The 140107-nt window shown below is 47.4% G+C and overlaps 7 protein-coding genes across 11 annotated transcripts; 1 reads left to right on the top strand and 6 right to left on the bottom strand.

Moving 5' to 3' along the window:
- Positions 1-12011: 12011 nt before the first annotated feature.
- CLEC19A (C-type lectin domain containing 19A) lies at positions 12012-20434 on the bottom strand. Its single transcript, XM_069030191.1, has 5 exons — positions 20204-20434; positions 14714-14879; positions 14126-14219; positions 13265-13397; positions 12012-12528 (listed from the first exon to the last, which is right to left on the bottom strand). Exons 1-5 carry the CDS (start codon positions 20295-20297, stop codon positions 12449-12451), a joined length of 567 nt encoding a protein of 188 aa, XP_068886292.1. The 5' UTR covers positions 20298-20434; the 3' UTR covers positions 12012-12448.
- Positions 20435-23651: 3217 nt separating this feature from the next.
- Positions 23652-58645, bottom strand: SYT17 (synaptotagmin 17). Of its 2 annotated transcripts, none has more exons than XM_069029684.1 (8): positions 58593-58645; positions 55601-55618; positions 54158-54306; positions 48959-49107; positions 47922-48541; positions 38565-38685; positions 37729-37884; positions 23652-24799 (listed from the first exon to the last, which is right to left on the bottom strand). In XM_069029684.1, exons 1-8 carry the CDS (start codon positions 58605-58607, stop codon positions 24603-24605), a joined length of 1425 nt encoding a protein of 474 aa, XP_068885785.1. In that variant the 5' UTR covers positions 58608-58645; the 3' UTR covers positions 23652-24602. The 2 variants fall into 2 exon arrangements, with proteins under 2 accessions (XP_068885785.1, XP_068885784.1); XM_069029683.1 differs by lacking the exon at positions 58593-58645 and adding an exon at positions 55763-56119.
- An 11965-nt stretch (positions 58646-70610) lies between these two features.
- On the bottom strand, positions 70611-87127 carry ITPRIPL2 (ITPRIP like 2). Its single transcript, XM_069030317.1, has 3 exons — positions 86974-87127; positions 85729-85868; positions 70611-75965 (listed from the first exon to the last, which is right to left on the bottom strand). The coding sequence occupies exons 1-3, from the start codon at positions 87125-87127 to the stop codon at positions 74253-74255; spliced, it is 2007 nt and encodes a 668-aa protein (XP_068886418.1). The 3' UTR covers positions 70611-74252.
- Positions 87128-88421: 1294 nt separating this feature from the next.
- COQ7 (coenzyme Q7, hydroxylase) lies at positions 88422-91888 on the bottom strand. The gene is made up of 6 exons (XM_069029685.1): positions 91801-91888; positions 91449-91639; positions 91076-91190; positions 90824-90963; positions 89644-89712; positions 88422-88989 (listed from the first exon to the last, which is right to left on the bottom strand). Exons 1-6 carry the CDS (start codon positions 91868-91870, stop codon positions 88912-88914), a joined length of 663 nt encoding a protein of 220 aa, XP_068885786.1. The 5' UTR covers positions 91871-91888; the 3' UTR covers positions 88422-88911.
- A 236-nt stretch (positions 91889-92124) lies between these two features.
- On the bottom strand, positions 92125-106780 carry TMC7 (transmembrane channel like 7). Its single transcript, XM_069029929.1, has 16 exons — positions 106691-106780; positions 106233-106473; positions 103978-104126; positions 103464-103631; positions 103200-103285; positions 102549-102694; positions 101861-102008; positions 100243-100413; positions 98589-98746; positions 97616-97733; positions 96902-96999; positions 96400-96583; positions 95455-95585; positions 95033-95188; positions 94449-94527; positions 92125-93296 (listed from the first exon to the last, which is right to left on the bottom strand). The coding sequence occupies exons 1-16, from the start codon at positions 106740-106742 to the stop codon at positions 93243-93245; spliced, it is 2139 nt and encodes a 712-aa protein (XP_068886030.1). The 5' UTR covers positions 106743-106780; the 3' UTR covers positions 92125-93242.
- Positions 106781-110754: 3974 nt separating this feature from the next.
- On the top strand, positions 110755-133357 carry TMC5 (transmembrane channel like 5). Of its 4 annotated transcripts, none has more exons than XM_069029579.1 (23): positions 110755-110837; positions 117367-117528; positions 118076-118260; positions 118631-118735; positions 119478-119564; positions 120318-120417; positions 120992-121082; positions 121404-121652; positions 121797-121948; positions 122489-122633; positions 123174-123329; positions 123870-124036; positions 124346-124424; positions 124807-124904; positions 126563-126658; positions 127241-127316; positions 127917-128050; positions 129181-129354; positions 129758-129836; positions 130167-130259; positions 131320-131421; positions 131714-131759; positions 133179-133357. In XM_069029579.1, the coding sequence occupies exons 2-23, from the start codon at positions 117455-117457 to the stop codon at positions 133253-133255; spliced, it is 2565 nt and encodes an 854-aa protein (XP_068885680.1). In that variant the 5' UTR covers positions 110755-110837; positions 117367-117454; the 3' UTR covers positions 133256-133357. The 4 variants fall into 4 exon arrangements, with proteins under 4 accessions (XP_068885680.1, XP_068885681.1, XP_068885678.1 ...); XM_069029580.1 differs by lacking the exon at positions 133179-133357 and adding an exon at positions 132329-132753 and having other exon boundaries at positions 118136-118260; XM_069029577.1 differs by lacking the exon at positions 133179-133357 and adding an exon at positions 132329-132753.
- Positions 133358-133842: 485 nt separating this feature from the next.
- GDE1 (glycerophosphodiester phosphodiesterase 1) lies at positions 133843-139893 on the bottom strand. Its single transcript, XM_069029581.1, has 6 exons — positions 139516-139893; positions 138044-138219; positions 136827-136932; positions 136057-136149; positions 135244-135455; positions 133843-134842 (listed from the first exon to the last, which is right to left on the bottom strand). Exons 1-6 carry the CDS (start codon positions 139768-139770, stop codon positions 134695-134697), a joined length of 990 nt encoding a protein of 329 aa, XP_068885682.1. The 5' UTR covers positions 139771-139893; the 3' UTR covers positions 133843-134694.
- Positions 139894-140107: the final 214 nt, after the last annotated feature.

Genomic DNA, 140107 nt, shown 5'->3' with positions numbered 1-140107 from the left:
TGGCAGCTCGGCTCCAGCCTGGTGTGGGAAGTGAGCTGTCAGGTTGTATTTCCTACGTCCCGCCTCAGCAGCCATGAGTATTCCCTTATACTTTTCCAATAATTTCCGTTTTCTCTTTTCCTTTTCAAAGAACCACAGATGAGCGATATGGTCTCACACAAATGAAAAAGAAGGGCTGTCATTCCAACAAATAACCTCTACAGCTGCTGGTACCCTGGAGCTGTCAGAGCATAATCTGTTTTGAAAGAAATCACACTGGTAGATTTTGTGGGGATGGATGGATGGATGGATTGAGTCATGCTTAGCTCTGGATGGGGCTCACCAGAGAGGGATCAGATATTCTATTTCCTGAAGCTCATTTCTGAAACCTGTTGTGCCTGGTGGTAGCAGTTACCATGCAATCCTGGGCCACACACACAGACACTATATAAAATAGAATCTCGCTTGTTTGCTGCTTTTAAGCTCCGTTTTTAAGCCCAGGAAAGGGCACATTACATGCAGTGTGCCCCTGAAGCAAACAGGTGGGCCTGAGACTTTCCGTTACTTTCAGTAAACAATTTTCAAACTTACAGAAAATCTTTATCTGTGTTGGCTTGAAACACTAAAAAACAGCCCCTTGAGCGCGGTGTTTGGAAGAAAGGGCTGCTGGTGTCCCCCCGCACGGCGTGGTCCCTTGGATGCTCAGCTTGGGCTGCCTGCTGCCGCCACGCTGACACCTCAGGCGGTGCTGAGGGCTCTCCCCTCGCACCCAGGGTCACTTCGCGGGGGAAGGGGACGGCGGTGAAAGCACAGAACAGAAGAGCAGTGCCTGAGGGGCGCCGTGCCCGGCCGTGCGCGCTGCCCCGGGAGGGTCCGCGCGGTCCGCGCAGCCGAGAGATGGCAGCAGGAGCCCGCGGATGCGCGGCTGGAGCGCTGCGCTCCCGGCCGGCGGGGCACTCGAGGGACACGCTGTGCCCTGCACACGCCCAGCCCGGCCGTCGCGGGGCGGGGACGGGGCCGCTGCTTCGCGCAGCCCCCGGGGCAGCCTCTGGTCCCCGCCGAGCAGCGGCACCCGCGGGGGACGCGGCAGGAATGGTTCGCGCACGCCGGGTCATCCCCTCCGGCCTGAGCGGGTGATGGGCTGGCCATCCAGGCGTTTGCCGGGCGTCAGAGACCTGTTCCTCATCTTCTGAGCGTTGTTTGGGGGAGGGGAAAAAAAAAAACTTCACAGCATCCCTTGTCAAATTGTGCATCTAGAATGACTCTTCCTTCCCCTGTCCCCTGCACAGTGCAGCTGCCGTGCCCCCAGTGCACACCAACTCCTTGCTGGAGTGCACCATCAGAGCTCGAGCAGAGAAACTCAGAGAAAAACCTCAGTCTTAGTGTTTGCCTTTCCCAAGATAATAAATCCACCACATGATTGCTGCTGCTTGTTTTTTTTCTCCTACTCTATCCCTATTTCTTGCCTGGCTTTGCTCTTTGGAGTGCATCCCCAGGAGCCTGCTGTGCACCAACGTGGCTCACTCCCCATGGGATCCCACCACTGCCTGAGATCGTGGCCTTCAACCCCAGCACTTTGTAAAGAGAAGAACCTGAGGTTTGCTTTCAAATGCAAGGCTGTGCTTTACAATCCCTGTGAAAACAGAAGGAACTAAGCGGGGTGAAGAGCTGCAGGTAAATTCAGATGGCAGAGCAGCTCGCAGGAGGAAAGGCTCAGGGTGGCAGTGGTGCCCTGCCATGGGTGAGGTGGGTGCCTGCACCCAGAGGAAGCCACTCGTACAGAGAAGCCCATCAGGGACAGGGCACAGCGGCTCACCAGGAGCTGCCCTGCGCTAGGACAATCTCACCTGCGGTGCATTAAGGTCCAAGTCAGGGCTGAACATTTCCAGCAGCCCAGGGCCCCATCTGGCAGGTCTGGAAAGCCCCCAGTGGGGGAGGTACCCTGGCTCTGCAATCTTTTTGTGCCAGATGTTCTGAGCCCAAGCCAGCTCTTCGGGGTTACCTTCCCAGCCTGGTCACAGCCCCATGGCACCGGCCCACCCACCCCAAGCTCACCCTAAATAGTTGTGCATCATCAATAACAGCAGGATCCCGGCAGGGGAGGCTTTCGGCAGTGGGAGCCGTGACTCATCCCCCAGGGCCTGTAGCTCACACAGCATATGGCAATGCATTTTCAGAAACTCGGTGTGCACAGAGGGAGACACAGCGTGTGCCAAACCAGGGAGCGTGGCAAGAGGCTCTCCTGGTAACAAAGGTGCCACAGATTGGCTCCTGCATCCCTCTGTGCCTGCAGGAGACACGTGAAGCCCAGGAAAGCGACCGTGGCTGTCCTACATCCCAGCATCCCCCCTCCCACTGCCTCACCTGTGAGAGCTGCTCTACTCACACCCAGTCTGCTTCACTTTCTAATGGGGAATGCAAGCCAGAGGATACCCCCAGCAAACCATGCATCCTTTGGTAAATTAAGAGAGACCAGATTCCACCTTGCCAAAAGTATTTGTGTGGCTCCTTCTCTTGTCCTGGATGGTCTCACTTCTCCTGAAACACCAAAGGCGATTTAGCCCAAACTACAGACTGTACTTTCAACCACTAGGACATAAATCTAGAAGCAATTCCACTGCCATTAATGGTGGTGTTCTGGGTTCATTCCAGCACACTGGAAATGAGAGCCTGGCGCAGGTCACAGGCAGGGATAGATGGATTATCAATATATCATTGTGTCTGCCTTCTTCTCATCCTTTTTTTTGTTCTTTTCCTTTTTTTAAGCAATTCTGGAATGATTTACCATTGCTACACATCTTAGTAACTTCTTTTGGGGCTGTATTTGCAACACTATGGGCTCCAGCTCAGCACTGCCACTGTGAGATTTACTGCAGCATCAACACAAGCTGGGGCAAACCCTGTTTAAATGGAACCACTCTGGATTCAGGACTAAATCATTTAAAGACAATCACAGTAACTGTCCAGGAGCACAGACATTCAGTAAGCCCTTGGTGATAGCTGAAACTAATTTAACCCTGTGGTTGTGCCATGTAATTAGCATTCTTACTGCTGAATCACACACTGATTGTTCAAAATCGCATTCCAAAAGAGGGCAGAGGAAATCACGCTGATGCCAGAGATTGCCAGGGATGCAGTGGAGATGTGCTGCAGTGTCTGCATGATGATAGCTTGTGATACAACCTGGAGCAGCCACAGCCTTTCTGAGAGTGAGGCTCAGGGCTGTGCAGCTGAGCCCCAGAGCCCTGACCCACGCAGCTCCCCAGGGCCTGCAGAAGCTGCTGGACCAGAGAGCAGCTGGATGGGACTCCTGGTTGAGCCATCCCCGAAGCCTGCAGTGCAAAACTGCTGTCCAGCTCTGCTGGGCACTCCAGGAGGCACCAGAGATGCACACTGCCAGCACTGCCTTTCCCAGGGTGATGAATGCCAGAGAGGCTGATTTATTTCTCCCTCTCTATCCCACCTCTCAATCAAACCTGACATAATTTTCTCTTTGATGAAGCTGCACGTGGGATTGCCTCTGCCTTGCTTCCTAGGATAGCCAAGCTCTAGGCAGACCTTCAGCATGCTGGGGGGGGCAGAAGAGACCAGCGGCCAGCATGAGCTGCCCTCAGAAAGCTGGGGCTTGAGCTCCCCAAGCGATGAAGGGCTGAGCTGGGACATGGCCAGGATGGATCCTCAGCAGACTCCAGCATGCTCCCAAGCAGGTGCCAACTGCCCCACACCTCGGGGCTCTGTGCCTGCTTCCCTTCCCGCCTACTTCTTTAAAACCTCTTGCACATCTCAGAGGGATGGCACTGCCATCCCACAGCTCCCCCCAAATCAGAAAATGGTCAGTCTCCAAAATACCCTTCATTTTGGGGAGCCCAAGCAAGCACCATCACTAAATCCACTAAATCAGCATTGGTCCACTGAGTTAGGGGTGCTCTTGAGAACACTTTGAGAGCCTCAGGGCAGACAGGCACACTTATACCACCTCCATTTATAATTTTAAAAAGTGAGTGGCTCAGATACAGGTTGAAATAATTTAAGTGCCCCCAGCTCCCATGTACAACCCCCATACATCAAACCTCTGCACACCCAAATGCTCCCCTTGGAAGACAGGGAGGACTGAAACATGGCCAGGCTCTCCCCACTGCGCAAGCCCAGCTCCAGAATCAACAAAGATCTGTTATTTTCAGCAGATCCACAACAAGCAACAGACTGGGGGGAAAAAGGCAAAGCTCAGTGTGTAAAACTAATGGAACAGGAGGATGTCTCAGTCTCCCAGCAGAGCTGAGCTGCACAAACAGCCACTGATCCACAGGGCCCTTCCCAGCCCCTGGCTAGCCCCAAAATCTCCATGCTGCCAAAGGCCTTAGTGACTACTGGGCTCTGTTTCTGTCAGCTCTCTCAGCAGAGCGCGATGCGCTCGTCCTTCAGCTCAGCCAGCTAATCAGGCTAACAGGGCAATATGCACCCCATCTTCCTGTGGTATACAATCAGCCTGAAATTAGGTTCTAGTGTAAATCTTACCAGATATGTCTGTAGAACTTCAAAATCATGTAATTGGACTCAACTACAGAAGAAACGTCCATGGGAGACCTCGATGCTGCTTAATCTGCGCAGGGTGGGAGAAAGAGAGAACAAGGTGGGGCTGGATGGGGCTCAGAGCAACCTGGTCTGGTGGAAGGTGTCCCTGCCCACTGCAGAGGGGTTGGAATGAGGTGATACCTAAGGTCCCTTCCAGCCCAAGTGTTTTCACTAGGCTTGCTGGAGACTAAGTGTTGGCAAGAGGCTCCAGAGAAGTCAAGTTCTGAAAGTGCAGTTCAGGGAAAAACCAACAAACTGAAAATGTGAGGAATGTTATCCTCTGTCAACCTGCATTTGGTACCCTTGAGTTACCATACTACCTGCTAGACTAGGAAGGGGGTGTTTAAAGTCACACTTTGGGTGGTGTTTTGGAGGCAGGAGCTCCACAAGTATTAGGGAAAATACATCTCAGCTCAGAAATAAAAATACCATTTTTAAAAGCGTATTTCCTCCATCTGAGGTGGGGTTCAGACAGCCCAAATGGTTCATTTGGCCTCTTCCTAAAATAAACTTGACCCTGTTCTCTTTCTGTTGGACTCTGCATTTCCCCTTATGGGGAAATCTGTCACAAGGGTTCATTTTGCCCACAGTTTAATGAGGTCTGTGCAAAAGGCAAAGAGCAGAGCTTTAGGATACATCCCAGATGCAGCTGGGATGCTTGTTCTCCTGAGCTGCAACCCCCCTCTGTGACCATTCTGCATATCTAAAAATGCCTCCCTTCTCCTGTTCTGCTTCTCTTTTGTGAGCAGCACCATCTGGGCAGGGATCCCCTTCTCCTGCTTATGAGAAGACCTTCAACACATTTCTAATAGGGGAAAAAGTGTTAAGCATGGAAGCAATATCCTTTAAAAGACACTAAATCTGTTGCATGAAGCCATTTGGCATCTGCCATTCATTGTGAGGGTTCCTTGGTGAGCACAGACAAGGCTGCTGCCACTGCTGGAAAATTCAGACATATCCCCCAAATGGCATATTAATAATGAGACCTTTCAAAGGAGGATCTGTGACTCATCCAAGAAGAAAAATGGGTCATTCACTGCACTGAACTCTCCAAACAAAACAGCAGCTTTTTTTGGGCTTGCCCAGTTTAAACCAGAAAAATAGAGAAAGCAACGGGAGAGAAAACATGGTGGCTGCACCTGGCAGACAACATGCACTGGCATTTTGGGGTTAAAAATCCCACCCTGACAGGCATTTTGTGTCTCATATGGCTCTCAGGAGTGCAAGATCTGCAGCATCCTTCATTACCACCTCGCCCCACTCCACCCAAAGCCACAAACTCTCTAGTCCTTCCCCAAAAATTCACCAGTCCCAAAAGTCACATCCTGGGGGTACCCAGGGTTAAAGGGACCCAAGCCACCAGCACCAGGATGCTTTGGGAGCCTGGTGGCTTTTGCCTTGGCAGTCATCCTGCAAGGGACATCCCTGCAGCAGGGAGCACCCAAGGGGCCAGGGAAACGTGCAGTGAAGGGTGAATTTGCTGTAGGTGCAGAATACACCCAGAACTGTCAAATCTGAGCAAGGATTTCCAGTGCCCAGACTGTGTTACTGCCAGGGCAGGAGCCACTCTGCCTCACCTGTGTGGATATGGGGCCCTAGCACTGAAATCCCTGTTGGGCAGCTGTACCTGGGGGATCAGAGGGATCATGTGCACAGGGACACTCAGCCCCCAGCCAGCTCCCGCTGACCCCTTGGTGGAGTCAAGGCAGAAAAAAGGGCAGGTTGCAAAGCTGGCATTTAAGATTTCATTAGAGCTGTTAATCTTATTGCTATTACCATATTATAATCACTCCCACAACCCATCTAAGTCCAGGGCAGCTATCCATGCCGGATTATTACATTCATCATTTGCATTCAGCATTTATTTGGGACCATGACTTCATACAATGCTTCGGAGATTAATAAAGGCCACGGCCCTTTCCTGTAAGCAGTTGCCCTCCACACTGATGAAATACAAAATTTAATTGCTTTAACCCATAGTTCTGCTGTTTCCTTCCTCTCCCCCTGCCTGGGATCCTCACGTTCAGTGGCTGCTGAGTGCAGCCCGTGCTGGTGGTGGGAGGACAGGGGCAGCTGGCCATGATGGGGATGAGATCCAGCAGCCCCCGTGCTCCACATGGGCACCTGTGCCAGGGCTGCTGAGCAGAGTGGGACCCCATGCACGTGTTACATCCTCATGTGGACAAGATGCACAAAACTTCTATCTACAGACCTGCCACAATGTTCTGCCTCATAATTTAATTATCTCAATAAGACAAAAGAGGAGCTCATGGCAAGTGGCTTTTTGCTGCTAAGCAAATACTTGACAAGGAATGCTGAGCTCTTAAACAGCTGCTGCGTTGTGGGTCAATTTCAGGAACCCAGGGCCATGGAGTCTAAACAGCATCCAAATCAAAATAATTTTTTCTTCAGGATAAAAAGAGAAGCCTGCCCTATCCTCTCCTACAGCCACCCCTGAAAGCTCCAGCCAGCCCTGCAGCATCGTCCTTTCCCACTGCTCCACACTGAGTGCCAGTCTGCAATACCAAAACCCAGTAAGCATTTAATCTGAGCTGGCATTTTCCCAAGCCTCAAAGTCTCCATGCACTCTGGAAACAGAGGATGGTGGTTATTCCTCTGTGAGCAGGATCACAGCCATCCTCTCTCAGCTGGTGGGTGCTGCTCCTGGGGCCCCTCCTGTCTTGTGGCTCTCACCTCCTCCCTTGAACACACAGGGACACAGCAATTCCTCAAAGCATCTTCGAGATAAACCTCTTGCCTTCCTGCTGTGTGGCTGATTCTCAAGAACAGCCAGAGGAGGATATTTTATTTGAGTCCTTTCCATGCAAGAAGACAGCTTCCTGTCAAGCCTTCCCCTGTCCCATCCTGAGCGTGGTCTCCCATGACAAGTCACTCAGATTTTATGCTAACCCAAGCAATGGCATGAGGACAAATGGATGTCAGAGGGGATGAGCAGAGCAAGCACCCTCTTCCTAGGCCAGGGGTATGTTCCTGGGTGTCTGTGGCAGGGATGCTGCCACAATGCACCCACACTCCAGCAGAGCTCCCATTCAGAAATCTGCTCGACAACGGCACCACTCGCTCCCTCACAGCCCTTGACAGACAGGGATTTGTTGGCATCCTGACAAAGAGCTTCACAAATGAGGCAATCAGCAGCCCAGTATAATTTTCAAGAAATACAAATGAGCAAATATCTAGTTGCCATGGTAACCCTGAGAGCTGGACTCGGCTTTTTTGGTAGATTCCCAAATGCAGCTACATTTTGCCAGCACAGCAGGAGCGCGGTGCCCAGGACCCCGCCTGGGGACAGCAGCCAGGATTGCTGAGCAGCATCAGCTCTTTCAGCATCAGCCCAGAACAGCCCTGTCCTCTCTGACCAGCCCCAGGTGCTCACAGCTGTGGATCCCTTCTCTCTCACGTCAGCTGCGCTTCGGCTCCGTGTCCTTCAAGGCTGACCGGCTTTCCGAGCAGGACCGCAGTGGGAATTGCATTCCCATCAGGTCTGGGCTTTGCCTCTGATCAGTGGCAGCTCTGGCAATTTGCACCCAGGAATGAAAGTTTCCAGCCAAGTTACTGAGCCCCAGCAAAGCAAAGCTGGTTAATGGCAAACATAACCACTCTTTTTGGGTGGCCATGCTGCAGAGCCCTGTGCCAAACAGGGACAGGGCCCACAGCCAGCTCTACCCACCAAGGCAATTTTCTCAGGAACCCTGGAAAGCCTTGGCTACAAAAGAGCAGACTTTTGGGGTACCAAAAGGGAACAGCCAAAAGCACACTGGGCCCTGGCATGAGACAGCTCCTGTGCTGAGCCAGCCCCACCCCAGGGTCCCCCAGCCTGGAGGAGCCCCCAGCAGCTATGAACCTCTCCGAGGGGCACTGGTGCTGCTGGAAGTTTCACTGAGCTTTTGCAATTAGTTTAGGTGCCATTACACACCAGCAGCTTCCAGGGTGTATAAATCCAGCTTGATTCTGCCACAGCCGAGCCCTTTGGCTGCCCAGAAGGAGATGCACTTCCCAGCAGGTTTGTCCCCGCTGGCTCCCACTGTCCCGCTCATTCCCTGGCAGCAGCAGCAGGGAGCAGATGGTCCGAGGCGGGCTGGGAAAGCCCTCCTGCAGAACGGCAGGGGCGTCTCAGTGCAGCCAACATCCACTGGGACCCACACAGCACGAGGCCACATCCTGCTCGCCTTCCCCGTGCCCCACTGCTCTGTGTCTCCCTGCTGTGGGATTTAACACCCACCCCATTGCACAGGTGGGTAACGTCATCTGTCACAAGGGCTCATGGCTTTGGGGTTTTTTTGGTGCCTCACTGTTGCAGCCAGTCTGTAATGTACTCTCTGAGCTGCTCAAAGCATGTTTTTTGGTCCCGAGATATTTTTGTTCTCTGTCAAAGGGAACCACTCTGCGGCATCCTGGCCTCGGGGCAGGAGCTGAGCCACTGCTCAGACAATTAAATCCAAGGGAAAAGCACAAGAAAAAGCTCATGATTCAGCTGTGCAGCCCTTATTCTCCCAGTCATTTATGGGAAAAAAAAATCTTAACCGAATTAATAGAGGAAAGGACAGCCCAGCCCAGCCAGGCGTCGGAGCAGTCAAGACAATCACCGGGGAGGAAAACCCTGGCCAGGCTGTGCCAGGGCAGCCCCAGCGTGCCAATAAGCTGTGACATCCATCTCCTGCACTGCAACATCCAGCAGCATGTCTCAGGAAATAACCATAGTAGGGATAAAAGGAATCAAAAGGTCAGAGGTGCCCATCTCTCCCCACTGCCATGCCAGGGCTGGGGGCAATATTGCCTCTACAGCTCAGAAATAGGGTACAGGAGGGTAAAGACTATTCTGGTTCACTCCCAGGCTACATCACACACTGTTCTCACTTACCCCAGCTTTCATGCATTACAAAAGAAGGTGTTCAACTCCTAAGAAAATCAGTGTCGCAAAAAGACGCCCAGGAATCAGTCACTTGCAAGTGATGTGCAGGAGAGGTGTCAGAGTCCTGCTGCTGCCAGGTTTCCCACTGCCGGCACCACAGAGAGAGTCAGAAGGGAGACATTCAAGATAACAAGGGAGTGAAGGGTTATGGGACAAGGAGAACAAAAAAATAAAGAAGTTCAACCTGGAGAGCTGGAGCTGCTCCAGGCCATGCAGAGTCTGGAACCGTCCATGCCGAGAGAAAGGGCGTGGCCCATCTTTCATCAAGCCAGATCCACTAGAAGTTCATTAGGAGGTGAAAACTCCTGTTGTTTTCTGAATTTTATTTGATTACTGTGAAACAGAAGACACTGGCAAGGACAGAGGGTTGATTTTTAAGTAAGGACCCTGGAGCCAAAGGAGAAAGACAGGGGGGATGGGAAACAAAGCCCCTATTAACTTTGGTCCTGACTTTCAGGTCATGCATGTTCAGTTCTTTTTACCTGGAAATGAAGATGTTAATTGGAGGTGACAGCTTTCATTGGGCTCCCCATTAGCAATATTTTTAACCACAGTAGGGCCCGGGTCTTCAAACGCTTTCCCAAGGGAAGGTTTTAACCTTTCTTTTGAAACATCTCGTACCACTTGCAGGGAAAAAAGACAGTTGTTTGGCTCGAGGCATACCAATCCCCAGCCGTGATGAACTCCCAGCTCCTCTGAACAGGAGACACGGGAGGAACAGGGAAAACAAACTGGGGAGAGGCAGCCAGGAGCCGCGCCGGGCACCGTGCGGCAGCATCCCGCAGCTCGATGGGTGGCTGCCCATCCACACCCGATGCCAGGGGGGACGGGCACGGCCAGCCCGGGGGCTCTGCGCTGGGCTGTCCCCGCTGCCTGTGCTGGGACTGAGCTCTGCCACGGAGACGGGACCACACCTCAGCACCGGCGCTCGGAGTGCATCACACACGTCCTGCACCACACCTGCGGCCTCAAACCCTCTTCTGCCACAGACCACATCAACTTTTTCCAGCTCGTTGGATCCAAGAGCTTTCCTTTTAAGCAGCTGGTTTCTTTACATACTGTTATCATCCACATATAATTCATTATTTTCAGGTGAAACAAAAGCCTCTAGAAAACACATCCAGTGCTGAAATCCAGAACTGAAAACTACACAAATGGCTAACTTTTCATATAAATATATGAATGGTGTGCATATAAATTTTAAAAATCCAATAAAAAATACAGTTTCATTTATATGTATTACCCATTTATATAAATATTTTATATATAAAAGTACATAATCAGGGATGACAGCACTTTCTTATTTTAGAGACTTCCTCCAGCACACACATTCCACTTACAACACCATTATTACCCCACCAAATTTTCTAGTTTCTCTCCAAGTGAAAACATACCTTAGCTGAAAGCTCCTCTGCCATCTGAGGAAGCAACTCCAAGCTCCAAGCAGAGCCTCAGCTGCTGACCTCAATTGCATCTAGTGTGACCACTCCGGAAAGTCTTCGTTTTGGAATGCTGTTTCTAAGATGGTGGTATCAAGGGGGGGCCAGACAGTTTTATGACAATGCTTTACTCATCTTTGCAGGCAGCAGCTGAGGTGGGGCAGGCCGTGGGGCTTGGCCGGAGCAGGGACAAAAGGGACTCACGGCTCCCAGGAGAGGGCAAGGGGCCCCTCTGCACAGGGCTCCTTGCAAAGCCACCTGGATGCTCCAGGGCTGTGAGGGATCAGAATTCACCCCGCGGCTCCCTGGGGAGCACTGGATTTACTGCGTCTGGCTGGGTCCAGCAGTGTCCTTGGAGCTGCATTCCCTGCAGGAGAAGCGCGTTTTTCCCTGGATGGCGCTGCCCTTCCCTTGGGCCCTGGCACCAGCACAGCCCCGCGTGCACCCAAACCCTGCAAATGAGCCCTCGTCCAAGGAGGAGTGTCCCCTCTCACTGAGCAGTTCAAACAAGGCACACAGCAGCTGCCACAACCACGCACTCCTCCCCAGAAATCATCTACCTGGAAGACAGAAGTACTTCTGCGGTGCCAGTGCAGCAGAGCACGTCAGCGAGGGCTTAGGGAAGAAACATCACCTCACTAGGAAACAGGGCTGCAGCAAACACTGCGAGCTCTCCCCACCCAGGACAGGGATGCGAGGGTGGGCTGGCCCCCAGCTGGTGCCTGACAGCCCCTCACCTGCCCTCCAGCTGACCCATCCTCTGGAAGCAGCCAGGGCCAGACCCTGCTCACCTGCCAGGATGCTGCCGAGCTGTGGGGCACTGACTGGCCCCCCACACCCTCCACGGTCGCTCTGTGTTTGCTGGGGGCCAGGCAAAGGGCAGGGTGACCACACAGGCTGCCCCACGGACCCCAAAAAACAGCCAGCGCCAATAAAATAAACTTTCCCAGGCAGCTGCTTCCCCTCAACACACCTCTGCAATACAGAGCAGGCTGGGGAAAAAACAACTTCTTCCACATGAAACCCCAGGTCCCCAGGGAGCCACTGCTACTCCAGTGCAAGAAAGAGAGCGGAGCCTCCACCTGCTGTTTGCCGTTTATTTTAGCAGAGAGGAAAATAACATAGACAAGAGGCATTTTGCATAACTTAACAGAAAACAACACTTTTCCTCCCTCTTTGCAGATCAACAGGCAAAAGCATTTCCTACACACGGCTATTTTTGGGTGCTAACAGTTTGGTGTATTGGTAAAATCATGGGCTTCCTCTAACATGCTGTGATAGTTGATCTGAAATCCAAAGCCAGACTCGGGCTTGGGGGCTCCTTTGCTGTTGAATGTAGCTCCTGTCAGTGCTGAGTGCCAGGTTCATCCCCACCACACTCCCAGGAGGGATTTTGCAGCCAGGGACTGGCTGGGGATCCAAGCAGCTCCAAGGCTCTCCCAACCCATGCCATGCCCTGACTGCTCTTCCCCGGCACAGCTGGAGAGGTGACCCAAAACGAAGGGGGGTGTGGGCAGCACCAGCAGCCTCAGTCCAGGGCCAGTGAGGGGATCTTGCAGACGAAGGGGAAGGCTCTGCCACAGGCGTTGTCGTTCCAGGAGCGCAGTGCTACCTCCCAAAAAAAACAAGGCATTAGCGGAAAAAAGGCAAAAGGAGGGAACCCTGCACTGCCCTTGGGACCAGGACCCCCCTGCCATTGTTTCTCTGGATGCGCTCCCATTTGTGCCACTCACAGTCATGCTTCCTTCCAGCATCCCCCTCCCCATCTGGGGGATGTGGGAGGGGAGGCCGGGCCCCAGCTTGGACTTGGTAGTGGAGGGGCAGCTGCAAACGCAGTCCTGTACCCCCAAAATTATCAGCAGGCTGCCCGTGGACAGGACATTCAGGTACAGCTGGAGGGTCTGGACACACCTGGCTGGTGAAAGGGGATTTTTGCACAGGCAAGGTCTTGTCCCACTTCAGGGAGATGCCCTGGCCCCAGCGTGGGAGAGAAAAGCTGGCAAACCAATGAGTGTTTCCACGGGTTTCCCGTGTGGGAGGGGAAATGGGAAAATCTGACCTTCGACTAAATTTGGTAATTCTTCAAGGCAGCTGATGCTCCTGTCCTGCTGCTACTATGGGAGAGGGAGATGGGCTGGGAGCAGAGGGAAAATGAGTATGTGTGCATGTATGTACATGGTGAAAGGGAAAATACACCTTTTCACTGTAAAGAAAAAAGAAAATAATACTAAAAAATTAAAATGCAAATCCTCTGCCTGCCAGCAACCTCTTCAGAAAAGCAGAAGCCACGGTGGATTGAATTTATTGACATGCAAATAACACTGAAGGTGCCCTGGGCGCTCACCGCTGCTGTGCCTGTACCAGATCTGCACGCAGTCCTCCTCCTCCGGGATGGAGTGGATCCCATCGTCGGGCTGGCTGCCATCCCAGTAGTGGTAGTCGTAGGAGGAGCCATCTGTCCACTCAAAGTGACCCTCCTGGCGTGAGACCAGTGGAGAAAGGCCGTCTGCAGAGGGTGGGAGGCTACTCCCATGTAGTCCCCACCCCATTCCCAGTGAAACACAGCCCAGGGACATGGGGAGAGACTGTCACCACTCAGCAAAGGCCAAACAGCTCCTTTGGGTTTTACAACTGGAAGCTTGCCAAGAACAGCCCCAGATTTTGCAGTGCTCTCACCAGGGGAAGCCCAGAAATTAAATCTATGTATTTTTTAACACCCCCACCCAGTTCTGTGTTCCTTGTCCTCTTCATTTTCCATTCCTTTTCCAGTATCTACAAAAAATTTCCTGACAAGAGACTGTTCTCCTGATGATCTCCATTTTTCTTTCTAACATATTAGACTATATATTTCCAACGTCAGCTTTCAAAAGTCACAGAGTATCACAAGAGGGCAATGGAACTTGGTGATTTTTGACACTGAAGACCTTTTCAGTTTATTTGCTCTTCTTAGACCAGCAGAACAATACTCTTTCTGTTAATCCAGTAATAAAATGTGGTATGAGTAATTACTGATTAATCTATTAATTCTAATAAGACTTCTCTTTTAAAAGCAGACTGGAATGGGTGAAATTACAACCTTCTCTCTGTGCTGCACCACAGACTCTGTGCCACCTCCTGATCAAAGAGGGTATAAGGGGCAAAGAAGAAAACACAGAGAGGTGAATTTTCCAAAGCCATTTCCCACGTGGCTACAGGGAGCTCCCACCTGCCGAAGGTCGTTGAGCCCCGTCCAGATGTCGGTGGGGATGCCGGGCACGCGGCTGTTCACCAGGTCGTACACAAAGACGTTTTCTTCCCAGCTGGCAAACAGAGCGATACGGGGCCATCAAGAGGATGTGTCAGCAAATGGTCAGGTGTGTCCCTAAGCGTTCCCCCTACCACAGGACCCGGGGCCAAATGGGTCCCCCTCTTAGTGCTGGCGATTACTTTCCTGGGTCTGTGCAAGAGGAGCGCAGTGTTGGTGAGAGCTGGGGGAGAGGGAATAGGGAAAAAGCCTGCGTAATCGTGTTGTATTTCTATCCCTTTTTCAAGAGTGAAAACACAGTTTGGGGAAACTTAGGGAGTATTATGCCAGTTTTCCTGCCAGTCCAGGAATAGGCACTTATTTTCTATGTCGCCTTTGTGTGACCAGTGCACCAGACTTGACTGGGCTGCTGCTGCAGAGGGATGTGTAGGCTGGAACATGAGCCTGCAGCTCACACAGAGGTTGTGCTGAGGGAATGGGACTTTGCCCCCAATTTCCTCCCTCCCCAGGCTGTGTCAGTGTGGGATGACATGTTTCTGCACACCTCACCTGTGGATGGAGGCCAGCTTGGCTGATCTGATGCCAATGGAGAACTCAGCACAGTAGAGGTCGGCTTCAGCCCAGGTTTTATTGACGGGGAAGTACCGGTAGCAGTGACCCTCGTACTCTGTCCAGAAGAGTGGGCAGGAGTAGGCGTGGACAGGCTCGGGCATGGCTGGGGGCAGAGCAGAGAACATCCAGCAGCTGGTGGTGAGACAGCTTGGCCGGGCAGCTGAGCAGGTGGCGGAGGCAGCAGTGCCCAGCCCTGCTCCCCCACCTCAGCCAGGCAAATAACCACCAAACACATGCAGGGCAAACCCAACTGATGCAGGAGATGTGCAAAAGTTTGCAAAAGTCAAAACACATTTAGAACAAGTTGTGGGTTCCTCAGTGCTAGCCTTTGTCTAAACCAGGAATGGCATTCCAAGCCAGTTTGACATCACTTTAGGTAGAGGATGCTTAAAATAAAGGCACCGACATTTGCTACTGGGAAAACCGAGATAAGGGTTCCTCTCACCTCTATCAGCACCACCAGAGCCGCCGTGCTGGGATGGGGGCTGACAGCCAGGGCTGCAGGGTCACGGCAGTGTTCTGCCCTCCTGCAAGGACAGCCTGCAGCTCCTCCCTCCAAGGAACCCCCCCATGCCCCGTGGCTGGGCTGGGATGCAGCCGTGCACGTAGGCACTGGATCCCGGCCCCAGGAACAGCCGGCCAGGCGCGCGTGCCGCCGGCAGCGGTGCCAGCCTATCTGCCTCCCGCCAACAGATAAGAGCCGGGGCCACGCCGCTGCTCCTCCTCCCCTGTCGCTTGTCAGCACAGTGGGGAAGTTGCCCCAAAAGAGGCCGTGGTGGGGGCAGCACGTCCTTCTGCAGCCTTTGCAGTTGCTGCTGTCACAACAGCGGCATTAACACGTTGCTCCAACCTCCTCCAGGTCCTGCTCCCCCACCTGTGGGGAGGATGCAGCACTGGGGAGCCTCAGATCTTGGGGCACATAGACTTAACTCTCTTAGCTGCTGGTTTGTGAATGTGGGGGAACTGCCAGCTCCCCCTAAGCCAGTTCCTACATCCCCACGGAGTCGTGGTCCGGGGTCAGGGCTGCTGTCGAAGCGAGTGGGGCAGTGGGCAGGGTGGGTGTGCAGGGGGTGCTGGCAGACGTCAGATGCCATCAGACTATCCAAGCAGGTAACAGGCTCAAGCCCAGAGAGGTCAGGGTGGTGCCTCCGGTACTGAGGGGCCGGGGGAATGGTTTTCCCCAAGGGTGGGGAGAGCAAAACCCTGCCAGCAGCAGCGAGGGATGTGGCTGTGGCAAGGGAAGCAACAGTGTGGAGAAAAAGAGAGGCAAGGTGAATCCAAAGCAGCTGTTGTGAGCATTCATAGAGCCAAATCCTTCCCTGTGCCAGTGCTGGCAGCTCTGGGTGGTAATTTCATCTTTCATCAGCTCTTTCCACATGGGGATCTCTGAGTGCTCTACAAACAGCCGCCAGCCGGCCCACAGGTCCCTGCTGTCACACCCCCCCAGGAGACAAACCACAAATGCAAAATCTTTTTTTCCTCCTGAGCAAGGCCACGTCAACTGCCAAGCCCTGTGGGGCTGTCACCCCATCAACCTGCCTTGGGACCCCCAGCCATCCCTCCAGAGGAGCTGAGACTGGGGGCAGCTCTGCACCCTACAGCAACAAACCCTTGAGGGGCTCAAGGGGCTCTCCCATCCTCATCAGCACTGATCATGGGCTATGGGGGAAAAAAGATAAGGCCTGCTGAGCTGGAAGAGCTTTTGGGGAGAGTGGGTAAGAAGCAGCCAGCTCTGTGGTGGTGCAGAGCTCAGCTCTCTGAGTCACACCTGGCCATACTTGCACTGGGAAAAACCTTAGAACAGCCCTAGGAAATGCAAATTATTTTACTGTAGCAATAGAGCTGGACCAGGAACTCCGAGAGCCGATGTGATTCCTGGGAGCGAAGCCCCCCTCCCCTCGTGATGCTGGCCAGGGTTCCCTGTCTCACCCAAAACCAAAGCAGAACAATGGAAGAGGGTCAAACCTACAGTATGAGGCTTCAGCTTTACAACCAGGTCACAGGTGAGGCATGTACCCCCATTAAGGACAGGGCTGGGACCTGGTCCTGGCTTGCAGAAACTCCAGGTTACTGTTCCTTCCGGCCAAGGACAGCCTAGAGGTCTGTGCCAGGCAGGCACCACCAGCTGCCCCAGCAACTGGGATTTTATTATAGTGCCTTGACAAAATCCTCACCTCTGTCAGCTTGGTGGCAAAATTCACAGGGCTTAACCCAGCAGCATCCCCAGCAAACGGAGCCTTCACTCCTGAGTGCTAATTGCAGTGGGTGTCCCAGTGTCCTGGCTCAAAGCCAGCCCATGGGCACCCCAATTGCCAGGGAAAATCACCCTCATGTTTGTTCAGAGCAGCTGAAACCAAGTCAGAAATTGAGACAGTCCTTCTTTGTTATTCCACACTGGTTCCCATTAGGTAGCATTAATTTGACGAGCTTCAGTGAACCAGAGGTGCCTGAAGGAATTTAAGGTTAAATATACCAAAAAGGAAAATATGGGAGGTCAGCTTTTAATTAGCATCTTTTCTGTTAGGTCAGGATCAGAGGCTTTGGCTGTCTCTTTGGAGGAGAACTACTGGTCCCAGTTCTTCAGGCAGGAACAACTAGGGGAGCTGCTTTATTTGGAAGATTTGTAGCAGAAAGATCATAAGAAATCTGATGTAGGATTGTGAGTACAGGGGCTTACTCATGGCTCTACAGGAAAGCCTCGCAACCCAAGCCAGCAGCTGTGTGTGGTATTTTCATCTAGAAGGGGACAGGGGAAGCATTTGGGGGCTTTTTAGACCCGATCCTCGCTTTTAAGCACACCAGCAAAACATCACCCTTGCAGCATCAGCTCCTCCACACTGGGCAGGAGCAGCACAGCCAGTGCCTGCAGGATGGCAGGTCAGTCCATCCATTTGTCTCCAAATTCCTGGTGAAAAATGATGGCAAGAATCCTTTCTCCCTTTGCTTATTTACAGTGCAGCAGTTTTAAGGGCAGGACCACGTTTTAATGCAGCACCAGCAAAATAGATGTCCAGACTTGGCTGAGGATAAGATTCAGATCAAGCAGCTGTTACTAACTCAGAAAAACTGGAAAACAAATATTTGGGATCACAAATAAAGTTTTGTGCTCTCTGCATTTGTGTCAGTGCCAAATTGGAGCTTTTTTATTTATTTACTGTAGAACCACCAGGAAAACCACTTATCAAAATCTTACAGAAGCTGGCACTGCTCTGCCAAAAAAGTTTCACTTCCCCAACTGGCCTATTTCCAACTAGAAATAATTAACTGAGAAAATCCTAGCCAGTTTCACAAGGGTTTCTTTTCATTTCAGGATGCTATTGGAAAAAATCCTACCACCAGCTGCATGACTCCCCATGGACTCAGCTGGTGAAGAGCAGGTTTACCCCTGAAAGCTTCATCCCAAGGAGCAATGCTGCCTCACTTCCAGGGATTTGCAGGTTTGAGATGCGAAATCTGGGGCTAGGACAAGGTTGGCAAGAGATGCCCAGGCAAGGAGGGCTCCTGAGGGGCTGCAGCTCTGTCAAAGAGTTTTGGACAGCAGACCAGCTCAGGTCAGCGCTGGCAGCAGATGCTCTTCCTGTTGCAGAGCATCAAAGAGCTCCATTTCATGAACAGCTGACAGCTTTCCTCAAACCTTAGAGGTGCTAGGAGACACCCCTCTTGGCACATCCATAAGCTAATGCTGCCATCTGACCTGAAAAGGCAAGTGAACCTCTTCAGCTCCTGGCAAGCAGCTGGGTTTGGAGAGTGTCCATCAACGCCCCACAGGCTCGTCTGAAATTAATGTCAACAGAGAAGAGCTGAGGAGATCCCAGTCATGTGGAAGTCTGGGTCCTTCCCAGGGCAGAGCCCCTCCACCAGGATCTGAGGGCTGTGGTGGTGAGAGTGAGGGATGGGCAGTGCTCCCGGCTGGCAGAGCTGGGGCTCAGCACCAGGACCCTGGTGCCCACCAACACCGAGCCACCTCTCACCAGCCCAGGCCACGGGGAGGGCCAGCAGCAGGGCTTTACCCAGGGTCGGCACTGCTGGAGCTCTGGGGAGTGAGAGGGGATGGGTGAGACAACAGGGCTGGGACAGGGGACCCCCAGAACCCACCCCCAGGATGACTTCAGCAGGAGCTGCCTGTGGCTAAGCTGGGGTGAGCCAGATGTCCATCCCACCACATCCTCTTTATTGAGCAAACCCACAGAATAAGCATTTAAACAGGGGGGTTGGTGGGCAGGAGCATGTGGCAGGGGCTAAGGCAGTGCTGTTGTGTGACTTTGGGGTGCCTCGACTCACCCACAGCTTTAGAAGCAAGTCCTCAAGCCCTGACATTATAGTCAGCATGGACAAACAATGCCACCTTCATGTTACTTGCAATATTTGTCTTTCATTAACAGATGAAAGAGTCTCACACTGAGCACCCGCCTTCGAAGGAAGTGATGGGGGGAGGACTCTGGTCTCCGTGTATCTGGGGGTTGTTTGGAGCTGCAGGGGATGGTATGTCCACTGATGGACATGAATCTCATAACTGGGCAATATTTTACACACCCAGAAGTGGTTTTAAGGCACATGTCACAAGTTTCCAAGTAAAATATTAAACATCAGTTGAAGCACATTGGGAGGGACATCCTCTCACACCGAGGGCTTCGCTTTTTCAAATTCTTTAATGAAACCAAGCTGGTTTTACCACTTCAAATCCTCTGCCAGGTATGTCTGGAGTTGTGAGGCTACAGCCAATACTGGCAGCAGCGCTCCTGCAGCTGGCACTGACAGATAGGAGTTATCTTGCAGAGCTTTTCCCTCCTTAATTAGTTTTGGCAAAGCTCCCACAGATTAGGCGTCTGGCAGGAAAGCCAGGCTTGTATCGATCCCTTTTCTCACGATCTCACTGCACAGCACTTAAGGACTCCCTTTCCACTCACAGTCCCAATAAACCTAACAGGGTTCAAACAAACTTGGAGCAGCAACTCTCACTTGCACCAACGCCGTGTGGAAAAGTTTGGAAGAAACCTAAGTGACATACAGCAGCAGCTCGGAGCAAAGAAGGGGAATAAGGGAGAATCCCGTATTTGTTGCACACGCAGTTAAGTGTGAATAAACGAGGAGCTCTGACGGCCCTCGGCCTGTCCGGCGGGGCCGCACGGCCACAGCCCCGCACCCTTCATGTGCGTGCCTGGCGCAGCGGCTCCGAGCCACAGAGCTGACCCGGCACACCGAAACAAAGCCAGCCCGGAGACCTTTGGCATCCCGAGGAGAAGGACCGCAGTTGCCCTTGGCACGTCCCCATGGTGAAGAAGAAAGCTGATTTCAAAGAAAGTCAGGGATTTCTGGAGCGGCCGCAGAAGGGGGAAGCCAGCTGCCGGCCCTGCGGAAGGCACACACGCTCCTTCCCTACGGCCGCCGTGGCCGACTAAATCCCCGCGGCCACCGCCGAGCACCCACCTTGGCTGATCTTGATGTTGGTCTGGGGGAAGGCCTGGGCGGCCAGCAGGGCGGCGGCCAGCAGCCCGCACACGGCCCGCTGCCCGCTGCCCATGGCCGGAGCGCCGGGCACCGCCGCCGCCTGCGCTCCCGGCTCCGCCGCGGGGCCCGTCGGGCGCGGGGGTCGCGCCGGGCTCGGGGGTCCCGTCGGGCGTGCGGGGTCCGGGGAGGTCCGGCCGGCGCTGGGGTCGCGCTCGGGCCGGGCCCCGCGGGTTCTGGGGCGGCGGCCGGGCGGGGCGGATATAGGGGCAGCGCTGCCCCCTCCCCCGAGCGGCGGCTCCTCCGCAGCCAGCCCGCCCCCGGCCCCGCTCAGCGCATCCCCGAGGGGGCCCGCACCCGGGGCGCTGCCCCCAGCCCGCCCCCGGCCCCGCTCAGCGCATCCCCGAGGGGGCCCGCACCCGGGGCGCTGCCCCCAGCCCGCCCCCGGCCCCGCTCAGCGCATCCCCGAGGGGGCCCGCACCCGGGGCGCTGCCCCCAGCCCGCCCCCGGCCCCGCTCAGCGCATCCCAGACGGGGCCGGGGCTCCGTGCGCTGCCCGCAGCCTCCCACAGAGCTGCTGTCACCCCCCGGGCCGCAGGCCAGTACGGACATCACCCCTCCTCGCCCCGCCAAGTGCATCCCGAGGCGGGGTCTGTCCCCATCCCGCAGCGCCCCTCGGGTGCGGGCGGAGGAGGCCGGGGCAGCCCCTCAGCCCGGGGGTGACAGACGGGACGGGACCCCCGCTGCGGGCAGGGCCGGCAGGGCCCGGGCAGGGGGCGGCGGAGGGCGAGGGCCGCGCTGGCACCGGGGAGCGGCGGCCGCGGCAGGGAGGGCACCTGGGGAGGGAGGCAGGGGAGAGGCTCCGGGGCTGCAGGGCACTGGGGGCACTGGGGGCAGTGGGGGCAGTGGGGTTTGACACGTCCGAGCCCCTTGAATGGTGGTAGTTTTTGGTTTGGTTTGGTTTCGGGGGTTGGGGTTTGTTGGGTTTTCCCCTGCATTGGGTTTGGGGTTTTTTTCCCAGAGCAAGGCAATGCTCTGACACACTTCAACAGCCTGGAGCAGGGAACCCCCAGCTGTGCCCGGGGCTCCCAGGCTGCTTCAGGAATTCACTCCGTGCCCATCTGCCAGGTCCGTGCTGGGTCCACGCCGTCACGGAACAGCAGAAAACCTGACACGATACAGCACTCTGTACCAATCCAGCACATCTCCTTCTTATGGTCAGCATTTTGTTAGACATTAACTTCAGATTTTTAAAAATACTGTAAAAGTCTTCTTATATCTGTTGCACTTGTAAGGGAAACAGTACAGGCACAAATACTATAGAATTTTGTGGTCCTGCTCCATTTCCAATTTATGCCTTAAATCAGGACTGAAGGAACTGCTTAGGATCACTCTCAATGCTGTTCCCTTTTTATTCTTAGCTACAGATTAAAATTTTCAGCATTTTCAACCCATTTTTAGAGATTCAAGTATAAACAATTTGGGGTGACACCAAGCTTTCAGTACAGTAAAACATCCAGACTTACTCCAGAGACAGTAACTCATTCAATCAACTTTTCTATATTAAGTTTTCTTTGTATTAAATAAAGCCTTCTAAGAACACCCCCCCCGCCCCCTCCCATACATTGATCTGAAATTATTTGGCTCAAGGAAAAGCTGACTGCTACAAAAGACCACTAAAAATGAAGGAACTGGGATTATTAGAAGTCAAGGCATGCCTCCTCCCTTCTTTCCTGTGTGCCATCCTGAGATAAAGCCAGTGTTATAAACAACTTTCAGCAAACTATGGAACAAAAATCTTTGAGCATATTAATCTACTCCCAAAGCACAAATACTCATGTTAAAGAGGGAGCAGAGATCCTGAATACTTTTTATCCTGGTTTCTAACAGCCAGACTCATGGCAGCAGCGTCCCCCCCAGCACAGCTGAGCCCCCCGTGCTGCCCCTGAGCCCCAGCCCTGAGCCTGGCACAGCAGCTGGGCACCAGCTTTGCTCCCAGCCCTGGGACAGCACAAGCACGTTGTGCACGCAGTGCCAGCTGGAGCTGCAGCTGCACTTTGGGTTACCTTCCAACTCCACCAAACATGAGATGTGCTTCACCTGCTGGGTGCAGCCCCAGGAGCACGGCCACCGTTCATCCCTCCTGCTCCTCTCCCTCCCACGCTGTGTTCTGTTTGCTCTGCAGGCCAGCAGCTCCCCAGTATGCTTCTGTTCTGCTCTCACTGACCTTTCCTCTGGGCTCCATCACCAGTCTTTGGTATCCTGTGAACACGACTGTTCCTCCCTGTGGAACAGACACCTCATGACTTCAAGGACAGACTCAGGCAAGAGTGCCTTCTGTTCACATTTTGTCCCCAGTGTTGAGCAAAGCATGTGGCTGGGCTCAGGCCAGCTCTCACGGATGTCCTGAGCTCATTCTGCTGTCCACAGGCCCCACATGGAAGAATATTAATGTCAACCACAGAAATTGCTGAAACCACGGCCCCTTGCCTGAGCCTTCTTGAGTTACGGGAAGAGTTCAGCCTCCTACAGCACGTGTTTGCCCAGGACTCCCTGTGGGGTCCCTCTCCACTGCGACTTTTGATGAGACAAACCAGGAGGAAGCCAGAGAACAGAGATTTGCCATCGACTTTGCTGCAGGAGAGAGAGGAAATTGCACCTTGCAGAGAGGCAGGTTAGAATCCATACCCAGCACACCCCAGCACGCTGCCCAGCCCTGCAGGCACCACTGCCCCGCTGCTGTGTGCTGCTCACACAGAGCAGCTGTGCTGAGAGCAGCAGGGAGCCAGGGGCCATGGGCAAAGTGCTGAAGGGATGCTGATACCGGAGCTACAACACACACCTTCCCTGGAGCAGGAGCACCTGGACAGCAGCAGGGATTATTGACCCACACACTGACACCTGCCAAAACAAGCACTGAGCTTTTGTGGTTTGTGTTTTTTTGGTGTGGTTGGGTTTTCTGTTTTGTTTTGCTTTGGTTTTTAAGACTCACCTGTCCCTAACTGTAGCAGCTAAATAACAAATGGGTGAAATAGGCATATGTATTTTTTTTTTCCTTTTTAAAAATCAAAATATTAAAAGCACAGGAGGTAGTGGGGTTTCCTTTTGGGCGTCATTTAATAAATAGAGGAGGGAGATGAGTGCTGCCCATCCTGCCACATGCCAGCTCTGGAGTTTCACAGGTCCAACCCACAGGGTGTTGGGTGGGCTCAGGCTGGGAACCACCATGGCCAGACCAAGGCATCCAGCTCACTCTCCAGACCAGCCTCCAGCAGCAGGTGCCCAGTTTCTCTCAAACTGCTCCCAGTTCACCTGCAGTGAGTAACAACGGGGTAACTGCCAACACTTTGGCTTTTTTTCTGCCATAAGCATAACTGAAGGAGCTCAACACAAAGGTGAATTCAACAAGTATCACCCCAATCTCTGTGGCACAATTAAATAGAATTTTATTTTCAATAAATATACAATCTGCATCATACCAGACAACACACTGTGGAAAAATAAAATGTGCAGAAGCAACCAACAGGACAGCTTGACCGTAGCTAAGTTCACTTGGTGACCTGAAGAACTACCTGGGTAAACACACACAACACAGAAAGAGCCACTGCAGTCTGTGAGAGAATTAAAATTGTGTTTTCTGGGTCTTCTTAACCGCCAAAGTCCCTGGAGCAGGTTTCTTTTGCACAGCACAGGTTTGAAAGGACACGAGCTGGTTTTCCCAGTACAAACGCTATTGGAAATGTTGATTTTGCTATATCATCACTGAATCTACTACGCACACAGACTGCTATCGAGACTGGCAGGTCACCGCTGCCGGGACACGGGATCCGTCCGACGTGGGGCCCCACGCGCGTCCCGGCACACAAACGCACACACTAACAGCAGCTTAACTCTGCTAAAACTAGTACAAGGACAAAACTGGACTCAGAATCGATTTCACCACAGGTTCTACCATTTAAAAAAATATTCTAGCTTAATTACCACGTTCACCAATGAGAGCACACGGGTACTTTATATCTCCGAGAGGATGAGCCATGGATTTGGACTGGAAGGACGGCAGAGGCAGCTCCCAGCTCCTCTGCCCACTCACCACGGCACGTCCACGCACAGCCCGTGCCGCCCGGCGCCGCGCTCCTCCCGCGGGGTGCAAACAGCTGAGCGGTGCCGGGGGCAAGCAGCCAGAGCTCCGGCCCCAGGGGAACAGCCAGGACCCAGCGGGACATGGCTCACTGAGGCCAGCACGGCCAGTGGGTGCTGGCAGCCGCGTTAATCCGACGGGGCTGCTGTGGGGTGCGTGTAGGGTGTGAGGTGGGGTGTTTCAGTCGTTGGTTTATTTTTTATCTCGTCCGCCTGCTCGGTCCGGCTGCCGTCGGTTTCCCACCTCATGTCACCTCCAGGGAGGCGGGCGAGACGCGGTCGCACTCCTCGCGGGAGCGCAGGCTGTGCCACTGCTCCACGGCCGTGCGGTGCGCGTTCAGCATGCGGCGCCAGTGGTTGGACTCGGGCGCGCCCGTCGAGTACTGCCCGATCACAATTCTCCCAATGAAGTCGTTGCTGCTCTTCACGTTGTGCCCGTACACTGGGGAGAGCAGAAACAGAGAGGGGTCAAGGCAAAAGCACCACTCGTCCACCCAGAGCCCTGCCCCGGGAACCCAAATGTCCTACAAACGTCCGCCCACACCCGGTGCCAGATCCAGCATTTTTGGTATGTAACTCGGCATCTGAAAAATGTTAAACAGGGGCTTGGAAGGAATAAAATAAGCTGTACTACAGCCATATACCATTCAAATAAACAAGACACAAATCCACAGTTACCACGGTATTTAGCATGAATAGGTAAAGTAGAATCATAAAATGATTCGGGTTGGAAGAGACCTCAGAGATCATCCCGTTCCAAACCCTCTGCCACGGGCAGGGACACCTTTCACTGGAGCAGGTTGCTCAAAGTCCTGTCCAGCCTGCCTTGAAGGAGAATTACATCATGTAAAGAAGTGCCAAAAGCTCTGCCTGGGCATCATGAAATCACAAAAGCAGCCCAGCAGCCTGATCCTGGGGAAATGCAGATGATCTCAAACTGTCCCTCCTCCACATGCACATCACACAAACCACTCCAGTGCTAATCAACAGCCTTCCCTGCTTGGAGACAGGAATTACACACATCCAGGCTGTCAGGAGGATGTTTACACAGAAACTGTTTGCCATAATTATCACTGCAGCTACTTGTTAAATGTCCAGGAAAGCAACTGAGGGAGAGACATCAACCCAACACCCTGTCCTTTGGATTAGCCCAGTCTCCTGGAACAAAAGGTCGCAGCCAGCAGCAAACCCTAATGATGGGCCTGATCCCGGGAAAGGCTGAACGCTCCCACCAGACAGGAGCAGGAGCACTTTGTGTGTTGCAAACTGAAGCCCTGCCTCAACTCATTAGGAAGTTGAAACAAAGTCTTTGCAAGCTGAAGCCAGGATATCCACAGGCACTGCCTGGAATATTAAAGATTAAAAAATCTCCTCAGGAAAGAGAGGGATTTTTAAGGACAAATGTCTACAGGAGCTCCAAATCCAGCTGGGCTTGTGCAGCAAGAGCATGTTCAGCCTGGCATAGAGCCCCTGCCAGCAGCACCAGCTCTCCAGGGCTGCTGAAAACCAGCACTGGCAGCAAAACCATGTCTAGGATCCCCCATGGCATCACCCCGATGCTGTGCACAGCCTCACAGGGAAGCAGGACACCGGGCACAACGTGCTCAGCCTCACTTTTGGGCACACACCTTTGTCAAGGCTGTGCATTTCCTATTATAACACCCCCCCCAACTGATTAGCATTACTTTAACCTGTCCCTCTGCCATCTCCACGCTCTGCAAAGGCTGGTTCCTCACCTCTGTACCAGTCTGGGATCTTGCTCTGGGTGACTCAGGCACCACCCGCCAGCGCAATCCTAAAATCAAGCAGTGCCAGGTTACATCTCACTTTATCCCTTCTGACAGCCCTGACACGCACAGTTTATGGGCAGAGATGCTTCTGCTTACCAAATTACCCGTGGGTATTTTAGGTGACAGCAAACCTTCAAATGCCCAAGTAATTTGTACAAATAATTGCTCTAAAAACCTACCCTGCAACTCAGAGCCCTGTAAGTCTATCTTCAAACGACACTTAGAAATGATTTGGGGTTCACCACCCCAGCAGGAAGACTGCACCTCTTCTGCCTGCCACCATCAGTTATCTAGGGCTGGTGCCATCAGGACGTGTTGCCAAGCAAGTGCCCCTGTCAAGGGGCCAGGCTGGTGTTTTATGGGAAGGCCACCTTCTGAGGAGGCAGCGAGGAATTGTAAGCCATCCGTCTCCAAGCAGTACACAGCTTGTCAGGGTTATTAACGAGTTCTCCTACAAGGCAATGGATCACGAGTGTAGCTAGCTATACTAAATGTTTTGCTATGATTTATTAGCCTACAGAAATCAAATACTGTGATGAAACCACGTAAAAATACCCCAAAACCAAAATTTTCAATAGGGTGTTTTTTCCTTTTGTTTTGTTTTGTTTTGTTTTGTTTTGTTTTGGTTTTTTTTGTTTGTTTTTGGGTTTTTTTGTTTTCACTCTTTTTTTCCAGAATTAAAGAAGATGAAGCCTAATCCTGGGAGACAGTACCAAGTAAATTTAAACCAAGAAGTCTTGCAGGCCATCAATTAATCACAGGATAAATTAACAGTGGAGAAGTACCCCAGGCATACTGATTCTTCAAAAATACTCCATGCCAGGACTGTAAAACAAGCAGGTGTGCTATCTAAGAGCACCTGTTATTCTACTGTTGATCCAAGTATTTTGAATTCTTGTAATGCAATTTGCTAATCTCATTGTGTCAGGTAATTAGCATGCTGAGTCCTTTGGGGTATTAATGGGCTAATTATACAAGCATTGTTGCTTCTATCATTAACTACTGTAGATAGCACAGAGACTTATTGCTGAAGAACAGGGAAGACATTTTCCAAGGCCAAATGCTTATTCACACACAGACCATAAGAGGTAGCACTAGACTGACCTCAGGTCTACAAACTCACAGCTTCACCACAGCAGCTTTCTCAAAAGCAGAGAGGTCTTTATGTACCAAAAATTCAGCTTTACCCGTCAGTTCAGAAGCCCTTTAAACTCAAGGACATGCCTCTCTGGGAGGCTAACTGCTGTATTCCACTGCTAAACGCCAGGATTTGCTGAGCAATCTGCTGGTGGCTGAGTTGCACCAAGCTCTGGAACGGGCCTTAGCCGAGAAGGGCTGGAGTTGGCATTCAGAAAATAAACCCGTTCTTTGCTCACACTCAGGAGCCTTTTCCCTGTTGCTGCCACCAGTACTTCCAAGACCAGCTTGGAAAAGAGAACTGGAGGAGCCCACAGGCCCAGGCGAGCAGCTGGAAGCAGAGACTGGTGCTCGCCTCGCCCGGGGCTCCCGTCCTGACACGGAGAGGGGGAGCAGCTCCCCGGTCCTGCGGCTGCAGCGAGCGCTTCTCGAATAGGGGAGGAAGCCTTTCCTGGAGCACCAACAAGCACAGCCACTGCTGCACCGTTTGCACTCGGGTCTGACACTCAGCCTGCTCCACAGCCCTGCAGAAGCGGTACCAGCACTCCTCGGTACAGACCCAGACCCCCGGGGACCCTCACGGACCCCCCGGGACTGCGGGTGCTCAGGCACGACCCCACAACCACAGCTGTGCAAGGCACTCTGCTGCGGGGCTGGCCCTGCCCTGGCTGCAGGGTGACCTCCTGGTGCAGCAGTGCCCGTGGGGAGACCCGGGAGCCCCTGGGAGCAGGAGAGCCCCGCAGAGCTGGGGCAGCAGGTGCAGACAGGAGCCTGCGCCAGAGCCCTCTGCTTCTGCACCCAGATGCACACAGCGGCACACGTACCACGGCTGCATTCCCACCTGCATGGAGCCAGTTCCACACAAACCTTCAGCCGTGGGAGGGGGTTAAAAGCTCCTGCTCGTTCCTTCCAGCTCGTTCCACAACAGGCGAAGGTGGAGAAGCTCCATGGGCAGCAGTAGAGCACTGTGCCACACACTGAGTCCAGCTGTCTCTACAAGTGGACTGTGTTCCCTGATGTCTGAACATCTCCTGACAGAGTCTGAAAGGAGCTCATAGTAAATTTCAGATTGACTTTTCCCTTGGCCACAAAAACAGCGACTCCATGGAGCTGCTCCACAGCAGAAAATTAAGTAATTAACATCTGGGATTTTCAGACTGACCCAGACTCTGGTTATGAACAGGTAGATGCTGCTTTCCATTTAAGAAGCATATTTTCCTGACAGAAACCACACCCCTGAGCTCATGAGCTCTTTTTCCACCATTGCAGTAATTTACACAATAGCAACATCCATTTCTAGACAAACACAGAGCAAAAAGCAATTAAAGAATCAGAGGTCAAACCAATTCATTCTGCAGCTGCTCTTCACTGAGGGACACATTTGGAAACAGAAAGGCTTCTTAAAAAGACATTCTTTATAATAGAAATGCTGAAGTACAGAAGAAAATTGTGTTCACTTATGTCCATTAAAAGGGTCAAATTCTTGAGGACAAGGTACATGATGTAAATAAAACATTTTCATGTGATGGACTTATTGATGCTGTGCTCCTAAATGATCCATATCCAACGGATGGAGGCCTGGGTGCCACATGAAATGTTTCTTTGGGGTAGGGGCCCCTGTACCCCACAGAGGTCCTGCAAAGGAGGGAAGGCTGAGACCCCCAGGCTGGCTGCCTGTCCCTGCAGGGCTGGGGACATGGCCATGCCAGGCACTGCACAGCCCAGAGCTGCTGCCCAGCAGGGCAGCACCTTCCAGGGGATGCAGTGGGCCTTGGAGCTCCAACACCTGGCTCCAGGGACAGCTCCAGCCTGAGCTCTCCCTGTCTCCTACCAACCTCAGTCACGTGGAATCACTTTTTGCCAGTCATCTCTTTTCCACATCACTATGAAATTAAGCCATGGGGCTGCCTGGGCGGCATCAGCCCTGGCACCAGATGCAGCCAAAATGCCTTTTACCTTTCCCTCTCCTTTGCCTCTACACTGAGGCTTGCACACTGAGTAGCTGTGCAGAGCACGACCGCACATCATTGTCATCCATGAGTTATGTGCAACAGTAAAATTGAAGCTGGGATTTCAGAAACTAACTCATCCTTTGATTGAACATACGAGCATCCTTGGAATGCCCAGGGAGGAGCACTAACTCAGACAATTTCCTTAAGCCAACTTGAAGGTTATCAGTCTCATTTACGGGACAGGGACAAGCTTGAGCCTTGCAGCTGGGGCCATGAAACATCTGCATCTCCTGCAAGCCCTGTGCCAGGTGTGCTGAGCAGTTCCTCAGCAGTTCCTCAGCAGTTCCTCAGCAGTTCCTCAGCAGTTCAGGCTGCGCTGCACCTTCCCGCACGGCCACACAGCGCCTCTGCTGCTGCCTCTCCGGGAGGAACAGCAGGGCAATCTCAGCGTTCTGCAGCAGCACAGAGCTCCACCACCAATCATTAACTCTTCTCCAGTCACCTACACCGTCACCTGCAACGCAGTTAGAACCATTTAACTCAGAGAAAAGAAAAAGTTGCAAGAACATGCCCAAGGCTGTACAGAGGCAAGTGAGGGGCAGAGGCCCCCTGAGGACACAGGTCTAATGGGACCATGTGGTCAGTCTGGCAGAAGCACAACCCTGTTGGCACTGACCCATCAACACTTCCTGCACTTCCCATTCAGCCTCAGCACTTGGCAAGGTCTCAGAGAGTGCTCCCTTCACATACCTGCCCGCTCAGGCAGGCAGTGCCTCACCCCAGCCTTGGCAAGTAGGAGCCAGTGGCCAGCACTGCCTCAGCCAGTGGGGCTGAGCTGCCAGGTTAAGTAGGACTGAAAACTGCCTCTGAACTGCTTGACATCAATATTAAAAGGCTGTTTAGCACAAAGAGGAGCTACAAGGAGCAGCAGCAGCCAGGCTAATGATGCACACTGAGAAGGTCACAGGCACGGCCCAAATCCTGCCCCTTGCTCCTCGAGCATGGCTGGTCATATTTAGTGGAGAGGAGAGAAAAGCATGGGAGAAGCTGCCGTGGTTTCCCATTTATCAGTTTAATCTCCATCAGGCTCTGATGTGCACACTGAACTCTCCTTCCTTCCAGCCTTTCCTCTGTGTGACCGCTCCCTGCAGCGGCTGCACCTGCCCAGCTCCAGAGGGAACTGGAACTACTGGAGTACATGGCCACGCACAGACCAGCTCCAGCTGCTGCTCCACGGGAGAGTGCCACCCCACCAGGAGACTCTGGAAACCTCTACAAGGGCAGCCCCTGTGCTCTGCCTGGGGCAGCCAGGGAAGGGGACCCTGCACGTGCACCCCAAACCCGGCATTTCCTGAGTCAGGGTCTGCTCTCAGACAGGGAGAGGAAAGTCCTGCAGCCGACAGCAGGGATCCAGGGTGCAGGGAAAGTGCCAATGAGCGAGTGTGTCTGGCAGAGATCTCCAGGGCATGCAGGGATGACACCTCATGAAATTACCTCATCAGGAGAAACTGGAATTATGGGCTGGATGCATCTATCACAACAGCCCAGAGGATACTGAAAAGGAGTATCTATGGCCGGCTTTTCCCACCTCCAATCCCTCTTTTTTGAAAATTGCATCTTAATTCTCTGCACTATGAGCCCCAAATCCAACAAGGCACACAGATGACCTCGTGCACATTTACACACCTCACAGGGAGAGGCTCCTGCACCAGTGCCATGCAGCACCTGCAAAGGCAGGCAGGGACAGCCATGCAGGGGAGGCAGCCTCTGCCTGCACCATCATCCATCTCCTGTGACAGCCACGGGGCCAGGCACGGGCATTCCACTTCCAGACACTGCCCTGCCGCCCACAGCAGCTCCTGCCACCGAGACTTTTCTTCATTTGATACACAGGCAGATTATGGCCCTGCAAGACGTTTGAACAATTCCTTTCACTACAGCATGAGCCAAACAAGATGAAGGGCTGAGGGCAGGAGAGCCATGGCACTGCTTTAATCAAGGTGCTTGGCAAAAGGAGCAAGCACCCATCATCAGCCTGGAGAAAGGAGGGTTTGCTCCTTTCTTCAGGAGAAAAAGATTCCCAAAAAATTCCAGAGAACTCAAGGACAGGCAGTTTCTGCCACATCTGCTGCAGTACATTTATTAACTAAGTCAGGCCACTTGATGAATTTAATTTTGCCTTCTAAGCAAGCAACAGATCGGATCAGGAAGCATCAGCATCTTGTTGCTCTCACCCTGATTAATGGCATCTCACTCCTCCTCGTTAAAGCCAGTCTGCTGCAAAAAGCCAAATCCATCCCCAGAGCATCTTCCCTGAGTGACCCCAAAACAGGGCTGGGCCTGCAGGACCCCACTCAGCATCTCCACCTGTTGCTCTGCTGTCACCTGCCATGGGGACCAGGAGCCACAGAGGGGGACTGAGAATGGAGAGCAGTGGGGCCCTTCCTCCTCCCAGAGGGGATTTGCACATCGTACCCGCTGTGAAGAGGCTCTGCCAGGCAGGCTGGGCTCCAGAGCTCGCCCCTGCCAGCACAGCTCCCCGAGCCCCTCTCCCAGGGTCCTCACAGGACCTGCTGGGCCCCCTCGAGTGGCCACCGGCCCTGGAGCAAGGGCTGGCAGGGCAGGAGGCACCAGCCAGGAGCTCACTGCTCCCCCGGACCTGGGCATGGACCATATGGTGTCTGCTGCATAAATGAATGAAGTGTTTTATAATGCCAGACACAAAGGCCAAATTCTGATCCAAGTTAAACAGGTATAAATCCCCAGAAAACACTGTGCTGACATCAGTGGGTTTTTCCATTTTTTCTCATTTGGCTAAGATAGGATTACACAGGCTTAATCAGGGATTAGATTTTGCTTCTCATCTCCAGATATGGGAAATACACAGACAGTCCAATACTTCCAAAAGACACAAGATGACAAGAAACAATTTTCTAGCAATGAGTTGCCTAATTATCTGTCCATCTAAGAGAGTTATGGTGCCCAACCTGATAGTATTTCAAAACAGAAACCACTTCCTCCTCCTTCATTCCAGCATGGGAAAAAAACAGTTTAATTTGACTCGTATATTAGAGAAGATTTCTTCCCTATATCTGTCTGCAAAAGAAAAAGTGTCTGAATGTTTGTTGGGTTTTCTTGTGGGAAAGCAAAAGCAATAGGAGAAAGGAGAGATGAGCAAGTCAAATGCAGATGTGTGATGTCTCCAGACACAAGGTGGTTTCCATCCCTGCAAACAGCATCTAGAGATGATGCTGGTATCTCAAGGTCACACTTCCACAAAGCCAGGGAGACCAAAATTCAGATATATTTCTGGAGAAGCCTCAGGACAAAAAACTTTATCAACCTTCAACCTGCTCAGCTAATTGGGACATTAGGAAATCAGTCTGTTAATTAAAAAAATACCACTGAAAAGCCTCACTATCTCTGCATCCTGTTGAAACAGGCAGCATTGCTTCAAAAAGAAAACATTTCAGTGAAAGCAACCCAAACCCAGAACTACACCATTATCAATATTTTGATACCAACAATTACTTTTTTTTCCCCCTTTAGAAATACAAACATCATTAAATGGTCCCCACACTTTCCTAAAGGCCAGGGGGAAATGAGCCAACAGAGGAACCAGGTATATTGCTACTGAACAGCAATCTGTTACTTTAATCAAGGACTGCCTATTAACTGGAAGTTAATTAGAGCTCTGGGATAAAGCATTAAAGTTATCCAGGGGTCTGAAGACACGTGCTGTTACAGCACTTGGGGCACAGAGGTGGCTGATGGCATTGCCAGGGCCCCTCTGCTGCAGCCACTGAAACCACAGGTACAGGTCTGCAAAGTCTCAACACTCTCTCAGAACAAAATTACACCAAAAAAAAATAAAATGGAAAAACTGGTTCTAAGTCTTTACAGAAAACAGAGACATTGTCAATTTTTAAAACACCTTGAGAAGTGAAGAGTACCACAAAATCCTACCAGGAGTGCCCCTGAGCTGCACCCTCAGCCAGGACTGGCTGGGAAGTTCTCACCCGTGAAGGTCCCACACGAATCGAGGCCAATCTCCCCATCAGCAAGCACACCCTGGCCCAGCCTGCTTCCCTCTCCCAGGCAGAGCATCCTGCCCTGCAGAGCCATGGCCACCTTCCACACAGGAAGGGAGCAGTGGGATGAGCCCCACCCCTGCTCTCCACCAGACACCACCAGCCCCAGCTCTGCCCCAGCTCCAGCTACACTCTCAGCCAGGTCAGAAGGCAAAGCAGAGCTTCCCCTCTACAATTGCACAGACAGTACCCAGAGCATGAAGATGATTTCTCCCTCTTTGGGGACTCTGCTTGTGTCACAAGCCCTAAAGATCCTGCCATGCAAACATGTCCAAGAGCTTATTCAACTGGAGAAAGACACACAGTCACCACAAGGACCTTGGGGAGACAAATATCCCCTCACTGTGAGTACTGAAGGTTGTCTTTTTTATGGTAAGTGATGAAAAGATGCTAAGGAGTCCCCAAGACACAGTTTTCCCTGGAGTGCTGGTGGTTTTTATTGGGCCATCTGGGCTTTACTGCAGTGCAAACAGCATTACTGACGATTGTTATTAACAACGTTATAATCATTAACAAAATGCTGCAGTGCTCAGGTTTCAGGTGTTGTCTGCCTTCCTGCTGCACAGGCCCAGCTTTCTGATGGTTAGGCTGAGATTTGGAGGACAGACCAAAACCCCTCAGTGGGGAGAGCACAGCGTCTCCGGGTGCCTCCCAAGCATCCGGCCCTCCCAAGCACAGAACCTGCACTTGCATCTCAAATATTCTTTTTTCTTCTTGGAAATGACCTTGGGCAGCAGCTGCTGTCAGGGCAAACTCCACCTTCCCCCCTTGCCATCAGCCAGAGTAACACCTTTGTTCACAGTTGCACATGGTTAGGAGAACAGCCTGCCTTCCAGAGCCTGCCCCATTTCTCTGCAGGAGCTGAGCCCATGACTTGCCTGCTCTCAAGCAGAATTTGGCACATGGGGCATTGTGTCAGGTTGCAAAAAAACCCCAGAAAGTGGAAAAAAGAACCACCCAAACCAGTGCATTTCTTTTACATTATGTATGTGGCTGCTCATTACCCAGACAACATGTTTGATGAAATAAATGAAAATCAAACATCCTCTCCACCAGCTGTTGCCTCACTCATCATCTTTTTTTTTTTTGGTCAGGACATTAGACTTGTTATGAGTATTAGTGGCTTTCCTGGTTTCAGCCTCTTTTGGGGAGAAGCTGTGAACAGACAATACTTGCAGCAGCAATCCTGACTCTGGGTGCCTTTTCCTGGAGAGGACATTTCAACCAGAGCTCATCCCACCTCATTTCAGGCACTGACCTGGGACATGGGACTTAGTGACAGCTCCAGTAAGCATCTGAGGAAGGAGCAGAGGGGAAGAGGAAGACAGCTTGTACAAGGTGTCCTGCACCAGTGTGGAAGGAGAAGCATTTTGGTCTGTAAATGCCAATAATTTACAGTATTGACTCCTTGTATGCCTAAGGAGGAGGAAAGATCAAAGACCAGCCCAATCACCCCCTCCTCCAATCCTGGCTAACGCAGAGCTCTCCCTGTGCCCATCCTCTTGGAGGCACCCAGGGCCCCTCTCCAAACCCAGCTGTGCTTCAGCCCTGAGTTTGCTCTGGAGTTCAGCTCTCCAGAGCACCACCAGGAAAGCAGGGATGGTGCTTTACCATGTCCTCAATGTTTGCCCACACAATCCTTGCTAAATCACAGCAAAACAGTGGAGAAGCCCATACCAGAATGCACTAAACACAGCTTGATTCAAGATGCACGGGAGAAAAACACACAGGGGGGAAAACAAAATTAATCTTACTTTGTCTGGATAGGGCCTTACTTTGCAGTGTGGCACCAGCCCCACTGGGAGCCAGGAGCCCCAGCTGATGGGAACTGGCAGAGTTCCAGGGCTTTCCAGTGAAGCCAAGCCAATGTAAAGACAGCTGCAGACTGGGTCCAAAATATGAAGCCACAATAAAGGTTCCTTTAAATTATTGAAGACATACTCACTTCTGGCTCCCATGACTGCTTTCACAGCTCTCTCTCTCCATTCAAAGCATCATCACCCACCCTTCAAGCAGGATTATTTTGCTTTTCAATTGGACTTTGACTCAACAGCAAATTTAATTAACTGACCTAATGGACTAGAGCTGTGGATTAGAAGAGGAAAGAAATAAAAAACAATTCCAAACGAAACACACAACAGAAAGAACCACCACTGCAGCAAAAAAGAACCCCAAAGCACCTAAGTTAAAAAAACCAGCAAAACAAAACGACGCCCCTGCTATGGAGAGATGCAAAATAGAGATCCTCACATTGCAAGATACCCAAGCTGCCAAGCATTTGTTCTTGATTATCTTTTAACAGAAGATCCCAAAGCCCTTCATGAGTCCTTAAGCTGCATAATACTGTTAGGTGCCAAGGAACTCTGTGGGGAACACCACAACCCCCTTCCCAGAACTTCAGATACTCCTTTAAGCAGAACCCCACAGATGCACACAGGAATAAAACATGCCTCCACCAACATCAGGAGCAAATCTGTCACTTGGACGAGCACTGAATGCGGCTCAGCATCCTCACCAGCACCACCACGTCCCCTGAGCCAGAGTCCTCATGACAAACAGTGCAGGCACTGAGCCAGCAGAAGGCTGTGCACACATGACCAGCACCCCTGGCTCCAGCTCTCTGTTGGCTACACAAACCACACATCTCACACCAGAGTGTCCCAGGCACAGCAGAAGCAGCAGCTCAGGGAGCCCAGGCTGCACCTCACCCTTCAGTCCAAGGGCAGCAGGGCAGCCTGGCCCCCCTGCTCCCCCCAAAGCTCTGCACGTTCCTTCCCAGCTTTGGAGCTGCTGGGGACATTTCTGGCCTGGGATTATTCATTGCAACGTTCAAAGCAAGCAGTGTGTCACTTAGAAAATGCAGCCCCACTTGTGAGGCTCAGTGCTGAAATCTGACTGCGTGACACAGGGTGATGGATCAGCCAACCTCCCATTGGCTCATTTGGGAATACATCCCTTTGCACAGAAAAAAAAATACTCAGAGACCCACTCATTAACCCTAAGTTCATTCACTGTGGTGAGGAGCAGCGTGCTCCCTCACCCTCCCAACTGCACAGAGCTGCTACTCTGTTTGCCTCTTCTGCTTCCAGCAGGAAGAGGGGAAAACAAAGAATCACAACATCACCTGATGGAAGCTTCCAGGAACAAATTCATCACTGCACATGCAAGGTACAGTCAGGGTGACATGCATGCAAAGCAGTGATTAATTACAGGTGTTTTGCTGAGGAAATTTCTGAGCACGAAGGGCAAAATTTAAATTGCTGATCAGCATCACTTTTTGTTATAACATGTTTGAAAACAAACTGATGGGTTGGAATAAGCCTCCTTGAACCAGCTTTGACACCTGTATCTTCCATATAAAAAGTAAAATTAAAAAATCCTTCCATCATCCTTTCAGAAGCAAAACCCTTTCTCTTCATCAAAAAAAAGAAAGGTGGGTAATGGGTGGAAAGTTGTCAAAAAAAGTGTTTGTGAAGCGTGAGAGCCCAAGGTGGCAGAAGAGTGTGGGTCCCAGCCCCTCTGAGCCTGCTCCTGATGGTGCCCAAGCTCCACAGGGTGGGTGAAGTCATAGTGTGGGAGGGAACCCCACCCTTCACGGGGTCCCTGCTCAAGACTTTTATGGTGGGAAATGGCAGAGAAAGCCACCAGCCTCAGCAGGTCCCTGGCCCAGGACTGTAGCCCAAGCAGGGAGCATCCCTGTGCTCTGCCCCTCCTGCTCCCAGCAGCAAGGCTCTACTGCCTGTCTTCATGCCTCAGGAACAAAAACAGGAGATTCAGAAACTGCTTGTAAATAAAAATTCCTGTCCCAGCCAAGCATCTCCAGAGGTGAGCTCTGGGACTGCTCGTGGCCCCCAGGCTCTGTGGTCTGTATCTGGGTCCATCTCAGCCGTGCCACGCAGGGCTTGGCACCGAGTCCCAGCCTTTTAGAAACAAAGGCATGAGCAAACCCTGCTCACAGAACGGGTGAGGTCAATGTGGAACACCTCTAGCTGCATCCTCTCACCAGCAAACCACGTCAAGTACCACAAGTGCCTGGGCTCAGGGATCATTCACTGCTGTCTTCTCATTCTTCTCAGGTTTGACTTTATGCCCAGGCTGGTTGCCACTGAGAAGGGCAATTACTGCTCCACCTCTTCCTCTGCACAGAAGCACTTCAAAGGGGACCAGGTAAGCACAGACCGACTCCCAGCCAATTCAGCTGTTGGGTGGCAGTGCTGGGGACAGCTTCTGCAGAGGACAGAGTGCTGATAAAGCTTCCCTGGAGACCCCAGTGATGGCCACCCCGTGTAGGGTGGGACAAGCAGTGTCCTGCACAGGCTCACCTGCACACCCACAGCTGCTGCTTTGTTCACCTCAGAGCCAACCGCGACCGTGCCAGGCCGGTACCACCACCACAGTTACCTGTGAACACCAGGCTGGCATTCTCCAGCTCTTCCTGGGGAACCTTGAAGCTGAAGGACTCATTGTAGAAGGGATCTATCGTGCCCCGCATGCAGGAGGTCTTCTTGGTTTTTGTTAATTTTAATCCGTGAACAAGCTGAATTTTCACAAAGGGATCTGGCAAAAAGCACAAAGCACAGGCTCTGTGTTATGGGGATCGTGATGCAGCACCCCTGTTCATGAGGGCTGGGCACCACAGGGATGGACTGTGCTGGGAAGTAGCCTTTGGAAGTGCCTGGGACTTGTACCCCCCCCCTCCCCCGCTTCCACAGATTTGCAGCGGGGACAAAAGTCAGGCAGCTGGGTTAAAAACAGTCCCTGCCAAAACCACAGTTAATGCCAGCCTTGACAGAGACCAAGCATGCTGCTCTTTTTGGAAAATGCCAATGTTCTGGCAGCAGCAGAGGCTGGGGCAGGGAGCATGGGAAAACCCCCTGAGGACACGGGCACAAAGCAGTTCCCAGCCAGAGTGCCCAGAGTCAGCAGGGAGCAATGCCCAGGGGCTGCCTTACAGAACACAGCACAGGGAGATCAAAGCCCCTGGTTCCTCACCTCAGCCTGGCTCAGAGATTTTGACATTAAATTTGGCAAACCCTCCACTGTGTCTCAGGGTAAGTGTTCCAAATACTTTAATTTATTGTTGGCTATACATACAAGATGGACATCCAGAGCCTTGTATTAATGGGAACTGAGCACCAAATCCCCCTGGGTCCCCCACAAATTGCAGCCTCACTGATCTGCTTTAAAGGCACATATTCTCTGTGCATGAGTAATGTGAGAAATGCACTGCCCTTTACCTGAACCTTGGCTCATGTCTGTCTGAAGAAGCTGTTTTGCTCTAATGATGTCCACGTTCAGTCTTCCTGCACTTGGTAGGTAGTTTAGTGACAATAGCAGCTCTCCCAGCTCCACTTCATTCTGCAGGGAAAAGAGAATGTGGAAATTTAGAACAGAGCTCGGAGGGGAAGAGAAGGGAGAGAAATTAAATAAATCCCATTTGTCTAAGTGCCTGAAAAATGAATTTTAGTCACGCTCTGAACTGCAACTAAGAACCATCTGGTGGTACCTCGTGCTAAAGCAGAAACAGGAAAGAAACTATCCCCAAATGAAGATCTTTCTGTAATCACAGATCCCTCACCAGCTCCCCAGCAGCCGTGCAAAGAGGACCTATAAGGAGGCAGAGGTACAAGGTCAGCAGCTTCCAGCAGCTCCATTTTTAATGGTTCCAGGTAGTTCTGGTCTTAGCAATGTGCAGAACACAGACCCAGTGGAGAAGACATTCTCCTTCCTCCCCAGCCCCCATGGACCACAGCAGCCACTTGGGAAGTTCTGGCATGCAGGGGTTAATGCATCCCTGGGTCACAGCAAGGCAGTTCAGAGGAGACCATCCCTTGCCACCAGAGACTGTGGCACAGCATAACTGTGCCCTTGCTGCTCACCAGCCTGCACCATGGCCACAGCTCCACACCAACATAGCTGTTCAGCCGTGATTTCTGTTCCTTTTACTTAATGATGCTTAAAACTAGTAATTAAAGAGCTGGAGAGCTCACATCGCTGCTCCTCAGATGTGAGTGTTTAAAATAACCTCTCCCCCCTTGCATGACCTGGCTCTGAGAGGCTCTTACTGTCAGATGCAAAATACACACACTGAGCTACTCTGGAGACAGAAAACACACCAGCCAGGCCAGGCAGGGCATCACCCATCTGCCTGGTGTCAGGTCCACACAGGAGTGTAGGGCTAGTGCTTCATCCCAACAGTCAAACAGTCCAAAGCCAACCTAGATCAGGTGCCAGAGCCCATTCCCAAGAGGAAAGGAGCTGCAGTGGTACTGCAATCCTAAGAAAAGGCTTAAGTATCTTTACTGATGCTCCAAATACTAGATTACAGGAACCAGAGACTAAAGGGCTGGGTAGACAGTAAAGGAAAAGGCTCTCAGAAGAGTCACAGCCTGAACTAACCCAAAGAACCAGGTTCATCAGCAGATGGGCCAGCACACGAGGCACAATCCCTGGCAAACACATCAGTGGCTCAGGGAAACTGAGGCTGGGGCTGCTGGGAAACCCAACCAGGAAAAGCATCTGATTTCTTACCCCGATTCCTTTTGTCACAGCACCTTGTGGGTCACACTGTGGGGCAGTATTGTGACTACACAGCGCCCACACTCACATTTACCACATGCATTTTCTTTTGTTGCTACAGTACTTTTGCTTCACTGGGAAGGCACTTCTCTTCCATCAGCCTGGGCCAGCTCCCACATCACAGTGCTGCTCCATATGTGATGTTTTAAGTTCTTTCCATCAGAAAGCCACTGCCCAACACAAGCCTGACCCAATATGCACACAGTACTCACAACTCTGGCGAGGCCAACCCATACCTACATACACTGTGGTGCCCTGTGGTTGCACAGCATAAGGATCTAAGAGACTCACATCTAAGGTGGTCTAAACACCATCTAATTAATTTAAGCTATCATCTTTCATTTGATTTTGCCCAGAAATGCTCCTCTCAGGTCTGCAGCTGGAACAGCCTGCAGACACGTTTATCATCAAGAACAGTCAGTGACTTTTAATGCAGTTACCAGTTCAGGATGGAAGCATCACAGAGCCCACACCACCACCCTCAGCAGGAGCCACATCAGGTGGCCCTCAACCACAGCTCATTTTTTTATCATATCAACGACATTTTTAACAGACCCAGTCCTACTTCCACTTGCATTCACTGCCAGTCAGGTTCCATTCAGGCTTAAATTCCTAGAAGTTCAGGTGCATTTGGACAGTGCAAATTAGGAAACTGATCAGTGATTTTATTACCTGCTGGGGAGAGACAAACAGCTCCAGCTGCAAATACCAAACTTCTGACACAGCCAGGTGGCAGGCTGGCACGGAACAGTGATGTAGGACCTTTCCAGTCACCTCAGGCTTACAGTGGTGAAAATCCACATTAACATTTGGGATAATTACTTCTGGAGTTGTCCATTGATGGAAGCTGTAGACCTTATCCAAGAACTGCAGGCAATAAGGCATTTCCCTGGGCTAGAGAAGAGCCATGAAGCTCACCAAGGGAAGGCAGATCTCCATGCTTCCAGTTTATTTGCATTTACACTGCATTTAAAAGAAAAAAAGCCCGGTGTTGTGCACTGACAGTGTCAGGCTGGATCTGTAACACTCACTGAGGCACTGGCAGGAGAACCATGTCCCATCACCCCTGCAGAGATTATGGAAGGAGCCACTGTAGTGTAACCATCACACTGCTGCCTAACCCACCCAGCCTTCCACAAGTAAAGGCAGGACCTAATTTTCTGCAGGGCCTAACCTAAAAGGGATATCGGCACCTCTAGAAAAATATTTTTGGCTATCTAGGCTTAAATTTGAGTAAGGAGAGATGTAAAATGCTATATTCTATAAGTGTGATCCACCAAAGGCAGCAGGCAGACTGTCAACAGCTTTAATCAAGTCTCAGATCCAGCCCAATCTCCCAAATCTCAAAGCATCTTCTGCCCCTTCATGCTTCTGAAGAGTGCCCACATTTGTGTTAATTATTTTGGGGGAAGGAACACACAGCCCCTGCCTCAAAGGCCCCGGCAGGATGGGTGCGCTCAGAGCCAGCAGGGCAGAGCAGCCCCGGCGCGGGCAGAGCACCGGCAGCGTCTGCAGCCGTGCCGGGAGGTGTTGGCAGAAGGAAGCCCCGGTTCCCGGGCAGCTCAGCTCCCCGGACAAGTGACTCAGCCTTTCCAGGGCACTGAATGCCAGCAGCCAGCTGCCTCTGCTACTATACACGCATTACTTCTAGCTTGGCCACGAGGATCTGGGAAACGTGCTTCAAATGCTGCCCGCTGCCTCAGGGGATGTCAAACGCCCAGCAAAATGAATCGGTGGCTGACAGTCAGCACACGTCAGGCTGGCACTGCCCCGCCGTGCCGTACCACGCTCACCACCTTCCTCCTGGGCTTCAGTCACCTGCCATAATTAGCAAACAAGGAAAGAATTCACGGGCTGCTCCGAGAAGCAGGAGGTGCAAGGCAGGAGGCTTTAGTTCCCTGTGCTTTTGCCAACAAGCTCATGCCATGGCTCCCTTTGCTGATGTGACAGTGCTGCCCACCCACAGCTTGGAAACACTCTGTGCTGCCAGAACCAGCGACCCCCGAGCCCAGCCCCTCGTTCAGAGGCATCCTGTGCAGGCACAGGAGCATCGCCCTTGCTCTGTCCCACACCGGAGCATCCCCAGAGCTCAGGCTCGTGCAGGGGCTGGGCTGAGAAGAGGGGATGTGATTCCTGCACGAGAGGTGCCATGGGCACACTGCTCACCGTAGGGCAAGAAGTGCCTGGATTCTACACTTCCCAGGTCTTTTCATCAGGAAACTACAGCGCTGTTGGGTTTGCCTCCAATGTTTGGCTCACGGCAGCAGCGTGCAGAGGTGCCCCTGCTAAGGCATCAGTGCAGCTGCCATTATTATGCTGATGACGCTTCGTGCCCAGATCCCAGATGACCCTGGAAAAGCAATTTCCTGTTTGATGAGATGCCGGAGTGACACCAAGTCTGGGATGTCTGAGACTCTCCTGAAGCTCTGATTAACATTTCACTCCCGGCTGTATTACACTGCCAGGTTGGATTTGCAGCCTTGGGCTTGCCTGCGATCCAGAACCTTCTCCAGTTACTGCCTGGGCTGAACCCAGAAATTTTGAACCAGAACTTTTTCTGCTCTTTTATGTCATCTCTGAAACACAAAGAGGCTCCCTCAAAGGAAGACGAGCTTTTAATTAATACCATTTGCACATCTTGCTTGGACCAGGTAATTCCTTCCTCACAGCTTCCCCCCCGACTGTTCTTTGTGCATTGCTACAACACCAGCAAAATCCTGCAGCTGAAACCCTTCCCAACAGGAACCAGAGCACATTACATCAGCACAGACATCTATGCATCGCTCCTAATGAAGTTTCAGATTGATTTTCCTCCTCAAGGTTATCTGTGTTGGTACCTCCAGGCACATTAGAAAACCGATGGTTTAGAACAGTTTGCTCTAACAGGCTTTCTGCAGCATCCTGTGACACAGCCATTGTTTTGGGAGAGTCGAGCTATTAAGGACCAGAACCTGAGAAAAAATACCCTTACCAATGAATAGGAGCAGTGTTTCCTACATAACAGACACCAGCTGGATGTATGATGGAGAGTGTCACAAAATCCCTTTGAAGTCTCACTGTCTTTGCATCAGTTTGGATGGCCATGAGAAAACCTCTATTGTGCAAAAAGCTTTGGGAAGAAGATACCCCATGGAGAGGCCCTGGAACACCACCAGCCTCTCCTCTGGGCTCCTCCTCAGCAAAATACACCCCACAGCATCCCAGTCCTCTGCAGGAAGGGCAAGGAGTGAACAGCACTGAGGGGAAATGATGAGGTGACCAAGAACACAGATAAGGATAAAGAGAAAACAATCAAGAAGAAAAAATTTTCAGTGCTGCAGCTTTAAAGACAGGAAAGGGGGGGAAAAAACACTGAAATGGAACTGGGGAAAAATAAACATGCAGAGTGAAAGAAAAGAAGATAGTAGAACAACACAAGCCAAAGTATGAAAACAAACCACAGGTTAAGTGCTAAAAATGTTGTTATCCTGATGGACAAGCATCCATCACAGCATCCCAGCACAGTTCCAACTCCAGAGACCTGCAGGGTGGGTGTATCCTGCCCTCTGCCAGGCTTTCCCCAGGGCATCTCCTCCACTGGCCACAGGTAAATCCCTTCCAGGGTGTTTTTAACATCCTGTGCTGAGCAAACACAGCCCCATGTAACCATCTCGTACCATCTTGAACATCACAACTGACAGGTCGTTCTAGTGCACTCATAGTATGAAGTTAAAAAAGCAAGTCCAATCCATACTCCCTCTACTATAAAAATGACTTAATTTGAGGGAAGAAGGAATTTCATGCTATTTACCCACCACAACTAGACAGGTTTTTTTTTCTTTTGCAGAATGATCTCCAAGCTCTCATTACTGCTGGTCTAAAACATTTATTCCTGCCCACTCAAATCTGCCAAAAGAGAAATGAATCATATGTCAATAAAACTTGGGGTCCTGAACATGTGCTTCAGAATTAGTTTTAGCGGTGAAATATGTGAATCTGAGCCCAGCTACAGCAAGGCCTGCCAACTTCATTCATGCTAATTAAGTGAAGCCACACACATTTCAGGGGATATTTAAGGAGTGCAGAGTGTTCCTACGGGGACTGGACTCAAGAGCCTTTCCATGAGCAGCTACCACGCTTCAGAAAGGCATTAATTACCCTGCAAGAGAAAGCCTCCCAGAACTACCAAGGATGAAGGATTTGGCAATACCTGGCATTTTCTATAAGGAATAAGTCCTTCTGCTTAGCTGCTGGTTCTGATGATGCATCGGGTGGCAGCTCCCTCGTGCCTCCGCTTTGGGCTCGATCCCCCTGAGCACCGAGTGCGTGATCCAAGCTCAGAAAGTGCTGATGGGCAGGTACAATCTTCTGCCTGAGGCTTGGCACCGAGGAGTTTGTTGCACTGGTTCCTCGGGCTGAGAGGACAGCCCGCTGCTCAGCCGTACTCAGGTTCTCTGGCCACCCAGTGCTGCTGGCAGCAGCAGGACAGAGCTGCACGGCCGCCTCGTCACACCCAGGGAAAGTGCTCGGCTTGCTCACTCACAAGCAGCCCCGTGAGCTGGTAATGAAGATACTCCTCCAGTAAAGAGGAGCTCTACATCCCATCCACAGGCCTAAGGAGCTGATCTTGGTCCAGCTCGCAGTGGAGCCAGCAGAGCTGTTGGCTGTAGAAGCTGGACCATGCCTCACCTGGGAGAAGCTCGCTGTCCCTGCTGACACTGCACACACCAGAAGATTCCTGGCTTTCCCCACCTTTCGCAGCTCACTGGGGCTGGCACAGCCCTGTACTAGGGCAGGGTTCCAGCTTTGGGATGAGGGAACTCAGTGTGATGGCAGGACAAGGACTCGGCCCCTGACTTTATCAGCACACTCTGTGGCTTCCAGGTGGAGACAGCAAGTGCAAAACAGACGTTCATCTTAACTCTTGTCATTTGGCCACTTTCTCTGCTCTGCCACAAAGCCTGCCACCCTCCCACTCCCACCAATCTGAAGACAAAACTTCTCCACAGCTCCTGCCATCTGGATTCACTTTCCTCCATCTCTCTCCAGCTCATGATGTTTCTGCCTACAAATTCCAGTCTAAAAAAAAAAAAAAAATTCACGTATTTCGTGTCTTTCATCTTCACATATCACGTCTGTGACTGTCTGTGCTTCTCTCCCTCCTGTTACTGCTTATCCAAGCACCTGCTTCAGCCTTTTCTCCTGTGGCTGTGGGGTGCTGCCAGCTGCTGCTCCGTGTCACAGCCCCGGGGCAGCCAACCCAGACTGGCAAATTTTCCTCGACTAACGATCAGAACTGCACCACAGCACCACAGCAGTTTGTGCTGCTCACCAGGATCCAAGGACACCTTCTGCAAAATAAAATGCAACTGCACGTAGGTATTTTTTTTGCCCCCGTCTGTCACCATCTCTCAACACAAAGCACACTTCAGCAGGCTCAGGTTCAATCCAACAAGAAACTGATAAAGGCTGTCTGTCCCTCAGCTAATCAAGCAAAAAAGTGAGAAGTATAAAAAAAATTGTCAACATGTCAAATCTATCATTCCACAGGCAGAAGGTTCCAACTAGTGATAAAAAAAACCTCAGAAATTTCGAGCACAAATATCACTGTTATCGAAAGACATTAAAATGTATTTTTTCAAAGCAATAAGCTTTATTGCTTTACTTCTTCCAGGATTTATCTTAACCCTTTGATCAATGAATTTAATCACCACTAGGATGAAACATGCCTTACTCAATGAACTTTAAAAATTTTATTATTGAGAAAATATGGGAAGATGATGCCAAGCATCATCCCTGGATGTCCTGTACAAGCACTGTTGCTCCCTTTACAGTTGCAGTCTGCCCACCGAGGTAAAAACAGCAAAAAGGTATGAAAGGCCCACTCTACTGATCAAGTGTGGAGAACTTTTTGCTTAAGCTTTTCCATAGGATAGCAAGGGGATAAATGCAAAAGGCTTCTAAGCCTGCCCATTCAAATGGAGTTTTGTCCTTCTCCTTCCTTTTATAAATATCAGAAATGCCAACTTCTGCATAAATAATTTATCTTGAATGCTAGTGAAGCAGACAGCACTGCTGAAAACAGCAGCAGCTTTCAATAAAACTTTGGAGAGGGGAAAAGGAAGAGCTGGCTCCGAGCTTGGCACACAAAGGCAGAGATGATCTTTTCTAATCAAGGTCTGTATTAGCTGTGGAATGAGTCCATGTAACTCATAAAGAGATGCAAAATACAGAGAAGTATTTATCATGCAAAAGTGGGGAGTGGAGAGAGAAGCAAAACTGCACGGTGGGAATCACAGGAGGGTAATGGGATGCAAAGAGGAGGGCTCTGCCCTCACATACACAACACACAGTTCGTGATGAACTGCTAATACCAAAAAAGGAAAAGGAAAAAAATATTGTTGCAGGCGTTTGTAAATGATCATTTGGGGGAGAAGCTCTGACAGTGAGAGGGTGCCAGGGACACAGTTTAGTGGTGGCCTTGGCAGTGCTGGCTTAAGGGTTAGACTTGATGATCTTAAGGTCTTTTCCAACCTAAACAATTCCTTGATTTTCCTTACAAATCACTTTGTGAGAACTGTCCCCTTGCCCCCCCACTGCCTCTTCACTGAGCCAAGCAGATCCCACTGACACAAAGACATGTCCTACATAAACACATGTTCTGGGTCCCCATGATTTTGACTTGTGCACAATTTTCAAAACTTTCCCTTCTTGCCTGAACATTGTTCAAGCTAATCCCACAATGCTCCTACTTCTGTTACAGGAAATCCAGCTGGATAATCCTGCAGTTACCTGGAGCGCTGATCTTCCTCCCCCTTAGGCAGTGCAGCAGGTCTGAGCAAGAGAAAACAGTGCTCCCAGCCCCTCTGCACACCCAGAGGGGGCAAAGCAGAGTCAGAGCCCCAGCTGGCTTCACTTACAAACACTGCCTGGGGTATTTCCCTTCCACAAGTGTTTGATCACAGATTTCCACTCCAAATCAGACTCTTGAACCCACAATGTAAAACAGCAGTGAGGCCAATGATTTACTGCTCATTTCATGCAATATCTCTGGCTATGGCACCCTTTCATGAACACCTAAAAATCAAAGAAAAAGTGAACTGTCCAACAGGGTTTAATTCAGCAAAGACTCCTTGGAAATTGCAGTTGCAGAGCTGGAAAGGAACTGGGAGAGGCAAGCTAATTACACCAACCTCGTGTGACACTCCTGTCCTCAGTACAAACATTGGAGATGTTGTTCACACTGTTCTTCTCTTGGTTCTCCACAGGGTTCTGTGCCTCTAGCTATGTGGGTGATCCCACTAGTGGCAAATTTGGTAGGTAAGCACCATTCCTGGCTCAGATCTTTCCACTGAACAGCCCTTTACCTGGCTGGCAAGGAGGTGGCCCTTTCCTGAGAACAGAGATGAAAGCACACAGACCCTCTGCATGTCCTCCTCCCGTCCCATGGGATGGCTGCCACGCCCAAAATGCATGCAACATTCCACTTGCATTAGACAAATATTTGTGGCAAATTTAGTTCCTTCAGGGATCTGATGAAAATAAACCTATCACTCCTGTGCAGGTTTTTGCTCATGCATTATGCCACAAGTCTGTGTAGATTTCATCTTCTACCTGTTTTGTTGAATCAAATCATTACTGAACCAGCACCAGTGGTTTCCCTCATGTCCTCCAAGCACAGGAATGACCTGGGCAGGACAGTTGCTGCACTCCTGAGAACGGATGCAGGTCACTGTGGTGATGAGAAGCACCTTCCCAAAGGTGCAGACTTCTAGAGCAGTCCTGAGTTGTTCTCATTTAAGCTGCCATAGGATCTTTGGTCATGACTATTAAAGACAGCTCCTCTACCTCACACTGTTAGTTATGAAACCAGTCGTAGGCCCACATTATTCCAACCCAGCAGATGCTGTGTTAACAAGATGACAATTACTAATTAGAAACAGCATTACTTGCCAACAGGCAAAGGAACCACGCACACACACAAAAACCCAAAACAGCAAGAAAAACTGTGGTAATAATCTGATAAATTCTGTTACCTGAGAACTAGGCACAAGAGCTTTCCACCAGTGTCCACCTTTCACAAGGTCTACATCGCTCAAGGGCATTGACACTTTGCCAATAACACAATGGCGTGAGAATTTGTCAAAATCCACTACAGTTAAAAGCAGAGTTCTTCTCTGGGCTTCTAAAAAGGGGATTTCAAATGTGTACCTCTCCTCAAACACTGGGTTCTGCGTTTTGCGTTTCACTCCGGTCTGTTTGGAGTTCTTCTGGTCGGGAAGAAGGCAGATCTTCACGTAGGGGTTGGAGTGGGCCATGTCTTGCCTCGAGCCGTCGTAAGAAATTGGAGGAGGCAGATCTTTAGCCTCGATGACTCGCACTATTAGATAATTATGCAACAGATCATACTGAGTGCTAAAGTGCAGCATGCCCAGCTGGTACTTGGACAAGATCTCCTCGTCTGTCAAGGAGTCCATATCATCACTATTTGAGTCAAGAGAGTACAGCCTTGGTTCAAATTTTCTAAAATAGTCATCTGGGGTGTAGGTTTTTCGCAGGATAGTTGGCTGAACTATTTCTTTCTTAGCTCCTATTATTCCAAACTCAATGGGTTTGATGTCAATTAGTGGGGAACTTGGCCTCCTCGAGTCCAGACCTGAATGAGAGAAACACACAAATCTGATTGTTAGAAAGTCCACTAAAGCAATTACAGGCACGCACCAGCTTTGGGTGCTTCTCTGGGTACAGCTGTTCTGTGCCTGTGCAATGCCAGCACAGTGGGGCTTTTCCCCCTTGCACTGCCAACAGGTAAAGCACCCTCAGCTATGCTGAAGCACAAGCTCACCTACACCTTTCCCTCCCTGTCCATTCTCATGTGCAATTACCATGCTTATGCTTCAGCAAGAAAAACAGGGCTGGCCCCTTCCACTGTGCTCCTGCAAAACAGGATGAGATCTTAATCAATGTGCCTTCAACTTGACTCGGTTCCCTGTCTAAAAGATGAAAGAGCAAGCACTACAGTTTGATTTTCTCCCCCACAAGAATTACATTAATGCTGGAAGGATGACCTTACTTGAAATCCGCCGCGTGAGGCTGTAAGTGGACCGAGATGTATCTGACGACGACCGCCTTCTGTCAGGGGAAACATCCTGAAGAGTGGGAGGCAGCTCGCTGATTGTATTATCAGAGTCTCCATCTTTGTCCTCATTTTGGCTGCTTATCCTGTTACAATGAGAGACCTTTGGATGATTCAACCCAGTACAAGGAGTATATACAGAATAACAGCGTGTTCTGGCATTCCAGGGCTAACCTTGGGTGCTCATCCCTCAGTGCTGTGGGGAATCTCCTGATCTACCTGGCAAGCAAAAGGCTGAGCAACTGACTTCAGACCTATGCAAAAAACAGATTCTTTATCTTTCTGCCTGTCTTTCAAGCAGACTTTTATCAGTATTAGAGCATGACACAGGCCACTAAGACACATACAACTCAGATGTTGATCAGAAATATTACACTTCTCTCTGAGAGAAAAAAAAAAACAAAACCCCACAAACCTCCAGCCGTAGCTTCCTACTGTAATTCACAGCTACACTTTGGAAGCACAGACTTCACTAGGAAAGAACCAGCACAGAAAAACCACCATGCTCAGATATCCCAAACCTACCACACACCTTCTGGTAAAATATTGCAGGTTTGCCAGTAAAGTTTCAAAACTTGATCTCATAAACACAATTCATTATTTGCTACTTATTGGAATGCCTTTTTAAATAACTGGCTGCTTTTTATCCACTTCTATAAACCAGATGTGATTCTCACCAGACAATAATTTTACTGCCAGGGGTCTTGGTGGGAGCAGGGAAGTTGGCAGGATCTATATGGCAAAGCAAGTTTTGTAGCATCTTTGAGAAGCCTCCACAGAAGGCTGCCATCATAGAGAAGTCCACATGCAACTCCCCTTTCAGTTTGCTTAAATGTATATGTGTACACACAAGTTGTTTTTAAGTAAAACAATATTCTGGTTGAAAACCCCAACATGTCACAGCTGCAGCAGCTCCTGAAAGAAGTGGGGATCTCCCAGCTTTGACTGAAAGAAGGGAGGAGCAGACAGCAACAACTACAGGAGAGAAAGTCTGCAGCTGCGTGCTCAGAGGGGAGTGCTGCCCATGGAAATGGAATCACACAATGGGTACGTGACGTGCGGTGCATCCTGCAAAGCAGCCAATCCACGAGGCAGAAAATAGCAGCAGATCACGAGGAAAGCAGCAGCACAAAATGAGCAAAGCAAAGGGGAATTCTCTGTGAATTTTGCTTCCAATCCATCCTTTCTGTGTGCACAGCTCAGCTGGGTATAAATGAAATATATTGAATCATTTTCACTAGTAGCTGATGACTGAAGTAGAGCAACTGATATATTCTGCAAAAAGCAGTAAACTTGCAGAAAAGCCCAACAAGCATTAAAAAAAACAAACCAACCCCAAAAACCAACTGGAAATTCTTATCCAAGCCCACAAAGTCCACAGCAGGATCCATGCAAATCTCACCCATTCAGACTCACACAACTCATCCACACTAAACAAAAAAATTCTGGTAATAATCAGAACCAAACCCCCTGCTAAAGGGGCTGTATCTGCACAGCTCTGCAGCCCATTAAAGGCAGTCCCAACCACACAGTTTGATATATAATCAGTACTTGGAACACAAATAGCTTTTTCATGCCTAAATGCAGGTCCACACAATCACAGGTGGCATTTGGATATGCCTGTGTTTGAGAAGCAAATGCACAGAACGAGGCAGGGTGAAAAGGGAATCAGGAAGAGAGGCATTAAGGATGTTCTACAATGGGTAAACGTAATAGTGAGTTAATAACATACAGATGACCTTTAGTAAGGAAATTGCTACTGAGCCACAATAATTTTTCCTCAAATAAACTTTGGCTCTGGTTAAAGCCGCTCTGTTTCTGTTTAATCCGAACCTTTGGAAGGAGGAGTCACGTCCTGATTTCAATTCAGTCTCACAGTGGGCACTGTTTATCTTTGGGGTTTCTGTAGGATATTCCATAACAGGCAGCTCCAACAGACACCCTTCACTCCCAGACCATTTCTGCAAGGACCAGGATGTGAGTGCTCCTCATGAAATAAGAGAAGTTACCATGCACTCAGGTCAATGCAACTGGACTCACAGCAGGAATGGGTTTTTTTTCCTAAGTTGCCACTGCAAAAAAATCAGAAAGTAAGAAAAATCTATATTCTTTCAAGAGGAAGGGCTTAAACTTGCAGCTTTATCATCTGCTCCTGAATTTCCAGGACAATGAAGTGTCTCAGAGCTGCCAAAGGGAAAACCTAGGGCCAGAAAATAAAGGATGGGTCATTAACCACGGGCATTTAGATGTTTGCTCTTCACCAATGAGGACCATAAAAACGGTTTTTCCCTGGGGCATGGGTAGGAAGGTGAGGAAGGAACAAACTGCATTCTACATTACACCAGTGTGTCAGGCCCATGAAGAAGAGGCAAGATGGAAAGATCTCAGCTGAAAACTTAGATCTATTTTTATAACACTTTCAGGCTGCAAGCAGGGAATACAATAAATTGATTTGTTCCCAAATTCAATGCATGCATCTAAATGCAAAATATGGTGATGTCAAATCTGTTTTTCATTGTAGGGGTTTCCACTAAATACAAAAACCCCCTTTTCAAAAATAAGGAAAAAAAAAAAAAAGAGGGGTCAACTGGCATACACAGATCCCTGAGCACTTAAAAACATTAAACATCTTAACACCAAGTCCAAACTCTTACTCTGCTCACACATCTAACTCCAGAGACCATTCCCTATGTCCGAAAATGATATAGAGATATAAAAACATAAGATCAACACAGAGAAAACAGAATTCTTCTTTGGTTTCTGAATTCTGAGTCAACGTGGGATTATTTCCACCTTAAACATGCACACACCAAAGGCTTGTCTCTCCCATTCATCAGCAAACAAAATATACCAAATCTGGCTCCTGCCTTTTACTTTCTTTTCCACTTCATCTTCCAGCCCCTTGTTCCTCTACAGCCTCACTTTCTCCCCCTTTCCTCCCAGTCACATCCCCTTGGGTCCTCTATTTCTCCCTATCTCCTCTGTTCTCTTTGTCCTCCTCACTGAAATAATTTCTGTGCTCCCTCACCATTTTCCAACAAAATCACCCTGGAACCACAAAGCACTGTCACATTCCCTGGCACCACTCTGGGTCCATGCCAGCTCAAGAGGAGCCTGCAGCATTTTCAAGCAAGCAAAGCCTCATCTCCAGCTTGTCCATCAACATGTGTTAACAGGCATCCCTAGAGACCACAGGTTTGCAGCTGCCACAGGAGATGGTGACTTCACTGATCCTAAGGCATGGCAGCGTCCAGGTCTCCCAGCAAAGCAAAGCTCCTTCTCTGCTGTGTCCTCCTCTTTGGTGCCTGCTGCCCCTCTCAGGCTTTACCTCTGGGAACTCCCCTTCTCTCAGCAAACCACCCAGAGCTGGATGGAAAGATGGATAAATGGCCTGGCCTGGGGTCCCAGGGACCTTCCCAGGGCTGTCAGCATCCACAGGTGAAGCCTAAAGCACAACAGGGTTGGAGAACTGGGTTGTTTTTCTCCAGAGCGTTGTCCTCTGCTTATGGCCATTCCAAGAAGTTACTGTAGGGGCTTTCAGATGGAGCAGGACCAGGGGGAAACAATACAGGCTGGAGAGAGCATTTCATGAGTCCAAAGGTCTCCATGTTCTCTGCCTGTGGCAAAGTCCAACTCATCTGCAAAGCCACCATACATCTGAGGCTTGAGACAGTAAGAACAGGGCTTCAGTGCTCACATCGCCCCTCTAGCCAGACAGAAGAACCCAAGAGTCAAAATACTACACCCTGGTACAATCACTGCACACCCCAAAACACACTGGCTGTCCCTTCGGCTATTCAGCACATCAGATAAGCTCTGAATTGTCCTCTTGCCACAAGCCCTGCTACTTGTTCCCAAGATGTAATTGCTCCTGCACCAATCTCTCCACATCCAATACTGCAGCCTCATCACTGTGCTCTCCTGTGCGTGATGCTTTCCTATTTAGCATTGATTTTGTTTCCATTCCCCATTAATTGCAGGTGAATCCATTTCTGACCATATATCAGACTCTTAAATACACTGCTCAACACTTTAAAACCACTCTAACACATCTTGAACAGCTCTATTTTTATTGCTTCAGTATTAATTACCATCCTGTTCTACCTGAATTCAAAAGAGTACATGGACAAGACTGTGATTTAAACATGAGAAAATTTATTTCATACAACACCAAGACATGAACCTTCCAGAGCTGACACAGAATAACAGCACATATCACAGGAGTAAATAAAATTACCTGAGTGTCTCAGTGCCCAGGTACCAAAGCCTGAACATCGTATGATGCACTGAATAGGCCTCTCCTGTGCCACAAGTTCTGGACACACTGAAGCCGTGTCCATCAAAGGTCTGCTCCACAAAGACAGCCCAGCCCAGCTGACAAGGCAGCCCCTGAAACACCAGAGAGCTCTGCTGCCTTCTGGGTTTCACTAATTCCTCCATGGGGTCACCCCTGTGCTGCAGATTCCTGACTGAGAGGAGGTAAAAGAGGGAAGACTTCACTGACTTCCTTTGTAATGGATTTGCAAATATACTAACCAAAGCTCCAGATAAAACTTGGTGCTGTGGTTCTTTAATGACTTGAGAAGAAATTCTGAAGAGTGCTATGGTGACACAGGAGATCAAGTCATGCTAAATGAAACTTTAAATGAATTTCCCCTTCAGAGCACGTAGGAGCTATGCTTTTCATCTGCCTATGTGATAACCACCTTCATGCTAGGATAAGAAAGTATTTCAAAACAACCTCATCAGCATTTCAGCCAAGTTGAAGTGCTCCAATTCCAAAATGAACTGGTCCATTTGAAGAGGGAAGAGGACTGAAGATGAAAGGCATGTCTAGAGAAGGGGGCACAGCTAAACCAGTTATCAGCTTGTTATGCCAGCTTACAAAACAACTTCTGTCTTACCCATCAGAAAAGGTTTTTACAAAGACTAACCTTGCTATTTGAGTTAACAGAGCTGCCCTTTCTCACCATGCCAGGAGAAGCCTGCATTCCCACCCTCATTCATTCCCTCATTCCTCCTGCTCTCTAACTGGCACCCTCTGAATGTCCCATTGCAATTCATATTAACACTCTCACCATAGCTGAGCAGTCCTATTCCTTGGTTAAAACTAGGAAACCATGCATCTAAACTTACAGCCAGGCTGGAGTTTGAGCAGGAAAAGGTCCCAGGATTTCAACTTCATCTTCGTTTGTTTGACAACAGCTACAGTCGAAACACTTCTGACAACAATTTCTGCAAGTCCACCGGCACAGCAAGAGATCGGAGATTCGAGCGAGCAGACCCTGGAGCCATTGGAAACCAAAGTACAAGATTACAACCCATCAACAGCTATTGAGAAGAAACATTCAGCTGTATTTGTGTTTGTGTTTCTGCAACAGAACATTAAGAACTGTATTTATTTCATCTATACCAACAGACAAGTGCTATGCAGTTACCAGCCCAACGCCACTGATGCCATAACAAGGCAGGAAAATAAGCATTCTCTGCAGGTATTTTCCCCTCTAGTGGCAATGTATTATTATGTAGGTTGGCAAGAGGGTGATTTACAAAGCACTATGGCACAGCAATATGCTGGAGTGGAAACGTGTATTCCTCCACACACATCAACAATCTAATAGATCAGCAAACATACAACAGAAGGAATTAAAAACAGAAGGTAAGTGAAAGCTTTGATTTACCCCAGCGAGGATCTATTTAATTAACACAGCGATGTGAATGCACTTCATCCCTGTAGATGTACCAGTAATATTTGTACAACCCATACACACAGAGCATTACAGCCCAACAAACTCACCACTGAAATGGATTAGCCAGAGCACACTATCCTCATGCTTTCCCTCTACTACGATGATTAATTTAATGAAGAACTTTCAATGATATTTTTTAGAAGAATAGTTGACCCAGAAAAGTCTTTAATTTCTTAGGTTTCTGTGGTGGCTCTGGCAGCACCACTTTTAACAGTGTCAGCTCCCCATCTGAGTGGCAGCACCCTGTGGCCCCATTTCCATGCCAGACCCACAGCCTTACCCCCACACTTCAAAGCTCTGCTTTGAGAGGAGCAGAGACCCAAACCTCATTTCCCACCCACAGCAGCCCCAACTTCATGAGAGGGCTCATTAGGCAGCACAAGGGCACTGCTCTGTGGGCACGGAGCGAGACACAGCTGCAAGGGCACAGCACCTGCACCCAGGGTCACACTGCTTTACAGCTGTATGTGACCTTGCAATGTCCCTGAGGAACTGAAGAAATAAAGTGTATGAGAGATTCTCCACGGTTATCTCCCCAAAATACTCGAGACATTTGCAGTATTGGTGAGTGCAGACCATGTGGAGGGGTTTCCTCAGAGGAACCTGATCTGCAGGGAAGACTTCACAGGAACAGGGCTTTTTGCTACAGTAAAACACACATTCTTTTCCATAAACAAAATCTGGGCATTGCAAGCCAAAAAATTACCGGCCCAAAATGCAGTGCATTACTTATATCTAGGACATCAGTAAAGAGTCAGAAAATACGACACAATCTTCTCAGGATGGAACGAGGAGACAGAGCGGGGAGTGAATCATCAGATTAACTCACCTCATTTATTGGTTCCAACTGTCCTTTTAGACATCCAGGGTGAAGCAAAGGAGAACAAAATGAAAAAGACAAAAACAAGTTAGTAATGCTCAAACAACTTTAAATTTTCTGCCATGACATGCCCCAGCCTGGGATGAGTTTGAATTTCTGGCAAGACAGTACCTTGTAGATGTTAGAGGAAGAAGAGGTCTGACTGGGCATCAGCTTCTGCCATTTCCAGTCCTTCCCCACAAAGCTCCCTCTGCTCCTCCTTTCCCAGGAGCAAAACTCCCAAACCCATTTTGAAGCATGAAAATCCTGCTCCTTTTGCTCATGGGTATCACATGCAACCACTTATTTTGTTTTCTTTAGTAACCTGCCTCTAACTGCAGCAACTACTTACTGCTGACAGCAAACCACATCCAAATTTTTGGGTGGAAAAAAAGGCTTTTCTCCATATTCAGCCCATATCAGCGCAGTTCCAATGCCAACTCATTAAGGCAACATTTCTAGGAAGGGGTGCAGACTGAATACTCTCCATTACACACACATCACTGGGCTCCTTCAGCCTCATCCTCAGATGTGACTTGAAGAACACAGAAGACAGAAGTTAAAGGCTGGAGTCCCACACTCCCATTCAAAAATCTGCACTGCAGCCACCTCCCCCAAGCCACAGAGAAAATCTACAGCAAAGAGAGAAGGCATCACAAACCAGTTTTTCATTCACAAAGCCACCCCTAGAACATTATACTCGACCCATTATCCTACTCTTCCAAATGCAGAAATTGGTTCCTAGCTTTATGCTCATGACAGGGCAAGAGCAGCCTTTTCTAAAGAAGCTGGGATGCAGAAGTTGCCTTTAGTTCCAAGAACTCTCCCATGGACCATGGCCTTCTCAAAAAGGCCACCACTTGCTAGAAGCACTTAAAAGACTAGAAGAGCTGCAGTGCAATGAGACAAGACAGTGATTATAGATACCCATGGGCCAACTGTTTAAGAAAATTCTGAGTGGTTAAAAGGGCTTTATAATTCCTTATTAATGCAAAGTTGCAGCCAAAGCTACAGTGTTTTAGCAGAGCTGCAAGGAGGATATTTAAACTGCTCTGAAAGGAAGCGTCTGGATCGGTGCCACGCGATTGAACGCCGAGCACATGTCATGAGAAGAGAGGGCTTTTCCAAATGGCCCACAGGGACACACGGCAGGCTCACGTCAAGCAGCCCTCCTGGTCACCATCCATCACAGGCATGTGAGCCCACCCCTGTGTGCCACGGGCCCCGAGGGCACACGCAGCCATCCCACAGTCCGGTGACAGAGCGAGCCTGTGACCACCCACAAACGGGAGGGCAGGGATAAAAACTGAGTATTATAGTGCTGAAGAGGTAAACAAGTCAACAGCGCCATACAGGGCTGAAATGCGGGGGCCCATGAAAGGAAAGCAAACACGACCACCTGTTCAGCCGGCTCGCTTGCACCCGGCACGAGGGTCAGGGATGGGCAGGGGTTTAGGGAAGGCTGCACCAGAGGGCTGGCTCTGGGGGATCCCCGGGAGCACGGCTGCTGCGATGCGCTCAGCAACCCCTGGAGAAGGGCTCAGCCTCCAGGGTCGGGGAGGCACCATCAGCTCTGCCGCGTCATCCCAACTGGCCGAGCAGACAACAGCCCAGATGGGAGTCTCCAGCCACGAGGGAGCCCTCATCAAGGGCGAGGTTGGGGGCTGGGCTCCATCTCCACAACCTGTTGCAGGGCCCCTGGGCGGGGGTTTCCTGCTCCAAGATAGCACAGCCGCCAATCCCAGCCAGTTCCACAGACCAGTGGCAAACCACCGTGGCAGTATCCCGAAGGATGCTGCAGCAGGGTGGGGTCCCCACTGGTCACAGACCGTGTTTTGCCCCCGCAGTTACACCCCAGGAAAGGCTCACAAGCTCCATCGGCAGTGGACACCGCAGCCTGAGGACAGTGCGGTCCCCTCAGCCACACATCCCCCACCATCGCAGCATGATTGAGACGCCGGTGTGGGGAAAACGGGATGTTGCTGCTGTCTTGGTCCTCACGCGGGTACCCCCCACCCCTTGTACCCACGGTTCCCGACGGCCGTGCTGCTGAAGGCCTGCCCGGCCCCCCTCGGGACCCCGCCGAGCCGGGGGCGCCGGGAGCCCCGAGAGCCCCGACCCCGCAGGACACCTCGGGCGGGTCCACCCGCGGCTGTTCCAGCCCGACACTCGGGGCAGCTCCCTCGGCATCCCCATCCCCGCTCCCCCGAGCGGGAGGGGACCGCGGGGGCACGGCGGGGCGGGCGGAGGGGGACACGGCCCCGCGGGACGGCGGGCACGGGCGGCGTCTGTAGCGGGGTCTGCAGCAGCGCCCGCCCGGCTGGAGATGCCCCCCCCGCTCGGGTTCATCGCGAACTGGGCGGCTGCGTTCGGGGCAAGGGCTGGGAAGCGGGCGGCTCGGGGGTCGCTCAGGGTCTGAACAAGCCCGGCAAAAATTCAGCCCCACAATGCTGGGAGAGCCCATCCGTCACCGCGCAGCCCGGGGCTCCCCGCAGCCCAGGGCGCCAGTGCCCCCCGCCCCGGACCGTGCCCAGGCCGGGGCGGCCCATCGCATCTCAGTCTGCCCGCGGGGTTCAGCATCCTCCTCCCTCCAAGAAGTCCTTGTTGTGCGGGATCGGGACGGGCTCTCACGTCCCCGGGGCCATCCCGCTCCCCTAGTAAAGAGAGGCCCGAGGGCTGCTCGCCAACCCCGCGGGCATCCTCTTCTGCCCCAGTGTCTCGCTAGCAACAGCTGCCGGCCCCGCTCCTGCCCCGGCCCCGCCTGGCCCCTCGCCGGGGGCTGCTGTCGCCGCCGGGAACTCCTCCCCAGAAGTTAACCCGAAGTTGAGCACCCGCACCGGGCGCGGAGCACGGGGGGACCCACCGCGGCACCGCACCCGTCCCGCGGACGCCCCAGAAACCCCCCTCCCGTCCCCCGGGGATCCCCCCCGGCCCGCCGCGCCGCTCCCCGCTCCGCACGCACCTGGATGTACGCCATGGCTCCGCGGGGCTCCGCGGGCGCGCACGGCACCTCCCGCCGCGCGGCCCCACCCGCGCCGCAGCGCGGCACCGCCCCGGGCGGGGGGACGGGGGCGGCCCCCGGGCAGCGGCGGCTCCGCGGCCGCGCAGGCAGCGGCAGCGCGGGGACCCCGCCGCCCCCGCGGGCGCTGGGGCGGGTGGCGGGCGCGGGGCCGGCGCTCCGAGCGGGCGGGCAGCTCCCGCCCGGCCCTGCCCTGCCCGCGGAGCCTCCGCGGGCCCGCAACAGGTCCGCCGCAGCGCGGGCGAACACTGACCTCCAGAGGGCCCGGCGCGGAAATTCAGGGATGCGAAGCCCTCCTGGCCCCCGGGACACGGCGCGGGAGGTGCCGCTGGCGGCGAGGCACGGCTGGGCAGGTGCGAGCGGTGGCCGTGGCTGATAAAGCGATTTCACAGCAGCGCTTTCCCGAGAACAGTTCGCTGGATGAGGAGACGCACCTGAGTTTCTAGACAGATGCAGCTGTTTTGTGAGCTTGGATGAACACAGTCAAAGCATACAAACTCACACCTTCCCCAGCCGAGATGAGGAGCTGGAGCGAGCAGAGAGCTTGTAACCCACAGACCTCAGTGAGCATCGTGTCCCTGCGCTGATGTGTTGGGTCCAGCCAGAGGCAGGGGGGGAGGGAAGGCGGTCCAGCAATGGGCAAGTCCCACCACGTGGGTGGTTGGACCTGGAGAAGTAGCAAAACACTCTTGAGGTCAAACTCTTGGAAGGGAAAGCACAGGAAAAATGGAGCTTTTTGGCCGTTCTCTTGATCACTTGGTGCCACCCAAATTGGAGGCTTCCCAGCATCCTGGTGCAAACAAAAGCTTCTGCCCTCGGTTTTGGAGGAAGCTCTCAGGCTATGCTTCTGGCACCTTCCTGGTACATCGATTCACCCTAAACCCTGGGTAGAGGCAGAGAGGCAGCAGCCACATCTCAGCCCAGCCGGACGGTCAGGGCACCTCCCTGACTCACAACAGCTCTGACTCACCACATCTCAGTTTACTGTGGTGAACGGTGCAAACATCTGCTCTGGAGAAGGGAACACTGCAGCTTCAGATATTGGCCAGTCTAAGAACATTGGTGACTGCTGCTCCTTGTGGTAAGGAAGGAGCATCTGGGGCAGGATGTCTTTGGAAAGCTCTTGCATTACTGATCTCGTTTAATGGCCCATTTAAGTTCTCATTGAATTCAATGAAAAACTGCCACTGACTTCCGTGGGAAGGGCCATACTCTGAATTTTAAAAAAAATGAACTTTCTTTTTCCCCAGGGAGAGCAGCTACTGCTTTAGAAGAATAATTATCACAGTGGAGATAAGCAGGAAAAAGCCTGTATTGCTTACTTGTCTCAGGCAGTTTTGAGCATATGATTAAGTGGTGATACAAGTTATTTGTCATTTTTTGCTCTGCAATTCTTTTTAATTCCACTTCTTTCTGAGTGCCAGTGTTTAAAATGTCAACCTTTACTTTGAATATTGTTGCTCTTTTCACCACCGCCTTGATGCAGCTTGCAATAACCAAACGCACAGATTTTCTTTTTTTTTTTTCTTTTTTCATGTTGCAACATAGTGGAGAGAGGCTTAAGCTTTCAGGCAGTTTTTTTGACTCCTTAAAGGCAGAATGCTGTGAGTCACAAAACTGTGGCAGGCACTACACAAACATTATGTGCATGTTTGTACTTATTCCTTTGAAAACTTTTAGGGAAGAGAAAGATCAAATGCTGCATCACTTCACAGTGACTTTTTTTGGCTGACACATGTAAGAATTACAAGCCAAAAAAGAAGAGCAAAAGAAGGGGGGGTCGCCAATACTATTGATTTTTACATGAAAGGAATGCCCTCTTTTCCCCTTCACATGCTGCAGTAGCAGCTTGTAGCACAAAGCCATGAGATACATCTGCTCCCCTTGCACACTCACACATATCCATGCATTTAAGTGCCTCTTACACCATGGCACGAAGGCTTTTAGATGTTCTCCCAGCACACACATTCCCTAAGCAAGCACAGCTCTAACTCAAGGAATATGATGGATTCAAAACAGTAGACAGGTGGTTATTGTAAAATCTAATTTCAAATCTGCATATGGCTGATGCTCTGATTAAGCCCTGCTTCTACAGCACTCAGAATAAACAGATCCATTTGACATGATGACAACATAACCTTTGGATGTCCTTTGCTGTGCACGCTCTGTGTCTGATAAGACACATTCCATACTTCCCACATGTAATGGCTCTGATGCAGATGGTGAGGCTTGCAAATGCAGAATTTTTAAGCAGAAAACAAGGAAATGAATCCTGCTTTTGCAGAACATGATTTTATGGCAGATTTCTATTCTTACTAATACACACTGGGAATAACATCAGCTACATCCAAAGCACGCACTCGAATCATTACAACCAGCCCAGCAAGTAGCAAAATCTACCTCCAGCACAGCAAATCAGTCAGCAGCTTCTCAAACAAACCAAACCAGGGATGTTGGTATTCAAAATGCCATGCCATGCCCAAACCCACCCAAAGACTTCCAGCTTCTTCGTGCCTTAAAGTTAAGAGAGAAAAGCATCACTCTGAAAAAGTAAAGAAAGCAAAGGAAGGCAATCTGGTGGCTATTTCAAGGCACTTTCATTTAAATCCTACTAAAGCAACTGACAGTGCTTTCTGCTGCAAGGGGGAAGCAAGAAGAAGAGAGGCTATACAAGGTAAGGTGAGGTGTCTTCCTCTGCTGTTCTTTTGCCAAATCCTTATTATCACCACTTGAGCCTGCTGGAAGAGCCAGCTACCACTCTGCCTAAAAATAAGCTTCTTATCTCCAGATGTTTTTATAAATGACAAGCCACTGTAGCTGGTGCTTCCCCACTGCTGTTGGCAGCTGATAAAGGTCCAGATTCTCTTGTTGTTACAGAATTGACTCAATTTCCTTGCAGCAGCATCCCTCCAATAATGGTATCTGCAATTAACTTTGCAGAACCATCTTTAGCAACACGTTTGTCTCTTTACAGGCTTCATGGAAATGCAGTTTCTGTCCCTCCGTGATTTTCAGGCTTTTTTCTGCCTTGGGTTTGTACCCTGAAGAGGCAAGTCCAGGAGATTTTATTCAAGAAGTTTTGGGCCACCAGGAGCAGGGCTGTTCCCTACAACCTGTACCCAGGAGAGGCCCTAGGGACCTGTATTTATTCTAGCTCTATGGCTGACTCAGTGTCAGGGGCAGTGTCAGGGGATGCCTGAAGTGAGCTGAGCTGAGCTCTGCTTCCTGCTGATGGCAGAGCTGCAAGCTCAAGCCCTGCCAGCTGCCTCCCAGGCTCACGTGCTGTTCCCTTCAATCCTTTCTCCCAGATTCCCACCAGGCATCATGCCCAGACAGCTCAGTTTGGAGTGAGGAAGGTCATCCCTTCTCCTAGATCATCCCTGGTGTACTTCAGGGATCAGCAAGAAGCCTGAGCTCCAGCACCTCCATCCCAGGCTCTGCTCCCTGGAGGCATGAGAGAGTCACAGCAACTGATCTTGTGCCAGTGATGATGCAGTTTCCAGCAGGAACTGGGCTGACATCAGCGTGACAGACACAGATTCCAGCTAGTGACAAAAGGGGAAGATGCTACAACCCATTTCTATGACTCACCCAGCCTTTGGTCTCAGCTGCCTCTAAATCAGCCCATCAACACCACGGACACCTGAGCATCTGCGTGGTTTGAAGTCAAGATACCATTGCCCAGGCTTCTGCATCGCCAGTGGCCAGCTGCCCTTTAGATTTCATTGCATTTCCCTCTTTCTTCTCTGCAATTTTCCTAAGCTCTTATCCCTTTCTGGTTGGCATTACCTTCCCTGGGCTCCCCCTCTTGTCACATCTCCTGGACCCAGCTCAAGCCTGTAGCCAGGAGGAACCAGCTGGTGCTGTGCCCTGGAAAACTCTCCTCTGCTTCACTTCACAAACAGCCTCTGCTGATGCTGCATCTTGCAGCACATCTGGGTTATTAACTGGCCACCTGGCAGCTCCCTAATTGGCAATATCAGTAAAAGCACATTTTTCTCTTTTCTTAAGTCCCCAGATAAAGCAGTTAAATTTGATCTAAGATCCTCACATCCTTGTTGCCTCATATAATTTGTAATGGCCTTGCCTATGCCATAAAAAATAACAGCAACTTTTTTTGCACTCACACACTTTCTAGTTTCTCTTTAACGTACACTCTGGCAGGGAACTGAATGACACAGCATAATCTGCTAAAGCTTTTTCTATAGTAAACAGAGATAAAAACCACAGCCAAAGGGCACGCAGGCTCCGAGGAAGCGAGCACCGTGTGTTATTGTACCAAGCGCTCCGATCCAAGCTCCTGCTGAAAGGAAAGCTGTCCCCGAGGGAGCGGTCGGGTCACGCTCGGCTCCAGCGCGCTGGTCCGGCGCAGCGGAGCCCTCGGTGCCTCCACACAGGTCACTCGTGCGAGCCCAGTGCCATCAGCGGAACGCGCTGAAGGGGCGCGGGGACTGCCAGGTCAGGTGTACAAACATGAATTTGAGGTCGTGTTCTTCCAACACCTCGTTCGGCAGCAACGACCTCTGTGAGCTGTGACTCAGTGGCTCGCAGGGTCCCCTGGCCCGGCGCAGCCTCAGCACTGGGAGAGAGCCTGCAGAAGGCACAGCGCCGCTGAGACTCTTCTGCTTTGGAACTCACTCCCCGCACTGAGGCCAAAAAAGCTTGGATACGGCAAGCTTTGGGTCAGGCTAAAAAGCCTAGAGTATTTTCAGACTTCCAAGGAGAGAACATTGTATTTATAGGGAAGTTAGTTCTTCAGTTGCTTTTGTAATTCATTTTGTTTATGACTGGTTTATTCAGGCTGTAGGGATGAGGAGTTAGCTGCTAGATTTCTTTTCCAGGCTCACATTTCTAACTGTTTGCAGACATAGGACAGAGCTATTTTTGTAATATAAATCATTACAGAGAGAATATCTCACAGTCCCCACTGGAGCAAATGCCTAAGGAAGTGAGCTCTATTTTGGAAGTAAATTTCTACTTCGTGTTTGTTTTAATTTAATGAGAAACGAGCAACATCAGTCTGAAGCCGAGCAGCGTCCCCATTTCTTGGGAAGAGAAACTCAGTGGAATCAGAGTCACTTCTACCACGAGGAGCTGGGTGGGAGCTGCAGATGTGGCTTCCCAAGCCCTGGGGGATTGACTGTGATCCTGGCAAAGGGGCTGAACAAATGGGGACAGAACTCAGCCTTCAAAGTGACACAGCTTCAGAAATAAAGGTACTCAAGATACTTTCAGTGCCCACCTTAAAAAGTAAGATATTGTCTTCTAAAAAGGCCAGAGTGTGGGATTTTATAGAATAAGGCAAACTCTGTCTCAACATCATCTCTCTGAGACTCAGGGAGAGAATTGTAAAATAAATGCTGAGAGCTTTGGTTGTGTGACAGACTCATGGATGACTTATTTTAGAAGAGTCAGTCCCATCCCCTGGAAGTTGTTTGAATTAATGTGCTGTGACTCTTCCCATCTGATTCACACTAATTTGGCAAGTCACAATTCCTATTCATAGGAGCATCAAAACCTAGAAAGTGGACAGGGAAGGAATTGGAATTTACCGGTTTCTCCTTTCCAGCAGTGGCTTAAAGATGTAAATTAACACAGAAACAGATGTGGCCAAGCACGCTTTCTTCTACTGAACCAGCAAGGCTTTATAACTGAGCCCTGGGCTATGCAGCTGTGAAATATAGGAAAAGTTATCCAAAACCATTTAAATATAGCTCGTAAGAGAAAAGATTTTAAATTATGAAACAAATTAACAAAACAGAAAAAGAGAGATTGCTTAAAGCTTTTGAAAAAAACCCATACCAACAGCAGCAAAACCCACTTCCGAGCTGCAAAGGAACAGCTACAAGAACATGCTCTGGATCATTCAGCTGCAAATACCAAATCATGATTTGCAAAAATATGCCGAAGTCAACTTCAGAACTCAACAGGTTCAGAAGGGCAGGACTATTTTTATGACAAAAGGTTCTGTTTCCAACCATCTCCTCAGAGCAGCAGACACCATTGCATCTGGTTTTCCCATTCTGCACATCTCATTAAGCAGATGTGCAAAATACTGTATCATGCAGGAGAGCTCAGCTTGGTGGGCTAAAGGGACAATTTGCATTCTAAAGCTAATGCAGTGCTGTAGCTGAGAAATAAATGGAATTCCTGAATATTTCTGCCTTGAAAGGACCTCAGTTTCACCTGTCTGTTTCTGTTGCTGAATTCTTTTCCCTCCTCTCCATTCTATGCATTTACCCTGCAGCGTTTTCAGAGGGACACAGCTCTGCTGAGGAGGGGGGCTGCAAATCCAGCTAAATGCAACCAACATAAAGGAACCGAGCCCTTTCCAAATTAAAATTTCCTTCTCACAAGGAATCTCTTCTCTGGGCATTAATGGAAACCAAAATCACTACACACACAGCAACACACACCGTGCCCTCTGCCATTCAGAGCCGAGCTTGGAAGGCAAACCTGTTTTCATCACAGACTGAGCCAGGCTCCTATGCAAGAGTCTGCTAAAATCCAGGTGACAACATTCTTCCTTGGTGCTGGGCGTTCCCCTGGGTGTCTGACTGAAAACCCTGTTCCTACAGATCAGATGGGAACACTTTTGATCTTGGGGCTGCTCCTTATATTGCATAGGTAGCAGCACCAGTAACCTGCAGTTGATCGAGCAATGCTGTCAGGGAAGATGTCCCTGCTCCTGAGCAATGTCCTGGTGTGGGTCCAGCCCCACCCTGCGCCTCATCCCACTGTGCCAATAGCTCAGGCTGTGTCACCTGCCATCACGGGTGACAAACTGTTTCCACGGGCCCCAGCACAGCAGTTTCTGTGAGGCAAGGACTGCATTAGCCCTCTCCCAAGGGAGGAAGCTTACTTGTCCTCCTCCCTGCAGCATCCCTTTTACAGCCTTGGACTGGGGACCTCGTCAGCAACACAAATAAGCTTCCAAGCAGAAAAGGGACAAAAGTAAATCTGATCTCATCCCAGCTTCCTCCCCCACTGGAAGAACCAGAGTGGCTGTGGCCAGCGTGTGACTGCCATCCTGTCCCCATTCCACAGGGATGCCATCGAAAGGTTATGAAAATACTGTGCAGGAGGGAGAAAGGAGGTATCCATCTGCTCTCTCTGTGAGCCTGGAGCAGGGAAATCTGCTGAAAACAAACCCGAGGTGCTCTCAAAAAGATGTGCCAGAGCAGTCAGGACAGCATAATCTGGTGTGTGCAGAGTCCTGTGTTCAATCAGAGAAGCACCTTATTCACTCAAAATTAACCTTCTGCTCTGCAACTTGAAAGTTTCTGGGGTAGCTGTGTTTGCTGACCTCTGAGAGTGAGCAGTTTTATACAAATAAAATACCTGTGCACTTCACATACAGCTACTCCAGTGGCAGTCAGGCAAATAGATACTCAAATTGCTGCACTGCTGGAGCCCTTTGAAATCAAAGTCTCATTATGAAGGCCTTTATTAGCCAAAGAGATAAATTTCACCACTGAAATTACCCTTTTTCATGGTCCCTCCAGCTGCCAGAGAGAGGTGAGCAGCACTTTCACCAGCTGACAGTGCAGAAGGCAGGAAGCAGAGCTCACACCACATCTTGTCCACAAGAGTTACAAGCCCTGAAAGCTTTGGCTGAAGAAGTTCATGCAAATCCCACGGTTGTCTCTCAGAAACAGCGTCATGTTTTCCATCAAGGGCTGATTCTTCTGATGATCATCCAGGCAGTGACCACGTTCCCCAAGCTGATCACCTGCCCCTCCTTGCAGTGTAGCTGCTGCCTTCCCTTCTTACCCCTTTCTCCCACCACCTCCCCTCCAGTTTATCTATGTGGATGTTTCCATTGTCATTATAAGTCAGATACTAATCTCATCCAACAGCATCTCATTATAATTAGCTCTTAATTGCCACTTAACACAGGGATCGTTTTGGAAGGCCATAACAATTCTTCCTTGAGGAATTATTTGAGTGTTAAAAGCTCATTATGTGCCCCTATTCACCCTTTGGGTAATGAAAATGATTTCAAGAGGCAAATTTAAAACACTGCTGTGCACACAAACTCTGCACACAAGATTTATATGGTTTCCTGGAGCACTAGTAGCATTTCCAAGGAGCAAACCACAGAAGTCAGTGTGTTTTGCTACCAGTCTCCCTCTGTCCCTCCCTAATGCACTCACCATGTCTGAAAGTCATGCCAGGTAACTGAAAGTGGGAACATTTTAAGAAGCACCTGCAAAAGGCAAGGGGTTAATGTCCCAGTAAAGTTGCACTGCTGCTGCACTGCTGGAACTGGTGCCCCCAGCCAGGTGCAGGACATCGTGAAGAGTCTGCATTTCAAGGCAGACAGCACTCAAAGAGCCAAGAGATAAACAGACTGTCAGACAAAACTCATCCTTAGGCACATACAAAGCTTTGGCCAAGACTTCCTTCGTTCCTGAACAAGTCAGACTCCTGAGAGATCTGAAAATGGACAATTTGCCAAATTCTTACCAAGATCTCCAGGGTTTCCACAGCAGAAGATACAACCGAGTGCCAGTTCACTTTATTTAGTCATGCATCTGTCAGGGCAGCAGTGAGGAGACAGAGAGGCCTGATGCTTCTCAGCTACTGCCCCATCCACACGGTGCCAACAGGCAGTTTAATGTCTGTTCACCACTGTGAAAAAAAGGAGAGAAATGGGCCTATTGCTTTCTCAGAGTCTACTGCTGCTGTTCTCCTCCCCACTCCCCTGCTGTTTTTTTATTATTATTATTATTCAGGAGATGTCATTATTTTTGGTATGGCCTGAATGACTGCTGAGCTCAAGTGGCTTCTGGGGAAAACATACAGGCTCTGTGCAGAAATATGTTTTTGGAGAAATGCCCATGATTCACAATCCTTATGACTAGCAAGTTTCTCCTTTTTGAAACACACTTCAACAAGCCTTCAAGGGGGCATGACAAAAAGAGGTGCTCAGAAGACACACTCATGCCCCCATCCAATCACCTCTTGGGCAGCAGCCCCTCCACCAGCAAACAGACCCAGAGATGAGAACTGCACAAAATTCAGGGTTCCTGAAAATACCTCCTGTAGAAGCCAAGCCTGCACAGCCAAATTAAATGAAGAAAAAGTCTGTAACGTGCCTATTCATTTGCTGATGTTTTTATGCCTAAACGTGGTCCTAGGAGAACTTCCAAGAAGCGGTAGGAATATATTCCTAAATGCATTGCACAGCACAGAGAAGTCTTTTGCAATAGAAATAGAGGAATGACTCATTTCCTCTGTAGCGGCTGCTCCGGCATTTCACTTGCACAGGCAGTGGAGCAGCTCCCTGTGCCATGTCAGGGGGAACTGGGAAACTCAAGAGCAGTTTCCAGCCTGTGTAAACCTAACTGAATTTCGATTTGCCTTCAAAACCAGTGACCCCAGATTGTCATCTGGTGGAGCACAGGAGACAGATTGGCAAACCGCGCCCGAACACTCCCTCCCTCGATGGGAGTTTTGTATTTCAGCATTTTCATTTTCCACAGGATTAAACCCTGAAAGAGAGAGCCAAGAGTTGCCCTCTCTGTTGCCTTCCCCTGAAGCAGTTAAGTACACGGATTTGACAGTAATTTCAGCTCCAAGTTTCTCTTCTCCCCTACTTGAAACTGAAAGGAGTGGACTGAAATTGCCGAGGAGAAGTGGGCTATTGGTTGGACTTCGCTGCTGTTCTTCCTCTTTCTACAGCTATTTGTTTTTGGTCAGTACAGTGAGACTTTTCAAAGCCACTTTTTCACTTTCTCCCCTAGGAATACATCATACATTTTTGGTAATTTTTGGTAACTTTTCTTCTTTAATTTGATAGCTGGTAATCTTGGCAGCACAATCTCCATCGAGACTGTCTGCTCGATTCCTTACATCCCCCTTTCCCCCCGCCCCCCCCAGATTATCATATGGACCCTGTGGCAGGAATAAAAGCCAATAGAGAATCACAAGTATCATGAAATCACTAACAAATCTTTATCACATCCAGCCCAGCCCAAAGAGATGAGTATTCTCTATGCAGCTCTGGTCCATTTTTTCAGGGGTTTTGGGTTTGGTTTTTTCTTTTCTTTTTTTTTTTTTTTTTTTTTTTGGAGGGGGGAGGAACTCCCAGGGGTGTCAAGAAAAGCAGCCTGTCATTGGAGTACACTGAATTTTTCCAAGTCTCTGAATCAGCGTTGCTATCCTTTAAAAGGAAAAAAACAAGGCTTAACACAGAGCCTGGTACACGATGACATTTGATGCACACACGTTGGTAACAGCCTTTAAGCGTTTTGCATATAAATGTTACTTAACTCCACAGGCTGTCTACAGACACAGAACACACTGTTACCTGTAGCTCTGCTGCTGATCTCTTATAAAGCAGTTGCAAATGTGCCAATTCTTGGTTACCTGTTTAAAATAGGACACTGAAGGCACATGGCACAAGAGCAGAGGCAGTCTCTTAATTAGGCACCGCATATGTTTGAGAAGCCCAGACAGGTCTATCCACGGTCAGCCCTCCATATCCTGCTTATTTTAGAGCTGGGAGCTCCTTCAACCCCTCCAGTGAGCACAGCACCGTGCTCCAAAGCATCAGCAAGCACTGAAGGAGAATCCTTGTGCTTCCAGAGGTCCCAGTCCTTATTCCTTCCTCAACCACCAGCTTCCTAGTGCTGGCTGCTCTTCTGCCAGCTACTGAAATTATGTCACTTACCTCAGGGAAGATTCACCAGGCAGACATTTAAAGAGGTGACACAAGAAATAAACCAGCCTGGAACAGCAAATTTCCCGTGTCTGAACTCTTTTGGAGCCTTATGAAAATGGGATGCACAAATAAGACTCCCTTCCCTTCCAGACAGCTTTAACTTGCATTAGTAGTATTTAATCAGCAATTCACTGCTGACCTTGGCTGCATTACAAGGAGGTATTTGCACAAGGATGGAAAGATTTTAAACAATTTATCCAATGAGTTGGATGCAAACAGGCTTTTCTTTAAACACCAAGCACACAAGTCCTTAGGCGAGTTAATTTTTTGTTAACAGATTTATCACAAAAGGAAAGTCGTGTGTTTCTTTTCTGTTGAATAGGAACTCAGGCTTCAAACAGAGAAATACTTCAGAGCAAGGATTGAGTGGAGACCAGAGGATGGTTATTGCTTTTAAGGAAGCCATTAATAAGAGATAATGTTATTAGAGGTGAAGTTCTAAATACATTTTCACCATGCCAACTTGGGTGGCTGAGTGTTGACACTCAACCTTGACACCTTCCCAGCCTCTGCCAGAAAGAAGCCTGTTAGCCACAGTGCCAGCAACTGCTGCCCCTCTCAGAAGCAGCTCCCTGCAAGGCAAAGGCAGGCACAGAGACCTGGAGATAGCCACTTCCAGCCTGGCTTTGATTCAATCATTTAAAAGCTCAAGGTCTTGCTGTTACTTCATTAATAGGGAACACCAGCACAAGCTGTGTATAGTTCTAGCATCTTACCAAAGACTAATAAAGGACGGGTAATGTGCTGGCCCATCCACAAACCTCCTGCTGGCTTCAGCAGGGCTATTCCCATATTTAATGAAAGCACGACCTGCACGGTTTGGAACCGAGATGTGTCTCTACATGCCATGCTGAAGAGATCACACAGATACTGTGAAATGAAGTCCTTGCTTTTCATTAAGCACCAGAAAGAGCAGATTTGCAGCAACCCAAAACAGGAGCCGAGCTCTGAGCAAGCCAACCACAAACCCCAACATGCTCCATTTCAGAAGTCAGCACCACCACAGACAGAGCCAGCCGTGCTCCACTCTCTCTTCTGGCTCTCCTCCACATCCCTCTGCACAACCCCCAAGGCGTGGACTTCCTGCTTTTCCATCATTTTGCCACTTTAGTAGTCTCCTCCTGAAGAGCACATAAACCTGCCAATCACAGTTCTGGGCTGCAGGTAGCTTTTAGTGAAAAAAAGGTAAGAAGGAATTTAAATTTTGAGGCACAGATGCTTTAAAACACAGTCGTTTATTATTACAGTGAAATATTCAAACAAAACCACCAACTTTTTATGGAAACAATAAAAGTGCAAATGTATTTTGGTATTAAATAGGAAATGAATTTATAAACGTTTCATTAAAATGGGCTGACACTTTGAGCCTAGAAACACTTTTAAAAAACCAAAACAATAGCAGCTCAACACTTCAGTTTTATCTTTGGTCTTATGATTAACCAGCAAAAAATAGTTGTACCAGGAATGTCCACTACAAACAAACATGTAAAATTTACATTACTCTGCAGAGATTCAAAATCAAAAAAGGAATGTTTGCAAGATATTTGGTCAGATAAAATATAAAGCCTTTGAGAAATACACAGCATTTTTCAATACAAAATGAAATCACAGATATGAATTTTGGTACTGTAAATGAACTTAACTCTCTTGCAGGTGTGACTCCTCTTCCCAATCAACGTTCAATAAAAACAACTTCATTTGCACAATCTTTGCAAAATTAGGTTGCAGGTAAGAGAACCAAGAGCCCACATTAGTGCTAAGTAACATGCTCTTTTTTCTGTGTTTGTGTTTCTGTTTACACACACACAGGCAACCCCACTGAATCCACAGCACATTATAACAGCTACAGCCTTAGCAAACAGGTATTCATAACCTTGTTGTGTATCCATGGGCTGGGAAAGGAGGAAGAAGGCGAAAGTCCCACAGGATTACTCATATGGGTCAAGTTCTCTGTGCACCTCCCTGCAGATAAGGCCCTATAACAGCTCCAGCACACAGCAGGTACCAGTGCTGTCGTGTTTCTGTGGAATAAGATGAACACTGTAACAGAAACCCAACTTCTATCAGCTCCTTTTGTCAGTCATATTCACGAGTGCATGCTTTACAACAGATGAGGAGAACACATTTAATATCTCAGTTGTACAACTGAGCCACCAAGTGCACACACATTGCCTCATGGCAGGATGCCCCCTCACTTCAAGAAGGCTCAAACAAGCTTAAGGTGAAAGCAAACCCATGCATTTTCTCCATCATGAACTCAAAACATGCCTTGCTGAACAAAAACTCACACTGAAGATCTGCCTGCACAGCTAGTAAACTGAGGGTTTGCCTCACTTTTTATCCTGATGGATTCACCTGCTTTGGAAACATTGTCAAAGCAAAACCCACCTAAATCTCTTTACCCTACACTCCAAATCCACTTGCTTTCAATAGTTCTCCTCCAATTTTACCCCACATCCTTTGGCTTTTTTGCAGGACATCTTCACTGAGAGTTTACCATCATCCCCACTCACCCCTCAGCCCAACTTCCATTTTCTATACTATTTACATTATCCACCATCTCTTCTTGTCATGCATTTTCCAATGCAACTCTCTCCTCCTGACCTAACTACATTTTAATGAGAAAGTCCTTACCAAGTCCATTACAGGTTTCCATGTATTGTGGCAATACTAAACAAACATACACCCCTTTCCAGAGAAAAGATCCCTTTTCAGAGACAGGGATGCAGAGACATAAACAGACAGACAGCTGACTGAAGCGGTCATGATGCCAGAATTAACAGCTCAAGGGTTTTTATGTCAAGAGTTCAGGCAGCCACAATACCCTGGGCTGGCCATCTAGTTCTTCTTTGGGCAAAAGATTCAATGGCTTTGATTGCAGAACTGCATCTTATTTTAAATACCAAGAAACACATGCCTACAAAAATAGTACATATCATGGTCTGCTACCAAAAAAAAACCCCAAATAAACCAGAAACACCAATGTAGCTGACTTAGTCTTAAATACCATGTGCAAAGAACATTTGATCAATACTACCTATAAATACACTATTTGTATTTCTAGAAAGAAGCACAGTGCTTCGAATACAAAAATAACCCAGCTTGTGGGTGTGACCTATGCCATAATTACCTGAAAATAAGACTGCAAGAGCAGTTTTAAAAATAGACAGAAGTAGGCAAACATCTGCCTAGGGAGTGTTTCCATTTAGAAAAATAGATTTGTATAAAGCTTAATAGATTTTGCAAATGTTTGTTTCATGCTGATGCACAGAACTGTGAATAAGGCACACCAACACATCAGGGAAAGGAAGAGCAGGTTAGTAACTTCAAGTTATCCTAAAGCCTCCCAGAAGTTACACGTGGTCCTTCACAATTCATTCGAGAGTGCTCCCTCAGGACACAGCACGGCAGGTAAAAAGGCACATGCTCAGCCTCCTGAGCACCAGCAATTCAGCAACACATTTTGGGACTTAAAACATCAAATACTTGAGCAGATGGCCAAATAAAGCAAGGACTTGAAATTCTGAATTTTCTGACACCCTGGCAGACCTGCACTGGGAGCTAAGGCCACTCGCAAACCTGGCTGCATTACAATTCAACAGGTTATTCCAGCAACTGGGACATAACCAGACAAAAAGTGGCAATTATCTGCCTGATGTTTATACTTAGAGGACACCAGAATCTGTAGCCTAAGAGTGCCACTGTACCACAAATCAGTGCTTAATAATTCTGAAGTACCCTGAAATATTTTACTTCCTTTTTCCCATAATAAAATAACAAATTGCTATAGTACAGCACTAGAAAATCCCATCAAGGTTACTTGGTTCAAATACTGACACAATCAGATGACTGGTTAGGCAGTCATCCAAAAATCCCACCAAACTCCTACCAGGGAGCAGGAGGGTGCAGCAGTCAGCTTATGGCACTGAGATTTGGACTGGTTTAAGGTTTGTTCCAAAATATAATACAGAACTTCTTATTTTGTTGTTGGTCCTTGAGGTAAAGCATATTCTAAGAAAATAATACTTGAATACAGAAACAAATAATAACACTCAACTAGAACCCACAAACAAATGAACCTCAGAGTATTTCTTTAAAAGGTTTTCCTTGGGATAATTCAAACACCACTCCTTTAACAAAATACTAATGCCTCCTCAATAGCAATATTTAGTGCAGCCAATTATCCTAAAAATAAGGCCTTTGTGAAAATAAAGTGCTATTTGTTTCCTTCTATTTGCATTTCAATCCTTCAGTACAACCTTCACTTGAACACAAATGTGAAGCTAGATTCTTCATCCTGTTATGAGAGCAGTTTCACTTCTTCCCTCAGGTTTACATTAACATGTGTTACATTTCTATTTAGCACAATGTGCTCAATTACCCAGGAAATTTAAAGCATGGCACTGAGCATTTCAAACTGTGATCCACACCCATGCTCTAGTGCTCATCACATTTTAAGAACATCTTGGTACATTGATGGGGGGGTTGTTTGCACTTAGAAGATTTTTAAATCCCAAATGGATTTTGCATCATAAAAAGAAAATCTCAGAAAAAGCTCGGTTTTGCCACTAAGACAAAAAGTTAACATGAGATTTCTAAAAATGTCAGTTTGAGCCTTTTAGTTTGCAAACTGTCGACTGAAGGCAACACTTGACAACCAAGGCATTTCCCCAGACATGTCAACGTTTCCCAACGTACAACCAATGAGATCAAAGAACGAGAATCACAATTCTAGTAAGTCTTGGCCTTGTCTTCTCAGCTCAGGAACCAAACGACAGAAGCGCATTTCATCAGTCCCACCGTCCTCAGGCAGATGCAGGCTCTTGAAGCACCAGCAGGCCGGCAGTGTTCGGTGCCCCATGGGTGACACCAGCTCACTCTCCCGGGGGCTCAGCGATGTGCCGGCACGGGGCGGGCACCGGGCGCAAGTACCGGGGGCTGCTGTACATCCTGATGATGTGTGGGGCCTGCATCCAGGTGCTGAGCAGTTGGAAGGCTACAAGGTCCAGCATGGGCCCGTCGAAGGCAGACAGCAGGTTCACGGGGGCCGCTTCCTTGAGGAACCGGGGCAGCGCCACGGCCTCGGGGATGCTGGTGTTGCCCAGGAAGAAATCCATCAGCACCTGCTTGCGCAGGCAGTCCCTGAGGTACAGCACCAGGTCCTCCAGCCGCTCCACCAGGAACCGCTCATCCCAGGCCTCCAAGGGCCCCTGCAGCAGCAGGGAGAAGAGGGCCGTCTTCAGTACGTAGGAGGAAAGCACTCGGCCCCACTGGGAGCAGAAGGGCTCCTCCAGGCCGTGCCTGCGGAGGTCCCGCAGGCCCTTGAGGATCTGCAGGCACTTGAGGTGGCAGGAGGAGGCCGGCGCCTGCTCCTTCAGCCAGCCCAGCAGCCGCTGCTCCTGGCGCGAGGCGTTGAGGCCCCAGAGCGCCTCGGGGGCCAGGGGGCCGTGGGGGCCGTCGGGCGGCAGGGCCGTGAGGTAGAGCGCGTCGCCGAGAGGGATGGCTGGGATGAGGCGCACGGCCATGGAGATGTGGCAGCAGACGTAGTCGGAGCAGGGCAGGATGTGCAGCGTGGGCGGGTGCCCGGGGCAGGCCGAGAGGCTGACGCGGCAGCGCTCCTGCAGCCGGTACCGCACGGCGCCCAGGCACCGCTGCAGATGGCCCTGGAACCAGCGCAGCACCAGCCCCGAGGAGAGGTGGCTGCGGCCCTGCAGCTCCACGCAGAAGCCCTCGGCGAAGGGCCGGCAGCGTCGTGTCCAGCCGTCCCTCGCCCGCAGGCCGCAGACGAAGGCGCCGCATGGCCCCAGCCCGTCGGCACAGCGTGGCTGGGGCTCCAGGTGCCGCGGCAGCCGCAGGGGCACCAGGATGTCGAAGCAGTCTGGGCTCCGCACCTTGTGCTGCTCGTAGGCGCTACCGATGCACACGAAGTCCCCGCGCAGGCTCAGGGCCAGCGGGCCGGGCTGCAGCCCCTGCGCCTTGGCGGCGCGCACCAGCTCGGCCACCACCCGCCCCACGTGCGCCTTGCTGTGCCCCAGCACGTGGGGCGACACCCGCAGCTGCCGCGCGTGGAACCGCTCCAGGGCTCCGCGCCGCGCCCCCGCCGCCCACCGCGCCCCGCCGCGCCGGGGGCCGCCGCCCGCCGCGCCGCAGCAGCGGGCGAGCAGGCAGCCGAGCAGCAGCAGCGCCGAGCCCTTCAGCAGCGGCACCCCAGAGCCCGCCGCCTCCGCCGCCTCCGCATCCCCCGGGCCCCCCGTGCCCTCGCCGGCCGCGCTGCCGCGCAGCGCCTGGTAGAGGCAGAAGAGCGCGGTGCAGAGCGCGGTCAGCAGCGGCCAGAAGCCCCGCACGCGGAGCGGGGAGACGGGCAGGGCGCGGCGGGGGCTCGGGCCGCGGGGGGAGCCGCCGCCCGGCCCCGCGGGCGGGGAGCGCCCGCCCCCGCCGGCCCCCTCCTCCGCCGCCCCGGCCGCCCCCAGCGCGGGCCGCGCCGCTGCCCCTCGCCCCGCCGCGCCCCTGCCTGCCCCCGCCGCCGCTGCGCTGCGATCGCTGCCGGCTTCCTCTTCCGAGGGACGCGGCCCCGCGTCAGCCGCCGGCTGAGCTCAGAGGAAATGCCGCGGGCGGCGGCCCGAGGGCCGGGGGCGTTGTCCGACGGGGGCCGGCCCGGGGCGGGGAGCGGCGCCGCCCGCGAGGTCCCGATTTCCCGGTTTCCCGGTTTCCCGGGTTCCCGCCTTCCCGCCCACGGAGCCCCGGAGCGCCCGCGCCGAGCCCCGGCTGCCCCCGCAGCCCTGCCCGTGCCGGCCCCGAAAGAGGAGCGAGAGTCGGGGTCCGTGTCCCCCTCACTGCAACAGCGCCCTGCAGTGTGTTTTGGTGAAAAACTGCGAGTTTCTGTCCCCCCACATGAGGGGACGGCGGTGTCAGGGGGAGCACTCCTGCCCGGGCTGCGGTGCCGTGTCACAAGCTCCACGTTGCACGTTTTTCCTCAAATAAAAGTGTTACAGGCCTGTCCCACGGCAGGGGAGTCCCTCCCCTGCCCAGCTTTGCCTGAGGGCCTCGGTGCCAAAGGAGCAGCAAAGCCAGCAACGCCCGGGCACCAGGGTGTGTACGGGCTGCTGCCGTACCAACAGCTGCCTGCAGTCATCGAATCATTCAAAAGCCTTGGGTTTTTTACCTTGTGCCCAAATTATTCCGACATTAACAAACGAAGTGGGAAGAAATAACCCCGGGGGTTAAATCTACACAGATATTTGAGGTAATTTTTAAACACATAGTTTGCTGGGAGTATGTTAAACTGTCTCAAATATTGATGGGAACAGGGTCATCATCCTCAGCTTCTGTTTGCTTAATAAATATTTACAGAGTTTTGAAGCTGTTTGCTGAGGTTTAAGCACCATCATGTAAGCATTCTGTTCGGTTTAATTTCGGGTGATAAAGTTCCTATTGCTGCATCTGCACGGTGGCTCCACAAAGGTGAAAAGCAGTTCTTGAACACAAGAGACTGAACACGACAAGCTGAAAATGCTGTAACAAGGAATGGGTCAGAGAATCAAGAGATATACCATACAAATTTTTGGTTATGTAATTTGTGTTTATATGAAACAAAATATGACTTCAAGTACATAAAAATCATACTTGACAGGAAGTAGCTTATGTTGCATAGCCAAGATGCTGCACACAAAGTCAAACTAGGTAACCAAGGTCAAGCAGCCTGAATTAATTCACAGGCAACCAAACTAGGGTGAGAGTCAAGAGTACACTTGAGAGATACAAAGAGAAGTCCTAATCACTGCAACTCTGACTCTTGGAGTTACAATCAGGAGATTGGGGATTTTTTTAAATTAAAAATAAAGCAGGTGTAAAGGCAAGAAACCATAGGCAATTTTATAACATCTCAGCCAGCAAAATATTCCATGTCCTACAACCAAAAGCATGTTTTCTGACAGCTACAGTCAGCTAAGTCCATAGCCTTGCTACTCAGAAATATCATCCCACAACAGCCATATCTTGCAAAGAAAACAAAGCATGTGAAAAGCATCTTTCTTCCCCACTCCTTGTTTCATGTTTTCCTATATTTCTTCACAAGGCTGCATGAGGGGACAAAAACATTCATTGTTCTGCTTATTGCCTGTGACCCATCACTTGATTTTGTCCTGCACCCCCAAAACTCCAAACTGTTTAAATAACACAGCTGTGCTGGTATTAAACCGATCCTTCAAGATGTTTTATTGGAAAATACTGTTGAACTCTGCGAACCTTTGGCTCATACATTCAATTTTTACTAGCCTGTGGTTTTTTTTTTCACCCTCCAGCCCAGCATGTTTCACATGCCTTCGGGCCTTGCTCCAGGCACAGTGATTTTTCAAGACAGGCTGCAGTCTCTTTTCATGCGGGGCTGATTTGATTAGCTGCACCACGGCCACGCTTAGAGACAGACAGCCACATCTGCAGGAGCTGGCACAGCCCTTCATGCCTGCTGCCCAGGGCGGGACCGAGAGCCTACCAGCACAGCAGTTATCCCCGTGGGACTTGTGCACAGGGCAGTGCCGCAGCTTCCCAGCCGGCCGTGGGCCCCAGGAGCTGGAGAAAATGCAGATGTCAGCCCAGGCAGTGGGACAGGCCCAGGGGCCAGCTGGCCGAGAGCGTGTGACCAGCCACACCAGGCCTGGCAGTGCAAACAGGCTCAGCATGTGCTTCTACCTGCCCAGGTGGTGCTGGGGCTGACTCTCTCAGGCTGCAGAGTAACAGGTTGAATGCTAATAATGTGACCTTAACATCAGAACCAGAATGAATCCACAGCACTGATTTTTACTACCACTGTTTAAATTACTAGCTAGTCCTTTCTCGCCTCCTCAGCCAGAGGGAAGATGAAATCTGTAGAGCCTGGGGCTGATAAAAGATGTCCAATGGCCTCTTTTCTGGGACCATGGCTGCTTCATAACTCCCTGAGCACTGGGTGAGTCTCTGGGAAAAATACTGACTACATCAGAGGTGGGAGACATCCCAGAGGTGCTCAGCTTTCTAAAGTCTTTAATAGCAGTTGCATACTCAAGAAAAATAATAGGTTGTACACTAGTAAACATGACCTCAAAAGTGTGACCAGAGAGAATTCATAACATCAATTTTTACTACTATTGTTTAAATCACCCATTGTTTAAATCTATGTTATCTAAACACTCACTCCAGAATGTCCCATATACAGGATATCCTGCTCACTAAATAAGGAATAATGTTATTCTTAAACAAGTTGAGCTAAAAATAGATATCCCAGTATATACGGTCTGCGTGATAGCTCTAGGGGAGATTTGCAGAGGCAAAAGAAAGCAGTGGGTTAGAGCATCCATTAAAGTTTCTCCACAGTTGGCAGTATTTCATACATGTGTCCTGTTCTGATTCATCTGTTCATGCTACAGTACACCAGCCCTGGTCAGACATGTAGGCAGAACGCACCATCCGAGGAGTAGAAGGAAGTGGTAGAAAGACAGAAGGCATGAACAGGTGATGATATTTGTCTGATGCTTTTATTATCTACCTGAGACACAAGCCTGAGATTTCCTCCCAGCTATCCCAGGTTGGTATCTGCCCTGCTGAACCAGAGCTGCACATCTCTACTGCAGGTGCAGGAGGAAGTCTCTGGGGATCCCCTCCTGCACCAGTGCTGTACAGCTGCTTTTCTACAGCAAGTGGGTTATACCTCCAGCTGCTTATAATGCACTCTCAAACAGTCTGTAGCAGAAAAGTACAAGAATTGATTGCAAAAAAATACAAGTCTGAATGGTCAGTCACTTGAGTTCATGTCCCAGTCATTACTCTTCTAATGATTTCCTCTGAAAGCAAAGCTGCCAGCACATCTCTCCCCCAGCCCACTGGATGGTCCAGCCAAGGAGATGCCACGATCAAAATAAACATCCTTTGTCTGCCATTCCTCTGACTCCTAGATTTTATGGGATACTATTAACTACAATACAAACCAACAGCATCAGACAGACATAAATTCATTTTTTATTGTGGACTAATGAATCTCTGCCAGTCACAGCAGCAGGGGATGGGAAAACAGGAGAGGGTGTCTTGCTACCACAAACAGCTGAGGGAGTCAAACCTCCAGAGCAGTACATGGACGTGAAGGAGTTTGGGGACTAGGGGTGTTAGTGCACATGAACTCTTAAAATATGTTCTGTTTACTAAGTCAGATGTGCTTGCCACCTCTGCCAGTCTGTTTGCTCACTAACTATCAGCAGGGCGTAGCACTTCTTAATCTGAGAGCCTGCAAGCAGACCAGGTTGCTATAAACCACACGCAGCCCAATACAGGATTTCCTTTCTGTAGAAGGATGGCTTCCTGAGTAATTCATAAACCAATCTCTTGCCCAAGCCTGTCCTTATCACAAACAGAAAGGTCCTGGCTCTGTGCTGGTGATCAGTACCAGCATCGGCTGGTTCATTTCCAGCTTGTCCCATATCATTTGAAAACCCTCAAGGATTACTTTTTTGCATAGAAACTTGTTTGAGTAGGGCATTTATACTTACCCATTACATGGCATTCAGGAAGACACGCCTATGTGTTTCCAGCTAAGCAATGAACCAGGAGCAAAACCCCCAGGCCATCTGCATCAGTGTCATTGGCACGCTGAGTTCTGTCTGATGAGCTGTGACTGTGGCACTCTGCTGTCCCATGGTCTCCATGAAGCTGAAGTGGCTCGTGTTGTGAAGAATTCCAGCTACAGCATCATGAAAAGGAAACACCTTTCAGCAAGGAGAGTGCAAGTACACAACCATCATACAGAAGGGTTATCAGCAGTAATGGTGAATGTTTCTCACATTGAAAATGGAGACATGAAAACTCTCCAGGTCAAGCCTGAAAATCTTGCACTTGCTCTTCAAGTTCAGTATTTGATATAACCCACATTTGAATGACAACAGTCACAGCTTCCAGTGCTGTATCTAAACACTCCAGCCAACAAGCCCTGCTAACTCTCCGAGGGCAGCAGAGGAGGTGTTCATGCTGTGCTGGTGACAACACCCCAGTGTGTCACCTTCCCATGCAGGAGCCTACTCAGCCCTTCCCTTTCCCTGCCACCCCCAGGGCTCAGCAGATGTGGGTCTGACGACCCCTACTATGGAATCCCCAGGTTTAAAAAGCATCAATCAGGTAGAACTAAACCTTGCACATGCTTGTGTTAAAATACTTTAACAAAAACCAGTTTAACAGCAGTGCTTATCTCTGTGAGCAGGCTCTGAGTAAACAGCACATCACCCTGAGTCAGCAGAGCTATATAATAAAGCAGCACACACTGATATGTATTTGCACAGTCACTTCCACTAACCCATCAATAATGAAAGTCAGTTGTCATGATAATACTTCCATTTGTAATTTGTTACCTCTGGAGCAGACTTTGATTCTGTGTGCAGCTCCCTGAAGCAAGGCACTGCTGGGTAAGGGGCACTGCTGGGTAAGGGGCACAGCTGGACTTGCCAATGACCACGTTTCAAATAAGCAACACCTTATAAAATTATTTTAGAAGCCAAGGAAAGCAAAGCCCACAGAAAATCAGACCAAACTTACGTCCAAGAACGCAAAGAAAAATGAAACACCTAAAATCCATTAAGAAGTTGTTTGATTTAAGGCAAATACAGATGGGTAGTGCCTATGACTTCTGAAACCTCATAGCATGCAAGTCTAAACACAGGGGTGGTAAGTAGGGGCATGGGTGCAGCTCCAGAGACCAAATAGATGTTGGTCCACTTTGGATTCTTTCTCCCTAACAACAAACAAACAAAAGAAAGCAAACAAAAACAGATACTGAATCAAGTCTGTGCTGGTGTGCTGTAGCAATTTCAGATCATTGACTGTTTGTATGAGAAGCAGATTAATACCTTGGTATGTGAGAGAACTCAGGAATGAGTAACTGTTCCCTAAGATGAACAGGGTGAACATTGAGTAAGAGCAGAGTGTGGCATAATAATTGCCAGATGCAGGAAAATTTATCATTGGTTTTACAATGTGGATGAATATTTTCTAGGAAATCTCTGCAAACTTCTCTTGGTTTTTATGCTGTTTTCGTAACACATGCAGGTCGTGTGTGTTGTTTGTTCTAAGTTTCTCTTGTCTGTGATAATAAGGCTGTTTGGGCTTAGGTTTTTTGAGGTTTTTAGTAAATCAGAAAGACAAATGTGTTAAGAGTTCTGCTGATTATTCCTAACACACTACAGGTCAGCCTGGAATTAGTAGTCAGTATGAGATGACACATGGAGGGTGTATCATAACACATCATCTAAAAGCAAAGGCTGTAGCAGTATCACATGTATTTTGGTAAGTGTAGGGAGATAAAAAGAGGGAAGAATATAACCATGAATCGTCTTGTTAGTAGGAAAGTCATGGAAAACAACACCCAGGGCTTTCACCACTGGGTCTGGTGAGTTATTTCTGTTGGAATACCAACTCTGTGGAGAATGATGAGTCAGTTGGAAAGAAAGAATGAACTACCAGGTCACTCCAAAGCAGCAGCTTCATATAAGTATTTTTATCCCAAGAGTTTGCAACGTCATATCCAAGCAATGTACCAGATGAGTCCAGGTAGCTGCTTCAGCAGTTATGAACTGTCAGCTGAAAACCAGGCCATACTTTTTCTGCCCTGTCCATGGAAAAATCCCAAATGGAAGCAGCAATCCATAGGAAAGCTTCAATACTCATAGCAGCTTACCAGGATTAATCCTCTTGCTGGTCATCAGCCTGAAACGTCCAGTGAGCACTGGAATTCATGTCACTTCTGCTGGAGAGGACCATATGTCCCAGCTTATGCTGAACTAGTGCTCTGTGCTGCAAGTCTCTGCGTTTATGACAAATGATAAGCAAACACAGCCAGCCACAAAGTCTGTGTATAAACACATGTATCTGTCATCTTCCTCTGCAAGGCTTGGCTCCCCGAGAAGGCAGAACTGATTCTCATGCATTATCCCTCTAAGCATATGCCCCATGTCTTACAAGAATCTCATATTTTGTGTAAACAATAGCACTTGTGTCACTTAAAATTGAGACATAATTATTCATCATTAGCAAGTATTGCTGCAATATTTGGGTGGGAGGAATTGAAAAGCAGACGGTTATTAATTTAAAAAAATCACATTTCAACCACATCCAAAATCTTCTTCAACCACCTTCGAAGTATTCAAGTAAACAGCATTTTTCCTGCCAAAGTCAGAACAATAAGAGCTGACAAGATGAGATGTGGAAGACAGCTCCTCATCTGTCACTAGCACTTAGCTTTCCAGGTCAGGGCTGGAATCCAGCCATTAAGCTGCACTTGCAGAATAATCTCACCAGTGATTTTAAGTCCTGCTGCTGTTCTTTTGCTGGATAAAAAACCCACTCAGAAGCAGCAAGGTCAGCACATTTTCACATACCAGGAGTGCTGTATGGTTAGTACAATAATACAGCCACAAGGGAGATTCAGCTCCTCTCAAACTCTATTTCCAGTGTATTTTTGCCACAGACAAGTCTCTAAAGCCTCCAACAAGTTTACCATGGAATATCCAATTATCCCCAATGCTCTTGGGCTCAGAGTTAAGCATAAACCTACATCTCTAGTACACTTGCATGCAGTGGCCTTCTCTTAGGCCAGCTCTAAAGCGAAGTCCCTTTCTCGTGGGAATGCTGCAGGCTGGTAGAGGACAGACCTTTGTTAAACACAATACTGTCACTCCTGAGAGGAGAGCGGGCTCTGCCTGCCCTGGGATCCACAGCCATCAGCACGAGGAAACTTAGGATTCCTGACACACCTGGTGAGCAGAGGCTCCTCTGTTTTGTCATTTGGGCATTAGTCCTGGGAAAGCAAGTTGTGCGTGTTCTTCCCCAGAAGCTGGGTGCCACCTCTGGAGCACGGCTGTGCCCCACAGCTCGGAGGAAACAATCTATCATCAGCAAGATGAGAGACGCCCTAAATTACACATAGGCTACTGCTTTAAAGGGAAGCTCACTTTAATGCAGAGACAGCAGCAAAGATCAACAGGACTGAGTCATCTGCCTTGACACTGCATGTCTGTCTGTGCCTATAAGCAAAGGCTTTTCACTCCACTAAACGTTTTATCCATTTACATACAGTCAGCAGCCTCTGACTATGCAGGTGCCCTCAAGCCACATGCTTGGGATAAATTCTTGACAGCTTGCTAAAACACTGCTGGCAGAACTTGTCTTCAAGGTGAACTGCAAGAAAATTCAAATCCCCCATACCCACTGCTGCCTCTGCTCTGACCTGGACAGCCCAGGCAGGTGGCTGGCCAGTAGCCACAGAGAAAACAGAAAAGCACTTTTAGTGCCAGAAATAATCTTTTTATTACAGCCCAGAAAAGTATTTTAAATATGAAAACCACCCACTGTATGTATGAATTGCTTTCATTAATATCTTGGTCTACACATGTCCACCTGTACCATAAAATCAATAAATCCATCTGTCCTAGGAGCAAGTAACACTGAAAAACAAATCACTGACATGCAAACAGTTGGGTGGAAAATACCTGCAAGGAAAGAAGACATATGAAGCCTGAAGTCTAAAACAATGAGAGTGTCAAGGTGGTCACTAGATGCATCCCTTCCTTTCCTCTCTGTGCCAGTCCAGGAACCAGGCATTGCAAGGAGAGCTAATCTGAATGATCTGACAGTTGCCTAAAACTACTCAGAGTATTTACCAAGATAGTGGAGGCAAACTCTTCTCCATGGTGCTACATGGCATAACGAGCAGCAGCAGTGACAGTCTTAGGAGGTTCAGGATAGATATCAGAAAAAAAATTGTCACTGGTAGGGTAATGCAGGACCAGAACAGGCTTCCCATGGAGGCTGTGAAATTTCTGTCCTTGGAGGTTTTCATCCCGTCTGGAAAAAATTACAGCTGACCTACTTTAGTGCTGGCCACAGTCCTGCTTCCAGCAGGAGGTTGGACAAGATGACCTCCAGAGCTCCTTTCCAAGTAACACTGCGTGACTCCTGGGCTTCCATCAGAATATCATTTACTTCCAGCTAAGAACAAGCACAAGTAAAGGCAGTGCCATGGCTGCAGTTTGTGAGACAAAGACATTCAGAACCAAAACCCTCCATTTTTTAAAGTATCAGCATAGGTGTATTAATCTGCATCCTAACAAAACAAAACACTGCTGCTGCATTGCTGGACACAGAGGTACCATCACCTGCTCTGCAAAACTGTAGCATAAGCTGATACTTCTCAAAAACACCTGAGGTGAGCAGGAGGCTGCATTTATTGAAAGCACCTAACAGCAACTGGACTTTTCCTTCTAACACAGTTAAGTTCTTTTAGAAATACATTACCCACTGAACCTGAACTGTTAATTCATTTACTCAACATTAGATTAGCCCCACAACTCTAAAATAAAAAGAGTATCAGCAAGTGTTCCCCGACACAAGCTAAGTTCTGCCACTTTGGAAGTACAACTGCTAAATCCATTTTTCATGTCAGACACAATGAAAACTAAGTAACAAATAGAAAAATGGTAGTAGCTTTAAACAATCTCCTCCCTTATGACACACATTCCTCCTTTAAATTGGCCAATATTTTTTCCTTAGCCCTTTAAGGCTCCCAAGCTAAAAAGTATGTGCAGAATTCAATGCAAGTGACATGCCACAGCTTCGAAGCTAGTGACAAAAAATGACTGGCATTTAAAATTATGTCTTCCCCAAAGTCCAGACACAAGGCAGATGTGTATAGATTAAATAACTCCTGTAATACTAAGAACAAATAGAGATGTAGAATCCATGTCATCCCCAGGACAGGGACCGTATGGCACATCCTCAGCTGATCTGTGTGCTCAAGTGAGCCACACAGATTTACTCCAGACAAAAATGAAGCCCAACCCAGACAATGGTTTAGCTCTCTGCCAAACAATCCTATGAGTCTCATTTTACATAATTTGCATCGTAAATCACAGAATCATAGACTGGTTTGGGTTGGAAAGGACCTTAAACCTCATCTCATTCCACAGTTCCCTGCCATGGGCAGGGACACCTTCCACTATCCCAGGTTGTTCCAAGCCCTGTCCAGCCTGGCCCTGGACACTGCCAAGGATGGGGCAGCCACAGCTTCCATGGGAAACCTGTGCCAGGGCCTCCCCACCCTCATAGTGAAGAATTTCTCTCTTCTATCTAATCTAAACCTGCCCTCTATCAACATAAAGCCATGAACCCTTGTCCTATCACTACACGCCCTTGACAAAAGTCCGTTCAGCTTCTGTCAGCATCACCTCGTTAATCCCAGCCACGGGGATTTGATTTCTGCCCGGCTGCGGCTGAAACGTGTCCTGGCACAGCCAGAGCTGCACGTCTGGGGCATCACACGTGAGTTCTGCAGTGCCTACAGACAGTGCAGGGATCCTGCTCCAGAAACAGCCCGAGTGCCCAGCGCAGTGTGCCCGTGTCACTCCCCTCCAACGCCAGCGTCACCTTCATCTCCGACTGCGAGCAGCCCTGGAGAACAGCGGCCAGGTCGTCCCCAGCACTGACTGCAGAAGAAACCAGCAAGAGGTGAGATGCTGATCAAAGAGCAGGTAGCAGCCCTACAGCCCTGCACACACACACAGATGGGCACCTGCTGCTCCTCCTCACTGAGAAATACAACTGCTTCTGCAGCAGAAAATCGGGATCAAGCCCTGGCTTATCACCGGAGCCAGAAAAGACCTCATTACTTTGAGGGGAAGGATTTAATCCCACTGCATATTCCAAACCCCAAATTATGTGTGTATTTATCATTTACAAGGAAGCCCCAAAACTCAAAGGCACAGTGAAGACCCTGTCATCTTCCCCACTCCCTGTTCTGAAAATGCAGCATTCCACAGCCTTTCTCTGATCCAAGCTCCTCTTCCTCTGTCAACATGACCAGAGTTCACTGAGGATCACTATGATAACAGACTTTACAAGCTATATACTTTGGCCTCTGCCTGCCATTAACCCCTGCTGGGATGGCTGGTATTACTCAGCTTAGTTCTGCCTCAACATAAAAAAGTAACTACAGCCTAGCAGCAGCTGTACAATAGAATTGTACAGCACTAAGCACCTTTTGTTCTTTTGTAACCTTTTACCACTTGTTTTAGTCTTTCAAAATCTGAAACAGGTTTTTAAACAAAAAAGGGTCCTTATTAATGAGAAAAATGAAAAGGAACTCGATTTTCTATGCAAAACAACAACAAAGAGTAAACTGCCAGTGAGCAGAGAAATGCACAAGCTTTGGAAGGGGCAGAACAGCCCATCCACACTTTAATGGATGGGGAGAAATCTGCTGCTCCATTAAAGAAAGAACAAATCCTGCTCAGAAGCATAAAGCAGATTTGATCTCCCAGTTCATATTTCATGCTTGCAGCTGGAGACGGTGTTACTGTCTGACACCCTTCTCAAACGTGCAGGATGTGTTCAGCTGCTGAGGACAAAGGACTCTCTATGAGCACTTTCAATTACAACAGATATGACCAAACACAGGCCTCACATGGCAATTTCTTGCTATTTGATGTTCCCAGCCCCTAACCAAACAAAATACATTAAACATGAGATTTGTTTCTTAAAAATTGTTGCCCCAAGTGAGCAGTGTGTGATGGTCTCAAGGGCCTCCCACACCCTGGACAATCACATGAGCATGTCTGTCACTCTGACAGAAGCCAATCCCACCGCTGCTGACCACCGCCACAGACACGTTCAGAGAATCTCTGCAACCCCAGCCTTGGATAATACCAGCCTTCAGCTGAGTACCAGCTCTCGAGGAAAGCCCCATGGATGCCTTGTCCAGCTTTCAATCCTGATGTCATGGCTAAAGGACCAGGAACTGTCTGGCTCAGTTTCCAGCCGATGTCACAAGACCATTGTATGTATGGGCATGCAGTGTGTGGCTTTGAGTCAAAATACACCATGCCCTGCCCTCCCCCCCTGCAATAATGGACTTATAAAAGATGCCATGCCATGGTGTCCCTGGTATGAAAGGCTTTACAATGGACTATTCATCAAGCAATCTTTTTTCCTTCTTTTACTCAATTATTAAAGCCCATGACTTGCACAAGTGCACTGCACAAGCTTCCAGCACCACTTGTTACCCCTTTAACCACTTTATAGTTAATCATTCTTTTGTGCTGATTCCTCTCTCCTCCAGATTACCTGGGAATTTTCCACATGCATATTGAATACTTTAGAGAAACTAAGGCAAGAAATCTGCTAGATGTAACTTTTGTTCAGAGAATTGGTCAAATTAGGGAAGATACTGCATTAGTGTAATAGGATGCACCTTTAGTAAACTTGAGTTTTCACACACATTGCTCACAACTGTCTGGGGCTAAGGCAAGTAAAATGAGACTCCCTTTGAGTTATTTTCTGATTATGCAGTCCCTGAAAAATCTGTGCTTTAGCTTTGAATTCCTCTAGTCAAGTTATTCCAGTGGGTGTGCAAACCAGTCACAGATAGAGAACCAAGTGGTACTTTGATTGAACAAAGTAAATAACATCAGTAGTTTGAGTCTAACAAGGTGACACTTGCAACAGTTTGATAGAAATTATTTTTAAAGCACATACAAAGTGACAGTCATAACAAAATCTCACAGAACAGGAGTTTCTCTATATTGAGATTTAACCTTCTGCCTAAGCTCCTTCACCAAAAAAAAAAATAAAGGGTAGACAATCCTCTTTAAGAAGCCTTTCACATCAAATCACACACCAATCAGCACCCACAAACACTAACAGAGCTACTAAAAAAGGCAGGCTCAGATGTACCTGGATTAAATGCTGTCTGAAGCAAAGTAGGATAAGCTTGAAAGCTCTAACGGAATATTGAATGCAACTCCACAGTGCTCAAAATTGCTCTCTCCACCTGCTTTATGGCAGGGATCAATTCCTTACACACACACTCAGGTAAAAAAAAATGCAAACCAAACAAACCCAAGCAAATACCAAAAAAACAACAAAAAACCCCAGCATAACAAAGAACAACAGAGTAAGTAAAATTCTATTTAAAGAATTCAGAACTGTGCCTGAAAAAAAACCATCCCAAAACAGAAAGAAGTCCTTAAGTAAAACTGGTCTTATAATACCCATTTTTATTCAAGATGGACTGAAAATAAATACTTACTATTACTTCACTTACCCTGAAAACAGAACAAATATTCTTCTTTGTCAGTATTAACCATTTCAAAATGAGCTGATGTGCTCCAGCTTATTTCAAGTACATATAAATTTGAAGGCAACAGAGAATGTCTTTATCATTTTTATGTGTGTGCACAAATATTGTATATATAAATCATGTACATACATATTTTGCTGCCACCTTGTGAACAGTCTCTGAATAGGGAGGTTTAGTTCATACAGACTCAATTCTGCCCCCTTTATTCACGTTTAGCTCAACTGACTTTAATCTAGATACTTTTTAAATGTACTCATTTGTGACAAAGGATGGCTGAATCAAGTGCTTAGTGCAGAAAAATTTAAAAGGCTGAATAAAATAGCTGAGTCTTCCACAATTTCCATACACTTTTGTGTCACAGTTTATTGCCACAACTATTATGCAAAATATAACTAAATTCGTTCTGATAAAAATATTGCAGCTTTGCATCCAAGTTGTATGGCTGTCTTCAAAACAGAATAAGCTGGTGTCTGTAAAAAGAATAAAAGATTAAATACATCTACTGAAGTGCTTTGCTTGAACTAGATTGTGATAAGGAATAGTAATCACTATTAAAAAAAATCAAAGTAAAAACACATACTCCCCAAGAAAACCCCACCTGTATTTGCAGTCTAATCTATCAAAGAGAAATCAAAATTAAGATTTATCAACTTTGCAGAATATTTCCATTTCTCCACAAGTGTAAGTCAAGAGAAAAACCAGAAGTTACACATTCCCCACAGAGTTTCCAAGTGAGCACAGAATTTAGTTCAGTATTTCACACTTCCTAATAAGATGATGCCTCCAGTTCCCAGCTGTATGGACAGCACCTATTAGCCTTATCTTCAAAAATATTTCATCTGAACTGAAATCAAAAGAAAATCTAAAAATTTGCAGAGGATATCCCTTAGGAAAAAAATCAAAACACTTTAACACTTGACATGAATTCCAACAGATTCAGTTCTGATCTAGAGCAATGGAAGTTATAACATGCAGGACTTTCCTATATGTATCTTTGGGGAAGAGTATCAAGGGCCTTATTTTGTGCTTCTCGAAGAACCACATCCCAGTCTCTAGGTAAGGAAGGCAAGAGCAGCACATCTACATCCCCACTGACAGCAGCAATGAGCCAATGTTCTACTCACAGCTTCTGCATCGTGCTCCAGCCCAATGTCGTGGTGCTCCTGCTCATCGTCCCGGAATTGCTTTATTACCTTGAAAAACAGCAATTACTGAGTCTACTTTGCAGAAAAATCGAGGCAGCCAGTACACACAACTAGATGCTGTTGTCCACTGCATGTACCATGGCAAGCCAGGGTCCCTCAAAAACTTCTCTGGGCAGCTGGGCACTGTCCCTGCCCAACAGCTTCACACTGCTTTTGGTTTCCTCACTAGTTCTCCTCATACTGGCACTGTGAATAAACTCCCTGCCTGGATTTTTCTCGTTGTTTTGTGCCATCTCCACCTATTTCACTGTATCATTATCTTCAGGGGTGGTATTTCCCTGGTGCACCTCAGCACAACCCTGGTTACTTCAGACACAACTTCTGGAACAGTAGGATACACTGGAATGATCAGACTTTGCTACACGTTACACTGTGCACAGCCCAACACACCGGCAGCCAGCAAGGCTGGAAACGAACCAGTTCCATGTGCTGCCTGTGGAAACAGTTCAATCTCCCACAAACACCCTACAGGAGTGGGTGTCCCAGTTTGATACCTAAAATGCTTGGGGATTTATTTGCTCACAGAGCTGACAATCAGCTCCCTACACACTCTGAGCAGCATCCAGGACTAGAACATGAACAGGGTGCTGGCTGGCAGCAGTGGAGGCAAACCCCCCCAGGCTGCATCAAACACAGCGTGGGCAGAGGGGCTGGAGAGGGGGTCACCTTGAGCTCACCCTGAGCACTGTGTATAGCTCTGGGCCCCACAGCTTAAGGGGCACGTGAAGGTACTTGAATGCCTTCAGAGGAGGGCAACACAGCTACTATGCAATCACATTTCCTCCTTTTGTTTCCCCTCTAGACCCTTCCTCTCAATTAAAATTAATCAAAGCATAATTCTCCCACTCAAAAAGGAAACACTGCATTACTGAAAGCATGCTGAAGATAACCCAACATATGTTTTAATTTTGGTGCTTGATCAATTTGCTGAAGGAAAAAGCATCCTTCTGTTTTATTAGTTTCTGTTGACTTCAGCATTCTAAGTGACAGAACAAAAAGATCAACAGTAAATTCTAAAAGCATATTATTTTTAAAAGACAAAATCACATCAGATAATTCAATCAATTTGTTAAACTACTTTTCAGTCATGGTTAAATACCTGCAATAGTTCTTTGTACTTTTCTGGATCCTCTTCTATTAGAGTTCGGATCTGGTTGTTGTAGTGCTCGGATATACTCTCTTCCACAGCCACTGTGCAAGCCATTGCACCCTTCCTTCCAAGCAAAGCACTTCCAGCCCCTGGCATTGGGGTACCAGACACATGAATACAATGAAATCTGAAGCAATACAAATAATTTAACGCAACTGAAGACTTCACAAAACAACAACAGTAGTTATTGTACAAGCTCACCTAAAACAAAACCTGCTACATTCCAGAAAGGCAATAGAACAGTAGGTCGAACTCTGTATGCAACCATGAGCTCATTGAACTTTTTCAGGTGGTCTTTTTCTTGATTCCACATTTGCTGCAAAAGAGCCAGATCACAGTGAAGCATAAAACCCCAAGAGATAAACATTTCCAATAAAACTAATAAAACCCAAACCAGCTCAGGCCACATATGCTGTGACAGCTGAGACTGTTTATAAACCCACACGTTCGGAAGCGCTTAGAACAAAAACGGACAGCAGCGTTGCCATGAAGGCTACGATCGTTCCCCGCCATCCGGCCGCCGTTAACCCAACGCAAGCGGAGCAGCGGCTCAGGTGCGGCTCCAGGCGCTCACCTGGATGACGGGCCCCACGCTCGACCTGCCCAGCACGGCCATTTGCCCCGCATAGATGCGGTTCGCCCCGTACTCCCCCGCATGGTCCACGCGGATGATGCGGTCTATGACGGGCTTGTTGATGCCCTCCAGCGCCACCCGCGCGCTGCACAGCCTGAGGGAAGCCCCTCCGGCGGGCAGAGGCCGCAGACCTGTCGGAGAGACAAAGGTGACGCGAGCTCCGCCGCCGCCCGGTCCTCGGCCGGGACGGGCCGGCGGGCGCTGCCACCCGGGGAGCCGGACGGCTTGAGACGGTCCCGGGTGGCGGCACGGGGGCCTGGGGGGCGGGCAGGGAGCGAAGCCGAGCCCGTACCCGGCCCGCAGCGGAAGGGCCGGCGCCGCAACAGCGAGCACCGCAAACCCGGAGCCACGGCCGCCGCCATAGCCCTGAGAACAGGGCCCCTGCGCGCCGCAATGACGCCATCACCGCGCGCCACCCTCCCGCCCCACCACGATTCCGATTGGCCCCGCGCCGCCGCCGCACTGGACAGCGCAGCTGTCAATCAAAGCCGGCGTCGCCGGTTGCCGTGGGAACGAGGGCAGGCGGGAAGTGCGGCGGGAGCGCTGAGGGCGGGCGGAGGCGGGCCTGGCCCGGGCCCTCACACCCACAGCGACACAGCAACAGCAGGCGGTACCGTAAAAAATACAGCGTTTATTGAGCATCCATTCCCTTAAAATAAGGGCAGAAAACATTCCAAAAGACTATATAAAAAGGATAGTGTCTCACATTAACTAAGAGCGGACTAATGCAGATTTCAAGCAATAAACGCAGTTCTGTACAGAAAATCCTTAACTACGATCTTTAAATAAAGGAATGGGTTGGTAGCCTACAGGGACACATGGTTCTCCGAGACACACAGTCCCAGCAGTTCAGCTAAGAGAGAGGAAATGTGAAATTAAGGGGTACTGACACACAGTATTGCCAACCAATAATTTAACTCTCAAATATTCACATTTTAGAACACAGAGAACAGTAGTGAAGATGTTTGTACAAGAATAAAACACAAGTAATAATGCCTTAAAACACTAAAAATAAGAAAGGGCCCTCCTCGGCAGCAAGACTGGTGCCCCAGCAGTGCTGTGCCTGCCCTGGCTGTGGGTTTCTTCCTACCCCCAGTGTTTATTCAGAGCTCTTTTATCAGCTCGTTTGCTCTCAACCATTTTGTGACCAGTCATCCAGTGTTCAACTGCTCCTGCTGCTTCAGAGCAGAATAAATAGCAAACCCTTACCTCTAAAAATATTTAGAAAACTGATTTCAAACCCATGATGTATTTTCTTTTCCTATGCACTATTTCAAAATACTTCCATACATATTTCTTTTTTTAAAACCAAAGCAAATAAAAGGCACTGAAAAATGTAAAACCATACCTTTCCCCTCTCTTGTGATTCTTATAGCATAATTTGTAAAAACAGTACAACAGAGTTTCAGTTCTGATCATATTTTACCCAAACTCCCTGAAAAAATAGGGACTTAACAAATCCCAACAACCCTGAAGCCGTATCAGTGTTAAAGTATCCTTTTTTGAACAGCCCTAACACAGTATAAATTAGCTGAATTTCCAAGATTTGGAAACCTTAAGCCCCACTAGCTTAACCAACAAAGACTCAGACTACAAGCACCCATTACCCAGACCAGGGTGCCAGGGTGCCAGTCAGTCACTCAGTTTTTAGAAGCTGCAAATGCTTCTGCCGTTATCTTGTGTCTCTGGGAGTTTCAGGAAGTCAAGTTCTTTTGGCTTGTGTGGTTTTCAAGGCTACCTCTGAGCTTCTGCTATCTTTCTGATTAGGAACATCTTGTCACGACTCTCCTGGAAAGACAGAATAACAAATATGCTCCACATGAGCAGTGTTAACTCAAATCATCTACAACAGCTCATTTCTTTATTAGAAATAGGTACTGTACTCCCCCAGCACACTCTCAACTGCCTGAACAATTTCAAGTTTACAACAGTCTTGACTTCATTTATCTCACCTCAGGTCACACACTAACAGCTCTGCACTGAGCCTAGTAAAAACATCTCACACACCTCAAAATTTAAAACCATGCTACCAAGAAGTCGAACAACAGTGAAGAAACAAAAATAAAAACCACACAAGGATTTTCAGAACTCCCAGCTGGTTTGTGAACTCTTCAAAAAGCAGGAAGGCTTTTGTTCCTAAATTCCTCACTCCTCAAAGACCTCCACCCAGTAGTGTTTATCTGCACACAGGTTGTTAAATGCCATGTCTAAAAGAAGCACACACCAAGAAATGGGCTATTTCCTAAGAAAGTGAGAAGTCTCACTAGTGAGGCTGAGTTCTGACTCGAGCACTTTGTCAGATCACAGCACACAAATGCTGCCAAAGCTGGCAGTGGCTTTTGATGGCCACAAAGGAGCACTTGTGCACTGGCACCCTTCTCCACAGGGCTGGTTAGTGGTGACTTGTTCCACTTTTAGTACCTGCTCAAGCAGTGCTGGGCCTGCACTCAAGAACAAGACCAGAAAAGATGCAGTCAAAACACAGGCCTGGAGGAAAGGGTAGGGAGTTGGGTGCCTGTTTGTGGGGGCAGAGAAGGAAATAGAAGGGGAGGTTGTGCAAGATGGTCGAGGGGACAGGAAACACAAGATTCAGGTTCTTCTTTGGCAGAAAAAAACCATGCAGATGAGTGGATTTAAGCAAGGCAACAGATGAAAAACAGGGACACAGCTCCTCGGGGGCATATCTCTTGTATGTGTGTTGCCTGATATAACCAGACCTTGTTGCAGTTGCAGCTGGTACCCAAAAAAATCAACTCCACTGAGAAATACCACAATGCTTTGGTTATTTTTTCCTGGGTAATTTGTAAAACATTCTTCACTGCCAGTTGCAAATACCAAATATACAGGAGACTATGAAAACCAATACTCCTGTGCATGCCTCATTTCTGCATCCCTAAAGTTCTCTTTGTTGTGTCAGTAAAGTGCTGGGTCAGATCTTACCAAAACCAGTTGTTCTCTCAGCTGTTCAACCACTCGTTTGTGTGCTCGAGCCAAGGCAATAAAATAGAACATAATGATGCTGTAAACAACAAACAAAAAGGAAGGACTTGAGATTTCCTATGTACGTAATAACAAGTTCAGTTCAGGAGAAGACATAAACATGTGCTACGGAAGAAAGGGCTGAGTGGAGTCCAAAACAAACCACGTGGTTTTTCAAGCACAGAAGTTTTAGAAAGCATCAGGTAATAAGGCTCCAAAATTTGCAAACAGTTTAGTTGAACTTAAATGCAAAAGACTCCATTTAAACTTAGGAATTGTGATCACAAGGTTTACAGTACTAATTTGCAGAGGGTTCACAGTTAAAATTTTTGAGAAGGACACTGCTGAGTATGGGACGTGCAAGAGGAGATGGAACAAAGCTGATGAGTGTGAACACATGGGCCAAGACATAAGGGCTGAGGATTCATATGGGTTTTGATGCTTTTGACTGCAAATCAAAAATCTGGTATAATAGATGCTTGGTATGAGTTCAGTAAGCAAGGAAATGAAGCTGCATAAGTGAATCAAGTCTCCACAGTACTCACCAAATGATCATAAAAAAAGGCACTGCAAAGGCTTCTGATGCCATGCCAAAAAAGATCTGCTGCAGAACTGTTGGAAACTCAAGTATTGTATCTGGAACAACTTCCCATGAAGTGTTAAAATTCCTGAATGGCCCACATGCCTTGGAAGAGGGGATACTGTCAAAGAAGCAGAACAGAAAGATGCTTCACCAAAATGTAAAGATAAAATAATCCAGCACAAGCCCAGCACCATTTTGGTGATGCAGTAAAAGTGTCCCATGTCTTTAAAACTTATTTTTGTTTATATGAACTAAGCTGTAATTTTATGTATTATACCCTATATATTTTATTCCATTAATCATTCTAAAGTTGTGTGTCTGCTTTTACAGAACTGACAACCTTAGAACAAGTGCCAACATCACAGAACTTAAATTGTCACTTACTGTGCTATGCTGACTGCCAAAGGGACAAAAGCCAAGATGAGCCCAATCAACAGCACCACCAGGAAGAAAAAGTTGGAATTTGATGCCCTGATAGGCCTAGCTGCAGGTTTACATGTGTGTATCAAAATGATCTGAAGAGGGAAGGTGAGAGTGTTACCAGTACATCTATACAGATACACATCCAAGCATACTTCCCCAGCAACTGAATTTTCCATCCTCAAACACACCACCAGCTACCCCACAACCACCTCCTCTGATGTGCATGGGCTGAGAAGGGCTAAGACAAGAATGCCTCACATTCTGGTATAAGTCAGTGTCTCCCAGTTTGTGTCAGAATTTGATCCAGAGGGCCTCACACACTTGCACAGTCAGCTGACACAGCCTTTGGTGTATGACCCATGGCACTGCCGTTGGCTTTGTTCTGCCACATCTTCACTGGATACATCCCCTCTTGCAAGACCTGAAGTATCAGCAGGAATTGGATGCACAGAAGGAGCTGTGTGGTCACTGAGCAAAACTTCTGATAGGCAGAAATCACATGAACATCCAACCCAGCTTGGATTTTCCATTTTGCTCCCAAATTTTTAGCAGTTTTGCAAAATTTTGTCCAAGTTGTAAGCTGTGTTGCTAATAAATACATTACTGCAGGAAAGTGTTATAAACTAGCTTTGTTACATAAAAAGCTTTTCTTTGATAAAAAGACAAATAATTTGAGAAGTAGTAATTGAAATGTGGTTTTGCTTGATTTCAAAGCAAAATTCTACCTTCTGTTAAAAGCACAAAACCTTACTGAAAATGGAATACCATTGGCTGATTCCATCCACTGCATCCACAGGTCGTTTTAGGGTTTTTTGTTGGTTTTAGATCACCTGCATGTCTATATGCCTGCATTACAAAAACCACAGAGATGTACTCAGTCCTTCGTCAACCCCACACCTTCATTACCTTTTTAACGTAAAAGATGATGAAGTATTTGATAGTTGCTATTGCAGGGAGAAGTGGTGAAAAGAAGGTTCCAATCCAGCAAATAGTCTGCCCATAAATGATTTCCAGGACATTGTCAGAAATTCCAAATTCCTGCTGTCCGAACCACTGAATTAGCTTGCAAGAGCAATGAGTAACTAACAACCTGAAACCAAAGAATATTGTTAGTTCTAAATTGAAGTTGTAGAGTTTAGATTCATTCTAACACATTTGGAACACACAGAATTTAGCATTTAAGCATTAGACAACATAACAGAAAATGTCTGAAGAAAAAAGCTCTCAAATATCAAAAACTATGCAGCCATCTGAATAACAAACAGGTGCTCAAACCACCAGAAATACGTTTATGATTTATTTTAAAACTAGTAATCTGGTTAGAAATATGGGGAATTTAAAGCAGAAAAAAGGAAATGTGTTTCATACATAATTTGTAAATATATGCTCAAAAAGCAGAGATACATACTTTCTGGGGAAGTCCACAAACAGGGGCACAGCAAGAATTATAGTAAAATCAAATATCATCAGTTTGTACATTTCTTGCCCAACATCAGATTCCCAGCACTATAAAAACAAGTCAGGATAAACAAGATTAGCAGTCTAAATAAACAAGTTGAAAAAACTGTCTATCACTAAAGCAACAAACGTCTCAGTTAACATCATGAAGTTCAAATGGTATTAACTCCAATTTCTAAAACATTCAAGTGTTTCAAAGTTCCTGTGACAAGCTTTTCACTTTTTTTTTTGTTTTGATTTTGGGTTGGGGTTTTTTTTTTTTGTGAGGTGTGGGGGTTGTGTGTGTTTTGTTTGGTTTTGTTGGTTGGGTGTTTTTGTATGTTTGTTGGTTGGTTTTTAAGGAAAAACCATTTGCCTTATTGCAGCAAAAGGCAGTAGCACGATGTCTCCAAAACACAGCTCACACAAGCCTCATGGTGGACAGAAAGCCTGTGCTAAGCCATCATCTGCCACTGGACTAATTCTAATCAGAGTTTTAGAAAAACAAAGAATATATGTGTAACAACTGTACTGGTTTGCACTGAGCAGTGGGAATCAACACCAAGTATAACATGAACGGCAACACCAGGGCTGATACTGAACACCTCTAGACAAGCAACTCTCATGGAAAACAAATCTCTGTTCACAAGCTCAGATGATTAAAGACCAAGATAAAGCTGCTTACAGGATAGAGTTTGTAATTGTATCCACAGGGCTTACACTTGTCAGTGCCACAGTTGGAGATCTGACTCCACAGCGAGAACAAGAGAACGCCAATATTGGCCAACCGCACGAAGACACACCTGGAAGAAAGGCAAAACCTAATTCCAAACATGCCAAAAAATTGCCATGTTAACACTTAGCTCACCTTGCACAGGAGTCCAAGGAAGCCTTGAAACACAAAAGGGTCATGCAGAGTTTAAGAGAGCAGCCAGCTAGATAATAAACACATTTCTTTCCTTGGTAGTAAGTTAAAATTACTTTTCACCTTCCCAGCTTTAGGGCTACAGTCCCTTGTTTCTTTTCTCAGTACTGTTCCTACATCAGTCATTTCAGTTGCAGATCTTGATGCTGCAATGGGTTGCAATTCTCAGGTACAGTTCTGTGTGCAGCATTTCTGTTTCATGTAGCTTCAGGCCTTCTGAGGCCAAATCAGAAATACAAAGCATAGACCTGCAGAGTTCAAGTGCTTCAACCCAGATCTTACTGCCTTAAGCTGCCAAACACCAGCTCTTACACTGAAGTATCTTTTACCCCAAAACTTTTAACTTCTGCCTTGCCTTGAGCAAAGCTGTACTTCTGCCACTGCTGTACACATACATTTGCTCATTCAGGGAACTGCTGCATGCAAAGCAGTGAATCCACAGCTCTGCAGCCACAAGTTCCCTACTGACTATTTATTCAGGTTGAAGATGTCCAGATCACACAGCTAAATGGGACCAGGAGAAAAGCTTGGACACTGAGATGATTGCACTGCACTGTCATCAAAACAGATTGTTCCCAGATTTAAAGTTCCCAACTAAACATATGCCAAACAATGCCTTCCTGGTTTCCAGTGCCAACTTCTCTGCTTCTTGATGTTACAGTGTTTACAATACATATAGCCTACCAAGAGCAAGTTGTTGAAACATCTAAGGCCACAATAAAAACATCTTTACCTCATGAGCGTCAGCCTGATTTCAAAGGCTGGTGTATAGTCTTCAAACCTGATCAGAAATGAGAAGATCAGAGGACCAATGAAGTTGGCCAGTGTGATCACCATGGAAGGCAAATACTGCACTAACAGATTAACCAAGGAGTTCTCATTCTCAGTGTCCTGCACAAGAAGAGATGAGAGAAACATAATGCTTAGAGAAACACACCTTCCTGACCGTGCTGCCTCCAGCTACACACGTCTCCCTTGTCCAGGATTTAGGCAGCATCTTTTACTCTGTCTTCATCCTCCACCTACATTTGTACCAGACAATAAAAACCAACACCACATGGAACATGAATGGCAAACCCAGAGCTGATTCTGAATACCTCTAGACAAGCAAGTTTCATGGAAAACAAATCTCTGTTCTTTATACAAGCCTGATCACTGCTATCTCTGCAGTTTGCCACTACACACCTTTGCTTTCTCCTGCTCCCTTCACCAGAACTCCCTCCACCCCCAGTTACGAGTATTTCTGTGCTTCCTCAAAGCTTCTGTTTAAAGAGGTTCAACTCACCGAGGTTTCTGTCTGACTCTTGCTAACCAGCATGAAAGCTACCAGGTTTTGCCACTATTCCAAGTGCAGACATTTTTCAATTTATTCTCACTGGTGCCAAGCAGCTCCCCTGACTTTCCTACCATCCTGACAAGCAACTCTAACTGCTCATTAAGACAAGGTCAAGGTATCAACCCTTCTACATAAACCTCACAGTAAGTGAAGCTGTTCTTCAAGTTGTTCAGTGTTGTGCTGTCCTCTTCTCTGCCCTCAAACAATACCTCTGACACAAACTCATTCAGCCCCCATTTCCTGCTTCTGTCTGTGCAATCCTGGCAGTTTACAGAAGTTCAGAGTTAGGTCCACCATGAGCACAACTTTCCTTGTGAACAGCTGAGTCCATCACATCAGCAACTTACACAGGGGAGAGAAAAATTGTGGTCCCCATTTCTACCAGACTAATCAAACCCTGGGGTCCTACAGAGAAGTCAATTACTTTTGTGAAGCTGTCACGACTAGAAGCTTTATCCTGCTTCTGAACCACTCTTTCCATCTTGTCCTGCCGGAGGTGAAATGCACCGAAAGTGATTCTTTCCACTAGTGATGCAAGAACCTTTGCTTCTGAAAACTGCTCTGTGCTCAAAGCCTTCCGGTTTCCCCCCACAGTGGTAACTCAAGCCACGGGACAGATCATAATCTCTACTCTGCCTTTCCCTGCAGTGCATTTTTGCAGTTGACAGTGAACCAGACCACGTGCAACTGATCATGATGAAGTTTAGTTTAACCAGGTCAGTTCCCCCAGCCAGTTCACTGCCAGACCCAGCAGATCACAGTGAGCTGAGCACAGTTACAAGGGAAGAGTAGTGAGGGCTGCTCTTCTTGTCAGCTCCAAGGCACTCGACACCGAAGCCTCTGCAGCAACAGGAGACATTACTGGGGAGGTTTTTTAGCACGTGGTCCTTGATCTTTCCTGCTCTCATCTACTAAAAGAAATTTTAAGTCTGTAGAAAGTGTTTTCAGATCCCTGCATGAAAGGTGCTATATTAAGATACTTGACTCTTTCATGATAGTTCCTCTTGCTGTAATCACCAGTGTCTGTCCTAGTGTCATTTCTGATACTCACATTGGAGCTTTCTTGAGAGAAGACAGTTACTCTATAAATAGAGTAAAAACATCCTGATAAAATGGCAATGACAATTATATTTATAAATATTCTCAGAGAGTAGATGCGTAGCTTTTCTTTCGTTGTCCTCTCAGCTATTTTTTGCTTCAGTTTTTCTTCCTGCAAGTCCGTCTACAAAGAAAAGAAAGAAATGCAGATTTTTGGTGCGGCATACAACACCTAACACCATGTCTTCTACCCCTGAGATGTGCAAATCTGTAGCCTGTTCTAGGAGAGTCACTCCAGCGCCTGCCCAAGCACACAGAACTGTTTTGCCTTTTCTTTGACAAAACAGGTCCATGCAGGAATGGAAGCCCTTCTGTGCTCAGCCTCCTCAAGCTGGGGGCTCTGTAGCCCGCAGGTGTCCCACAACCCTCTTATCTTATGTGTATCAGTAACACATTTCCTCAAGGAAGACAGTTTGCCTGTTTGTTGAGAGAGACTGATCTCAGCTTGATACTAAACTCTGAAATGGGCAAACCAGCTCACTCATCTCATTACTTCTGCAGGTAAGTAACCAGCCTTCACCATATGGCTCAAAATTCCTTCTCCTCCCCCTTGTGAAGGAAAACTGGGGGAAGGCACAGAGATAGTCTCGAGCAGCTTGTCATGTAAACTTGGTATATTTCACCTTAACTGACATGAAAATACAGTATCTCCTGTGAAGGCAATTTAACCTGGGCAAACCCACATAACACCCATATGAGGGTATTTTCTGAGGATTTATGTCCATCAAACAGTAATATTAAGGGAGAATTTTTTGTTCTAAGATGTGCATTCTGGAGGCAAAAGTGTGGTAAGTGAAGGAGGTTCTGATTCTATGATGAAAAAAGATGTCTGTGAACGTCACTAGAGCAGAGAGCAACTCACTGTAATTTATGAAATCTAGAATTACCACTTTGTGGTTTGAAGTGGAAGCATCTTCTCAAAGGTAATTGTTTCACTACACAAATCTCTGCTTCCAATGTACAGAAAGCAAAAAGAAGGTCCTTGTTTTACCAAAAGAGCCTTTCAGACCCTTTTCAGAGCTTTATGATTTGGGACATCTAGAGCTGCATCAGCATTTTGTATGTGCATGTGTGCCAAAGACACCTAGTGAAAATCTTTCAGTATTTTCTTACTGCAACAGTGCTCTCAAACAATACAAAGAGCACCATCTGAATTTTATTTCTTCCAAACTACTGCCTACTGCGCACTTAAAACCCAGAACACTCAAACTGATCCCTGCAAGGCTTTGCCCCTAGCTGGGACAGCTTTTCCTGTTGGACTATGCAGAAACTAACACAGGAAGCAGGACTGGAGTGTGAGGAAAAGGCAGATAAGACAAGCAGCTAACAGGCTAGAGTTGGTCCCCAGTGGATGGGGGAAGGGTCGACAACATCCGTGCCAATCCTTCTCACGTTACACCACGACTGCAGCTACCTAGAAAGCATGCAAGAGGATGTGGGCTGCACCCCCAAAACAAGCTACTTCAATCCTCCTTAACCTTATTCCCTTATATGCAAAACTACAGACCTCTCTTTGTTTAGCCATCTAAGCTGTACGAAACCACAGTCGCCAAAAAATGGAAGTTATTCACCTGGAGCTCATACTGCAAGCTGCGATGTTTCAGCCAGGCTGCATTTGGATCTGTAATGCAGAAGTCCCAGCCTGCAAAGACTTTGTTACAGTAACTCTGAAATGGATCTGCATCATGGACTAAGTTCTGCATAAAGCCTTTCACGGACCTAGAGAAAAAATCATGACAAGATGTATTTTATGCACAGAAGAAACACACACAAGCAACCTGGCTGATCAAAGACTAAACAACCTCCTCTGTGAGCAAACTGCCACCTTTGCTTTGTACCAGGGAGTCTCTGGTACACCTTCAGTGTGAGATTCTGCAGCAGCTGACCCTGACTGATACAGGTTATTCCCACCTGCACTTCACCACAGTCACACCTTCTCACCTCACCCACACTCAGCAAAGGAAATTGAGATGACACAAATAAAACTCAACCAAAAACCCCAAAAGAAAATCCTCCAACAAATTCAATATAGTTGAGGGGCTTTTACTTATAGGTATGCATACATATGAAAAACTGATACTTCAAATTGTTTTCTTTTTCACAAGCACAACAAAGGCGACTGTGGCACTGCATGCACAGGCAAAAGATTCCCCCTTTCCACATAAAACAGCTCTAGAACACAGTATGTTCCCTTCAAGCAGGAATAAAATGTAAACTGTGCAACAGGTAACAGTAAATAAACAACATCAACATCTTTACCTCTTTATTATCCAGAGGAAACTTAAGGTGAGGTAGGCAAATGTAGCCAGCAGGTATGCGAGTGGCAAGTTGTACCTCATGATACTGATCCATACCACATCTATGGTGTAATAGCCATAAAACAAACTTGTCACTTCAAGGAATCCCTGTGAAAATGAAGTTGAAATAGAATTTGTAACAGCAGCAACAACTGCCCCATTAAATCCAACCTGGCATTAAGCAATCATTTTGCAAATTTAAAATCAGGGCTCCCGGCAAGCTACAACAGTCTAAATAGTGCCATTGCCTCTACCAAACTGTAATGCAGGCACTGTGTGCCTAAAATCCCTTCCCTCTCCAGTCAAAGAGCTCGAGGATGCAGACACTGGGACCCTACACAGAGAGCACAATAGACAGTGTGCTCCAGAATAATAAGGGGTAGCAGCTGGGGAGGAGAGGCACAGGCTGCAGCACGTGGCCAGCCAGGCCTTGTGGTTGCTCAGTAAAAGTCAGTTTGAAAACTGCCCTTTTCAGAGATAACATACTCCAGTGATGCATATGCCTTGCCATTTTTCGAAATTATCAAAGCTTCATTCCACAAGTAAATTTTTTTACATTTTAAATGCTATGTGAGACACAGAAACTAAAATTAAAAAAAATCTAATTACTTACAGTGCCACTGAACAAATCTTTGAGGTAAGTATAGTAGTAAACAAGTCCCTTATTACCACTAGGTTCATAAATGGTGCAGTTATCCTCTGTCAAAAGAAAGGCATGAAAAGTCACTCAAATGGTAATGCCCACTGAACTGCAAGATCACATTAATTCAAACATGTCACATTCTTACAAAAAGGCATTCCTTTTTTCTGGGAGGTGGTAAAGAAGTTGATGGAAATGAGGAATGCTAAAACAGCTGTATATAGAGAAGATGTTTACCTATGTTCTTTGGAGAAATGTAAGCAATGGTACTGTTGAATATTCCATATTTAGAAATGATGAAGGGAAGAGTAACAAAACTGAACATGAGGATAAAAATTATAAAGTTCAGCAGGACCAGAAAACGCAGGAAGGAGAAGTAGGACTGGATGCCAGTACCAAATTTCCCTGGGAATAAAAGAAACATGTGCCAATAATTAAGATGATAAAACCATTGAAAATACAGAGAGAGCAGATTGTAATTTCTGTTACACTGAACTGAAGAAACATTGTTAAAGCTAGTTTTAAGTACTACAGGCTTTTAGCAATATAACTGAAATGCAAGTTGGACATTTTAATAATTTTTTCCAATATATTTCCTTCTACCATATAATGGATTTTACATTCAGCAATAAGGGAAGATAGTAACTTCTTAAGCACATGTAGTTGCATCTGAAACTATGCTCACACAGGTAAAACTGCCAATAACAGAAGCAGCGTTACAGAGGAGAAATGGACAGCAGACAAGAAATACCTTCTATGCTGTGAATATCACGTTGCCAAAGCACCAGGTAAGATGACAAGCCCTTGACTTCACTGAGTGCTTTTTTCCATGATTTACTGCTAGTTCTTCTCCACTTCTTCCATCTAGATAAATGTTCTGTAGCAGCCTGCTGAGAGTCCCTAAGAATCCAGAAATACAGTTACTGAGCACAAGAAATAATTTCTCACTCCATGTAACAGGGCTTGGCAGGACAGAGCCTGCCTGCAGCCTTCAGGGGGATAGCTACAGTAACACACACAAGCTTTCCCCATCTGGTCCTGCTGGTAATGGCAACAACAACTTAATTCAAATAGGGCAAGTTCTCTCATGAAAAACATTCACTGCTCTTGGAGGAAAAAAAATCCAATTGATAACAATAGTTTTTTGAAAAATTTGTTGGAAAGTGCCAATTCAATGATTTTGAGGAAGTATTTTTTGCCAACACCTCTAGGGATGCACTGTTCTAATAACAGACTGCAAACAAACACTGAGAATGTGCCACTGTCTGTAATTTTTAACTACTTCTCACTTACCGGTTTTCATACTATATGAATACGTTTGCATTTTAAAAATTGCTGCCTGGTCAGCAACAGTGTCAAGGAGAATTCTGAGTGGCTCAGAGTTTGCATTTTGTTGTTTCTTTTGAGAAACCTTAAAACTAGACAACACTTCCCAGAAACATAGCTTGAAAATAGACTGGTATGCAGCAAATTCTGTTCCAGCATCTGACACCACCAAAGAAGGGCAGCAGTTAAGTAAGCACGTATGAGGACACGGTGCTGGGGTACCAAGGTTTCAGTTTTAAAAGACTTTGTGCTCGACCCTACCCATGTACCCAAGTGATGCACTGCCATGTGTGCTCTGTGTTGCCTGTTTTCTCATCCTTCTCAGCGGAAGGTAAAGTTGCATTTTGGCAGGAAGCCAAATTAAACCTATCAAACAGGCAGCATATGACCTCAGCTTTAAGAGCAAATACAGCTCCTCTCAAGAGATTCTATTCTGTGGAAACTGCAGACTGCAGTTTGCAGTGTTTTAAACTCTGCAGAACTGTCTGGGCCGTGTTCGGTTTGCATTTTAAATAGAAGCGTGGGCTGCATATTCTTCTGAGTTACAGAAGTTGAGTGTTCAGCTCTCATGATGTTTATACCAAGCACTTTGTGTTGGCAGCTGCTGCACAAATGCAGATCACCGATCTGTAGAAGTGCCAAGAAGCCCCACCAGAATCTCTCCGTGCTAACATGTGTAAACAAGCCTGGGACATTGCAACTCCATGCCTCCCTCCAGTTCCTTTTTCTTGAAGAACTGAACTTTAGACACACAACTTCAAATAAAAATTCAAGGTATCGAGCCCTTTCCTTTATTGTGACCTAGATCTTCTACTGTTTCTTGTATACGGGCTATAGGGTTAAACTCCAGGGTCAGGCTGTTTCCCGTTGCTCTTGCAATAGAATAACTCTTGTTCTCTGTGGAGTACCAGACATTAATTGTACTTCCACCTCTCTCCTAGTTCATAACTAGAACTACAATGTACCTGATTTAAAGGTACAGCTGTTCTCTGACAGTATAAAACCACATCCTGTATCCTCTGTCCTCAAAGCAGCTTTCAGCCCAGCAGTGAGACATGAGACAACAAGTACAGAAATTCAGGCGGAGCAAAGCAACGTCTTTACAATCCCTCCCTCCGGGGGGTTACCACCAGCGGGGCAGGAACAGCACACAGGAAAGAGTCATTTAAAAAGGAATGGGGCAGGGGGGGAACATAAAAAGAAGCAAAGGTCCTGGGAAGCTTCCTATCAACTGTACTGAGCCACAGCAGGGTGAGGGCACTGGATTGTGTAAGAGCAGCTGAGCAGACTCAAGAGCAGCAGCACTCGCATAGCAGCGGGGGGGTGCTCATGCAGATAACTCACAGTGACCCTTGCAAGCAGAAAACCCTGAGGGAAAAAAACCCAAAACGGAAAACAGGAGAAACGCGTTTGTTTGCTGCAGGTAATTCCCAGTTTTGACTAATTTCTTCCAATTCAACCTACTTCTGCCCCCAGTCAGAGACTCCCTTGTGCCAGCCAAGCTTGAGCACTCGGGCACTTTCTTGTCAGAATCACATGCCACAGGGTGAAACAGATACAGCCAAACCCAGTTCTGCTTCAGCCTTCCAGCGCACCTGGGCTCTGTTTAGGAAAAAGTCATTAAAACAAAAACAACCCCCCAAAAAAAAACAAACAAGGAAGAAAAGCGTGCAGATTAACCTTAATTTCCTCTTCTCCGCGATGCTCAGCGGTAGCTCTCTGGCGGGGCGCTCAGGCAGCTCGGCTCCCTCCTGCTGCAGCGCCCGGGCCGCGGCCCCGCGGCTGCCGGCGGTGCCCAGCAGGGCCGGCCGGCGCTCCTGGGTGCCCCCGCGGCGCCTCCGCGCCGACTGGCAGCTGGGCAGCTCCTGCAGGAAATGCACAGGTGCGGCGGCGAGCGGCTCCTCGTCAAGGAGAGAGAGCCCTGCGAGGGAGAGACAGGGGCTGCGGCTTGGGGGTCGCCGCACCAGGGCAGCCGGGACCCCGCAGCGCCGCGAGGGGCGAGGCGGGGGCAGCGCCGCTCCCGTCCCGTCCCGTCCCGTCCCGTCCCGTCCCGTCCCGTCCCTCCATCCCCCCGCCCTGCGGGGGCCGCCGGTGGTGCTGCCGCCGCCCCGCCTGCCCCGCCTGCCCCGCGCCCTCACCGCCGCTGTCCCGCTGCCAGCCCGGCCCCGCGGCAGCCCCCAGCCCGCTCATGCCTGCGGGAAGCCGCAGCCCCGCGCCGCCGCTGCCGTTTCCGGGCGGGGCCGTGGGGCGGCGGGGCCGTGGGGCGGGGTGAGGCTGCCCCGGGGCCGCCCTCCCCCGGGCCGCGCCTGCCGGGGGCGCCCGCAGCCAGCGGCATCGCCGTTTGGGACATCAGAGTCTTTCTGTTCCTCCTACCCCGGGCTCATTTTAAACTTTCCGTGAAGATACACGGCAGGGTGTAAAGGCTCCTGCCCGCCCTCTCCGCCAGAAGGGGCTCACGCCAGGTGCGGGGCTGGGCGTGCTCTGGCTGCTGGACGGCTCTTATCGACGTTTGCCTTGGAAATAGGTTTTGTTTCAGTGTCTTCCGTCAGTATTAACTGCCCGTGCTGGTGATGGGTACTGTAAAAACTTACAGACTCCGATACTTGGTCAACTCTCATTAGGTCACAAGCCCGAACTCCCAGCTTGTTCCTGTGACTGGGTCCAGTGGCACGGGCTGCAGTGGAAACAACACAGCTTTACTCTTGAATGTGAAAACTTGGTGTGAACTGGAGCAAGTAAAGTCAGTAGATACTGAATCTTTTTTTCCATCTGAGACCGAGGGTGCGTTTTGTGTGAACTTGTAGTAAACATCTCAGAGAGACTTTTTTCTTGGAACAATTATTGCCTTTTGTGTGAAAATAACAGCATGTGTGACCAAAAAGGAAATGAAACCTCCAGAAGTCTCAAAAGCCTTTCGTGGTGGGGGGAAAAATAATTTCTAGCCTTTCTTACTTTGTTCTACTGATAGTTAAAAGATAACCAGATTTTTCTGAACGTTCCTCATGCACTTTCTACAGTAGTTTAAAAAATAAGTCATAATTAGGCTTCAGAATGCCGAATCAGACATAAATTAGCATGTTTCTTCTGTTGGCTGTGTGTCATCAGCTCAGGTATGTGATTTTCAAACTGCTTTGCTAGCAATAAGAATCGATGTGAGTAATCTGTTTTCATAATAAAACCATAAAATGTTGTTGATAAAAAATAAAAGTTCTCAAAGTAATTTAGATGTACATGTTTGTAATCTGTGTTACCAGCAGAGGTGAAAGGTATACCTAAGGGCAAATATTGTGAAATATGGAGACGTGGAATTAAAGCACAGCAACTTCCTTATAGCATTGAATGACCTAAAAACAAACGAAGAAACACACTGTGGAGGTGTCCTTGCCTTCTTGCTGGCAGGTTGGTTTTTGATGATTGGATTTGATGATCTCAAAGGTTTCTTCCAGCCTTGATGGTTCTATGATTCTATAACTAGTATGGATTGCCCTCATCCTTCTGTAAATCAGTCTGGAGGCCTACCAGTTCTTTCCCTTCTTCTTTTCATGGATCCCCAGGATGGTTTTGGCCAGGTGGGATTTTTTGTATAGCAAAGGCTGATGCTGATGAGAGTCTCAGCAGGACTGGGGTGTTCGTAACAGAGCTGGACACCTCAGTGATACACATTTGCACAGGTGATTGTGGTTCCTTGGTTGAGCACCACTTTTCATGGGATTCATTTGGACAACTCCCAGCTGATCATTCCAAAAAACTCAGGGGATGGAAAATAAAACCCCTCAGCAGCATTCCTGAAAAATCATTTAGTGTTGTTCAGCATTTGTGCTGAGTGTGTGATTCATGTGCCAGATAAGAATGTGCATTGTACCCACTGTTACTGGTGCCTTGAAGCCAGCCAAGCATGGGCCATCTTTGTGTGGCCTTCAACAGGAATATTTATGGGGTAAAGCTGCCCTGGGCTGTCACCTGGGGTGGCAGTTTCACTTATTATTTATGTTTCTTTTTTTACCATGAAGAATACAAAGGGGAAAGGTGAATAATACACTTGAGGTTAATTAGACTCTTTCTGAAACTCTGTGTTCTAGAGAAGTGTTGTGTTAATGATCCCGTGAGAACAAATTTAAATAAAGATTGGAGGAATTGAAACAAGATTGACTTCCCCAGGAATTTTGTGAGAACATTCTCTAATGTTATTTTTTTTCAGTTGTGAAAGCTTTTATGACACTTGGAAATGTTTCAATGAATTTTATGGATCGCAGCAACCCCAGGTGGAAAAACAGGAAGACAGCCATGCTGAGGAGGAGAGAATGGATGATTCTACCAGAGTACAACAGTCACTCGCAGGGAGTGTGGTTAAGTCTCACTTATATATCATTTGTCCAGCGTTCCCTACCCACAAAAGCAGCAGCTCTCAGTCTGTGCTGAGCATGGAAGCCAGTGCCACGTTCTGTTTCCCCGGATGCTGGAGATTGGTCTGTCACATTTAGTAACACCATCCATACCCAGAACATTTTTTTCTTTTGTATGGTTCCTCTTCCTAGTGCCACAGCTCAAAAATGCTTCTAAACATCCAGGGAAGTTCTGAGTGATCGCTTTAATTTTTGGGGGAACTCATGTTCGACTGCCGTGGTACCTCGCACTGTGGCCTGTGCATCGTGCAGGCAGCTCTGGGTCAGAACAGGAGATCTGCAGACAGATCCTCTGCAGCCATGCCAGGAATGTTGCTTGGGGCAAAACGTAGTCTTGAAGTAGCATTAGAAAACTTCACTTAAGTCTATGTAGAATGTGTCTGGTACAGGATAAACATGTTTTACCAAGTTTAGAGGCTGCAGAAGCACTAGTCATTTGGTAAAAGTGATCATCAGCAGTTACACCAGCACAGCTGCTGAACATAGAGCAAATTGATTTATTACCAGTACCCCACTGGCATTAATCCAAAGGTTGACAGGGGTATTTCTCATTTGTTTGTATTTTTAGTCCTGCTGACCAGAGAAGTTACTGAGGAATAGTTGGTAGAAGTTTTAAGATGTGTGGTTTTCTGGGGAGATAAAACATGACAAAATCATGTAACAAGAGATATCAACATAAAAGCTGCTGGGGGTCTATAATCTGTACAGTATTAGCAAAAATGAAAAAGGCAGTGGGCAGGCCACAGGTCTGGGACAGCAGAGCCAGTCTTTTCCTTACTCTGTTTCCTGCTTCATCTGTGCACATCCCAGTGGTGGCTGTTTGGCCCCTCGCTCAGTTTGAGGATGCTCCTGCTCCCAGAGGAGAGCCTTGGCCTTTGGGAACGGCCCTGGGAACTCCCTGGCAGTGCCTGTAGTGTGCTGGGGTATCCCCAAGGCCAGCTGCAGTGCACTGAGTGAAGGTGATGCAGGCATCCTTGCTAAACTGCTTTGGGGTAGAACTTCCTGTAAGAGGCACCACCCCAACACTTTGCTGGCTTCTCTGTGTTGCACCCTGCCTGGTGCTCAGCTGGAGCTTTGTCCAATCCATAGCTTTTCATACCTCTGCATGAAATGGGAAGAAGGGAAAGGAGAAAGACATGAAAAATCAGTATCTCTGTGTCACACTAGAGGAGAAGCTCCTTCTGGTCCATGCAGAGTACAGGAAGGGCTGGTATTAAACTCCCTGTCCAGGAACTGTGGATTATGCTCTCTACTAGAGTGAACTAATTTTTCGCCATTAGATTAGCCTTCCTTTAATTCAAGTAAAAATATGAGGAAAGGTCTTTCCTTATCTCAGATCTACAAATTATTAATCCAAGGATTAAGATAATGCATCCTGTATCTGTGAACTGTTTCTCTCTGTCCTTTTATTGTGGTGTTGTTGCTATCCCAGGCCAAAAGAAACCGTGTTTAAATTTGCAGGAGAACGAGAGCGAATGTCTTGGAGCTCAAACAGAAACATAGCAACGTGTTGCACGGGAGGTAACAGCAAAGAACTTCGCCGGGTTGTTTTTCTGTCTCTGGAGCCGTACGAGCAGGACTTCAGCTCCCCGTTCTGGCGGTGCATTCCCGTGCACAGCCCTGTCGGGGGGAAGGGAAGGGAAGGGAAGGGAAGGGAAGGGAAGGGAAGGGAAGGGAAGGGAAGGGAAGGGAAGGGAAGGGAAGGGAAGGGAAGGGAAGGGAAGGGAAGGCGGCGGCCACGGCGGGTCCCCCGCCATCGGGGCCGGAGGCGGCTCCGGGCGGCGGGAGGGGCGGCCGGCGGGGCGGGGCGGCGGCTCCGGGGCACCTGGAGCGGGAGAGCCGCGGCCGGGCAGCCTCTCCTGGCGGCCGGGTGGGGAGCGAGGTAAGCGGCCGGGGCGGGCGGCTCTGGGGCTCCGCGTCCCGGAGAGGCTGGGCAGGGCCGGGGGCTGCGGCGAGCAGCGCTATCGGCAGGGTCCGAGCGGGGGCTGCCCCGCGGCGGGGCTGGAGGGGCGGGTTCTCCGCGCACCGGAGCGGGAGGAGCCGCCGCAGCCCTGGCGGGTGGCTGCCGCTTCCAAGCGGCCGCTGCTCGCCCAGAGTGATGCAACCGTAAGGGTCGGACTGCGGGTATGGCAGGGATGTACTCGGCTTCTGCTCTCTGAGAGGTGAATAACCACCCAGCGCGGTGCCCAGAGCTCGGTGTCAGCCCTGCTGCACGAACGGCACCTCACAGCCTTATCGCCCCGTTAGTCACACCCGAGCTTCCTCTGCCTTCAGCTGGAAGGGCTGGTCCCATGGGAGATTACCAGCCACAGTTCCCTGAGGTATTTAGCCAGTGTCGCTCTTCGCTCTGAGGTGTGGCCCCAGCCTGGCTGGGGACACAGCCTAGAGCGTGACATTTCACTTTGGGGTAGGTTGCATGTTGGTGTCTGGTAGCCAGCGAATGGATGTGGCACTGTATTGTCCAAGGAGCAGGCTGTGAGTTTTTGTGTTACAATAGGTAACGGGAATTTGTATTAAATAGGTGAGGGAAATCTCGGGCTTCAGTATTCGTGTTCTTTGTGGTCCTTCACTCTGTGACTCCCTCAAAACCCACAGACTTACTATTTAACCTACAAAGGCCGAAACGTTTCTATGCAGAGTACTTAATGTACATCTAAAAGCCAAATCTTCATGTCTTGGATTTTATTACTAAGTCGCTGTCATTAGTAATGCTCTGTTAGCAAAGCAAACCTGTAAGCAGCGGCAGTGAGCGGGAGCTGTGCTGATTTCTGCTCGCCCTGCCCCGCTGCCGCCTCTGCCAGCCGTGCCAGCCGCGGCTCTGACCCTGCTCGGTGGGCAGAAGCAGCCCGGCAGCGCTCCCGAGCCGCCTCCGAGGTGTGGGTGCTGTCGGTCCTGCCCGTGCGACGCAGCCCCAGTGCGGGATAAGGGTGACAGCAGCCTGCCGGCGCCAAGGGATGGAGTTGGAGCGGCACCTCCTCTGGGCTGGTGTGTCAGCGCTCCACCCGAACTGATCTCTGTGGATACAATATTGCTGTTAGCAAGAATTTTTCCTGCTCTCTTCTAAGTCCCTGAGAGACTTTTCTCTCCCACAGAAGTTACTCGCAGAGTTTTGTAAACCATGAGCACCTGCAACCTTGGAAAAGCCTTGTTTATGCTACAGTAGAAAATATTTTGACAATGGATGTTTTAGTATTGTAGCCAATCACCCCAAGGCGGGGCTGATCCTTTGTCCAATTAGACTATGAAGAAAAAGTCTATAAAAGAGTTTGTAAACTAATGAAATAAATCAATCTTGCTGCACAATTCCTGCCTGCTGGATCTTCTCTCCTCCTCCCTATGGCTGCAGGACATGGTGATATACCCTAGGGCATTTTAATAGATCTCTGATTTTTTTTTAGGTTCTTCTGTTTAGTTTTATGTTTAGTCTTTCGGTGCTTTTTGTTTGATTGGTTGTTTTTTCCCCCAAAGTAAGTTTGTCAGAAGGACTTTTAGGCAAGAAAGTGATAAAGTGCTGAGGTGGTGTGGTATGGCTCTGTGGGCAGGTATAAGAGAGCCTAGAACTTTACACTGGTGTCCCCTTTACGTTTTGGTGAAAAACTCTCTCATTGTGACTTTTACAGTCCATAGGTTGTGTGTGTTCATTGTAGAATAGACCCCTAGCATACTAATATGCTACATTGGATTTTAATGGAGCTGCATTTTGTTTGGGGAAAAAAAAAGTTCAGTTTGTGTGAAATTATTTGTCAAAAAATTTGAAAACTGAATATAAGGATTTTGAAGAGTTAGGAGAAACCTGTGACAAAACTGGTTCTCTTCTTTTGACTGGTTCCCCCTAGCCATGTTCTAGTTTCCTGGTATTCACAATATTCCGACAAATAAAGTTTTTGTTTTCCCTCAGGGTCCTGTTAAATGCTGCTTGTGCAAATAGTAACAAGACAAGAATATCCTTAACAGGAAGTTAAACCTGAAATTACAAACAGAACCATGCCCTTTTTCGGTCCAAAACCTTTGAGTGTACGTAAGCTCCTATGCGTTATCCAAAATAATCATATGTCTAGTCTTCATAAGCTTTTACACTTGAACTGGTGAATGAGACTCCTGTAACTGATACTGCTCATTAAAGTACAGTTTGCAGGTGGAAAGAGGATAGGTATCCATTGCAAGTGCAGAATAAACAGAGCTTTCTTTTAAGGCAAAATATCAGAACTCTTCTAGGAAGCAGTATCTTCTAACAGACCTGCTGTGGTGGGCTGCCTTTCCACTGAAAGCAGAAAATGAAATTCCAACCAGGTACTCAAAATTCACTTCCTTCCTTTTTTTTTGTAAGCAGTTATTTCCTTCAAATACAAGTAGCTGGCAATACTGGTTAATAGAGTTAAAAAACTTGTTTTGCAAAGCAAGATTTAGTCCCGCCAAATGCAAAGAATGTGACAGTCTGCAGTTTGGGAATTTAGTCAGAAGGCTGACTTGCACTGGTATGAAATGATTCTTGCTTCAGCCCTTTTCCCCCCATAATGGTCAGACTATGAGCTAGGTAATGTTTTTCAAAGGTTAAAGAAAAAATGCAGTGTTGTTTCTTATTCTTGCTAACCTTACCTCTCTCTGCCAGGTCTACTGTTCTTGCTCTTCAGTTCCCTCTCTCTAATTTCAGTAGTTGTAGATCTCAGTCCTTACGATTTTCCCAATGAATTAAGTTTGCACTTGTAGTCAGAGTTAGGAGAATAAAAGCAACAAAGCAGTAAACACAGAGAATTGCTCACAAAGGAGCCTCCAGGGAAAGGATTAGATAATTCCAAGTCATTGTCATATGTACTTCAATCCATAGGAGTGGATCTGTGGGGCCTTTTGGGTGGAGAAGCAGGGATGTGTGTGGTAGATTAGGGAGAGTACCGTGAATTTCACAGAATTAATGAAATATCTGAACTTTCACCCACTCCCTTTAAGCAAAAACTGTAGGTGCCTCCTCTTTATAACACTTTACTGGACACTAAAATTTAACTACATATTGTAACTTTTTTTAGATGTTTCTGGGGCATGTTTAATAAAAAAGGTTTCTGAACTCAGGTGAAGAAGTAAAATCCTGCTTGAGACACTGCAAACACAAAGTAGCTGGCAGTCCTTCTTCAAAAACATTGTCTAAGCAACCACAGGTGATACAAAGGATTTAACTTGCAAACAAAGTGGACAGAATGAAAATACTGTTGTCTTACTATATTGTGGGGGAATTGCAATGGGAATGTTAAATGGAAGGGATAAGGCAAAAAAGTGAGTAAGTGTAAAAAAATGGATAAAGAATTAATAAGGAGCAGAGCTCATGATGCTGAAGAGCAGCTGGAGGCAAACTGACACTTTCCTGCTTCCTTCTGCCTGGCTGCTTTCTGGACCCTGTTCTTACTGGGAACAGCTGAGGTATAGGGAGGGTGGGATCTGGATTCTGGTAGGTTCCATTGCACTGTAGGACTAGGGAAATCCATTTGGGCTCAAGATCCAGCAAGCTGTTGGGAGAGACAGCAGCATGGGACTGTAAGGGGGATGCTGTCGCTCTCCCTTCTCAATTTGTTTGTCTCTCCCTATGCAATAGGGAGTCTTTAGTGCTGCTGCTTGTCATCTGTCACTGGGAAGATCACTTGTAGCAGAGGCAACATTTAGATTGTTGAAATTGAATTCAAGGTCTAAAGTAGCAGAGTTGATGTTGGTTCCTGTAACTGACCCTCCTGACATCAATAAAAACGCAATGGGAGGTGGCTTTGTTGGTGCTCGTTGGGTACTTTGGCAAGGTGCCATAAAGATAAGTGGCTTTTGCTTCCGTCTATGATTCATGCTGGTTACCTTGCTAATACATCAGTTAGAGATGAGCTTTTCTCCAGTGTAGTGTTTGATTAGTGTCAATTCACAGGCCCTTTAGATTTTCTGAGAGGCTTTCCCGGTTTGTTGCCAAAGTGTGGAAACTGTTGGGACCGACACAGTGGAAGAGTGGTGATCAGTACTGGAATCCAGCTGCTGATGCAGAGTGTAAAACTCTGGCTCGTCTCTCAAACTCACTTTTGGCTTTCAGAAATCAGTCTGATTTTTTCATCATGAAGATGTGTGGAACACGTTAAACAGGACAGGGATTCATGAATAAAACTTCAGTAATGGTGAAGCCCTGTCTAGTCACACCCTACAAAACTGAACTATCTTTACAGAAATAGAGCACATTCAGCCTCCTGAATCCCTTCTTCCATGAGTTCTGTTCTCTTTGTTCAGCATTATTAAGTTATCTATGATGTAGTTCTGGAATTCACTGTTTTTATTCCACTTCAAGATGTGTGTAAACAGGATTTACTTTAAGAAATCTTTTTTACTGAGGGATTACAGGTAAGGAGCTTGATGGTTTAAGTGGCTTTCCTGAAGCTTGATGCCAGGACAAAGTGCTGTTTTGGCAAGATATTAATGTTTGTTATGTTCTACATGAGGATTAGTGTCTATAGCAGAACATTGCCTGCACAGGAAGGGATGAAACTAACCTGGAATATTTTGTCAAGGCTGTTGGTCTGTGATGTGAAGGGAGTTATTTTTCTGGGAAAAGATCCAGAAGTATGAGTTTGCACTGCTTGGAGTTTCCTGGTCTATATCATTACTGGGTTGAACGATTTGAGCAGAAAGCACACTCTCCACAGGTCTTCTAACTTATTTACATATCAATGCTCATTAAACCCACTGATGCTAAACCCTTCTGTACTCCAGAGAAGGTGCACAGGATTTGTTTGTTTCAGCAAGATTAGTTGCTCGCTGAAATCCAAAAGCATAATCACCAAATGAACGCCACTCTGCAAAGGGAAGATTTGTCAGGATCCTGCATTCTGTCTTTCACAAATGACCTCTGTCCTCCAGCTATTTTTTTTCCTTCTCAATAATTTTTTAAAAGGGAAAACTAAGTCTAAATGTCGTATCTTTTCCTGGAGCTATGGCTTCTGCATTCCATCATAGGTTGGAAAGAGGAAAGAGATGGTTTACTTTGAGCATTACCTGCTTTGGGCTCTTTCCAGTGAGCTATGACTGGTCAGAAATGTATAAACTGCCAGATTTGAATTTGCCTCAGCATATGCAGAGAATTTATTTCAAGTCCTTAAAACTTAGTGAGTGGAGAAAAACCAGAGTGGTTTCAGATGCTGGGGTCAGTGTTTGACTGTAAACTGTGGACTTTCATAGTGATCCTGGCATGCAGTGCATCATAAGACTCAAAGAAAATGAAGTGGATAATGACAAAGCCAACAGAGAATCTATCTTGGGCTTTTTTGAGTTTCTGAGGAAGCCTTTATAGATAAGCCTAGAGGCCTTTCAAATGAGTAAGAGAAAGAAGCACTAGATGTGTTTTCCAGCCAGGCTGATCTGTTCCTTCTGGTTGGTTGATGTCAGTAAGTTGGTTGATATGGATGGCTGATGTAATACTTCCTTTGGTGCAGTGAAAATCACAAATAAAATCTACTGCAAATGAAGAGTTTGTTGAGAGTCTACTGTTAAATGAGATTCAGCTCTGCTTTTCTAGGAATGGAGCTGAAATAAAAATAGGGTCTGATGGGTTTTGCCAGATGTGCCCTTTATCCTTTATTTTTCCCTTCCCTGCTGTGGAATAGCTTGCCAGCTTAGGAAAATTGCATGGTGCCTTTAAGAACAAATGCTAAAAATAGTTTCCATTTTTATTTTGAGTATGATTTTTGATTAATTGTAAGAACTGCCTGTTTAATTTGGATTCTGTTTTTCTAATGTAACATTCCCTTTTTACTGACTCAGGAGGACTCCCATTCAATAAATTCTGGCCAAGTCTGGCTTGTTTAAGATTAAAATGGAGCACCCTGTGAGAAATCTAAATGTAAAACCAGACCTATTTAAGGTGTCGAGGCATTAAATAATTACAAGAGCCCTCATTAAAAATGAGTCTCTAGATGTTGTCAGCTCTGTACAAAGCCATGGTCCTGCAGGTCCCTTGTTCCCAACTGAAGCCTAGATATGCTCTGCTAGCAAGGAACAGGGCAGGCTTCACCTCCTCTTTGATTTTGGAAATGTAGTGAAGTTTTTGGAGAAAATTTGTGTATTTGGTTTTTATTATTTAAGGAGGAGAGGGAGAGCTTTATTTTTTTTTAATGTTTTGACATGCTTCTAAAGCCTGGCCTCATTAGTGCTGGGAAAACTTCAGTGGCATTGCAGTTCCTTAGGTTTGGGGAGACCTCACTATAGAGAAATATTAGTTCGTATTTTACCTGAAACTTCTGGTGGACCCCAATTTCCTGTGGTAAATGGCATGAATTTCAACCACTGCTGATTTATATTGTTTCATGTTATTTGTTAGGAGAATAGCAGAGTCTTCTAAGTTGCTAAAATGGAGTTCCTTCCTTTTAATTTTTATGTACCTGCATCTATTTTGTAATCAGGTCTCTAATCAGTCTTCCCATTAACATATTGATGAAGCAGTAGAGACAAAAATAAGGAAGATTTAATCCTTCAAACCAAGGAATTGTCATGTCTTATCATTACAATGAAGCCTTTGAAAATCCAGACTACCACTTCTCTGAGACATTGGAAATTGATAGAAGGTGAGTTTATTTAATTTTGCTGTGTGACTGTGCCATAAGAAATAAAATCATTTATATGCAGAAGAAACTACTTCTCTGGAGGTTTAATTTGTAGATTTATTTTGATCCCTCCTTTATGCTTTCATTCTCAGACAAATTTTTAAAGCTGTTACCAGGAAGGCAGCATTCAAGGGAAATGGTGTGTTTATTTTTTACATGTTGGATGAATTCCAGTTAAATGTATTTATGGCATAATGCTGTAGATATTTTTTAGTTCCAGCAATTTTCACAAGGGTCTATAACTTTGGATACCTTTGTTTTCCAAGCAGGTATTCCTGTTTAGTAAGAGTCTAAGCTAACTTCAGGTAGAGGAAAGTTTTAACCTTCCTAATTCGTTTGATGACCAAATCAGAATTATGATGTTGAAGTTCTAAATACAAGCTACCTCTCAGTATCAGAGTTTGTTTTATAACATACTCAAATTTGATGCTAATAGGTAGCAAATTATTAAGGATAGCAATTGAGGGGTTTTATGACAGGTTTTTTTTTTTTTTTATTGCTTACACAGGGGGAGTTCTCAAAGCAATCCATTCTCTCACCAAACCCCTTATGATCCTTCACTGCACAGCTCCTATGGAGAAGGCAGAGGGAGGGAGCAGAGCTACCCTGTGGCCATCCCACTGGCCTCGCTGGGAGCTGCCTCTGAGTGCAGCCAGGACCTCCCGAGCACAAGTCCATATGGAAATTTCACAGGTATGGAGCTTCTCATGTGACCAGCTCAGAGAATCACTGGGACAAATGACAGTGTGCTCCATCCTGAGGGAGTCCTGCAGCTCTGCAGAGCTCAACTCTGTACATAGTTTTAGCTCTTTTTTTCTTTTAAGCTGTTCAGGTGTTTTATTAACAAATCTGTCATTAACAGATCAAGTGATATTGTCTTGTATGGACTGAGTAAGTTTTTGAGTACTAGGATGTACTTTGGAGTGGAGTATGGGAGTTTTGTTGCAGGAATAGGTTGCTGTGCTGGCAGTAGATCTGTATTTTGTCACAGGGTTGGTATTCTGTGTCTGTAAATAGCCCATAGCAGTTTGCGACTTTGTGTAACTCTGATTCCCTTCGACAGACAATCTTTCCTTTGAGCCTGAGCCAGAGCTGACTTACACCCCACAGTCTACCTTCCATCTGCTGGATTATCCCTATACCCACGGAATTTCCAGTGGATCAGAAGGTAAGGATTGTGGTGCATCACAATATTGCATGTCAGTCTCACCCTCCATAAAATAATACTAATAAATATTTTAAAGCCTTCTTGTTCAGGTATGAATATCTTCACACAATAGGAGTCATCAACAGGGTCCTTCCACACCAGAGAGCTGAGCTCCACACTGGGATGTGACACTGGAACTTGCCATTAGCTTACTGGGAAGGCTAGTCGAGGAAAGCTGTGGCTAAACTCATCTGTGTCATGGCTGGAAGGCAGATGCTTTTAAGGAATATAGTCACCTGTGTTTGGATAAGTGGATGAAAGGAGGTGGAGAGAGCAGCTGCATTTTGGCCCCAGGGAAATGGGAGTTTGGCACATGTAACTTACTCAGCATGATGTAGTGGGAGTCTAAAATGATCCCCCTGAAGGCAGTGGAAGGATTTTTAAAGAAAGGCCTCATCTTCTAGGAAGAAATGAATAATGAATTGAATCATGAATGTGTGCATTTATGAATGGGTTAGATGGAGTTCTCCATGACAGCTGGAGACTGGGCTCAGCTCCTCTTTTCCAGCGTTTATCTGAAAAAGTGGATGCAGTTGTCAAACATGACATGACCAGGAAAGAAGTGAGTGGGGGAGTGTGTTTGCATGAAGTCAGTGAGATTGAAGGGTAGACTTTTAACGTGTTCCTGTGAAAGTGAAACTTCAATTTCTTAAGTCAAATTGTCAGGACTATCTGGGCTTCCTAAAGAATGCACGTTATTTAGACAGCTTCATTCGGAGACGCAACCGAAGACCACCTGATGAGATCTTCATGACTTCTGTGTTTGAAACAGATCCAGCGTGCAGTGAAGGTAGGGGGTGGGATAAGTGGTTCAGTTTATGACAGTGTCTGCTGCAAGGATGGTGTGGTTGCACAGCTCTTAGTTTCTCACCAGAGTTGCATGTACAGCCCTTCCGTGATTATGGGGACAGCTTGGGTTTGTGTTACACTAGTGATTAATCTTTTATACTTTCCTAACACACTCAAATCCCATGATAAATGAAGGGCAGTGCAGTATGAATGTGTTAAATTGTAGAAAGAAATGCTAAGCTCTTTATTAGAATTTGTTTGACCAGTTAATGGATTGTTTTCAGCCGCTGTGTCTGGAGTTAGCATCAAATTCCAGCTATGCAAAAGCAGCCTGATTATCAGGTCATACAGGTGTGTCTGTGGCATAGGCAGTGCTAAGTATGGGCACTAACATCAACTAACATTACAGAAGAAATAAAGCAAAAGTTTAACTTTCAAGTCAATATGTAGCATCACAGAAGTGTAACTATCAAACAGTGATCAAGCAATGGACCAGAATCTTGGAGTTGTCTCAGTATTTTATTTTCCTTTATACTGAAGCTATATCTGTGAACATTCTTGTACTGCTTGCTTGCATCTGATTTAGAGTTCTGAGGGAACTGAAGATATTCTGGGCACTATTATTAAGTCTCAGAGCTTGCTCACCTTGGTAGCAGTGTAAATGGGGGATGTTGTTATGTGCATTTCATGTTGTGTATAAAAATTACCATATTCTTATCCTCAAATTTTGTTTTTTGCATGGGTTTGATGTTAGAGGAAGATTTAGTTGGAAGTCTTGCAAGTATGTCCATCAATGAAAGGATTAAAGCAATCCAGAAGCTTCCAGAGGCCATGAAAAAAAGGAGAGAGATCAGGTAAAAAAAAAAGTTTATCTGTTTAGTTTTATAAACTTTTACTTCTAGCAACATTTAGCTATCAATTATGGGCATTTTCCATCTGCTGAGGTTTGGTTTGTCACTTTATGACAAAGTACTTCTTAATGCACTTTAAAAAAGTTAATGTCTTGCAAGAGAAAATAATTGAACGATGGAGATAAGAATCTCTCATGGTAATATAAAACAGATTATCAAGGTCCTGGGATTTGATTATAAATTATGACCTGAGATTTATTTTCAAAGGAAACTTGGATGTTGGTCTTCGAAAATGGAGAAGAGACCACATGGTCTCAACCATCGTTTTGTCTCCTCACAGAGTATATTTAATTTCTGCTGCCAGTGTAAGTCAGTGGAGGGGGTAGAACATGCTGTCAGAGCAGTGACAGGAGCTGTGGTATCAGCTAATATAAAATGAATCACTAAGAACATCTCTGTGTTGCACTAATTCTGTTCATGTGCACATGGGTGAAACTGTATTTGCAGCATCTCCTTAGGCTTCTTGATTCAGTTACAACTCTATAATGATTGTCACCCCTGCCCTGCTCTTCCACAGAAATAAAGTTCTTAAAGAAATAACAAAAAAATCAAGGCACCGTGGTGCTCACCCTTCCTGCTGTACACAGTGTCTGCAGGGAGCAGCAGTGGTAAGTGCCAGAGACTTCTGTCAGTCACAGCAGAGCAAACCACTCCAACTGCAATGTTATCACTGTCTCCAGAGCAATCTGGTGTCTTGCTTCATGTTAACCTTCCAAAGATCCAGGTAATTGCTGCAGTGTTCGTTAATAATGACTTGCACTGCAGTAGCACTTAGGAGCACCAGTTAACCATCTTATGGTGCATGGAGTGGGGCAAATCCCTTCTTAACATCAAAATGAAACAGTAATATCAAAATGAGAGGCTTCATTAAGTGAAATTGAGTCCTGTTTGCTTGCTGAGATTCATCTCTCTCCTCTTTTTCCCTTCAGTCATTTCGGCGATTTGGAAATACTCTTTCAGAATATTTTCACCTACTGCAGATATGGCACAAGGCTCTGAAGATCATTGGTGCTGAGTTTGGAACAAGTGTTCTTTCTTACTTTGTTTTCTTGAAGTGGCTGCTAAATTTTAACCTCTTCTCATTCCTCATAAACTTTGGTTTCATCACAATTCCTCAATTCCTTGCAGCAGAACCAAATAACCTTTCATTCACGGGCCTGGAGCTGCTCACTGGAGCTGTAAGTATTTAAATTTAATCACATCTGTGATTTCATGATAAGGAATAGAACAGCTCCCACCTCCATTAACTGGTCTTCAGATGATGATTCTTTCCACCATGGAGGTGACAGCAAATATTCTGAATGATGTCCTTGTCTTTTCAGGGTTATTTTCAAAAAACAGTGCTCTACTATGGCTTTTACACCAATGCTACAATCAGTAAAATAGAGAATGGTCCATCTTACAACATGCAGCTGGCCTATATTTTCACTGTTGGAACATATTTTGTCATCTGTTTTCTTATCTTGTTGTTCAGGTAACCTGACCGTGAGTTCTTATTTCTCTTATATTAAGTAAAAAAATAGCCAGACAATAAAAAACCCCATCCTGTCAACAGTTAGAATTAATAATTACTTGAGTATGTTTCTGTAAGTCCTTCTTTACAGGTGTAGAGTTTAAGTAGAAATTTCTGCTTAAAAGACAGTCTCCAGAAATCAATCTTTTATTACAGAAATTAAAAATAACTGCAAAATAGTAAGGGACATACAGAGAATCCCAGTTCAAAACCAGTGAATACTGTGATCCCCTTTTGTAAGCTGTTGCTGCTAACATTGTTTCTTATTGATGTGGCTTTCCAGAGGGAAAGATTGTCAGCAACAATTTTGAGATGGAAATTGTAGAGTTCCTTACATGAAAGTTTATTTTCCACATTGTCTTATGTGACATGCTCTGACATAGGTTCAGTAACCTTGGGATGGGATGGGATGGAAAGCTGACAAATCTCCTTTCTTGCCCTGCTGTACAGACCTGATGAATATCCCTGTTACACATCTCACCAGTTTTATTTTAATTGCAGCATGGCAAAATCCTTCTCCAGGAACTTAGTTAACCCTCAGGGATACTCTGGGAATGCCAGCAAGCTGCTCTGCACTTGGGACTTCAATATAACTAATGAAAAAGCTGTGAAGCTGAAACAAAAGAATCTCAGCACACAGATAAAGGTACAAACCACAGGAGGTACAAAACTGAAGTGTGTGTCATTCTGTTGGAGACTTATTTGTGCATACAAATTTGTGTGTGCACATGCAAGTTTCTGGCAGAGTGACACGAGTGTGCTAGACCTGTGCCTGAGAGACTTAAATCTTCCTGACTTCTGAGTTTCATTTGGTCTGACCTCCTGGAAATGGCTTAGCTACTTGTTTTCCTTTTGTCTTTAAGCTACATATAAATATTTGTATGCTTCTGTTCTATTGAATGAATCTCTGTGACTATTAAATATTTGCCAAACATTTCTTCTGTTTTTTTTTTCCTTCCTGCTATTTAACCATTTTATAAACAAAAGGCAGGCTGAAAATATTATCAGTGGAACTTGACTTTTAGGATAGGAACACAAAGTTGCCCAGTAAATGTTCCTAGGACATTTTTCTGCCCATCTTCTAGAGCAAAAGTCTCTCACTCAGTTTCTCAAGTAGTTCCTTGAAGCAAGTTTTGCCTTATGCTGTTGGCTAAGAACTTCTTCATTAGGAATTGTTTCTTTGCAGGAAGACCTCACTGAAGTAAACAAAGAGGTTCTAGATTTTTCTGTGATGGAGAGAGTTCTTCGTTTTGCTGTTCACCTTCTTGCTTGGGTTGCTTCCCTGGGAACAGCAGCAGCTGCTTGTACTGGTGTTTACTTCCTCTCCATTAATAACCTCAAGGTAAAGGCCAGAGTTTGCATTTTTCCACGTGGGTATCTCACATGAGCACGAGCACTGCTCTGTTCACTACGAGGAGCACAGGGGAGCAGAGCTGTTGTTGCTGCCAGTGCAGACACAAATTCTGCTGCACCTAAAGAGCTGCTTTGCAAGGCCCATCCCGCTGGGGACTATGGCAAGAGTGTGGGACCTGAGGAGTCTGAGCAAATCTCCCTTCTCTCTCCAGCAGCTGCTTGCCTGGGCCCGTGGTCAGCTTAGGGACAGTGCATCTGGTGGCCTGGGGACAAACAACAAGAAGCAGGCCCAGAAAGACCTGCCCCTTCTTCCCTAGGAGCTGCATTTGAGCTGGGGCTCCCACTCTGGGTCCCACATAATGTAGGAGAAGGGGAGAGGGTCACTGTGCCTCTGGTCATGGGCCCATAAAACATGACAGTCTCTAACCTGAGAACAGCTGGGGGCTTCCCTGTGGACACACCTTGAGGCAGCACTTTGGTTAAGGCTCTAAGTTTGGGTTGTTTGATTATGGTTTTTTTCCTCTCTAAGCTGTTTATGAAAGGGCATAGAAATGACCTAGAGGGCCAAGCTGCCATGTTGGTGCTACCTGTGATTGCTTCTCTCCTCAACACATTGATCCCATTCTTCTTCTCCTGGCTTGGGCACTTGGAGAGGTTTCAGACTCCTGGACAGCACATATATGTCACTATTACCAGGTATTTCTTGCTGCCACCTCTTTGTGCTTTTGGCCTGAAGTTGTCTGACTTCTTTTGGGTACAAAGCTGTGGCTGGGTGGTGTGGGGGGCTGTTAAGCAGATGTTGTGCCAAGGTTGTCATGCCCAGCTCCCCTTCTGCCAGGACAATAGAACAATGCCACACCTGAGCTCCCAGGAGAGCTCCTGTTAGTCCTGGCACTCTGCATTGCCAAGAGGAGATAATAAAGTGTGACCAATGGTCACCCTGCCATCACTCCCTCCAGGTATGGACCAGCTGTTGGTGCAGTTACTGTTACTTCTTCTTTTTAGAATTATCATCCTGAAAATGTCAGTTGTTGGAATACTGAGCTACTACTGGCTTAACATTGTGGCTACCTCAGAGTCGCAGGTAACGTTTCAAAACCACAAATCTCTGACTTGCAGTGCCAGGTTAGGAGCCACTTTGATAAGAGACTTCAGCTAAGGAAGTACATGTGGTGTCTTGGGAAGCTGAGTTTCCTATCCTAACAGTTTTTATTAGCAACTTGAGAGAAATGAGCTGTAGGAAAAAATGAATGGCCCAGCTCAGGTCTCAGCTGGTTGGCAGCATTGTTCACTGAGAAGTCAACTATGATTTGCCAGGCTGCTAGAATATATTTGATCAAGATTTCAGATCTTTGATCAAGTTTCAGATGCCCAAGCATCTGGGAACAATGTTTCAATTGCATGATTTTTAACTTCTAGGTATGATTTTGTTTTGTTTTGTTTTTTTTTCTTTCTGCTTCTTAAAGTGCTGGGAAACTCTGGTTGGCCAAGATATCTATCGTCTTGTTCTAGTTGACTTCATATTTTGTTTGCTTGGCTCTTTCTTTGGAGAGTTTTTACGAAGGTGAGTACTGCTTTTCTAATCTCGTTTTCACTCATTAACCAAAGATATGATCTGCTTTCTCCATGTGAGAAAAACCCAGCAGAAGCGTGGCTGTGGCACCTCTGAAGTTTCCTTTCCCCATCAGGCAGTCTCTGTGTACATGCCTGGTGCAGATTGCTGTTCCTCCTTACAAGGAGGCCAGCGTGTCCTTTTTCCCTTTGGAGATGGAAACACGTGCAGGGAGGAAGCCACAATCTACTCTCACGGATTTTCTGAGAGTGAGGTGACAACCAGTTGTCTCAAGCACAAACCCATCTTTTCTGCATATACATGGACACACTGCTGCCTTTCCTTGCTGTGTCCCCCACTGTGATTTTTTCCCCTCTTAGTTATGTCACTATAGTGTCCACAAGTTTAAAATCTGATTTTATCAGTCTTATTAAGCATGTAATGAGTCTCTCAAATGTAGAGGTCTGCAGCATGATAGGTGAGAAAGTATTGTGGACTGGATGTGGATACAGCTCAGCACATAAGGAAGAAGTCATTCACTTCTGACATTTGCTGTGTGAGCCTTGCTAGTGCCAAACATTAATTATGGCTTAGGCAGTATTTAAGTGCTTGCCAGCTCTACAGAGCAGTTAGGTTCCTGGCCATACTTCTGTGTAGGAGATCCATTGTTTGTTCTTTGCCCATAATTTGAACAAGTCTGGTTTACAAGGTAGGACTTTGTTAACTTTCTGTTAAATTAATACAAAACAATGTTGGGAAGCCCTTGAAGATTTTTCCTCCACAGCTCTTGCCAGTGTACTTTAATCCTCCTGTTCTGGTTGTGTTCAGGTAGAAAACCACCTCCCAGCAAAAGGTCAAAGAACTAAAACTGCAGTGTCATGTGATGAACGGCCTGCCCTAAGCTGGGCAAAAGCACCTGACAGGCCTGTGAAAGGTTAAAAGTACAATTGCTTGTATTTAATATTTTGTGTTCAGAGTAACCTCCTGAAAGCCCAGCTCTGGTGATGATGCAGTTGGTAAGGTGGTATCAAGATGTGATAGTTACCAAAATCTTTATTGCCCTTGCTACAACAACCAAAAAAACTGAATCTCCCCAGCTCAGGAAAAATGAGATGACTAAAAGTGATTGTTGGTCCTCAGTAGGAATCCTCTCAGTACCTGCTTATCTGTCTGTTTCAGCTCCTTGCAAGCTCAGTTAGTTTGAAGTAGGATGTACTCAAGGATAAGTTGAGTATCTGTCTTTCATTATTTTTTTTATTGAGGCTGAAAATTCTTGGGACATGAAACACTGTTAGAATTTTGTACTGAGGCCCATTGATATTTCAGCTGCTTAAGCACAAGGATATTTGTGCTTAAAGTAAGTAACAAGTAGTTACTTACTGTAGTATAGATATGTACTGATACAGTAAGAAATCCTTGTTGTTTTTTTTTATTTCGGTTGTGTGAAATATGTACTAGGTCTTATTTCAACCCTGCTGTGTGTTACGGGAATTTGCTTATTTCAAGTTGTTTCATTTTTGCTGTGCTGTCCAATGAATGAGCTGTGGCTGCTTTGCATGACACTAATGCAGTCTCTAAATAAGTATTCAGGTCATTTACAGGGATTTTTACAGAGGTCTTTATCATTTAGCAAATGCTGTTGTGCAATAGTTTTTGTTTCTCCCCCCCAGAATTATTGGAACTACAGTCTGTGTGAGCCTGGGGCTGCCAGAATTTGATATTGGACGAAATGTTTTAGATTTGATCTATGCACAGACTTTGACCTGGTAAGTGTTAAATTTACAGCCAAAACTTCATTTGCACTTAGAAATGTCATGGAAGATTCTTATTCTGATGTTTGTGGGTGCTTCCCAGAAAGAACAGGATAAATGTCTGGGAGATGACCTGTTCAGTGCCTTTGGAAAGGATTGTGACTTGCCAAAGTAATTATGTGGGCAGTAACAATAACTTCAGTCAGTAGTTTACCAGGTTGCCACCTGGTCTGGGAGGAACCTGATAGGTTCCTGCAGGAGTATCCTGGAGTTATGTTTACTTTCCCACTGGGATGATGTTTTTGTTGAAATAGTCTCAGCATTAAATGCTGGAAAAGATGCCTTATTTCCAAGAACGAGTATGTTACTCTAAGAGAGTTCTGCAGATCTGTACATGGATATGTGTGTTTGAAATTGCCTGTTTTCCAAGGTGCACTTACTGCTAGAGGATCAAGATTAAAACAATCACATTTCTAAATAATCCCACACTATCTGTATATGAAAGTATTGTGGTATTTTTCTGCTTCCAGTGCACTGAGAAGTGAGTGGTGAATAGTGAAGATGTAACTTTTTTCTCCAATAAATCCTTTCTTGTAGGATTGGTATCCTGTTCTCACCTCTGCTGCCTGGTATCCAGATGGTAGCATTTTTAATAGTATTTTTTGTGAAAAAGGTAACAAACTTTACATGTATTCATTGTAAATAATAAAGTAGTAAAATTAAAGGCTGGGAAATTGACAGTGGACAAGTGTCTATGTCAATATAGACACTCAGCCTGTAGCCGTGATTTTGGCCTCCCAGTTACTCCCCAGCAACTCCTCTCTGCCAAGTTATGTAGGTGTAAGCAGAGGGATTCAGCTAAAGATCATGGTGGAAATGTCTTCTTTTCAGAATTCTTTGTCTCAGTAGTATGAGCAGATGATAAGTTGTTTGCTGGGTCATGAAGCAGTCTGTAGTGCTGAATGCAGAAGAACAGAGCTGTCTGTAGAAAGATGGATTCAGGCTTCCCTGAACCATGAGTTTGCATATGCTGCAAAAGCAAACTCTACCCAAGAGAGTTCTGAAGAACCCATCAGAACCTCATTTTGCCTCTTACTATTTTAAGACTACATTCTTGAAGTTTTCTAAAACTAGAGTATATCTATCAAATTCACATAAAAGTTATTCTTGGAAACTTTTGATAGATGCCATTCCAGCAATTTCAGTGGGATTGGCGTAAACCAAGTTGAAGTGGCAGGTAACAGCATTCCAAAGTGCCTTCATCTCTTTAAAGGTCAGTCTGATGAGGAATTGCCAGCCCCCTCGCAAAGTCTGGAGAACTGCTCAAATGATGACATCCTTCCTGTTCCTGCTCTTCTGTCCTTCCTTCCTTGGAGTCCTGTCTGTCATTGGAGTCACTGTCTGGAGGTATGGAAGATCACTGGCATTCAGGCCTTCTAAATTATGCTGTGTGACCTGATACCAGGCAGAGAAGTCTGCATTTCTCTGTAGAAGAACTTTTTTTAATTTGTGGTGGAAGGTTTCAGATGCTCATGAGATGTTCTGTATTCTGAAAACAAGATTGAGCTTGGGAGAATGGGGCTCGCTGAGTAACTTGTCCCATGAGAAAGTGGCAGGAGAAACAAAGTTGCACTGAAGTTTTGGATTCTTATTTAAACGCATCAAATTTTACTTTTCCTCCTCTTCCAAAAGACTCTGTGACCGAGTCCTGGTTCCTGGACTTACTCTGGTTACAGGTGATACTGGGTCTGCAGCAGAGACAGGCCTGGGAAAACTCAGCTGAGGTCAGCTTCTGGATTATTTGTGAGCTTCAGAGGCTCTTTCTGCAGGCAGTGCTGACCCTGTAATAATGCAGCTGGGTTGTCACCAGTATTTTAAAGCTGCTTTGGTTTTGTGTGTGTTACTCTGCTCGTGGGAAGGAGGGCAGCATGGATGTGCCTTTCTCTTGACAATTGTCAGCAACATGATTTCAATATTTAGTGAGACAGGTGGCAACACATGAAACCAGATGGGATGAAAGCTATCAGAGCTATCATTTCCAGATGGCAAGTGGGAATTTCAGACTGTCTGGAGTGGTTCAGTTTCAAAGCAAACCCTTTCCTATTTCAGTCTACCTGAAAACGTTAATTCCTATAATGGGCTGCCTTATTTCACCACATTCTGTTGTTACTGAAGATCTGCAGTGACTCATGTCCCTGAAGGCAAGGTGAAATGATGGTTCCCTGTGGTGAAATGTTTTCCAATTTGCTGTATCATGTGTTACAGTGATTGACATGTTGCATTTAGGTCAAGGTTGTGCTCACAGGGCTTGGTACTGATCCATTGCAGCAAGGGCTCATCTCCCACTGCACAGTCTGGGGTGGGCATTTAATGGCTGGAGAGGGACACAAGTTAACAATGAAACACAGATCATGGAAGTACCCTGGGAGCCCAAAGACAGCAGAGGGCTGTGGAAAACTGATGTACAAAATCACAATATTAACTAATTCACTGGTTAACATAAAAAGCTTTCAGTAGCTGTTTTTTCACACTTTCAGGTTAAAACCTTCAGAAGGATGTGGTCCTTTCAGAGGCTTGTCTTCTATGTATGCTGCAGTCTCTGAGTGGATACAAATACTGGAAAGTTACACTGCCTCGAAATGGGTAGTGTGGATCTACCATAACTTAATTACAAGTGAACTTTTCTTCTTCATCCTCTCTGTTATTGTACTGTAAGTATCTGCTAATGAAAAGAACCAGAAAAAGGCCTTAAGTGGAAAAAACTGGCAATGACAAAGGCATTCTATGTTATTTTGTTATCCAAAATGCATCTTGTGTTGTTGACTCACTTAAATGTACCTCTCATCTTGAATACAAGCCCATAAATGTTTGGGTCTTTTCCAAGAGAATGTTTTAAGCAATTTCATGCATTTACCATGTTTTAAGCAATTTTATGTGTTTGCCATTCCTTGAGTAATTGTATACATCTATTTTATATATGTGTGTGTGTGTGTGTGTATACAGAGATGTGTGTATATATGTCTTTTAATGGGTAAAAATAAACAAGATACATTTCTATCTAGACACTGACTAGAATAAAATGCTCATATGTTGGACCTGTTTTGTTTTGTTTAGAATTGTTACCTATCTTTACTGGAAAATAATACAAGGAAGGAAGGCCATGACCAAACGCTTACATGAGCAGATTATTAATGTAAGTTTGGCTTTCTGTTGTATCTTTTGTACAATTTGGCTTCTATGTTGATTGTCTCATCCAGCTTTGTGGGGCTGTAACCTGCTTTTCCTATAACTGTGCAGGGGAGGGTGGGAGCCCTTCCCCATGGGGGTTGCAGGGAAATCTAACTCACAAATAGAGTTATTGCAAAAGAATTATATCTTCAAGATGTGCTGCTGCAGCTCCCTCTGTAGACAGATTGGTTTAGAATAGAAGGAATTCTTCTGGCCAGTGGTTACTTACAGGCCTTGAGTCTCTCAAGGACAATTAGTCCATTCCAGCTGATGATCAACTATGTCTTGACTACAGGCAGGAAAAGAAAAGCTGTTTCTGCTTAAAAGACTACGGACACAGCAAAGGGCAACCCAAAGATTGTCTGCGCTGAGGGGACGAGGCCAGCAGGTCAGTCTGACTGCTCATCTGCTCTTCCATTACTTGGTACAGTTCCAGGTGGCTCCTCCAGCTGTGCAAACAGGCTGCTGGCTTGGGAAAAGTCCGTGTTTAAAACTTCATCTAAATGTTTACTGCTTATCTCCAGACAGCAAAAGGATGCTCTGAAAGTTCCCCAGCTATATGTTCCAGGCTGGAATTCAACCTGAGAAGGATAGAGAAAAGTTCTTACCCTCACCAGATATAATTTATGGTTATGAAATTTCAAGAAAACTTTCCTAATGTTCATGTGCAGTGATGGTCACCAAAGGATTTGGTCACACTTGAACCTTGCCTAGGCTAAGAAGGAGGCTGCCTTCCTCCCCTGACTAGGGATTTCCTTAGGGGGTTATGCTTTGTGGTTATTTTCAGCTGAGGTAAAACCAAGTGCTTTGATCTAAGCCCATTTTAAATCCCATACAACACTGATAGACAACTATTGTCCTAAACTTGAATTTATTTTTCAAGGCAGTCCTGCCTGCTAAGCCATCAAATGAGTGTTAAAATGTGCACATACAGGTGCTGCCTGGTGTTTTTATTTGGCTTGACCTATATAGTGGTAGAAAGAAAGTGTTTGGTGGGTTCCTCTCCTTCTTCCCAAAAACCCAAATCCCCCTGTATGACTGGCTATCACTAAAACGATTCTATAAATAAAAAACCAAATATGGATAATAATTGATATTGATCTATTGCTAACTATAAATATGTGTGTGATAATGCAAGTAAATATTGACTGCAAAGAGGGGAGCTGAATAAAAATGGGCATTTTTTGTGTGCTGGGGATTTTCAAACAACCTGTGGCCGTGTTGAGAGTCACGAGTGGGGCTCCTGAGAGGGAGGCTTGGTCCTCCACCAAGTGTGGATGTTCTTGTAGTTGTTAAGGTCAGATTTCAAAAGGAGATGCCAGAATGACCTCATTGTGGATTTAGTAGAAAGGCCATCTCCCTAAAACAAGGGTGTGAGCAGTGCTGACTGCAAAGTCACAGCTGGAAGCCAGAACACAGACTGCTAATGCCAAACACTGTTTTTTCAGAGAAGCTCCTCTTCATACCACCCACCCAGGCAACCTGCCCAGGAAGTGCCAGGCTACCCAAGAAGGGCATTTGACAGAAGTCAAAACACATCCTACAATGAGGTGAGTTGGTCAAAAGAGGGAAATGTAGATTTCCCTATATGGAATCTGGGGCATGACATAGGCAATGGGTGTATGTGGAGCAAATTCCTGTATGCGTGGAAATGACTTTGAAGATTAACTTCAACAGATAGAAAAATGTGATCAGAATAGCTATTGGAACACTCATAATCACAAACCTGCTCAAGCCTTGGAGAGTATGGTTTTGTTACAGGTAACTGGTATCTTTTTCAAACACAAGATAACACACACAAAGAAATCATGACCTAAACCTGCTTGTGAATTTTGTTTTCAGCATCCCTTTTCTGCTGGGATCTCGAGCAGCAGTGACTTTCCACCAGGTAAGCAACTAAGGTGAAACACAGAAAGCTCTTAGAAATTCAGCTCAGTAAAAATGTTTGATGAACAGACACAGCATGTGACAGCTGCATACCAAGGACACAGCGATTTAGCATCCTGTGTAAAGAGAAAACAAAATGACTGGGCTTGTGGGGTGAATATTTTCTACAGGTTGTGCTTGCTGTAGCTTGTTGTGGTAGCTTGGTGGTGGTGACTTCTAAAGACTGACCCCCAGCTTCTGTATACTAGAGAGCAAAATTCCTGGGTAAATGAGACATTTTGTCTTATGGGAGCGCCCAAAAGACAGGCAAGAACTTCACATCACTTTAGAGACAGACTTCACTTTTTGTTGTGAATCTCAGAAGAGGTTACCAATGATGTAGAGTCCCTAGAACATCATCATGCTCAGAATAAAAAAAAGCTATGGGCTCTTGCGTGGTAGTTTGAGCTGTTCCATGGAACTTCATCCCAAAACCTTGAGAGAGGAGGTCCCTGCAGAGCACGGGGGGGTGTGAGGGGGTGGTGCTGGTGCCAGCAGCGCGGCTGACGCTGTTTGCCTTGTGCCGGGCAGGCTCGGAGCCCGCCCGGCCCCGCCGCAGCCCCGGCACGTCCCGGGCCCTGGCGCTCGCCCTGCGCGCCAGGGAAGCGGCTCTGGGGGCGGACGGCGCCGGAGGATTCCAGCCCTGAGCGCCGAGCGAGGGCACTGCCAGGCGTCTGCAGAAAGCAGTGCTCTCTTGCACTAACGACTGGAAGAATCACTCAATTTTTTACCTCTTAACGGAAGAAAACAATAGAAGGACTGATGGCAAAATGCGTCGGGACTCCGGTTTATTGCTGCGATAGGGAATACCCACCGGGCGGGGCTGCTTTGCTGCCTTCCCCCAGGACTGGCATCACCTCGATGCAGTAAAGCTCCCTCCACAGCTGCCCACGTGTTGTTGACTAAATATAAGGAAACTTGTGCCTAAATGTAAATAAAAGTTCTGTTTAAAAATATTTTATATCAGTTATTTTGCTTAAATGGCTTTTATCTGATCTGAACCAAACCTGAAGTATTGGTCAAATAAAGAGAAGGATATTAAAGTGCAGCTGTTTTTAATGACTGAGATGTTGTAATGGCTGTGAAATAACTTGTGTGAGCTGGGCTCATTTTTCTGAGCCATTTTTACAGTTTATTACAGTCACTTAAAAGCAGCTTTAATGAAGCTATCAGAACTAAGAGTACTTATCAAAATTCTCATCTGTGTAAAACTATTGCTTGTAAACTGAAAGTTTACACATCTTTTCCCATAAAGGACTGATTGGAAGTAATACATCTAAGATTTATGTTTTTCATCGTGCATGACTGTGAGATTTGATGCAGCTTCTTTTTATTCAGGGCCACAACTTTATCATCACCATGATATTTTTTTTTTGTTTAGCTCATTTTCTACTACTGCCTGTTTTTTTCCTCCCTTGTTGCTTGGGAAAGAGGCACATCTCTTCCTCTTGCTCATAATTCAGGCTAAAGACAATCCAAACCCAGCCACCACAGGTGTAGAAAAAAGGACCAACTTTACACAAAATCCAAGAGCAGAGATTCAATTCTATTGTTTCCCTGTGTGTACGGCTGTGTTTGCACTGAGGATGGTGACTCAGCAGTGCCAGAAACTCCAGCAGCAACAACACTTGGACCTTTGGAGCGAGGGCTATTTGCCAGAAGAGCCGTTTGCCCTTCAGTGGCCACATGGGGAGCACCTGTCACGCTCAGCAGCAACAGCAGAGGCCACAGCACTCATGAAGGGGCAGGACAGGACCTGGACATCACCTACAGGTGCTACAGGATGTGCACCACGAGCCTGAGACTGCTGAGTGAATGAGTGGGAGAGGCTCTTGTCATCCTGACAGGGAAAGCAGCTCCCTTGTGCTTCTTTGTGCGTGGGTGAAGCTCAAGGTACAAACAAAAAATCCACCCCCCCAGCAGGTCATAGCAGGAATCTGGTATTCCAGAAGTTTGGACTTACCCTAACTGGGACAATCTGCACTAATTTTGTTATTTAACATCAATGCACTTCTGCACAGCTGAGAAAGAGCACTGCCCATGAGTTCTCAGAGACTCGTTTATTGTAACTGCAGAATCTTTGAAGTTCAAGTTAAATCTGGATTACAGTTTCCATGTCCATCTGAGTACCCTTCAATCATGCAACCAAAGGCAAACTAAAAGCTCCATTTGTTCTACTGCTTACCAGCACTCTACAGATAGCTTTCTCTTCAAAATAAATACATTCATGTGCTGTGTTGTTTCTTCATTAGAACAATTTCCTATCCTCCCCTGGTTCTCTTAAAAGGTCTGGAAGATAAGAAGCTACTCAAGTTTTATTTGTTAATTTTCAGAACCTTCACATCACAGGTGGAAAATTGGCTTTTTCTTCCTTGTCAGGACTCAGCACAGCCATCTTTCCCTGCAGGGCAGGGAAACATACTCATCTTCTATTGTGGCACCATTATTTCCAGTTTCTGTTTTAAGAACAGCAATGTAGATATGGTGCTATAAATCAACCTCAAATTAGTATATACTTGTAGAACAATGTGCTAAAATTACTAATGTCAAGTTATGATTTAAAATTTTGACACCAAACATTGCTGAAACAAATTTAGAACCAACATTTAAACAAAGCAAAGGAACAGAGAATCATAAAGCCACCTGCACAGACAAAGTATGGCCCAAATTGCTTGTCAGATCTGATTCTCTCACATTACTGTGATTTCCTCAGACTGTGTGGCCACACCACAGCTTTGGCCAGTGCACCAGAGGTGTTCCTGCATTTGAGATGTGACCACAGGCAGAAGCCAACTGCTGCTCTGCCTTTCCCAGAGCTCTCCTTGGCAGTCCAGGAGCACTGCTGGATGCCCTCGTGGCTGCAGACCTGCCCAGGAGAGCAGCCTGGTCAGGCTGGGTCAGTAGTGAGGGTCACAGTCCTCCACCAAGCTGTCGGTGATGTAGCTGCAGTCAAGGACACTTTCGTAGTAGCTTTTCTCTGCAAACGTGTTCACTGTCCAGGCAACCACTTGAACTCCTCTGGAAGACCAGTGCCTCACATAGTCCCTGCAAGGAACAAAGACAGCCTGAGAGGAGCCTGACACTACACACAGCTAGGGCAGACAGTGCTGAGGCTACAACTGAGTTCTGGTCTTGCATCAGCATGGCATCAAGGAACAGTAGCGTGTCACCGTCTGCAACATCGTCTTTTTCTCTTCTCTTATTGTAAGCAGGCAAAAGCAACAAACACTTTTCCTTTTTGAGATAAACTTAAGACCTAACAGAAGATAAAAATTCAAATTAAAAACATAGAGGCTTAAGATAATAAAATAACGTGGAGTAAAGAAATTATCAAGACACCTTACCCCACACTAAATGGAACGTTTTGATAAGCACTGTGTTAACCCTGCCATATAGACTAATACAAGAGAATATCTCCTGATCCATGAACGAGCTCTAACACTTACTGAGAAATGAAGTTTTTCTGTATGAGCACAGCTGAAACCCCACACAATCGCCACAAGAAACTGTGCAGGCTCCAGTCCAGAATGACATCCATCACCACATACAAGTAATGCTTCCAGCAGGAGCTGAAGCGGGGTGTCCCATCTCCCAGGTGACTCAGCTGCCAGGGCCTGTGTGTCAGTGCTGTCACAACATTTCTGTCAGCTTGTCTCATCTGGAGGACCAAGGAGAAAACACTGTAATTCACCCAAAAGCCCAGCTGCATTAAATACAGTTTTTGAGAGATTAGACACAAGGTGCTAGCTTGCATTTACAACTCTACCAGAATCCCTCTCCCCTTCCCCTCCAGATCCTTTTGTAACACTTTTAGAAAGCTGATACTTCATAGGTTTTTTTTTTCTTCAAAACATACTAAAAAAGCACCAGCTCTTATGTTAAAAAAAATTACACAGCAGTCATGCAATGTATATAATGAAAAAAATAAATAGTAAGTAGACTTGGCAATGAGAATGAGGAAAGAGTTTTAGGAGTAACCTAGAATAAGAGGTTTATTCAGCAGGTACCTCGCACACAGATACCTGGCCATACACCTGGCAATGCACATTTGTCTGCATTGCTTTCAGGAGGGAATTGCTGTAGATTCCTATTTGCATCTAGTGAGTAGAGTGGTCTAATAAGATTATGCATTATGCTTCATTTGTTTTTAAAAGCCTTTGCAACTTGAACAACTCAAAAGTAACCTGGGAGTTTTATAGCACACCAAAATTCCCAGACAGGACTTAAAAGATAAAAAATAAACTTTTAGGAAACATCACCTTATAAACAACATCTGGCATGAAAGAACAGACTATGCTGCTGTTATACAAATCTGGAAATTCCTGGTAGAGTTGTTTCAGGGCATCAACTGCCTGCAATTAGAGACACACAGAGATGTTACACATATGCTCATATTTAATTTACACTGCAAAGTCGTTTCAGAACAATCTTAAAAACACTTCCCTGTTTTGTATAGCAAGATTGAAATAGAAAGGGAGAAGAAGAAAAACAGCATCTTGTTTATAGCATTAACACAGAAATGACATTTTGTTTTTTTGCGAAAGTATTCCTTTTCATTACTCTGTTTACAAGGAGTAGGATTCTCAGTGTTTGAAATACCCTTAAATATGTTGTGGATAAAATATTTTAGTACTACCTAGGGTTTAGCTCAAGAGGAAAATGAATTTATTCCCATATTTTGCTAGGCTAAAGAAAAATATTATTCTAATTTATATAATATATTAGTGATGGATCATTTGCATCTGCCTTCAGTAATGCAAATTATAGATCCCTTGCTGGCTCCTCTCAGCACAGCAGGGAATTCCCTTTGCTTTGTTTCACAGCAGTGCTGTGAGCTGAGTGCAACACTTGCCCAAGCCTTGTACTAATTTTAAGCTGCAGCTTCCCAGGACAACTTTGGGTGACAAACAGCAGACCTTGCTCATATTAAAGGGATTGTACCACATGGACCAGTTTGAGACCAACACACCAGCAGGTCAGAAACCCAAAGAAGGGGTGAGGGCAGGTGTCTTGCTGCAGTGAGCAGTACCTGATTTGCATGGCCTTTGACATCAAAGTAGATTGTCAGATTGTGATGCATAGACTCCACAACAGCTTCTCTCAGAGTTGGTACCTTTTCACCTTGGAACTGGCTCCTGCAGAAATGGAGAACTCACTGGAATGCAGTCCCCATACATGTGCACACACATGGGCCTGCATATCCCCAACCACAGAGCTGATTCCTGACAGAGGTTGCTGCTACGCTGGTACTGGAGGTGGGATCCAATCTCATTGACCCTGTGTCCCACCCCAAAACACCACCCCCAGTTCTTCAGCTCCTTCCCCAACTTCCACAAACAAACTTTCAGTCCCAGCTGCTGCCTTCCTCCTGCTCCTACTGCACTCTCCAGCCCTGAGCCAGGAATGCAGATCCTGGCAGAACAGGCAAGACAAGCTGAGGATTCAGCAGAAGCAGCTTCACCCACCAATAAATCATCAATAAATCAGGGTGACAGTGAACAGCAGCTGCTCAGAGGTCACTGCCTGTGGAAATTCCCACAGGTGATCACCCTTCCAGTGAGACAGGGAAGATGCTCCTTGTGCCACAGACTCCCAGGTGGCACATTTGCAGCTCTGGAACTCCCTAATGCAGTGTCTCAGGAGCACACACTACAAGTTCTTCCTCTGAAATGGACTCACTTATGATACTGCAGAAGTTGCATTGTTATCAAATTTTTAGTAACGTATAAAAATATTTTCCCCTGCACATCCGTAGGAAGGACCTAATCAGCCACTAGGGTCACAGTGAGGCTACCCAGAATCTGTCTGGCTCCTTTTCAACAGTGTAAACTTGATGTGTAGAATCCCCAAAACACAGTCAGTCAAGAAATACATGTGAATAAAATTAATCTTAGAAGTAATTCCTTTAGCCAATTCTGACACATCATGAAGATCCCAGCACCTTTAGTGTCCTGTAATGAGTTTAGGACAAGCTTATGTAGAGATTGACCAGTTTCACATTAGATGCCTGTGGATTTTGTTCTCAAAAGCCAGCTTATCTTGACTCTGTTTCACTGTTCCCAATGTAGTGATGGGTAAGGAGATACAGTCTCATATGCTTCTAAAATCAAATTAGAAGTAGCATATGGGACTTAAAAGTTTTAAATTGTAAAAAAGTTTCACCAGTTATAGATCAAATCAATAATTTTGTTTATCAAGACTTATTTTTCCACTGTTGAAAGAGTAATTTCAGAATAGTTCATTTACCGTAGCCTGTGTTTTGCAGATGGATTGAGTTTCCTAATTTCCTCAAAAGTCAAGTCCTGCAGTCTCCCAGCCCCATCCGTTGTCCTTTCGACTGTGTCATCGTGCATCAGAATGGGGACACCATCTGCACTAAATTCAAGATCCAGCTCCACACCCGTTGCTCCATTCTCAGCTGCCTTAAAAAAAAATTTAAAAAATCAAATACACAACAGAAGAGACAGCTTTATAGATTTGACATAAGTACAGCTATAATTAGCTTGTATTTTTGTTAAAAAATAATAAAATATTAATGTACTTTTCAGTAGGCTTCATCTGCAGAACAAAGCAGGTTTTATCCAAGTCATTGTTAGAGCATTCATAGATCAACTGAACCATATCATCTATTTTGCAGATAAAACAATAGTGATTATGCCTCAGTCTTGGGATTGAAATGTTTCAGGATAAAAATGCAGAAAAGAATATTGCTCTCTCCTTCTGATGTAATAACCCTGGAGTCCTTAAGTGATGTTATTTTGTAAAAGGCAAGGAAAGCAAATGTCTACAGTTTACATATTCTACAGATTAACACTTAGTAAACACTGTTTACCACGTGTGTACCAAGCAGTAGATGGATGCAGGCAAATCCCTGCTCCTCTCTGAGGAATGCCCGTATCAGAGAGCAAGAGGCAGCCAGGCTGCCTTAGAACATTTCACACACCCTGTTCCTGCCCTGGACCTTTCCCAAGAACTCCAGAAAAACACTTGAGTGAAGTGCACCCAAGACCAATTGCTCTGAAGAATAAATGCCCTCCTGAAAAAGGGACAATGCACCAGAAAGACAAAAGCCAGGTATGCACTAGAGGTTACCTACAGGTATCTGCTCTGCAAGGACTGTGCAGCTTCAGAATTTATCAGGACTAAGAGTCCTGTCTGATGCAAAGGTAAGAGACCATCAGAGCAGCAACATCTCAGCTCAGAGGTACACTACATTCGAGAGACTGATAATCACTATTTCAAATGATTCCCAGAAACAGACTGTGAACCCTGGCTGTGTCTTGACGCCTCGCAGGTGAGGCAGCAGTAAGTCATGGCACGGCTGCACACAGTGAAGTTCTGGTACCAGATTTTCCCCTAACTGTGGATTCTCCTCATAGATCTTTAAGGTTTAAAAAACCAAACATGTTACTGACTTGCTGTCCGCTCTCTATGTGCTGTAGCTACATCAACAAAATACAGTATTTCATTATGGCTGCACTGCTGAAATATCCACCAGCACCAAGGCTATAACAGCTCCCACAAGATTCAGATCCGATCTGAATGCCCCTGGGGATGAAGGACTGACCAGCCTCAGAGCTTCCAGCGGCTATCGCAAGAACAGCCAGCATCACTCCCGGTGCGGAGGGCTTGGTGCTGGAAGGGCGGATGATCAGACACACCCCGGCAGGCCCCCCAGGCTGAGCCTGTGCCCCGCCAGCCCCGGGGCCCGTGCTGACCTGTCGGATGGCCGCCAGCGTGTTCTCGGGCGCGTCGTGCGCGCCGCCGCGGTGCGCGATGCGGGCGGCGGCGCCGCGGGGCCGCAGGACGCGCTGCGCGCTCCGGGGCGCCGCGGGCTCCAGGGCCAAGAGGTGCAGCGCCAGGCAGAGCCCGGCCGGCAGCAGGCAGGCCAGCGCCGGGCTGCGGCTCAGCGCCAGCGCCAGCACCAGCAGCGCCGTCAGGGAGCTCAGCAGGCCCTCCCCGTGGCACAGCATGGCGGGGCCGGGGCCGGGGCCGGGGCCGGGGCCGGGGCCGGGGCCGGGGCCGGGGCCGGGGCCGGGGTCGATGTCGGGGCCGGAACCGCGGCCGCCGCCGCTCCTCAGGGCAAGGGCGACGGCGGCGCCATCAGCCAGCCAATCAGCACTCGGCTGGCCGCCGCCAGCAGCCAATCGGCGCGCGCCGGCCGCGCTGGGGGCGGGGCCCCGAGCACCCCCGGGCAGCGCCGGGAAGGGAACGGGGGAACGGGGGCGGTTCCCGGTGAAACGGGGGGAACGGGGGGAACGGGGACTGTTCCTGATAAAACGTGGGGAACGGGGGGAACGGGGGCTGTTC

Source organism: Aphelocoma coerulescens, chromosome 14, assembly GCF_041296385.1.
Source record: "Aphelocoma coerulescens isolate FSJ_1873_10779 chromosome 14, UR_Acoe_1.0, whole genome shotgun sequence".
In the NCBI taxonomy this organism is placed as follows: Eukaryota; Metazoa; Chordata; class Aves; order Passeriformes; family Corvidae; genus Aphelocoma; species Aphelocoma coerulescens.
This window is presented reverse-complemented; position numbering and strand designations above follow the sequence as displayed.

Coding starts and splice junctions, on each gene's coding strand:
- CLEC19A (XM_069030191.1), bottom strand. CDS start 20,297: ATGGGCAGCGGGCAGCGGGCCGTGTGCGGGCTGCTGGCCGCCGCCCTG. Junction 14,220..14,713: donor AAGCTGGCCTCCATCCACAG/GTGAGGTGTGCA, acceptor TCTGTTTGCCAG/CTGGGAAGAAAACGTCTTTG. Junction 12,529..13,264: donor CTGGTACAGGCACAGCAGCG/GTGAGCGCCCAG, acceptor TTTGGGAGGTAG/CACTGCGCTCCTGGAACGAC.
- SYT17 (XM_069029683.1), bottom strand. CDS start 55,801: ATGCCCAGTCAGACCTCTTCTTCCTCTAACATCTACAAG. Junction 48,542..48,958: donor CCTCACGCGGCGGATTTCAA/GTAAGGTCATCC, acceptor TCTCTCATTCAG/GTCTGGACTCGAGGAGGCCA. Junction 38,686..47,921: donor CTCTTGTGCCTAGTTCTCAG/GTAACAGAATTT, acceptor TTTTCCCTGCAG/AATGAAGTGGAGCTGGGAGA.
- ITPRIPL2 (XM_069030317.1), bottom strand. CDS start 87,127: ATGGGGCTTTCCTCGAGAGCTGGTACTCAGCTGAAGGCTGGTATTATC. Junction 85,869..86,973: donor TGCTCATGTGATTGTCCAGG/GTGTGGGAGGCC, acceptor TTTCTTCTGCAG/TCAGTGCTGGGGACGACCTG. Junction 75,966..85,728: donor TGGAGCAGGATCCCTGCACT/GTCTGTAGGCAC, acceptor CTCTGAGCTCAG/CCGGCGGCTGACGCGGGGCC.
- COQ7 (XM_069029685.1), bottom strand. CDS start 91,870: ATGGCGGCGGCCGTGGCTCCGGGTTTGCGGTGCTCGCTGTTGCGGCGC. Junction 90,964..91,075: donor TGTAGCAGGTTTTGTTTTAG/GTGAGCTTGTAC, acceptor CCCCAATGCCAG/GGGCTGGAAGTGCTTTGCTT. Junction 88,990..89,643: donor TGGAGCACGATGCAGAAGCT/GTGAGTAGAACA, acceptor TTCTTTTTACAG/ACACCAGCTTATTCTGTTTT.
- TMC7 (XM_069029929.1), bottom strand. CDS start 106,742: ATGAGCGGGCTGGGGGCTGCCGCGGGGCCGGGCTGGCAGCGGGACAGC. Junction 103,632..103,977: donor TGATATTCACAGCATAGAAG/GTATTTCTTGTC, acceptor TTTTATTCCCAG/GGAAATTTGGTACTGGCATC. Junction 97,734..98,588: donor ATCAGGCTGACGCTCATGAG/GTAAAGATGTTT, acceptor CCTTTCTTCCAG/GTGTGTCTTCGTGCGGTTGG.
- TMC5 (XM_069029577.1), top strand. CDS start 117,455: ATGTCTTATCATTACAATGAAGCCTTTGAAAATCCAGACTACCACTTC. Junction 119,565..120,317: donor AGATCCAGCGTGCAGTGAAG/GTAGGGGGTGGG, acceptor GTTTGATGTTAG/AGGAAGATTTAGTTGGAAGT. Junction 129,837..130,166: donor TACATGAGCAGATTATTAAT/GTAAGTTTGGCT, acceptor TCTTGACTACAG/GCAGGAAAAGAAAAGCTGTT.
- GDE1 (XM_069029581.1), bottom strand. CDS start 139,770: ATGCTGTGCCACGGGGAGGGCCTGCTGAGCTCCCTGACGGCGCTGCTG. Junction 135,456..136,056: donor TGCCAGATGTTGTTTATAAG/GTGATGTTTCCT, acceptor TTGGTCCTCCAG/ATGAGACAAGCTGACAGAAA. Junction 134,843..135,243: donor CAGAAAAACTTCATTTCTCA/GTAAGTGTTAGA, acceptor TGTTCCTTGCAG/GGACTATGTGAGGCACTGGT.